The sequence below is a fragment of the Triturus cristatus genome, chromosome 7 (genome assembly GCF_964204655.1).
Source record: "Triturus cristatus chromosome 7, aTriCri1.1, whole genome shotgun sequence".
Classification (NCBI taxonomy): Eukaryota; Metazoa; Chordata; class Amphibia; order Caudata; family Salamandridae; genus Triturus; species Triturus cristatus.
Window position 1 is genome coordinate 135,716,052 of NC_140590.1, and position 144,179 is coordinate 135,860,230.

At 45.2% G+C, this 144,179-nt stretch overlaps 1 protein-coding gene across 2 annotated transcripts; it reads left to right on the forward strand.

The window, feature by feature from the left end:
* Positions 1-6,507: 6,507 nt before the first annotated feature.
* On the forward strand, positions 6,508-104,176 carry LOC146809033 (lens fiber membrane intrinsic protein-like). Of its 2 annotated transcripts, none has more exons than XM_085615838.1 (5): positions 6,508-6,691; positions 84,245-84,439; positions 90,581-90,730; positions 100,307-100,420; positions 103,809-104,176. In XM_085615838.1, exons 2-5 carry the CDS (start codon positions 84,277-84,279, stop codon positions 103,847-103,849), a joined length of 468 nt encoding a protein of 155 aa, XP_085471964.1. In that variant the 5' UTR covers positions 6,508-6,691; positions 84,245-84,276; the 3' UTR covers positions 103,850-104,176. The 2 variants fall into 2 exon arrangements, with proteins under 2 accessions (XP_085471964.1, XP_085471963.1); XM_085615837.1 differs by lacking the exon at positions 6,508-6,691 and adding an exon at positions 80,673-80,779.
* Positions 104,177-144,179: the final 40,003 nt, after the last annotated feature.

Genomic DNA, 144,179 nt, shown 5'->3' on the forward strand with positions numbered 1-144,179 from the left:
TCACTCGGTGACCTCCTTCCTCTCCCCATTCTCACCTTCACTTGCCCTCCAAGCATCCTCTGTGTAATTTCCTTCATTGGTCATTGCTTCCCGCGCCCGCTATCAGTCACCTGTGTACCGTTCTCCCCCCCCGAGGGGTGGATCCGCCCGTATGTGACTACCCACCCCTCCAAAGTACCGCCAACCAGGGAAACCCCCGGAGGGCGGTTCCCTGCCCCACCCCCCAGTGCTAGTGCACCTTTCGCCTCCATCCAGTCTACCTTGCGGCCCCCGTGGATGACCCTCCATCCCCTAAACCTGCGTCCCCTATAAAGTTCACTATTGCCGGGATACCCCAGACTCGAAATAGGACTACCTGTCCCCCCAGGGTGCGTTCCTAATGCCTTCCCCACCCCTCAAGGCACCAGGTGGATGACCATCCACCCTTGAAAACTGTGTCCTGTGTCACTAAGGAGCAGTTACCAAACAAACCCCGTCCGTGACAAAATTGTACCAGTGCACACACCATAGCATGGGTGTAGGACCCTGAAACGAAACTGTTTTCCCTGTCTTCCTCCCTCCGTCTCCTCAAACGCGGACCGTTCCCCTGTAATCCTGGTCCATTGACCCCCAAACTCCCTTCTCGGCAAGGCCCCCCCCCGGTGGATGACCATCCACCCGTACAGCCAGTATCCGTTGCAATCCGGTAACCGTCCAGGCCAATCCCCAATCCCTGAAGAGCGTCCCAACCCCAGACAAGACCACCTGTGCCTCCTCCAATAGCCCATGAACTGTGGGCCATTCCCCTGTAAGCATGTGCGACAGCCCTCAAAGTCCATCCACTGCAAGGCACCATCGGTGGACGACCATCCACCCATAAAGCCATCGTCCCTTTCAACCAGGCTATATTTCCAGGGCAATCCCCATCCATGAAAAGTGTTCCATCCCCCAAACCAAGACCAAAATCGCCACGTGTCCCTTCAAACAGTCCCCAGTACCTGAGAGCTATTAGCTGTGAAGCGCGCTCAACATCCCCCAAGAATCCCTCCTCTGCAAGGCACCATCGGTGGATGACCATCCACCCCTACTCCAGTCTCAGCAAGGCACCAACAGTGGACGACCATCCACCCATAAAGCCATTGTCCCTTTCAACCAAGCTATATCTCCAGGGCAATTCCCATCCATGAAAGTGTTCCAACCCCCAAACCAAGACCAAATTCGCCACGTGTCCCTTCAACAGTCCCCCGTACCTGAGAGCTATTAGCTGTGAAGCGCGCTCAACATCCCCCAAAAATCCCTCCTCTGCAAGGCACCATCGGTGGACGACCATCCACCCCTACTCCATTCTCTGCAACGCACCAAAGGTGGACGACCATCCACCCACAAAGCCAGTGCCCCTTTCAAACAAGCTACACTTCCAGGGCAAACCCCATCCATGAAAAGTGTTCCATCCCCAAACCAAGACCAAAATCGCCCCGTGTCCCCTCCAACAGACCCCATTACCTGAGCGCTATTAGCCCTGAAGCATGTTCAACAGCCCCCAATAATTCCCTCCTCTGGAAGGCAACCTAGGTGGATGACCATCCACCCTTACTCCATTCTCTGCAAGGCACCATCGGTGGACGACCATCCACCCATAAAGCCAGTGTCCCCTACAAACAAGAAACGTGTCCAGGACCATCCCCCAGCCCTGAAAGTGCCCCATCCCCAACCAGGCCACCAGTTTCCCCTCAAACCGTCCCCCTCGCTGCAGGCCATCTCCTTGTAAGCATGCTAAACGTCCCCAGAGACCCTTCAGTGCAAGGCGCAGTGCCTCCCATTACCCCACCTCCTAAATTCCGAGTGATTGAAACATATCCCTCGCCATGCCTCTCGGATAAACCAGACCTGCCATTTGCCTAAGTACCGTCTCTCCAGCGCCTTTGCTGGTCGTGGAGCCATTTCCCATATCGTATGACACAGACACTCTCACTGGCCGCAACGCTCACCCTGAGTCAATGCACTGTTCCCCCTCCATCATCAAACATCCCAAATGACTGCGTTCCCCGCCTGAGGACAGCCGTACACCCGCCATGTCGCCTCTGTGGCTGCCCAACGTTCGGGAGAATGTCCGCCTGTCCATGCGACCACACTGGATCCCAGGCCACTCCCCTTACCTGTAGTAAAAAAAGAAAGATTAGTCCCATTTGGATTATGTCTCTGTCCCGTCCATCCCCAGTCTCTCCAAAAAACACCCCCCCAACCCCTACGTTGACCTATAACGGCACCACACACCCTACTACACTGCCAGCTCCCCACTCACCGACTTCCTCCTCCACCCCCGAACAGCCCTCCTGATGACACCTATGTGCCAGCCCTCAGGCGGAAGAATCGTGCCTCTCTTTAAGGGAGCCACTTCCCGTCGGCCCAGCCCTCGAACGAAACCTGAATAGCCTGTAGCACCCCTACACTACCTTCTCCACTACGCCGCAAGCCCCACGCTGCCCTATTTTGAAAACGTCGTGTCCCAGTTACACCCAGACAAGCCATGCACAAACGCCCGTCACCCCAGTCCCCGCACCAGTGTCTGCCGCCCCACCGGTACCATAGCAGTGCGGCTCCTGTGCCCTGCACTACCATATTCCCAGATGCCCTTGACGAAAACGCCACATTGTCAGCAGTGTCACTGTGTTGGCTCCTTACTCCCGACACACAACATATTTCCACGCCCCCGACTAAAAACTGCATCCTGTCAGCCAGAATCTCTGCTTTCAAGTTACTGCCCCACTACAAACCCGGTGACCATCTCCACCCCAAACGCATCGTGCCGTGCCCGAAAACCCCCTAACCCTGTCTGGGTCCCCTAAGCAGCGGCCCCAGCCGTCGCCGTCTCACCAGCACCCCATCCGGCGCATCCCCTCAGCCTCCTTTACTGCGATGCCTACCGAACGGTGAGTATCTTGTCCCGTGGCCAGCAAACTACCTCTACCAGTCCCGCTCCCCAGCAAGTCCCCCCTGTATAACCCTGCCCCCCGGCACGCTTCGCGACGCTCGCGCTCCAGATACTGCGGCCTCGGCGCCCCGCCTTTCTTCAAGACCTCAGCCCCCACCCAGTTTGCACCGTCAGTCCGGCAATCCCGTTGCCTCCGCATATTCGCCTCATGTGAGTCAAATGGTGCCATGGACCCATGGCCTCCAACTTTTCGATAAGGACCTCCAGGCCCCTGCCTACCCCCAAGGGCTTCGTGACCTGTCCTTTGGAAAAAATTCCCCCGAAAACCCACACCCCCTCCCTCCAGGTCCCCCCCTCGTCTGAGTACTTGCCCATCAACGGAAGTGCCGAGAAAATTCTCTTGCCTGCCTTCCCAGCTGTGGGTAGCGGTTGACTATTACGGCGAAGAAAGACCACCCCAAGTCGAGCTACGTTCGGGCTGACCGTAAACCTGTCCACCACCGTTCCAGCCCGGCACCCCCATCCATCTGATAAAGACCCCCAGCTGTCCCTGGGCCGCGCCCTTCAACATGCTGCCCCATGTGTCCGAGACCGATAGCCACAACTTGCGTCAATTGGCACCCCCAGCTCAAAAAGTCAACCTCCAAGCATGGCAAACAGCCGCTAAACACGGCAAATAGGGACAAGCCACCCTTTGGCAGCCAGCCTTACGTTCGCCTGATATCCCCATCGGCCGTTCGAAACCCAAACCTTCTCCTCGCGTGGCCCCCAAAGTTCCCTCCGTCTGACGTAATGCCCTCTCCTTGCTGGTATCACCACGAACTCCCCAGCCGACCCGCTGTGCGTCATTTGGACCTTGGGTTTCCCAGGCCCCCAGCATTGTCCCCACCTTACTGAAGGAAATACCATCGCATACACTGATAAATGGGCACCCGGTGACAACACGGGCGTGAACCTAATCTTCCAAGTCCCAACTCCAAGATTTGACCCCCAATTCAACCTTACTGAGGAATACCATTGCATACACTGACACGTGAGCACCCGGTGACAACCAGGGCGTGAACACCTAACCTCCCCAGTACAACTCCAAGACCTTAACCCCCAATTCATGTACCTGAGTGTCCGTCCGGGACCTCCTTTTCCTGAGCGAAGCTGCCATCCCCCTCAGAGTTCCGTCTTAGGTGCCCTCGCCTGAAACAAAGAACAAATTGGACTGGTTACCCGAACACCCCCCCCCCCCGCACCCACTCAAGGCCCCATCAGACATCCCCGTCTATCGCACTGCATCCGGCCCGCCAACTCCCACTCCGTCGCACACCGTCACAGTCCTCCATCCTCACCCCCCAACACCTTCCATGCCACCCTTCACACCGCACATACTCAAAACTTGGTAATGATCACACGGTTGTAGTCCTCAATGCGCGAATCCCTCGAAGGAGGGCAGGCCGCCGCGGACCCCCCTACTGCTTCTGGCCAGCGTCTCAGAGCCGTTGTGCGCTCCGCTGGCATTACCCCCATCTGCCAGCCTTATGCGCTGGTCATGGATCCCCCCCCCCCACTGGGTCGCCGCAACCAGGTAGGCCCAAGCACCACCGGGCCACATGCCACGCTGGCAGTCCCTCACCCCTGTCCTAGACACCCCTCGCAGCACGACCGACTTAGACAGCAACCCGTCACCTGCCCCCCCCCACCCTCCTATGCCGAAACCTCCGGGTGGCCCCCAGTGCACCATAAACAAAATAAATGGTGAAGGGCTAAGAATCGGTGGGCCCATACCTACAGCTTGCCGCTGGTAGTGGATAGCCGCATGGGGGCTCTCCTGCCGGCTCCGTGCCTCGCCAATAAAGAGTACCCACAAACCCTGGCCTGCCCAAATTTGCGCGATGCCTGCTATGAACTAATGTGTCCGGGATGGAATGGCACCGAAAGCGAGACACCACCGCAAAGCTGTATATACATATAGATAGATATATATAATTTTTTTTTTTTTTTTTTTGGTATTTATCGTTTTTGGCATAACTACCGAGTGCGACTCGACCCGAAGGCATTGGAGCACTGTACAGAGCTCCGTGGGCAGATTACCCAGTCATGCAGGGGGGGGTTAAGTTATTTGCCCAGAATCCCCGGATGTGGACGTGAGCGCGAACTCGACCCGAAGGTATTGGAGCGCTTTACTTAGCTCCGTGCGTACATCGCCCATTCAGGCACGAGGGGTTAAATAAGTTGCCCGGAATTACAGGATGCATACGCGAACTCAACCCGAGGGCACCGGAGCGCCTCACAAAGCTACACATTCCCGCATGGTGGGTAAGAGAGGAGCCCAGAACCATAAGATGGGGGCGCGACCTCGAGGCTCGAAACCTGGTACCCCGCCACCGATGCGCGACGCAGCCGATCTCGCCGTCCCCGCCGCAACCCGCCCACCGCACTACAGGGCCCCCAGCAGACGCGCGCACCGGCTCCAGTACCGCCCCCCCCCCCACCCTGCGAGCGAAGGCAGCATGACACAAAACCAGCCGGCGGACACGCGGCAGGACTCCGGCTCCCGCTCCCTCTCCCCCGCTCAGGATGCCCCCTCCCTACCTGCCACCTTCAACGTTCCGGTGGTTGCCGCAGCAGCTCGTTCCGCGCACGTGCGCCACCCTCAGCGCGACACTCCAGGCCTGCGCCTGCTGGACACGCCCGGCAGCAACTCTGCACCCGGCCGATCGGTCCCGCGCTCACCTCCCGGCCAAGCCAGCCGCCGCGCCGTATTTTCTCCCAGGGACATCGCAAACCGAGACGATAACGCTAAACCCCGACCACAAACTCTTTTCTCCCTCCCGGTGGTGCTCAGGTGTCAGGAAGAGGCCGGATACTCCTCTCCTGACACCTAAATACCCTCCCAACTCCCGCCCCCTTCCTTCCTATAATCCCACCCCCACCATGTCCTTCCGGCCGTTGCGCGAATACCCCGGGGGAAGACTGGTCTGCGACCTTCACTTCCCCCGGGGCCCGCATTGGGGTTTCTTGGTTCTCAGCAGGGGTTCCGTTTCTCTACTTCAGCCTGCTAGACAGTCCGCAGGGTGCATGCTGTGACCACTTCTAATGGCCAGCAGCCTCTGGGTTGCAGTCTCAGGGGGCGGTGCGCACCCTCTCTACTGGACTCTCGGTAGCTGCGTCGTGCTTTAGTGCCTTGTCACAGGCTGCAATCCATGCTTCTTGGTGGTTGTTGATTCTCTTAAGCACGGGGCACTTCTGGCTCCTTTCATTTCAGCGCTTGTCCCTCTGTCACCTAAGATCTTTGTCTGGAGGCTGTCTGGGAGGGATGACTCGCTGGTCTTTTCTCTTTGGGCCACGGATGACTAATGTGTCCAGAAACATACCTCTTCTCCAGTATTGTGGGTCATATCACTGTGAACAGTGCTTTTGCTTGAGTGGTGCAATATTCCTCGAGGGTCACTAGGTGGCAGTGCAGCGTTTGTGTTTCCAGCAGGCCCCGTAGTGTTTCCTTTCAGGCCGGTGTTCCATAATGGATTGCTCCCCTCGGCTATGCGCTCCCCCTAAGCATGCGCGCATGCGTATTTCTTCGAACACCGGCATAGCAGAAAAATGGCCGGGAGGCAGACAGGCCTCTTTGGGACTGGCAATGTGATGAGGAGAGTCCGAGGTGCTGGCTGACTCCTTCCTCGTGTGGCGGGGTGTAACCGTGGGCGGCAGATTGCAGACTAAGGCAGTTTCCTTCACTCTGCGAGGCCATGAGCCTTGGTTGCAGGGACATCTCGGTGCACAGCATGCGAGGTGAGGTGAGGGTAGGTTGTGGGGGCGGTACTGTTTGCTGGCGGCGGTAGTTTATGGGTGCCACATTATGTGGGGTCATGGCCTGATGTCGGCCCCACTCTCTCTTGGTGCACCAGGGCGCCTCAGTTGCAGGCGCTCCTTTCACTTCCTGGTGCTACTCTTAGTCTGTGGGCAAGTGGTAGTGCGATGCGGGAGGGTCTCAGTGTACTCTAGGAGGCTCCGCGATCACCGCTTATCCCAAACATGAGATCGTTCCGCAGATGGCAGCAGTGCTGAGGATGCTGGAATGGGGACGGACAGTGTTGGGGCTTTTCAGCTGTGTTTCTTCTTCCACTTTAACACCTGGGCCTCGGTGTGGGGGCAAGTCGCGGGAGCGTCGACACTCCTGGGTGAGGTCGCAGGCGCTGACCTCCGATCCTTACGGCAGCAGTGTCCACTCCATTGCGCCGCTTGTTGCCTGGAGGGCCACAGTAGCCGTCCTGTTCCTGACAGGGGACGGACCATGGAGCATGGTCCCAGGTCGTGTTGCCAGGTCGTGGTGCTTCTCTGTGCCAGCCTCCGCCACACACTCGCCCGGCCAGAGTCAGAGTGGGCTGTATAACGTCCTGCTCAGTGGGGTGGGACGGCTCTCCCTGGCGCCGCGCGGTGAGGGTCACAGGGCCACTTGACTTCGGCAGTGACAGCCTGAGCGTGGCAGTGGGCACATTGCTGACATCGCCGGGGGTTCTTGCTCTCACCAGAATCGATGGGGCAGGAGACAACCAGTCTCCGTTCACTCTTCCATGACGGCAGAGGGCTGCATCATGGTGCCTAGCCGGATCCTCTCTGCCCTCGCTGGAGGTTGCCCTGTGGGGAAGGGCGTATCCTTTGGTTCATTTCCTCCCCACAGAGATGAAGGAAGGGCTGTGCAGTGGGCACATGGGGTCAGACCCGCCTCGTCGCCATTGTGGTGTCTTGGGCCCTAGGCCCACATGCTAGATGAAAGGACCACGCAGACACATTAGTAATATACTGGAACAGGCCCAGGGCACATGCGCCCTGCCCCTTCTATTAACAGGGTCACCTGACTGGTGACGCCTGTGGTGGGTGGGTGTAGAGTGTCTTACATCACAGGCTAAACACTAGAATGTATCCAGCTGGATACTACACTCAGCTCCCCGACAGCTCTCTTTAGTAACATTGGGTGGGCACACAATAGACACATATTCACTGTTTTCACTTTTATTATTGTTCCTTTCCTACTGATGCCCATCACAACATGATTCTTCTGAGCGCTCAGCTCCCCAACAGTTCTCTTTAATAACGTTGGGTGGGCACACACAAACACATTTTCCCTGCTTTCACTTTTATTATTATTCTAGTCCTGCCGATGCACATCACAGCACGAAACAAATCATCACAGAGACACTCTCTCCTCACATGGAAATGACTTCATAAGACCGGAAATATATATTTTCAGCTTGCCAACGTCACTGCCTTACTACCAGTGTGTAGGAAAGCGACCTACCTACATTCCTGAGTCACCTGAGCACTGTACTGGGAGCAGTCATCATTTCTGAAAGCCAGCTTTTAACAATTCATCTCATGGTAGCCATTTTACGGGTTTTCAGTCCAGTTCATTCCTTCACTGGAAACAGCCACCCACTCCTGCAAGCCAGCCATCTGTCTGCCAGGACCATGTGAGAACATTTACATTCATTTTGCCTGAACTACATGTTGTGAAAGAGGAGCCGCTGCTCGTGGGACATTTGCTCTAAAACTCCATGGACCAGGTCAGAATGAAGAACTGGCAGCAGTTTATACAGAAAGTCAATGGAGTCTCTTCTCATATATGCAATCTCATGTCCAAAGCCTTCTGTCAAATGCAGGCATGAGAGTCTTGCAACTGAGGGAGGAGCTACAAGTTAAACTTGACTTGAGGAGCAGATTCACAACCTAATAAGCTTTACCAATATTGAAGGCATACAGGGTGGGCTGAAGCAAGAGGGAAGGATGATCTATTTGAATGCCTCATATAATGTCACTATGCCTGTACTTGTGCCAACCAACACACTGCTAGTAAATATGGCATGTGCATTAGGAAACACTAAAGTCACGGGCACATACTCACTTATGATAGCATAGTGATTCATGGGTAATACAAGCCCAAAACTGTAAAACAAAATATAATAAGTAGAACAATGGTGCAAGGGTGCCTGCATTGGCACTAGGCTGCAGAAACAGTGCCAGCACAGGGGGGAGCGTTAGAATGTGCTGTGTGCCATAGATACAGTGCATTTCTGCCCTTTCACTTTGACGTCGGACAGCGCAACAAGGTGACTTGCAGGGCTGTCCTGAGCCCATTCCCACAGATATGCCCCAGGGTTTATGGTTGGCAGAGGTATGCACCCTATCCAAGCAGTAACCACAAAACTAGTCAGGGAAGGCCAGATACACTAAAAGATACCCTGTGCTCACCCTCTGGTACCTTGGCACAGAACAGTCAGGCTTTTCTAAAGAGGCAATGTGTAAAGTATTTGTGCAACACAACACAGAGTAACACAATGAAAACACCTCAAAAAGACTCCACACCAGGATAGAAAAATAGACAGTAATTGTAAAAATTTATTCCAGAGAGTGCATGCTACATAAGGTTAAGCAAGGTAGCTTGCAGGGAGAGGGGTATGTGGGCACAAGACAATGAATAAGGAAGGAAAAGTTCAAATTACTACCTGGAATGTGAACGGGTTGAGATCTAGGCGGAAGCTAGCAATGGTGGGGGAGTATCTTAGAAATAGTGGGGCACACATTATAATTCTTCAGGAGACTCATGTGGAGCAGGAGGAGTGCAGGTCCTGCTTTAGTAAATTAAGGTGGGTCCAGGATGTACTGTGCTCAGATCATAGAGGAAGCACCAGAGGGGTGACGTTAGTCATAAGAAATAAATCAGGAATAAAGTTACTGAAATATGATTTAGATAGTTCTGGCAAATGGTTGGTGACTAATTTGGGGATTCAGGACAGGCTGGTTGTGTGTGCAACCTCATATGGCCCAAATAGTGATATGCCAGACACACTCCAGAAGTTGCAATCCAGTCTTTTGGAGGTTACGATTCCCATCATCTTTGGAGCGAATTTTAACATTATCCTAAATCATGACTTGGATAGAACATCAAGGACAACGCATACAAGCTCCCCTAAGACATCCCGTAGGTTAAGGTGCATGATGGTCAAAATAAATTTATTAGACATCTGGCACAGTAGGATGGGGCAGCTAGAGGTTTTACCTTCTATAGTAAAAAGTATGGCCATCATTTGCACTTAGACTACTTTTTTGTTGACCAGGCTCTAAACGATGAGGTATAGTCAATTGTCCATGTCCCCACGGTACTTTCGGATCACTCCTCGGTGGTCTTATATTTAAATGACAGTAAACAGCTGGGGCAGAGAAGGTGGACCCTCAATAGAACCATACTGTTGGATGAGGAGGTGGTTGTAGGCTTGGCAGATAAAACTGCTGATTTTTTACTTATTAACAGATATTCTGCCAGTGGAAAGATGGCGTCCACCATGTCGGCCAATTGAGCGCTCGCAACTGATCATTGTCCCCACGCCCCACTTGAGCACAGCGGACTGCTTCGGAGCTGGTGCCTCAGCCAATTCCAATGAATAGAAGATAATGCTTAACCCCCTTTGGTAAAGCAAGAAATGCTGAGGGATATACATATATTCCAGTGGTGTGTGGTCCCACTTACCCGGCTGACGCTGAGCCTCCCCTGTGGTTTCCATCTGCTCCCGGCTGAAACACAGCGTGTCCCCAACAGCTATGCCGGCAAAGAACTCCCGAGGGGCCAAGACGCATATGGCTGGAGACTCTTTCGGTTTAGGAAAAGCACCGAAAGAGAAACAAGAGAAACAACGATCGGCTACTGCCGGTGAGAATGGGCTGAGTACTGAAAAAACCCGGATTGCTAGGCCGTCGAAGAAAATCACTCCTGCGATCTTCCTCTCTTCCAGGAAAGGAAAGCGCACCATCACTAAACAGGAGGAGCGGCTGCTGGAAGAGGCTGTCGGGGCTGCACGGCTAAATGAGGTGAGCTGAGACAACCCGGGTGACTTTGGTCTTGAGGCGGGTGCTAATTCTGCATCTAATAGTGATGTTGGGCAGGAGATGGCACAGGAGGGCAGGACTCAATAACTATTAATTCCTCAATACCAACTCCAGGGGGGACTGGTTTGCTTGGGGGGGGCAAACACCTTGGGCACAGATAGTACCCGGGGAGAAATTCCATGAATTAATAGCCGCTAGTCCAATTGTGGAGACCACTAAGTCAGATAGGGGCGAGTGTCAGTCAATGGATGGGCAAGCTATTAACTCTGTGAATCAGGTCGAGATCGATGCTGGTGAGCACTTTTTTTCCTTATCAGGCCCCTCCAACTCTTCGAAAGATGAGTCATTGCAAATGCTGGAACTATCCTGAGGGGATCACCAAATAGTCCATGGAGTGAGACTAGCAGCGCACAATTGTCATGAGGAAGTGCCAGGAAATCCAACTGTGGGGTCGTGTACCGGCACTGTATGGAAAAAGATATCAATATCTGACCCTGGGGATCAGGGGAATTTAGCTGTGGCACTTTTATGGGACTACTCCTATTCTTCCAACCTGGTAACAGACCCTGGGGATACAACGGGACAATCATCAGCGCACCCAGAAGATATCTCCCTCTCTGTCATATAAGAGACCATAATGATACACAGAGAAGAAACCCCAGTGGAAAGCAAATAAATACAAGGCGCCTGCCGTAAGCTCTAAAACTCATTATCCCAGTGGCTAAATCCTGCTCGGAAATTGCCAAAAGTATAACCGAAGCAGAGAACAGAATTTCCATATTAGAAGATGAGATGATTGTTCAGAAAGCCACCACTGATACTTTGGTGCTACAGAAGAACAATATGGCATGGAAGCTTGAGGACATGGAAAATCGCCTCCGCAGCAACAACATAGGAGTATTTGGCCTACCGGAGGTCTCGGAAGGCTCTGACCCCCGGAAATTCATTGTGGAACTCTTTGCAGAAGCCTTTCCTGAACTTACACAATGGACCAGGCTCACTGGTTTCCTTTCCGGTAGAACACTCGCTCTGGATCTAGCCACCCGCCCCCAGTTCCAGAGCTGTCTTGATCTGCTTATCCAATTTTTTGTCTAGATAGGGCCTGTATGATCTGGCGTGGCCAAATAGGAAGAGAAGGGGGAAAGGGTTTGAGTTCTTTGTTCGGCCAGATTATTTTCACATGACTGTTGAATAAATGTGGCAGCTGTGACAGTTGATTACTCCATTTCAGACCAAGGGAGCTCAAGATTTTCTTCTCAACCCTGCCAAACTTAACATCAGATACAGAGATAAAACCCAATTTTTCACCTCCGCGGCCAAGGCCAAAGAATTTGTACAGGGTATTAAGTCTTAGGAAACTGATTAATGTTAGAAAAGATCAGAAGGGGCACAGGTGATGGAAGATGAGGCTGGGTTTGGTATTGCTGTCTGTGGTTGTATTCTTCTCTTTTTGTTTTTGGGGGTAATTTCCTTTCTTTCCTTTATTTCTCTTTGCATTGTGCTGTGCTCTCTTTCTTTTGCTATTACACATACTGGGTTGGGTGAATTTGGGAGGAAGGGGGGATATTGGATGGTGTTTGCCGCTCTCCATCACCCAAGGCCTATGGGTCTATTCACCACTATTATTGGGGTGGGAGTGGGGGCTTCCGCTGGCAGAGGAAGCGCTGGGGCGGGTTGGGTGGGTTTTCTGTGAGAGGTGAGACTGCTGTGGGGTTGTGTGGGGGTTAAATTGAAAATAAGCCAATAAATGTAGTAGATCAAACAGAATCTAAGGATTGTGTCTACATATATGTGATGTTCAATTGGATGGGGTAGAGTCTACCCTCAGAGCAATTTATGGTGGGATGACGGTGGATAAACTGTCTATCTGTTCTTTTAACATATGTGGCCTCAACGACAGGGCTAAACAGCAAAGAGTGGCGCAGGAAATAAGAAGGATGTGTCCAGATGTTGTGTGCCTCCAAGAGACACATATACCTTGGGGAAAACACAAAGTGATATCTGAGATAGGGTATACGCTTGTAGCTTGTACAATGCAAGGTTCTATTATAAGAAGTGTGGCAATCCTTGCTAAATCCAATATTCAATCCACCGGTAGAGTTCTTGCTGGCAAATATGGCCGGTGGGCGATAGCTGAATGCTTAGCTGGCAATAGAAACTTTGTAATATGCTCTGTGTATGGTTCTAATCTTGACGAAGCACAGACATTAGACTATCTCAATTCAGAGCTGGCTTCCTGGCCCTCCCCATTGATACTGTGTGGGGATTTCAACATCCAGCCAGAAGATGTTACTCTATCTGCCGGCAGAGATATACCTACTGGTCAAAAACCTAAGGTTTTCAAGGCCCTCCAGCAACTTTTATATGATCATTGTTTAGCTGATGTCTGGGCAAAATTAAAATATCCAGATCCTGGGTAAACACACTACCAACACCAAAAGCTTGCTCGATTAGATCATTTTTTTGTAACCAAAACACATATTGTGAATGCGTATATACAGGTTATCCCCAGAGTCACATCGGATCATAATCCCTTGCTGTTAAAATTTGCAATGCATGGCTTGGTACGACCCTGTGGGTCCTTCTCATTTGATAGGAAGTTACTGCTACAGTTTATAAGTCACATTCAGAAGTGGCTGAACCAATTTCTCTCTACTAATTGGAATTCCACCACCCACATTATAGTCTGGGATGCACTAAAAGCAGGGCTTCGGGGGGGAAATTCTCAGGTTTGGCCTATATGTTCAAAAACTCAGAGGCAATTAAATCAGGGTTTATATGAGGACCTTCAGAAGGCAGAGTATAGTCTTATGCAAGCTCTGCAGGGAAAGCTGGATATAACTCAGGTGCAAACTGAGGTGGCCCGCTGTAAGGCCAGGATAAATGTGCAATGGACTAAGGATAATGCTAACAAATATCATCTTTTTGGAAGGGAATGCTATGAATATGGGGACTCAACGGGCAGATGCGTGGCAAAGAAAATTAGATGTAAGGAGGCTAAAAGTGAAATTATTGCGGTTGAAGATCCAGCTGGGAGATTAGTCGAAACACCAGTGGAGATCCTAGAAGTTTGTAGGGCTTTCTATGAAGAATTATATACTGAGGACCAAAGTGGCTATGAGAGACATGAGTCCTTCTTTAAGGATTCACATAGAAGGACTCTGAGTTTAGAAGATCGCAGGTATTTGGAGGAGCCCATAATGCTAGAGGAGCTTGCGGAGGTTGTCAACTCTCTAGCTGCAGGCAGGGCTGCCGGCCCAGAGAAACTAGATATGCTTACTACGTTCCAGGAAGCACAAAAAGGGTATGCCCATGCATCCTTGGATGTAGCTAATATCATCATTTAAAAAAAAAAAAAAAAATAAGCCCCCCACACTACCCGGGCCCTATCGACCTATTTTGCTTTTAAACTGTGATGGGAAAATATACACAAAAATTCTAGCTACGTGACTCAAGATTATTTCCTTAGTCTCTGCCCATTAACATGGTTTTATCCCAGGAAGAGCCACGGTCAACCACATCAGCAGGGTAGTAACCCTGCTAGACTCAGCCAATGTTAAGCAAGCTCCATGTGGAGTAGTGCTATTTGATGCTGAAAAAGCATTTGACCGTGTCTCTTGGGAATTTTTGTGGGCAACTATGCACTGGCAAGGCTTTGGGTGTGGCTTTGTCAGGGCAGTTAGAACCATGTATATATCACCCATGGCTCAAATATGTGCGCTTGAGTTTGAATCTGATTTAGTGTCAATATCAAGAGGGAATAGATAAGGCTGTCCATGCTCGCCTATATTATTTTCTCTTTCTATTAATCCTTTTTTGAATTTACTGGAGAACAGTTTAAGTATACAACTGTTGCAGTATGGACGGGAACAGTTCAAAGTCCTAGCATATGCTGACAACATAGCTGTTGTCTGCCCAGACCCAGCCCTAGCACTGCCAGAGATTGAACGGTTATCAACTTTATTTGGGCAAGATTCTGGCTACAAATTAAACATAGCTAAAACTCACATTATATGTACAAACCAAGCATCTTTCAGCTATCCTAGGGTTACAAAAGAGGCAACATATCTGGGTGTCCGAATTAGTGCATGCCTGGACAAAATGGTACTTGCTAACTGGGATCCCATGCTGCGGAAAATTAAAAGAGAGCTGGATAGAATAGAAGATTTGCATCTCTCAATGGTTTGAAGATGCAATGTTCTAAAAAAGAATGTTTTGCCCAAGGTTTTGTACTACTTTAGATCAGTTCCCTTGGAACTTAGTTGGAAGCAACATCAGAAACTGCAATCTATTTGCAACAGCTTTATCTGGGCACAAGGTAAACCCTGACGAGCAATGAAATATATGAATTTACCACGATCTCGCGGGGGCTGGGCAGTACCTAACTTTATGTTTTACTACTGGGCATGTCTACTCCAGCATATGAGAATTTTATTGGTGGGTGAGGGAGAAACTGAAGTAGCTGAAAGGGGCTTTTTTAAAATCTAGAACCTAGTTACTATAAGATAATCTGTTTCAAGGTAGTCCATGCTATGTATAAGGTATGGCAGCAGGTTCGGAGGCGCCTGCAGATTGGTAGGATCAGCCATTATACGCCCACCTCTGCCTCAGCATTATTCCCATCCATTTTTTGGGACATCACCATGGCTGGATGGAGATGACAGGGTAAAGCCACCTTGGGGGATCTAGTGGATAATAGCCTTGTCCGGTCTTATACCTCTCTGGCCGAGGAATTTGAACTGCCCAAAACGGACTTCTTTAAATATTTACAGATTTGGGATTACTTACAAAAGAAAATAGATGTAGAATGTTTAGCCCAAAAAAATAACCTGATAGAGGCAGTTAAGGGGCACGGGAAGATTGGTGTCTTATATCTAGCTCTTATTGAAGTACAGCCAGATGATCTGGAGGCACAAAATCTTAAATGGAACACTAGATTATCTCAGGGAGGCGACATTTTACAAAACTCCATCGCTTTGGGCGAGAAGATTCTGATATCCTCCAGTCTAAAAACACAGCATTACAAGACCATTTTTAACCCTTACTACACCTCTTCTAAAATCTCACAATGGGGCGGGTTAAACGATGTGGCAAGTGTACACGATGCGGGATGGATCAGGCTGATAGTCTGCATGTGTTTTTCGCTTGCCCAGAGTTGAGGCAACTGATCAGTGGGATGGAGGCCTTCTTGACTGGAATTACTGGGGCACAGATTACAATTACACCGTGAGTTATGTTACTGGGAGTTCTGGAGGGCTCAATGATTGATCACAAGATATATCAATTCAGATATTTAATCTTCATAGCAGTGTCTGTGGCCCGATTATGTATAGCGTCACTGTGGCGGCAAAAAGAACCACCATCTTTCGAAATGTGGAGATGAAGGCTATATGGCATATGTAATTTAGAATATAGTCTGTATGCTCTTAAGGTGTTGCAAAAACGCAGACTCAGTATTAAGATATGGGGTGCCATGGTTGATCATTTGGCACTCTCCACGGTATAGTGTTCTGTTTTTGGGCCTCAACCTTTTGACTCTCTCGATCAATGTATGTATGTCTCTATGCCATTGTTGGATTTAATAAGAAGTATGCATTTCTCATTAATTAGAAAAATAATGAATTTTAGGAAACGATGACTGAACACAATCCTAATGTATTTTCATTTCTATAGTATGAAATATTCTAATGTCAAAATATTCTATTTTGTATGAGCATGTTATTTATTGGCTTATCAAAAAAATAGATTCTGCCAAAGTACAAATAGTATGGGACTTGTATAAAGCGTACCTAAGGGCAATAATAAGTGCTATAACGATAGGAAAGAGGCGAGCTACATGGATGAGAGATGAGGGGGTTTAGGCAAAAATTAAAATGAAAGAAGCTGAACTCCAGAGAGCCTCATTAGAGGGATTGCCTAGGGTATCAACCATCCACAGAGAACTTAGAAGATTCCAAAGCAGAATATGAGGCTCTGCTAGAAAAAAGAACCCAGGACAGATAGAAAGTCAGTGAGCTGCAGCATTTTACCTACTGTGAGAGGTGCAGCTCTCTTCTGGCTTGGAAGGCCAAGGTAGATAGAGACAGGAATTAGATACAGGGTCTGATAGACTTTGAGACCGGGGTGCTCTTAAACACCAATGCAGATATTAGAGCGGAAGCTTGGAGATATATGAAAAGGATCTACAGCCTGGAAAGGAGCCAATATGGACCTGGTTAAAGGAGTTAGATCTTACAAAAATTGCAAGGGTGCAAGTGGACCTATTAGGGTCGGAGATTACTGAGGAGGAGATATTGGCACAATGTAGCAAAATGTGTTGTGGGAAAATCGCTGGACCAGATGGTCTTCCTGTAGAGCTGTCTAAGGCTATCATAGAAAAGCAAACCCCCTTTTTAAAGGGAGAGGAAGCTCTGGCATCTTGGTCATAGGCTACTGTGGTCCCAGTTTCAAAACCTGATAAAGACCCTGCAAAATCAGAATCCTACAGACCAATATCCCTACTGAATGTGGATTATAAGATAATTTCAGGGATATTAGCTTCAAGGGTGGCGCTGCTTATCAAGAGCATTATCCACATAGATCAGAGGGGTTTTATCCCGGGGCGGCAGTTAAACAAGCTTACACATCTGATGATGGGGGTCATCGATATGGCGGAAGCCCAGAAATTGCGATTAACGGTAGCAGCGGTAGATGCAGCTAAAGCCTTCGACAGGGTGCGCTGAGAATAACTTTCGGAAGCCCTTAAATGTTTTGGATCTCCCTAAAATGTAATAAGAGGCAGTACAAGGCATTAATAGGCTCCCCATCGGGGGAGTGTTGGTTAATGGAGAGCTCTCAGACTGGTTCCACATTAGTAGGAGCACTAGACGGGGATGTCCCCTATCTCCCCTACTTTTTAACCTGTATATCAGATGCATCAGATTACAGCAGCTACCACCATAATCCCCTTCAAGACAGCTGGTATGGAGGTTAAACTAGCCCTATATGCAGACGATAAGGTGGTATATACAACAAATCCACAATCTTCAATATCCAGTCTGATGGCGAGGCCTGATGGTTTCGGCAGGATATCGGGATGTAAGGTTAATAGGGACAAAACTGAAGTGATCGATTGGTACCAGGGACAGATCAGTCAGGGGGCAAAATCTCAAATGAGGGTCAACTGGAAAAAAGTCAGCCAAGAGGTCAGGTGATGAGCTCCGGCCGGGAGCTCCCGGCCAGGGATTGCCGTTTTTGGCTTAAATCCCCATTATTACCCGGAATTCTTCCCCAACTAGGACCCCTTTTTATTCACCTGGGTTCACCCATGACTTCTTTTCTTAAGTCTCCCATTTCCGGACTCTGAACTGCATCTTTTGCTCTTGCTGCGGACCTCGAGACGACATGGCTGATGCCCGGTGGAGCCGCTTGGCTCGGCTATAGAGGAGCCTGGCTCAGGTCTCTCCCGCGGCTGTCACCTACCCAGCCAGCCATTGGAGCATGGCAGTCCTCGTTCCCTCTGCTGCTATTCTTCCTCCTCCTGTCTCCCTCAGATTGAATCGCCGCGGATCGTTGACACCTAAGGCTTAATCGGATAACTCCAGATGCCGGCTGAGTGTTCAGGGGCGAGATTTCACCCTTCCGGACTGTCCCCTTGCTCTTCAGGTTGGGTGTAGCGTTCTGCACAGACGCCTGATCCCTGCCGCGATGGGTAGTATCGACTGAGTGCCATAGCGCTGTTGGTCCTGTGCTCCTGAATTCCTGCCTACTATCTTCCGACCCAGGGGAGGGCTCGCTCTCCCAGTCCCCGCTACTGCCTGGCTGCCTCCCTCCATCCTGGCCGTCTGCTATGGTGTGCTTCGCCTCAGATCTAACATCTGGGCTCGAGAGTCCTTCCCAGGAACAGAGGGTACAGTGGTGATTAATCTACTAAGCGCAGTGGTATGACGCTCCTGGGTTTTGGCGTTCCTTCCTGAACCAGAGAGGTGCACCCCCCCCCCCCCACCGGACTTCGCTGCTGCCTCCCTTTTCTCCAAGACTGCTCCCTAACCCCCAAACTGACTCACCGGATCTTCGCCTTGCGGATCGTCGACACCGATGCCCCGTGATCCTGAGCCTGTACACGCCCTCTACAGCCTTCCATCCACCTTTGGTTTTGTGGCTTCGCCCCCCTCTGACTCTACTAAATTTAATCCTGCTCTCTGGTCTTTCTCTCAGGATTTTCGAATTTTGTGCACACCGACATTTTGGTGTTGGTCTTCGTCGATTCCCGCGACCCTGATCCGCCATCTTGTTTGACCTCCGTCCTTCCCCCTTCCCTCCTAACTCCCCATGATGACCCCCGAACGTTTTTCTCTTTTCTTGCTGGACTGTCTTAACCCCATCCCCCACTCAGGTTCCCTTCTCTCCTCTCACCTTCTCTCACAATCCTTTTCTTGTCCCCCTTTGCCTTTTCTCACCCCTCCGATTTGCCACGTTCTTTGCATTGACTGTGCAACAATTGTTTAATTTATTGTAACTTGTAATTCGTTATTTGTGTTATTGTTCCTTGTAACTCGCTGTTTTTGTTTCTCATGTAAAGCGCTCTGATACCTACGGGTCTAGCCAGCGCTATATAAAACTCAAATAAATAAATAAATAAATAAAGAGGTGGAGAGATTCTTGGTTAAATGGGCTAATCTCCCATTAAACATCTATGGTAGACTAAATCTCATGAAGATGATTATTCTCCCTCAAAACACTTTTTTCTTTACCTCCATACCCCTTACTTTCCTGACAGAAGACATAGCTAAATTGCAAGGGGAAATTTGGAGCTTTATTTGGGCTGTGAAGGGACCTAGGATATCCTGGAAAAAAGTGAGGAGAAAGTCTGGGACAGGGGGTCTAGCTCTTCCTGATCTGTTGATGTATTGATGTATTGCTATACTTTCCATTTTAAGAACTTCCATATGTTAGCTAATACACTAGATAGATCTCCAATGGGTAAATTATATGGGGCAATGCTTTGGAATTTGCGACAGAGCCACTTTCTGTTTAAATATGGCGACTCAAAATACTTCAAAAAGGTCAGGTTGAAGGTGTTGAAAATGGCATTAAGAGCATGGGTGTATTTCCAAAAGAGGTTCAGTATCCCTTATTAAATGGCTTCGGCACCAATTTGGGACTCCCCGTGCACCCCAGACTTTTTGGTAGACTAGCTCAGTAAACCCTTAAAAGCAGCAGCAGGTCATAGACATTGGGTAGATCTCAGAGCAGATTCAGGTTTGGTGAAGTGGGAAGTGTTAGGGGCTTGCACAAGATTAAAATATTATCAGCTGAGATCTTTGTGGGCCACCCAAGAGTGGGCTGAAGAGGATGAAGAGCAATGGTTGGAACAGGTGATGAAGGACAGCCCCTTTAAGAAGGAAGTATTGGGCCTTTTTAGAAGCTGAGGATAGGAACTTGCCAGATATATCTACAACGTGGGAAGGGGGAATTGTGTAAGGAAACCTAAGGTAAATATGGCAAGTATCCTTTTCCACATTATGTGCAGTGGTGAAACCTGCCTCACTTAAGAGAATTCATCTGTTTACCACACATAGGGTATACTGATCTCCAGGAAAGCTTTCAAAAGTCACAGGGAAAGATGTTGGATCTCCAAAGTGTAAGCTCCCAGCGGCAGGTGACATACATATGTTCATGCTATGCCCAATGATTGCCCCCTATTGGACATCGGTGTGCAACTTTATTAGCGAGGCTACAGGATACCATATCGAGGTAAGCCCTCAACTTATATTTTCGGGCCTTAGTCGGGTTGCAGGTATGCAGGCAAACCCTCTGATAATGAAATTTGGTTTTTTGTGGTTTTGGTGGTGAGCCGGGGGAGATGTAGGCTCCCGAAATCTGCAAATGTACCACTCATAACTGACTGTCTTAAAAATATCAAGTATATATGCCAGATCGATATAGCTAGAGACCCTCAAAGCTTGGATAGGGTCTGGGCGTATTACCTAAATTGGCAACAAATAAGGGGGTCTAATGGTTAAGCCATGTTTCCTGGAGGTCCCTATTTTTTTCCCTATCCTTCTCTTGGTGTCGAGGGGGACTACTGTGGAACAGCAATATCTGTGTGTGGACAGGTTAATTCTCTCCCATTGTGGTATGTGAGCTGTACCAGCAAAAAAGTGATGGTGCGATGAGGACAAAAAAAAGTAATTGTATAAATACATCAAGACCAAAACCACAAAAAAATCCATTGAGTACAAGTTGAGATAAGACGTTTTAAAGAATGGAAGTGTTCTCAGTGCTTAGAAGCAAAAAGCACCTATTGGGGTTATCTGGTCACGCTGTACTGGGGCAAAATCACAGTTCAGGCCAACTGTGATGGAGCAGAGGTCATCTACAGGACCCACGCAGGCCTGGTGAACAAAATTCCTTGCAACAGCAGGATGCGCAGTGTAGACAAGTGATGCATCGATGGCATGCCTGCAGTCGAGGTGAAATGTCGATTTTCTCCATGCAGTGATGGTAATGTGTCAGTTCCAAAAATGAAGTGCCGAAGCCGAGATGCGTTGGTTCCGAGTGCAATGCGCCGGGTTTCTCCACGCAGTTGAGTTAATGCGTCGATCTCTCCACACCGCTGCACCGGAAATGATTGGTTCTGATACATTGGGCTCTGGAGAACATGCTTTGGTTCTGAGAGCGATGCACCAATTCTACTCCCGCAACAAGGTGGGTGTGCCGGTTCTGCTACATGTAGAATGGAGATGAGCCACTTGCTCTGAGCAAGTATCTGGGTCTACTTCCAATGGACCAGGCACAGGAGCAGGGGTAGAGACTTTGATAGCGCTGAGTCTCAAGCAACAGGAGGCAAGCCAAAAAGCCATTGGAGATCAATTTGGTTGAAAGGCAGAGTCCAGCTCTCTTTCAGCCGTATAAATCAGGTATACTCCTACGCGGGCAGTCCCATCCTCGTGGCAGCTGCGAGGATGAGACCGCCCGCGTAGGAGCATAGGAGAGTAGAATGCTTCTCTGAAGAATTTTAAGAGCAGAAGGAATGTAATTTAAAGATACGCTGGCTGGAAATCTGATTTATATGGATGGGAAGTTCTCTTTGTGCATTGATATCGAAGTGTTCGACTTGGCAACCCATTGCAGGGGATCTATAAAGATTCAGAGGAGTGGATAAATCAATTTTCACATGCCCCTGGCAGTTTGATGCACCTTCTTGTTTTTTGGTTGTGTTTTGTTACCCATGTCTTGATGAGGCCTGAATCAGTGGGCCAAAACACGTTGACCAGAAAAAGAGGAGGAGTTCAAGGAATTAAAATATTTATATAGTAATGTAATGTAATGTAAATAGGTACTTGTAAAGGGTGCGCCTACTCCACAGAGTGTCCCGGCGCTGAAAGGACCACGAGACAGACAGTTTGCATGAAAACACATAGGCCTAGATCTAAAGTTGGAATAACCAGGTTTTTAGTTGCCTCCTAAAGGTGAGGAGATCTTGCACCCGTCTAAGAGAAGTTGCGGGCAGTTCCATAGCCGAGAGGCCATCACTTGGAAGGAGCGACCACCGATGCGGGAGCGGGAGAACTTAGAGATGGTCGTCGAAATCTGTGCTGAGGACATCAACGCCCGTTTCAGGACATAGTGCTGAATCCTTTTCCTAATGTAGGAAGCACCCGTATTATGTAGGGCCTTAAAGGCCAGGACCAGGGCTTTAAAATGGATGTTCTTCTGGACCGGTAGCCAGTGGGGAGACATTCGCGCTCTGGCACCCACCATGAGAATAGCTCTGGCCGCCGCATTCTGGACCACCTGCAAGCGACCTAGTAGATAGTCAGGGAGGCCCAGGTACAGGACGTTGACGTAGTCTAGCCTTGATACAATCAGGGCCTGGACTACAGTCTTCCTGTGTGAGACCGGAAGCAAGGGAAAAAAATTCTTTAACATTTTCATCAGCCCGAAGCAGGTGCCGGCAACAGTTTTAATCTGAGCCTTCATGGACATGTCATTGTCTAACTTGACCCCAAGGTTCTTCACGGTGCTTACTGAGGTTACAATGGGGGGACATATCCTGGGGCCACCATTGGCGCCATGCTTTACAAGGATTAGGACAGAAAAAAATAATCTCCGATTCCTCCGTATTGCACTTTAATTGGTTACGTCTTAGCCAGGAAAACACCTCCATCAAACAGGCGTTTATCTCACTGGCTCTAACATCGGCACCCTTGTCACAGGTGAACAGCATAGCGTGTCATCGGTGTATGATGCTTTTTGCACCTTGTTCCTCAGCTAGGAGTGCAAGGGGGGTCATATACACATTAATAAGGGTCGGGCTCAGGATCAAACCCTGTGGTACCCCTACCTTCATAAGGGGGATGAGAGCCGCAAAGGGAGAGGACCAGATTATTTGCTGACGGTCTCTTAAAAAGTAGGTGAACCACCTGAGTACCGTGCCACCAATGCGGCAGTCCTGGAGTCTACACAAGAGTTGGTCTTGGGGCACGGTATCAAAGGCCGCGGAGAGGTTCAGCAATACCAGTACCGCGTTACCCCCTTTATCTAGTGTCGCTTTAATAGTTTCAGAGACTTCTAATAAGGCTGTTTCAGTACTGAAGTTAGCTCTGAAACCCGACTGACTGTGCTGAAGTATATGGTTGGCTTCCATATATTCCGTAGTAACTGAATTTACATATTTTTCCAAAGCCTTGGAAAAGAAGGGCAGCAATGATATCAGCCTATAATTACCGGCCACCAATGGGTCTGCCACGGGTTTCTTTAGTAACTGGAGAATTTTTGCGTTCTTCCAGCTCTCAGGCATTTGCCCCTCTTGCAGAGAGGTATTCAGAAGCAGGTTGACGGCTGGGTTAATCACCTCGGCAATAGATGCCAGTACTTTTGCTGGGCATAGGTCTGAGGGTGAGCCGGACTTAAGCGCTTTCATTATCTCAAGAGACTTATCCAAAGGGATAGAAGGAAACTGAGTGAGGGAAAAACCTATTTTAGGGTTGGCGGGGGGAAGAGGCCCAGTGTTTACTTCCATCGCCTGGGGCAGCGCCTTGAAAGAATCTTGGCTAATTTTGATTTTGTCATAGACATAGCATGCAAGATGGTTAGTCCAATCACTGGTAGGGGTAAAAGGGCTGTTCATTGCATTAGGAGACGAGAAGTCTTTTACGATTTTAAAGAGTTCTTTACTTTTATTCCTGGCCCGTTCGATTTTAAAAGAGAAGAAAAGTTTATTTTCTTTGTGGACTTTACTGTAGTAGACTTTCAGGGCCAGTTTGTAAGTGGTTTTGTCCACGGGATTGAAATTATACCACCACGCTCTCTCAAGGCGTTTGCAGGCACTTTTAGCTTTCTGAGGGCCTCCGTAAATCAAGGGGCTGAGGCTCTGCTGGCTTTTGCTGCCAAAGTGGTAGGCAGGGCAAGCTCCAAAGAGTGAAGCTGTAGCCAGTTCTCCAAAGAGAGCAAATCACTCTCGAGGTTTCCACTGTGAGGGATTGGGTTTAGCGGGTGTGCACTAAACAATGTCTCCGGGGTGAACTGGTGAAAGGATCTAAAACTGATGGGGCGAGGCTTGCAATATGATTGAGAGCTACCTGATTTCTTACATACTCTAAACCCGAGCAGAAAATGGTCCGACCGTACTATAGGAAGGGGGCGTCCATCTCTATCTTGGCATTAGAGAAGATCTGGTCTAAAATGTGACCCCTTTCTTGGGTAGGAAGGAGGACATAGGGGACCAAATTGAATATGCATAGAGATTCACACAGCCCAGTATGCTCAAGTTCCGCTGATTTGTCCATGTGAATATTAAAATCCCCAAGTACCAGGCAGTGTCTATATTTAGTGGCAATAGGGGCGATAGCGTGGCTAATGGACTCAGTGAACTCTCCGGTCGGACCAGGAGGCCGGTATTTTACTACGCCCACAACAGGTTGGTGGGCAAATACAGCGACAAGGAAGCCAGGCCCTCTGCCCCCTCAACCTCCACAGTAGGTAGCGTGGAGCAAGTAAAAGTGTTTTTGAAAATTAGAGCCACACCTCCACCCCTGCACCCTGGCTGATCCTTTCTTAGGATCTGGTAGCATGGGGGATAGCACATGCAATGGTGGGATTAGAGCCTTCGTTTAACCACATTTCAGTTAGAAACATAATATCGGGCGTTAAGTCGATTAGAAGGTCATAACGCTGAAGCTCGTGTTTTTTTACCAACCGGGTGTTTTGTAGGAAAGCCCTCAATTGGCTCCCTGCCCCGTGCTTCTGATCTAAGTGGGTGCCAGGGTTGTACTTCACTTTAGTTCCCACACGCGTCTCACTGTAGGGGGGAAAAGCCACCCAACTGCAGTGTTTCCAGACAAGGAAGTTGGCATCTGGCTGAAGAGAAAGGTGGGAGCGGCAGCTCACACACTTGCTGAGGTCAAATAGCCTTGCTCTGCAGTAACTTATGCGATTAATGTCGTTTAGTGGACAACCGGCAGCACTTCCGGCACCAGCCGCATCCGGGACGCTGACGGGCGCAGACGGGCTTGCCTTAGGTGCGCCTTTGGCGGGCCAGCTGCGCGCGCCCGCTGCGCGTTCACGCAGCGTCCCGTTATATATTGCCCAGTTTTACCAACTAGACTGCAGTCAGTGTAAATGGTGGTTTCAGGTTTTCAACTCGGATGCCTCCCACTCAGGGTTCGATTCCCGCCTCCCCACCACACAACAAATTCAAAACAGAGCAAATATTTAAAAAGGAAGAGTAAAAGCAGGACATATTTCATTAAAACGTAACTGGTGCTGATTCAATTCTGTGCAAAGTAAGCAAAATAGCAGCTAGACATACGAGCAGAGGTGAGGCTGACTGCACTGTCTCGGGCCGAGCGTGTTCGCGCAGCGTCCCATTTTATATTGCCCAGTTTCAACAACTAGACCGCACAGTCAGTGAAAATGGCGGTTTCAGATTTTCAAGTAATGTAATAACACACACAATAAATGGACGGAGTAGAGGGGGAGTTTCCCTCTAGTTTGTTTTGTAGAAAGGACTACCTTCCCTCTGATTGCCTATATATATGTGTTGTGTTGCAACTGGGTTAAAATGGATGGATATGGAAAGGTTTAGGAGTTTTTTTGGATTATTGAGTTTTGTATGTACAATGTTTTTTGTGTCATGAAAAGATCTATATATTTATATAAAAAAGAGATAAAAAAGAGACGTGAAAGAATTAAGGAAGGCTCAGTGAGTGGGGAAATTGTTCTTAAGTAACACCAGGGGACTAGGCTCCCACGTAGGGGAAAATATATAATTTTTTCCTTTGTGAAATAATTGCTTTTTATCAATACCCATAATTCATTCTGTTGTCGCTTTTGTATGCTTCTTCCCAGATGTGCTGGGGGGATTAGGGCATAAACTGTGTTTTGTTTGGACACTTTCTAAAAAAGGTATTTCCAAAATAGTAATGTTAGTTCCAGATTTACCAATAAAAAGGATTTATCATTACCACTCCAAAGATATAACACATGACAGTGCAACTCCTTTCTAATCAGGAATTGCAGCTTAAAAGTTTAATAAGAAATTCCCAATGTTAACTGATGAGAGGAGTAGGCATCACAGTAGTGAAAAATGAATTTAGGTGTTTTTTCGCTAGCAGGACATGCAAAACTTAAAAGAACGGGTCCTACCTTTTACCTACACAGCACCTTTCCCTCTGGGATACCTAGGGCCTACCTTAAGGGTGACCTATGTGTAACAAAATGGGAGTTTAATGCTTGGCAAAGGCATTTAAATGCCAAGTAGAAGGGGAAGTAAAACTGCACACACAGGCTGTGCAGTGGCAGGCCTGAGAGATGTTGATAGGGCTACTTGTGTGGATGACACAATGAGTGCTGCAGGCCCACTAGTAGCATTTAATTTACAGGTGTTGGGGGGAAGATTTATTAAGGGTCAAGGGGGCAGGGGGCTGAGCACAGAGCCCTGGGAGCCTTCACGGAGTGAGCAAGGGAGTGAGTTAGGGACAAAAGGGGCACCTTAATTTGAGCCGGGGTGTCTAGGAACGCAAAATGAAGGAAACCGACATGTGAGCCATGGAATTTGAGGTAAAGGACATTGGCAGTTTAATGAGAAGGTACAACTTCAAAGAAACTGCAGGACTAAGGCATAAAATACAAAATACAGAATCCAGATAGTCACATGGATTAGATGGTATTTCCGTATCTAAACTATTGTACTGTCAGAGAGAGAGAGAGAGAGACTAAATCTAAAAAACACATTTATAAATGCACCATGAAAACAGCATAAATGAAGTAAAATATGTCTCAGCATACATAACACTATTACCTAGGAACACTCACGTTCACCGAAGAGTGAGCAATCCTGCAATTACAATATAAAACATTTTAAATGCAAAAGTGAAGAGAACAATGTTTAAACATAACATGACATTTCATATAGGTAAAATAGAACAAATACTTTCAGCAAAGCAGAACAAGACACATCTCACGCCACTTCTACCTACGTCAGTCTGCCCTAAAAGCTTGGTCTGCAGTTTTTATCAGACGTCTAGACTAGGTGAAAAGGTCAGTTTCTCAGGCCAAGCGCTCGTCGTAAATTGCACAGGGCAAGCAGAATAATGGGCATTGTAAAGGGATTCTATATATACATATATAAATCTCCTGTGTTCCTTAGCTTGACACATCTGCGGTGGCTACTTCCTTAGAAGTATGTACCAGCCCAGGAAGTATGTACCAGCCCAGGATGCAGCCTACTGTATGTCGAAAGATTCAGGGGCATGTTGAACTTTGAGATAGTGAACTTAGCACATGGGTAGGGTGGGGCTCTTAGTTTGGAGCAGGAGGCCTCGCAGAAAGAGGAGCTGGATATGATTTGGGTCAGACCTGTCTTCAGCCTGCTATACAGTAAAATGGCAGAACTATGGTCAACTTAACAAAGAGGCCTACATATTGAACAGAAGGGCCTACACAGGGGTATCATGCTTGCCGAGTGGTAGGGATGTCTCAGGGTATTTATATAGGAAAATCGGTCCCTTTCTCACAGGCCCTGGGTATATGGTATACCACTTTCCAAGGGACTTACAAGCAAATTAAATATACCAATTGTGTATAAACTAATGCCACCATGTTTAGGGGCGAAGCACATGCACTTTAGTTCTGGCCAACAAAGATAATCAGCAAAAAGAGGTGGTAACGTTTGGAGTAGTCCACTCTAAGGATGCCAGGTCTAACACATGCTGCCTGCCCTCCCATGCTGACAGTGGGGAGAGCTACCTAGTCTCCAGGGAGTTCTCTCATCACTAAGGTGGAAAGACCTTGATAGACCATCAACATTGCCGTAGTCTACACCTGGTCTGTGTTCCACCCTGAAGTCCATATCCGGTAGGGAAATGGACCACTGCAGCAGTTTTGGATTCTCACTACATAGTTGCGTGAGCCACCTGAAGGGCCTAGGGTCAGTCTGAATCAGTAAACGAGTCCCAATACAGGCATGGTCTCAACTTCTTTAATGCCCAGACCACAGCAAAAACTCTCAATACCACTCCACTTTTGTTCCCTGTGAAGTAACCTCCTGGAGATGAAGGCTAAAGGATGGTATAAGCACTCTAAATTGTGTTGTGAAAGTACTGCCCCTATAGCATGCTCTGAGGCCTCTCTCTATACAACAAATTCTCTGGAAAAATCCGGGGCCCTAAACATAGGGGCTGTGCACATGGTCTGCTTTATGGAGTCACGTGCTTTTTGCCATGCATCTGTCCATATCACATTTCTGGACTGCTTCTTAGAAGTCAGCTCTGTCAATGGGGCAACAATGGTGTCATATCCCTTGATAGACCTTGGCCTGGTGGGGCTGCACCTTATCCCTGCCCACCAGGTGTCAGGTGTCCGAAGTACACCACAGACCCCTGCCCTATCTTGCACTTACTGGCCTTGATAGTCAGGCCTGCCTGTTGCAGAGCCTGAAGCACTTCCTGGAGGTGAAGAAGTGGTCCTTCCAGCTTCTAATGGAGACTGCAATGTCATCCAAGTATGCAGCCAGGAAGTACTCCATAACAGCCACCTCTGGAAATTGCTCCCTCTGTTAGGTCAATCTGCCTGTACCCTGATGTAGGATCAAAGATACTTAAGTACTGGGTGTGAGAAAGTGCCCTCTTTGTGCATGGTTGCCCCCACCTTTTGCTGTATTGCTGATGTACTTTGACTGATTGTGCCCTGGGCTCCTGCTAATTAGGTACCCAGGGCCTATGTTCTTTTCCTAAAACTGCATTAAAGCCTGACCCAAGTGGCATCTCTGGCCAAGGTCCGCCCCTGGTAAATGGTACTACAGGTACCCAGGGCACTGTGACCAGAGAAGGCCTCTAAGGTTCTTATGGTGTCACCCTTAGAGGTCCAGAACCCTGACACTCACACACTGCCTTTGCAGGCTGCGTGCCTTGGTGCAGAACAAAGTCAACATGGCACACATCCCTGTGTGCCATGCCTACAAACCACTGCCCTGGCATAGATCAGTCACCCCTCTAGCTGGATGCACTATACCAGTGACGAGGGTACAGGTGCATGAGCCCTGTACCCCTACAGTGTCTAAGTCCATTCTTAGACATTGTAAATGCAGTGCTGCCATTAAGAGTGTCTGGTGCTGGCAGTTTGTCATTACGAACTCCACAGTACCATAATGGCTACACTGAAAATTGAGAAGTTGCGTACCAAACTTCTCAGCACATTAAACCCACACTGATGCCAGTGTGGGATTTAATGACAAATGCAAACAGAGGGCATCTTAGGAATGCCCCCTGAAAACGAACCCACCACTAGCATCCAGGCTGAGTGGCTGCTTTCATCTGCCACCACCAGACATATTTCTGGACCCCTGGGCTGAGAGCCTGCTGCTCTCTGGGGCCTGAAACAATGCACATCCTGGAAAGAGGTGCAAAGCCTCCTCCCCCAGGATGGGTAGGATTCACAGAGGGTGAGCTTCCCCAGGTCAATTGCTGCTTTCAGCAACTGGTTCCCCACTGATTCTGACCCCCACTTTGGGTGGGAGAACTGGTGAGAAAAACAAGTGAGGAAGAGAGGTGTGCCCACCTCTGCCAACTCCGCCTCCACAGGTGGGGGAGGCGAGGTGAAGCACAACTCTCAGTCCATGCCATCTTCTAGATGGGGGGAGTCAGCCAACCAGGGACAGGCACATGCCCCCCTCCCATTGGAGGGTGGCATAATAGGGGGTGTACCCACCCGAGGGAAGGGACCCATTAGTCTCTGCCTTTTACTTACCTGTAATGCTCCTAAATCTCGTATTTAGGGGCACCCCGGAAGCTTGCTTCCTCAGATCCAGACAAGAAGCAAAGAAGAAGAAAGACCAAACAGCCGTGCAGCAGCTAACAAGAGAAAGACGCCCACTGACTTGGCCCCAGCTCTACCGGCCTGTCTCCTTCTCGAACCTGCTCCTGCAAAATACCGGTGTGTCCTGCAGCCAGCAACCTCAAAAACACAGGAGGACCTGCCTGCCTTCACTTCCAAAGACTGCTTCTCCCGTGAACACCGGATTTGTTCAACTGCAACCTCTGGCAGCAGCCAGGAACCGTGCATCCGCCCCACTCTGCACCCGCTGTCCACTGCACCAGCTCGAGTGGGCCAGGGGGCATAGTGCTAGCAATGATGGGATTAGAGCCTTCGTTTAACCACGTTTCAGTTAGAAACATAATATCGGGCGTTAAGTCGATTAGGTCATAGAGCTGAAGCTCGTGTTTTTTTTACCGACCGGGTGTTTAGTAGGAAAGCCCTCAATTGACTCCCTTCCCCGTTATGTTATGTTATATGTTATGTTATAATGGGTTTTATACCGCGCTCAAATAATCAAGAGTGTCCTGGCGCGCACAGTTACCAAAGCCTAGTGGAGCAAAATGTTTAAGTCATCTGGTTAAAAAGGAAGGTTTTAAGTTGTTTTTTAAAAAGTCTGATATCCTGAATATGCCGTAGTTCCACCGGAAGGGAGTTCCATGCTGTAGCTGCTTTAACGGAGACAGACTGACCCCACAGCCGCATCTTGCGTAATCGGGGAATCATCATCCGTCGTTGGGTGACTGAGCGCAAAGATCTTCTGGGGACATAGAAAGCAAAATGCTTCCTAATGTACATTGGCCCAAGACCATGCAGGGCTCTGTGGGCCAAAGTGAGAGCTTTAAATTGCACTCTCTGGGGCTCAGGAAGCCAGTGCATATCTCGTAAATGCTGTCTTACGCTAGATCTTCCAGAGATGTTAAGCAGAAGTCTAGTCGCGGCATTTTGTATAGTCTGCAGTTTTTTTAACAGGTAACCAGGGATGCCAATGTACAAAGCATTGGCATAATCAATGCGGGAAAGAATGAGAGCGCGGGCGACCATTTCTTTGGCTGGCCTTGGAAGCATGGGGAAGAACCTTCTTAATGATTTAAGAGTACCAAAGCAAACTCCGGTAAGTTTCTTAATTTGCACCGAAAACCGAAGGTCTTCTCCAAACCAGACCCCCAAATTCTTTGCTGGAACGCCCTCTGAGTTGGGTCGAGGAAAGTCTGGTGGCCACAAAGGTTCTCTGAAGGCAGGTGGAAACTGGCCATACAGAAGGACCTCTGACTTGTCCTCATTGCACTTCAGTTGGGCAAGTGCAAGCCACTGAAACACAGACGAGAGACAATTCTGAGCAGTTTCAGTCGACAAGTCGGAGTCCTTCCAGGTAAATAGGAGCTGGGTGTCATCGGCATAAGCTATTATTTTTGCCCCCAGCTCCTCCGCCAGAAAAATCAAAGGCGTCAGATAGATATTAAAGAGCAAAGGGCTCAAGGTAGAACCCTGTGGGACTCCAGTAGACATTTTCCTGGCAGCCGATGAAAAAGGTGGCATCCAGACCTGCTGACTGCGTTCTTCCAGAAAGGATTTAATCCAATCCCAGGCAGGGCTAATGATGCCAATGTCTGAGAGTCGAGTGAGAAGTAATTGATGGGGCACCGTATCGAAGGCGGCAGAGAGGTCAAGCAAAATCAAGGCCGCCCTGCCGCCCGCGTCCAGGCATTCCCTAATCGCCTCCGCCATTTTCACCAGTGCGGTCTCGGTGCTATATGACGCCCTAAAACCGGATTGCGCCAGGTGAAGAGCACCGGATGCTTCAACATAAGCCTCAAGCTGTCGAAAAACCACCTTTTCACAAACCTTAGTCAGTGCCGGAAGGAGAGAGATGGGGCGATAACTAGCAAGTTTCGTCAGATCCAAAGAGGTTTTTTTTAAAAGTGGCAAAAGCTTTGCCTGCTTCCAATTCAAAGGTACCACAGCAGTCTCTAAAGATAAATTGATAATCGTGGTTACTTCTGGGTAGACCACCTCAGCGGCTCCAGACAGAACTCTAGCTGGACAGGGGTCTGTCGGGGAACCCGACTTAAGTGATTTGAGGATGGCCAATGTATCCGACCCAACTATGGGCAAGAACCACGTAAATGGAGAGGTCACTGGGGTAGGAGTTAAAAGGGGCAGAGGAAAGCGATCCCTCGGAACCCGGGACCCTGTCCCCAAACTATCTTGAATGGTCTGTATCTTTTCAATAAAAAACAGAAGGCAGCTCCTCACACAATTGCGATGAAGCGGGAAGGGCTGCTTGTTCGGTGCAGGGTGCCAGAAAACTTCTGACAATGGAGAAAATCTCCTTGCTATTGTTATTAGCTTTGGCAATCCGTTCCGCATAAAAACTACTTTTCGCCACCCTAATGGCTGCATAGTACTCTCTCTGGGCTTTGCAAAATCTGTTTTGGCCAGGGGACAATACTCCCGATGCCAACATCGTTCAAGTTTTTTACATCCCAGTTTAAGCTCTCTAAGAGCGCCAGAGTACCAAGGTTGAGATGGAATAAGTCTCAATCGCCTATTCGAAAGGAGTTGAGAAGCGGAACCGACCCCTTGACTGATCCAGGTGGCAAAGCTATCTACCGCCCATTCAAGATCATGGGATGCCAACATGCGTGACAGTAAAAGGGCCTTAGAAAGGGCCGGGATATCAATCTTCCGTAAAGGCTTGCTTTGGGCCAAAGCAATAGAGGGAGGGGGCTTCCCTATAGTCCAGAAAAACTGGACCAAGAAATGATCAGACCAAGTGACCTGAATGGGGTCAATAACGGACAAGGCAAAGTTGGAGCATACCAAGTCGATCGTATGTCCTCCTTTATGAGAGGGAGACTTGATTCACTGGGTCAGTTGTGCCAGATCAAACAAATCCATTAATTCCCTGGCACCCCGTGCTTCTGATCTAAGTGGGTGCCAGGGTTGTACTTCATTTCACTCCCCGCACGCGTCTCATTTTAGGGGGGAAAATCCGCCCAACTGCAGTGTTTGCAGGGAAGGCAGTCGGCATCTGGCTGAAGAGAAAATTGGAAGCGGCAGCACACACACTTGCCGATGTCAAATAGCCTTGCTCTGCAGTAACTTATGTGATTAATGTGGTTTAGTGGACCTCAAAAACCCCGGAGGACCTGCCTGCCTTCACTTCCAAAGACTGCTTCTCCCGTGAACACCGGATTTGTTCAACTGCAACCTCTGGCAGCAGCCGGAAACCGTGAATCCACCCCACTCTGCACCTGCCGTCAACGTCACGAGCTCGAGTGGGTAAACTCCACGAGGAGGTCACCGGCAACCCCTGACCTGCCTCAAGCCTCCAGCTGACGCCTGCAGTCTAAATCCAGAAGGCCCCCTAACCTCGACCAGGAGCTGGTAAGAAGATCCAACCCCAAAAGGCATCCCTGCACCCGATGCCCCATGGCCTTGTGTGCCCAAACCAACGGTGCCTAACTAACCCACAACTTCCCAACTTACCTCTTGAAGTGGTGGTCGCACCCAAAAGTCCTTTGTCTCCCTGCCTGCAGAGCCTTTGCAAACCGGTGGTTCTCCTTTGGAAACAACAGCCCATCCGACCTCGAAACAGCACCCTGCACCCAGCCACCCTCGTTTGTTTCCCCTTTTGCCCTGAGCTAAAGTCCAGGAGCTTTGCTCCCACAACCCAGTGGCCTGCTTGCCAGCAGCCACCAACCGGAGACCCTCTATCCCCCATTGGCTAACATTGGGCCTCAGCACTCTGTACCCGGCCACCCTAGTGCCGCTGAGAGGGTAACAAGAGTGCATCCTTGACCCTGGGGGAACCCTTCTTCTAACCCCAGAACCTCAACTCCAAAGACTGATTACTTACCTAAAAACCGATAACCATATTTTCCTCCATAGGATAAGATTGACACTTTTTCCTGAAAAAGTTTTTAAGTGTGGAGTTTTGACACCTAAAGAGATTCTATAAAATTGTACGATTTAACAAAAACGATTTTACTCACCTGTTTACTGGAAATGTCGCAGTGCTGCATCCAGGCATACAAAACTAAGAAAAGTAATCCAAAAGTAACTTACCTGATATTTTATTGAAAATCCCATTCAAGTCTATGTACTGTATTTACAAGTGATTGCATTTCTCTGAAACAATACTGTAAGTCAAACCATAGCACATTTACAATTGCAATTGAACTGTTTTACAATCAGCATTTATTACTGTAAAGTATGTATTGCTTACCTGTGCCAGGCTTGCGTGGTTCTAGAAATAAAATAACTAAAAGAATATTTTTATATAATATTGTGTGAATTAATTTGCTGACTGAGTGTGTACAACAAATGCTTAACACTGTCCTCTGATACTGCCTTACTGCTCGATCACCCTACCACAAAGAGAGAGTAAGGTTCTACCTAATTTAACCTCTGCCTACCTTTGGGGTTCCACTGGACTCTGTGATCACTATATCACACTTTGGTATAGTATATACAGAGCCAGCTTCCTACACTGGGCAGCCTCTAACTGGTCAATCAGCTCATCTGCCAGGGGATGGGATAAACATCAGTCTGGTAACTGAATTGCCCCCCTGTAGTCCACACAAAACCTGAGTTCAGATGTGGTGCCTATAGGACTGAACCAAGGGCTACTGGAGAGTCCTATCACCCTCAATTCCAACATTTTGGAAATCTCTTTCTTAATGCTTGCCCTCACCTTGTCAGACAGTCTGTAAGATGTGTTCTTCTTAGGAATGCTGCCTCCTGTGTCCACATCATGGGTACACAGGTGGATAGTCCCAGGGATGAGGAAACACATAGAGGAGTACAGCCCCAGCATTTGGTGGCAGTCTCTCTACTGTTCAGGAGTCAGAATGGGTGTAAGGATCACTCTTTTCTCTGGGCCATCTTTCTCCTTAAAGGCTAAGAGGTCAGGGAGAGGTTCACCCTCCTCTTCCTCCTCGCCATCTGTCACCAACACCATGTTGAGGTCAGACCTCTCAAAATGGGGTATGAGGCAGTTGACATGGAGAACCCTGTGGGGGTGCATAGGGGTCTTGAGGTCCACCAAGTAGATGGCCTCACCCTTCCCTCTAACTACCTCATACAGCCCAGCCCTATCGTTCTATAGGGCCCTGGGTTCCAGGGTTCCATCACCCACATTTTCTGCACAGGCTTCAATTCTACAGTTGTAGAAATCTGGTTGTACCACTGCTTCATTACTTCCTAACTGGCTTCTAAATTGCCTGTAGTTTGCTACCATAACTTAACAATTTGGCTTCAGAAGGCCAGCATGTAGAATATTGGGGAATCTTCCTGGGAGCATGCCCCCACCCTTCTTTCATAAAGCTCAGAGGTCCTCTTAAAGAGTGCCCCTACAGAAAATCAAAGGGGCCAAAAGCCCACTCCATTCTGTGGCATCACTCTGTAGTAAAAGAGAAGGCATGGCAAGAGAATGTCCCACTTACACCTCAAGGCATCAGACAGGCTTAGATTTTCAAATATTTTTTTTGAGAAATTTGCCACGCTTGATCACCTGAGTTCATTCTATTCTGCTGCAGCCTTGCCATGGAGCAACTGGCTATGTCCTTCACACAAAGCAGGATACACCATATGTGTCTCAGATGCAAAATAATTCAGGTCTAAAATCACTGCCTTGTGAATGTGCTCTGCCCCCTGTCAACCTGCGCAAGGACTGCTGATCAACAGACCAGTGGTAACAATGTATGGGATAAGAAATAAGATGAAACCAGGCGGCACCCACAAGGAGGTCAAGTCATCGCCAACTGATGGCGGTGTTTTTCTGAAGGTCACTAGTGTGTATGATGGAGGTCTGTGGAAATCTTGCAGAGTTTTTAGGTAACTCCATGGAATTCCATTGAATAAAACTCTGCGAGCTCCGCCCACTATTAGTAAATATCCTCATTAGGGTCATAGACACTGCAGGTGCAGTCATGGTCCTCAGAGGTATGGCTTCTGGGTATCTAGTTGAATGATCCACCAGAACCAGGATAAAAATGTTGCCTGAAGCAGTCTGAGGATCAATAGGACTAACAATGGTGATTCCCACCCTCTTAAAGGGTGTGCCAATGAGAGTCAAGTGATTAAGGGTGGCTTTCAGCCTCTGCTCTGTCTTTCCACTGGCCTGGCAGGTCAAACAAATCCTACAGAATGCATCTGACAAAGTCTTGATCCAAGGCCAATAAAAGTGGGGGACAAGCCTTGCAAAGGTCTTGTTTTGTCCCTGATGTCCTGCCAGGGGTATCTCGTGAGCTAGCTACAGTAGGAAGGCCCTGTAGCATTAGGGTATTTGTATACAAATGTGTACTTGGTGTTCAGTTTTCATGATACTTGTGGCGGGTCATATAATGCAGGACACAACCAGACTCAATTTTCTTGATTGAGGCCATATAAGTCATGAATGCCCTGCGGTCCCAAACAACTTCTAACCATTGATGCCAAGCTGTTGGGATTACTAGATTCCAGCTCCAACTGATTTGCATAGTGCTTGCTAAGAGCTGTTTCTTTAAATACTCTTAATACTTGCTTGATTTGAGAGCGAGGAAGCCACAAAACTCTATGTTGTGTGACAATTCACTAGTTAACAGGGTAAACAAGGGTTTAGAGCAGCATGAATCTCAAATCTAATGGGGAAAAGAACTTGAAAGAGAATGGTCCAAAACCCCAAAATAAGGGCGAGAACAATTCCCAAAGTTTAAGTCAAAGACCGAAGACTAAGGGGAACTGGGATCTAGTCCAAAACAGAGAGGAGGAAGTCAAAGGTGAAGAGAGATGCTTTCGGTGTCACAGAGAGGGACATTAATTTAAGGATTATCCTATTAAGTATCCTTCAGTTTCCTTACAAGCTGCACCCATGATAATATACTTTCTTTGTGAGCAGGAAAACTCAAACTATTATCAAAGGTCACATTGGCGAGAGATCCAGAATCTCTCAAACACGTTCTCCCAAATACCTATGATAGGAATGTTCCTACCCTGAGTGATACGGTGCTTCAGAAATATTTATGTGAGGAAGTATGTTAACAAGTGATTGTTTTAGTGGCATTGTCCTAGTTGTCAATGGAGATGACAAGGTGTACCCTCTTGCCAAGTTTAAAGTAGAAGTCAACAAAAAGATGGCCCTGGTCAATGTGTCGATGCAAGAGAAATAGGATTCTGAATTACCTCATTGTGCCTGGATTAATACCAGGGCCTGAAGCCTACATAGCTTGAACCACGTCAGCTGTGCATGCCAGGGCACATGCTGCAGATCAGGTTGCACCATGGAATAATGACTAAGGAATAATGTGATACCTTAATATTGTAGCCTAAATATTGAGGAAAAAATGCTGCAAGGTAAGTGCATATAGGGACGTATAGATTTGCTATTCTTAAGTGCACATCTACGTACTTTGAGGATATGGACACATCTGTCCTCAAAATGCTGTCTGTCATTTTAAGGCACTGCAGTTTCCTACTCGATATTGTGCACCAAACCTTAACATCAGCCTCAGTAGGAGGCTGTGATCACTTCACTGGTGCAAGGGGCAAAACTATGGCACTGTTGGTGCTACTACTTGGGGTGCAAATGTAAACCTTGTATTAGGACCATAACACCCTTGCTTTCAGTGGCAGGGGCTGCCCATCTACAGTGGCAGGGTGGCTGTGGGGGAGGATAATATGTGGGGGAAGAAATAACATAAAAGTAAAAAACTAAAATACTTACCTGCCACTCCCATCTGCTGAGGGGTTCTCGCTTCTTCTCTCACAGGGCCGGAAGAGGATGGCCCTCAGGGCACAGGCTCCATACCCAATTCAGACACTGCTCTCATAGCATGAGAGCAGCGCCGGGATTGGTCTGAGTGACCTCATTTTCCGCTCAGACAGTGAATTGGAGCCTATGGCTTTTCACTAAGCCGGCTGTGTAATACAGCTGGGCTGGAGAAACATAAGTGTGCATGTGTATTTGGCTGGTCAAATGAACATGCGCTTATTAATGCACAGTACTCCTCCCTAACATGCCCCGGCCTACCCCATCCTATTCTAATTGCGTGCCTCAGACAGGCAGTATAAATAAAATGGTAATAACGTTATGTTATTATCATTTTATTAATCACCTGCTGGCGCGGGCTGTGGGGCTACACTCTTCCATCAATTACGGAGGAGCTGCCCCTGCTTGCTTTGCTACTGAATATTTGTGTACAGTAAAATCGAAGCTCAATACAGTAACACAAACATGCAAATCAGATGTACTATGAAATGCTACCTAAGCAAAAATACCGTGGTAAATTATCCCATCTATTTGTACAGTTTACAACTGTTCATGATAAATAATTGCAAACACTAGAAAAGTCCAGGAAGAGATACAATTATTACACAGCACTATAGAGACTCATCGTCTGCAATGAGGGGTCATCAACCTTGCTGATGTAGGAAAGAAGATCTCTTGTTGACCCATAGAAACAAAGGATTAGTGTGTCGAAATAAACACAAGGGCTTTCGCTGGAATCACTTATGCCCATCTTGGTATCTTCTTCATCTGGCTGGCCCCAGGCCAACCAGGTGCTGGACCTGTGTACAAAATGTCTAGGTGCAAGGGTAATAAAAGTAATAAACTTTGATGAACGGAGGGAGTGTATTTTTAGGCAATCATCACTCAGCTGAATTGCACATGTAGATGGTGGTTCATGGAGCAACCCTTCTGTAGCCTCTATTGTCAAAATGAAAGGCATATAGGCACTATATCCACATCTTTTGACTCTGTGGTCTGATTGTGGACTTGCACACAGGTAATTTGGCGGCATGCTGGGTGAAGGGAGCTTAAGCAGGGTCTTCAAGCTTATTTGTAATAGCCAGCACTCAGCTCCACATTTTGAAGGCACCTCAGCATAGTTCAGAGACATTTGTTCAGGTACGTTGGTGTGAAGAAGAACCTTTTTATAAGTCCAGCTTTAAATTTCCCCAAATCATGTTAAGGCAGAGTGCTATCTGATTGTGGCACACTGTGTTTAGTGCCCTAATGCCACCTGCCGCGCACTATCTCCTAGGGCCTACTCATGCAAAAATCTATGGGTCAAATGTATCAAAGTGTTTTAACCATTCTGTGTCTATGGGAAAATGTGTTTGTACATATGGCCCTATGTATATTCCACAATGAGAGGACCTTAGATAGAGATTTGTGGATAGGAGGTAGTTGGGTCCATGGATTTCTCCCATAGTGGTGGTACCCCAAAAGGACAGTGAAGGAGCTGTGCATATCTGTGTGGATATGCATCAGGCGAACAGGGCAATTGGAAAGCGAATTACATCTCGGTCCTCATCATTTCTACATGATAAAACAATTGAAAGGTGCGAAGGTATTCTCTCAGCTTGATCTGAATAAAGGATATCATAAGATGGAACTCGAAGAGAATTGCGGATACATTACAACGTTTTATACACATGTTGGTTTGTTCCGTTACAAAAGACTGCATTTTGGTGTGTCATCAGTTGCAGAGCTACTTCAAGATGTCATTAGACGTATCATGCAGCCTATCATGAATGCTTTCAATTATAGTGATGACATATTGGTTTTTGGAGCTACACAGAAGGAGCACGACAAAGCTCGCACGCAAGTGTGTCATTTGCTTGCTGATTCTGGTTTAACTTTGAATTTCCGAGAAATATGAGGTCCATAAGACAAAGTTAAAATTCTTTGGCCATATCTTTTTTGATGGGGGCCTGACACCTGATCCAGCTAAAGTGCAAGTGCTGTCAACTGCCAGTTCCCATAAAAGATTTCCATGTATGTTCATTCCTTGGCATTGCCAGCTATTGCTCTGGATACATACAAGACTTTGCTACTGTCAGTGCACCATTAGGAGACAAAAAATAATATTTCTGCTCTTTGGTCAAATGAATGTGAGCAAAGCTTCCAGAAAATCAAAGAAGCCACTGAAATGGCATACTTTGATCCAAAGCTTCATACTGAGGCTGTTGTTAAAGCTAGCCCTGTCAGGTTAGGCGCCATCCTTGCACAGCACAGCGGACACCCAAATGTTTAAAGACATATTGTGGTATATAGAATTCAAAGTTTGTCCCAAACTGTACATGCTTATACACAACCTGAGCTTAGTAGTGGTGTGGGCTTATTAACTTTTCCACCTAGTCTTGTACAGGAAGCCCTTCACCCTTGTGACACATCATCAAACATTGTTGACTATCTATGGCAATCTAAATGCAAAAATGCCTTCTCACATTGAATGTTGGAGCCTGTGATTGCAAGAATACAACTACACAATTGTGCATCCTCCAGGGAAAGATCATAACTCTGTTGACTACTCAAAAGTGCCTGTAAAGTGATCTGGCACCCATTCTAAGATGTAATGTAATGTAATGTTACAGTTGTATAGCGCAACTGTCACTCCGAGGAGCATCATGGCGCTAAACGGAACCCAGATATGGAAGCAAAAAAGCCTGGTTGATGGCTAACAGTAAGAACAGGGGATCAGAGTTTTGCAGAGAGTGTCCGCTGCACTGAAGACCCAGGTGTTTAGGACCTACCTAAACAGGGACTCGGATGTGATCTGGGGGAGTTGAGAGGGAGTTTGTTCTATGCCTTTGAGCCTATCACTGTGAGCGATTTTCCTCCTTTCGATGTCAATCTGAAAGCTGGTATTTTCAACAGATTGGCATTTGCTGATCTTAAACTTCGTGAGGGAAAGTAACGCTTGAATTGTGTTCGGAGATATTGAGGGCCCAAGGAATGGAAGTCCCTAAAAGTGTTAATGAGGACTTTAAACAGGACACGTTTATGGATTGGCAGCCAGTGAAGTATGTCTAGTGCCGCCGATGCAGATGACCCCCTCGGCCACTTCGGTACTCACCGTGCTGCAGCATGCTGGACCATTTGTAGCCTGTGTAGGACCGACTTGTTGGTACCTGCGTAGAGGCTATTACAATAATCTAGCCTAGATGTAATTAGGGCGATAACAATGTTTGCCTTGCTGAAATGGGAATCAGATTGAAAACTTTCTTTAGGCTTTTTATGATGTGAAAGCAGGTGCCGGCAACTGCCAAAGATTGCTGTTTAAATGATAGAGTGGTATGACATTTTATTCCCAAGTTCCTGACCACGTTTACTGTGTTTGGAGGAGGGGTGGTGTTCGCTGGCCACCAGGGTTTGGGCGAGTAAGAGTTTTCTTGGCCTAAAGGTAGAATTTCCATTTTTTCGGAATTACACTTCAGGTGGTTAGTCTTAATCCAACTGGGTGGTGTTATTTTCCAGGACCAGAATTAGCTGCGTATCGTCTGCATATGATATGGTATCTCTATTAAAGGACGATATCAGCTAAAGCCTACATAAACTTCATCATGAAATCAAGCACCCCAGCTGCCATCTCATTGGAACAAATTGTCACTGCCACAAGTCAAGACACTGAGATGCTAAAATTCAGGGACATCATTACACATCAGTCTTGGTCTTGGTACCAATACCATCTTAACAGTACCAGTGAATACCAGAATACCAAATGTCAAAGATAAACTGTCCATCATTTAGGAAGGTATCATTCTAAGAGATTCGAGCATTGTCATTCCGTAGAGTCTGCGACAACAGATAATTGAATTGGTCCGTTAAGGACATTGTGAAATTGTTGCCACCAAGCGAGATGTCTCTGACCGAGTCTGGTTTCCACATATCGGCAAGAGAGTTAAAAAAGAATTGAAGGCCTGTCATCTATGCAACTGCCTTTCATCTAAAACCACTCAACACACCTTAAACATGTTAAAGTTGGCAACGCATGGATGGGAAAGAATTGCCATTTACTTCTTCCGTCCTCTTTACAATGGAGATCACCTGATGGTGATGGTTGATGAATACTTCCATTTTCCATTGATAGAAGATCTCGTATCCATCACTCAAGATAGAGTCATTGAGGGATTAGACAGCATCTTCGCGACATGGGGTTTTCTTGTAATCTTAAAGTCTGACACTGGTCCACCTTTCAACAGTTAAGAATTCAGACTTTCTCAGTCATCTTAATGTGAAGCATCAGAAGAGCACACCTCTTTGGCCACAGGCCTGTTGCCGACTGTCTTCTGCTTTTCACACGTTATTACACAAACCTATTTTGCTTTGTGCCACGCTGCAACTTTCACGGAGAACATGGTGTTGTTTTTGCGTTCTGTTATTTCCTGGGATTTATTCTGAACATTGCAGACAAAGTCAAACAACAATGCCCCTTGTTAATCTGTTCTAGTCAGGCCCTCGCACCTAGACAAAACATGCAGTTGCAGCTGTTGTTTGGGAACACGTTCTTTGGTCATATAGGTATACACGGATAGGTAACGCACACTTGGGCAGGGATCCTTCCAGGGAGGGGAGCGTGACAGCGCCTGTGATGTAGATCTTCCATCTATGGACTGAGGTTCGGGGTCTGCTGCTAACACCCAGAGATCTTCTAATATATAATCATTTTGTTTCTATAGAAGGGGAGGGAGGTTAGGCTAGACTGTTGTATATAATGACAACTCCTTTAATGATTTACAGACTACTTGCTATGCTGACTGTATTTGTGTCAGGCATTTTTCCTACTTATTGTGGCATGTATACTGAATACTAGAGCATGGTAGTTAAAATAAACATTTTATACTTTTCTTGTGTCTCTGTCAGATCTTATTGGGATGCGTACAAGAGTTCGAGCGAAAGGGTGTGTCCTGCACCGCGATTCCTGAGAGGGTCGGAGTGTTGTGTTCTGGGGTGTCAAATCACTTGGTCCTCTGTGAGTGAGTAGGAGGGCAAGTGAGACACTATAGCTGGACAGTTCCCGGGCTCGTTGGTACTCAGGTGGCATGATGACCTAGTCCCTGCCTACTGAGGTTTCATGACCACAAGCATAGTTCTGTGACTATGCAGAATCCCTGCAACAGTCTAACATGCTGTACTAGAAATGTTCAACCTTAAAATGTCTTAAATTCGACTCTTCTAGCGTACCGTTCAACCCCTCACTTGACCACAAGTGAACGCCCTGCAACTTTGATGTTCGAGAGAGCCATGATGACCAAATTACCTCAATGGAACAACAGAAGATCAAATACTGAGGAAGAAACCTGCATGAAAGACTTGGATCGTAAGAAGGAAACGGAAGGTCTATGAAGACAAGCGTCAACATGACTTTACATTCACTAGAGGAGTTCGAGTGTTTGTTTGTCAACATAGCAAATGAAAGTCTGATGCTCCTTTCGATGTTGAACCGTTTCATGTTGCGACCAGCAATGGACATATGGTGTTTTTCAAGGGTTCTGGCAAGTCTATTATGCTAGGTTCCTTGCATTTCCAACATGTGGCTCATCGCTCGCCAGGCACTGATGTCAATGTAGAGACTGGGTCTGACAGGACAAGTGAAGACCCCCTGACTACTTCTGTTTCTACATAACACATGTCATGGACACTTCTACTGCCTGTCCCTAGTTTCTGAAGACATGGGCAGGACATGTGTGAGTTTGTAATGACGGAACCCTTATGGCTCCTAATGGAGTCCATAGAACTGTGACATAAGCATTAGAGCATAGTGAAGTGAGTGCAAGTTTAGAATGTTGAGTTTGTGGTTACACAAAGAAGAATAAAGACATGTTATACAAAGCTCCATGTGTGGCGTAGTCATTGGCGAGTACTCGGGCTGGGGAGGACGCTACAAATTCCACCAAGAGGTAATGGCTTCATCGCACAGATTATGTCAAGCTTTGATGGATGCAGAAAAGAAAATGTGATTGAGTTTTCCAACACCCTACTTCACAGGACCTACTTGACTGAGAAGACAGAGAATAAAACAAAAATGAGGGCTCTGTCCAGTCGTGTATATGCTCCTGGGAAAACCACCTCAGCTCCCAGAATGAACAACATTCTTCAACCATCTGGAAGCAAGTATGAGGATAGGTCTCATCAAAAATTGAATGGGGAGCAATGACAGTGGACTTCTGTCAAGTGGCAGACAGGCACCTGCAGCCCCAGGCAGGCCTTGGCCGAAGTGGGCAGAGCTTCCAGTGCAGCAAATAGCAATTGAAGCGGGCCTTTAACTTAAACTTTGCAATTTGAGCGTTTTTTGAAGCATGTAACATTTAATAAAATGTGCGAATATAAATGTCAAGCGAGTTTTCATTTTCACACATCACCAAACATGACAGCAAAGTCCATTGACCAAGATTATAAGATCTAGTGAAAGAAGTACCAGATGCAAGAGATTTATTCCACACCTTAAAAATGATTTTGGTTTCTGTGCAAACTGTAATGCAGCAGAAAAACGAATTTAAACCAGTTTAACTTCTTCGGCGTTCAACTGTAGAAATATCACTTGACCAATTAAGAATGAGTTTTATTCGAACTAGAAGGCTCATCTGGGTTTTTATATCTCTGGGAAACATTTTCTTTGCCCAGCATAGCAAACAAGGCAATAAATATTTGTTAACAAAAAATATACACTGCCGCCGATGACCAGTTTTGATGATCCAACTGGAGTAAACGCAAGTATTCTCCACATCAATTAAGTGGATGTGCAAAACCTCATATTCTTTAAGATGATTTAGTATTTTTTGTTTTGACTGTCTTACGGAAATGCTGTTTTTGATCAAATGAGATACAATTATGCTACATAATCTTGTCTGTGTATATAAATGCTATGCTTAAAATTCGTGTTATTTGGAAAAGGCTGTATTTTTTTAAACCCTACAGATATATTCAAGCACATTATGACATCACGCATTAGTTAACGTTTTGATAGTATGCCCAATTTATACATGTAGTTTGTAAAAAAAAAATCTGCACATGTGGAAATATTTAAGTGTTTACTGAAGGAGATGCCACAATAGTTAAGGAGTTCATTTCACAGTAAATAGACATGCCCTGCTCAAATGCTCTGTTTTCGGTTTTCAGTAAAAGTGGTCTCCTTGACATGTTAATGAGGACAGGGCTGTGAGCAGGGGCATAGCTTGGTCAGTAGGATTAGGGGGCTGTGATCTTCAGATTTTCCGACAATCACATTGACATGTCATGTTAATCGTTGTAATAGAAGCAGCACTTGAGTGGTGTTTAAGAGCCAGTGGACAGAGAAAAGAGTAGGGAAGGAGAGAGAGAGAGAGCGAGAGCGAGAGAGAGAGAGCAAGAGAGAGAGAGAGAAAGAGAGAAAGAGAGAGAGAGAGAGAGAGAGAGAGAGAGAGAGAGAGAGAGAGAGAGGCTGTGACTGTCTGTGTGTGTGTGTCCAGGTAAAATTGAAAGTCCCTCTAGCCAACTACTTTTTTAAATAATACATTCATTAGGGGGGTGCAACAGCCCAAACTCCCCCCCTAAAGCTACACCCCTGGCTGCGAACAAGAGTCCAAGCAAATGGTAGCTACCTTCAAGAAAGCTGAATTCTTTCTAGAGACCCCGTTGACATTTATCGATGTCATCCTTCGATTTGGATCCATATTGCAGTAAAGAACAAAATACCATCATACCATTTGTACCATTTGTATCCAGTAACAACCTTAATAATTATAATTACTATAATTATTTCTCTAATTTTGCTAACTTTTTCCCCAATTATCTGCCACCTCCCACCCCATGCCCATCCTCCTCTTCCACACCTCAGCACTCCCCTGTGACCCTTCCTACCCCCGTCTGACTGCCCCCCACGTGTACCTCTGAATCAGGTGCCATGTTATTGCACCCTAATGTGACCCCTCACCTCGTCCCGCCCCAAAAAAAGAAAAAGAGAGACAAGAGAGATAGGAAGAAAAAAGGGGGCAAAAAAGGAACCAAAACCCAATGTCCATCATGACGAATAGGCCAGTCTCTTTTTACTTCTCTTTAGTAATTGTTTGTAACAGTTCCTGGGCTTCATCAATGCTAGTGAGCATATGAAACTTTCCTCGGACCAAAAAGCCTAGGGCCTCATTTATGAAAAGTGACGCATCACTGCGTGAAAACAGTGATGCGTCACTTTTCACTGCACCCTCCCTGCGACTCCAATGATGCGTCATATTTACAGTATGACGCATCATGTCGCAAGGAGTCACAGATACGTCAGTATTTCTGACGTATCTGTAGGCGCAAAAGTGACGCATTGTTGGAGTGTGTCACAAAAGTGACGCAACTCCAGCAATGTGTCCTTTCACATGGGGCAAGCCCCATGTGAAAGGGCCTGCGTCAGTCTTACGCCTGCTGTGACGCAGGCGCAAGATATTGACGCATTTGCACCCTAGAAGTGGCGCAGTGAAATCTTGTAGATTTCACTGCGTCACTTCTACGATGCTTACTTACGTGGGAACGCCCACCCTGCATACATTATACCTGACGCAGGTATAATGTAGCGCAGGGGTTTACAAAGTGACGCATCTAGGTAGATGCGTCACTTTGTAAATATGGCGCATCATGGCGCATGTTTTACGCCACTGGTGCGTCACAAAAAGTGACGCACCGGTGGCGCAAAAGTGACGCAGGGGCTCATAAATGAGCCCCCTAGTTTCTATTGTTGGGCAATGGCTGCTTGACCCCCTGCGCTTTAAACAAGTATAGGAGCTTGACAAACTCCTTCCGACGTCACGCTGCCACTGCACTCATATCTAAAAAAATGCGGCAGTTAGGGACATCTCGAGAGGAAAATTGTCTCTTCTGGATCGCTCTGGTCAAAATCTGCTCCTTTACTCGATAGTCCGCAAAATTCACTAAGATCGTTCTGGGTAATTTTGAATTAGGGAATGGCTGTGCAGGAACTCTATGTGCCCGTGTAATCATGAGATCACCTGAGAACTCGGGGAGGACGTTCTCTTTAATAAAAGATTCGACCCACTGGAGTGCTTGTGATCCTTCGCAACCTTCGGGGACTCCAACTACCCGCAGATTTGAACGTCGTGAATAATTTTACAGTTCTTCTATCTTGGTTTCCAATATATTTTCCTGCTTTTTATCTATTGAGACCTTCGGCTGCATCACAGACAATTGATCTTCCAGGAGTGAGATTCTTGATTCAGCCTCCTGCATTCTTGCCGGATAGGATGCAACTACCTCTTCGATTTTTGATTAACGTACATGAAGGGCAGCTATCTTGGTTGCTTGAGTGGCTTTTGTTTCTCTTATCTCATCAAGAATGATGTTGAGCAAAGCTTTTATATTGCACTGAAAGGTAGTCCCTGTCTCCAAATGCTGAGTTTGACTTGAAACCAAAATTCCACCGGCCACATCAGATGACAAATATGATAATGATGGATTCTCCAATGGTCGAAAGAGTAGAGGGGGTTCCTGCATAGCTGGCTCAAGACAGGATTGAGACTGCATAATATTTGATTAGATGGCTTACGTCTTTTTCCCCTCGGATCTTGTATCTTCAAGAGACCCACCTGAAAACTAATACTCCTAAAATTCATAAACCTAAATATTACTCTAGAGCACTTTTTGCCTCTGCAGGGCTCGCTGTGAGGGGGTAGCCATTTATTTTGCCCAAAGAATCAATTGTGAGATACATCAAGTAACGAGAGATCCTCAAGGGAGGGGGATTTGGGTTACTGCTAGGGTAAACAGGGCACTGTTTAATTTCATTAATTACTATGCCCCAATTAATGATGATCCAACTCCCCTTAAAAAGATTAATGAGCTGGTTAGAGGCAAAGAGGGCCCGATAGTCCTAGAAGAAGATTTTAATGTTATTCAGGATTTGAAAAAGGATACTTCTAATAAAGGGAAAAAACTGTTAAAACTGAGCACAACAGGGATTTTAGGCTCTATGAAACAAGATTATTTGTTGATCGATCCATGACGGGAGCTACATCTAGGCGACACATAGTTTACCTGTTCCTCCCAGCGGTATAAGTCATCCTCTCGCATAGACTTCTTTTTGATTCCTCGTTATGTTAATTGTATGAATGCTGAAATTAAAGCCAATTCCTTTTCAGATCATTCCATGCTTATTATTGAGATTAGACTAGAGGGGGCGAGATGGGAGAAATCCAGGTGGCAGATGGATTGGCTCCTCCTCTTGAACCCTAAATGGGTAGAAGAGATGAAGGAATGGATCAAGGTATTTTTTTCAGGAAAATAAGTGCACTGTGACTCTTTTCTCAATCCGGTGGGTGTTTAAGGCTACAGCAAGGGGCCAGATGATAGCTGTCTCGGCATCACAATCTAAGGTGAGGAGGGATCGAATAATTAAACTACAACATGCTGTAGATTTAGCCTTAATGCAGAGGGATAGCCACAAGGGAGAACACCAAGAACTGGAACAGCAACTAATAAGAACAAAACAGGAATTAAGGGAACTTTTTTATTTTTGAGGAAATAGCCAGCCCCAGGACATATCAACAGCGTGTATATGAGGAGTGTCAGTTAGTGGGAAAACTCCTTGCCTGGTCAAGTAAAGCTAAGCAGGAATCAATGTTAATTACAGAACTGATAGAGCCGGAAACCGGGGCACTGATTATAGATAAAGAAAAAATAGCACAAGTGTTTCTCAGGTATTATCACAAGCTGTATGCAACTGAGTTTATGGTATCTAATGAGGCAATAACCCAATATTTGGGGGACATTGATCTTCCATGTATCACAACGGATCAGGGAGTTGAGGTATATGCGGAAATTACCTCAAAAGAAATTAGGGAAGCCCTTGCTTCAATGCCGGGAGGCAAGTCCTCTGGAAAAGACGACTTACCCACACAGTTTTATAAGATATCTTCAGAAGAATTAACACCTTTCTTGCTAGAGTTATTTAATTTTGTAAGAGTGGGGGGGAGTTCCTTCTACTTTCAGAGAGTGAACAATAATAAGTTTTGTTAAAAAAGATAAGTGCCCTAATAACGTTAATTCATACAGGCCAGTTAGCTTGTTGCATGCTGACTTTAAAATCCTAATGAAGATTTGGGCAAATCGTTTTTCTCCTATGGCGCAGAAGATTATCCATAAAGTTCAGACGGGGTTCGTCTCTGGCAGACATATGTCATCTAATTCTGGGTTTCTGGTCCAAGAGCTTGATTTTTTCAATTCAAATAAACTACCTATTCTTATAATGACGGTTGACGCTGAAAAAGCATTTGACTTAGTTAATTGGGAAACTCTTTTTTTAATTCTTACAGAGGTCAGGTTCCCAATCCATACTACACAAATGCTGGTGAATCTATATCAAGGGGCTCAGGCGCAAGTTATAATAAATTTGCAGATAGCAGGAAGAGTGCCTATAAGGTGAGGAACCCGTCAGGGATGTCCTCTATCACCTGCTTTATTTGCTTTCTTTATTGAACCCCTAGCGGCACAAATGAGAGGTAACCTACAGATTCAAGCGCCTCTGGAAGGAATGCCAAAACTACAATTATTCGCTGATGACATAATTCTTTATCTCAAGCCAGAGGAACAGAATATCAGGACAACCTTAACTGAATTTCAGCATTTCGAAGCTATCGGAGGCTATAAAATTAATCATAATAAAATGAAAATGATATTACTTAATGCCAGTAGTCAAAATCTCCCTGAGTTTTTGCAAGAAGCAAGCCCAATCTTCAATGCCAATTCGTTATTTGGGGATTTATGCAACAAAGAGCTATGAGGAACTTTTTAAATGGAACTACTTAGCAACGGTTACAAAAATTAGAAACTTATTAGATAGGTGGACCCTTCTACCACTCACAATAATTGGTAGAGTAGCACTTATAAAAATGTCCATCTTACAATTATTAATATTTTTATTTTCGAATGTTCATATAAAAATCAATACTATATATTTCAAGCAGTTAGATGTTATGATCCGTCAATTTATTTGGAATAAAAAAAGTGTCAAGGGTAAGATTTCCAGTCCTCCAGCTAGATCTCAGACAAGGGGGTCTTGCACTTCCAGAGTTTTGGACCTACTACGAGGCAACTCTGCTCGATATAATGGTTAGAATGCTAGATGGTAAGGAATCTCTGGATAGCTTTTTTATGGATAAGATGCTTCAGGAAGCAGAATCATGTACCTCAGTCTTTATTAAAACAGCAAAATTACCGAAAAAGGCTCTCCACAAGACATTGCAGGGGCTAGGAGCAAGAATACGTTTGTTTTACCATACTAGGGCGAGTACAGGGAGTCATGAATTTCTGAAACTCATGGAGTGTAAAGCATTGGGCCTTTATATTAGAAATAGTCAGATAAGGTTTTGGGAAAGTAAAGGTTTTAAGGAGCTAGGCAATTTTCTGGTTGTAGGGAGGTCCATAAAATGGGAGGAGATTCAGTTTAGATGTGGAACCAGTTGTAATTTGTATTTTTTAGCTTTCTTCAGATCATGAAATTGGTGAAGAAATTCTGTTTTCCATAGAGCCCCTCGGCCTCTCTATTGCTATCTCTTTTTAGTGTTAAATTAAGGGGTTTTGGGAACTGGTATAGATTATTGCGGGACCAACGGGGAAATCCAGTGGTAACAAGGTTTCTAGACAAAGTTTCCCGAGAAACTCAATGTACGTTCCAGAATTAGAGTGGCAAGAGATCTCATTACAGGGCAACAAACTATTAAGAGCTGCTAATTTTAAAAGAATGGCTTTTTTATCTCGCTGGATGTCCTATTATACACCTGCCACCCTACATAAGATGCACCCCAAGTTAGAGGATAGGTGTTTTTTGTTGTCAACAGTCGGGGTTGGGGGCTGGCTCAATATCTTTTTTACTTGTCCATCTTTAACCCAGTTTTGGGAGGAGGTATTCACCGATGTTAATGAAAATTTACGGAGAACACTTAAACCAGAATCAGAAATAGCTCTATTTGGGTTTATAAAACAAAGATCGAATACTCCAATCCCTAGAAGTGAGAAATAATTTGTTGCGATCTCTGCTTTTGTGGCCCGCTCCCTGATTGTTTAGAATTGGAAGTCAACGAAAATCCCAACCCTATTGGATTGGTATAGAAAAATGCAACATACTAAAATCTTTGAGGAAACCTATGCAAAGAGGGTAGGGGCCACTAGGAAATATTTAGCAGGTTAGAAATTTCTGGACTAAAAAAATGGGTTGTAGATGGCCCAGTGCTTTAGAATTTTTTTCATGTCTTACAGTTGTAACGTTATTGTGCACCACACTTTATGCAATGTAAATAGGGGCTAGCTCCTCTTTTTTGGGAATAACGGTATCTAGCTATTTGATTATGGTAAAATGTTATTATGCACAGCACTTTATTTTCTCATGTATCTATAATGTGAAGGGTTATGGTACAATGGTTCCATACAGCACGTTACCCATTACTTTGTACATTTTACCATCTTTGTTAGGTATGCGATGAAAAATCTATAGGGGATGAGAAATGAGGGGAAGGGATCTTTGACATAAGTTAAGAGGATAGATCGTATTTTATCTATTTAAATCAATTAAAACTGTTGGAATGGTTAGGGTTATGTATTGTAACTTTTAATTCTGCTCAATAAATATATTTAAAAAAAGAAAGCTGAATTGTTGGCTCTCACTTGTCTGCAGCTGTACAAGTCCCTTCACCCACAGCAGTAGGAACACCATGAAAAGACTGTCACATTAGCATACCTATAGGCAGGCGCACACCATCCATCCCCCACAGACTTTCAGAAGAACCTGCTCTGTCTGCGGGAGCAATCCATGCTGAAGTTTACCAGGCAGGTGTATCTGGCTATGCAGAACTTGAGGGAGCGCACAATATAGGGACTTAGGGACCTGGGTGTCAGAGAGCTTGGAACTATGAAAAAATACATGTTTTATTGCAGTATAGAATTATATTTTAAAAGTGTCCTCTTCGCAGCATAGTGAATGTATGTTTTGAGTGGCTGTGTGCAAGGGCTTAAAAACAGAGAAGTTACCTGACATTGAGCTTCGGCTAGCTGCCCAGTCGATCACTTTTTATTGTTTGCCTGCCTGAATAATATTCAATATTTTGGAGTTTTGAGGGATAGAAATTATTTTGTTATGTTGCCCAGCAGCAATGTGCCCACCATTGACAATTGATTGGCAAGCTTGGCAAGAACTGTCTGGAGGACGCCCAGTCTGAAAATAAACAGAAACATGTTTGTTTTAGTGACCGTGAGCCTAAAATTGAGTCCTAGTGAGTGCATATAGCCCAATAGAGGTAAAAATGTGTGATGAAAGCTGTCTTGTTTATGTGAAGTTTTATGCGGTCTATTTTCTAAATTCTTATGCAACGGAGCACATCAGCCAAAATTGCTGGGCTGCATTGCATGAGCAGGTCAATCTATATCTACAGAGATAGGGCACTAGCCTGCTCTCTCCCTTGCACACAATCATGCTGCCAGCGTCGGTGCACGATCAGGCTGCCAAGCACTACGCTCACAGCTTTGCGCCATAGTTCAAAGGTCTATGCATGAATCTAGGATAGGTTCTGTTCTGGAAAGGTGCTCTTTCATACAAAATATTATGCTTAGACTGACTTTAAACATATTCCTACTTTGTATATGTGCTGTAAAGTTGGAAAAGAAAGGAGATATAAAAGTATTTCTCCTTGATAGTGCCTATTTCAAATGGGTGTTATTTTTGATGCATCACCTTGTCTACTTTTCATAGTAGATAGAAATTTGCATCAAAACCCATGGGTACACCCATGCACCACCCATGGCATGCCCCCTCAGTGCTAAGTAATGCAAAGCAGCTCTAGGCTCTGTTTTGCACTACTTTCAAGTGAATTTCCAGCCAAAACAAGTTTTGCACTGTAAAGTAAATTGGGGAAAAAGATGTTGCAGTTATTTGTGTCACTTTTAATTGAAAGCTGATCTTTCAACAGGTGTGCCAAGAAATGGTCATTAAATATTGGTAGGTAGTTAGAATGGTTGGTTTGATCAATAACAGAAATGTTTTATGTCAGCAGTTCTGACTATGCTTGGCAATGTTCCAGTCACTGCCACTTGCACATTTACCGCGAATGCACAGAACCAACGGAACATGAGTGACTGTTTTGTCTCTTCCCTGGTTTCTCTACCCGCCTAAGGTACATGGTCTCATCAGAGCCTGGATGAGTCTTACCAGCCATCTTGTGGATAATATGGGACCTATTAGCAACAGGAAATAGAGCTGAACTAAGTTTAGCATTAAATCAAAAAAAATAAATCAATGAATATTGCTGTGTACAAGGAATTAAAATGGGCTTGAAGCAGAAGTAAGCAAGAGTAGAAGTACAACTATAAGATGGCAGAAAAAAGGAAGTAAAAGAAGCTAAACAACTTGCAGGAGTACAGAAAGTAGGAAGGAGGTGGGAGAAATATTAAGCATCATGTAGGCAAAGGATAGAGTCTGTATGCTGAATGTCAAAAAAGCAACTAAAGAATAGATAACAGAAGAGATATGAGGTAGAAGAGCAGAGATGGAGGAGAGAACAATAACCATCAGTTGAAGCTGAGGTGTTGGGAGAGAGGCGTGAACTGGAAAAAACACAAAACAGGCATGGGTTCAATCAGAGTGACAAAGGGAGGAAATAAAGATATCCTTTTTAAAGATAGCGCCAATAAACACGATAATTAAATTGGTCAGAGGAGGATTGTAGGCCAAGTAAAAACGTAGGGTCTGATTACAACTTGGCGGTTCTGCGCCAGCTCTCCGCTGACACAGCACCGACAAAGCCACGCAAAGACCGCCCGCCTTATTACGAGTTGAACTCGTGTAAGGAGGACTTTGTCTTTCCCATCGCAGTGCCTGGAAAACAGGCACCCCCATGGGAACAGCAGAAATGTTCCAGCAGGGCATGGACAGTGATATCTTACATTGTGGCGCAGCTCCGCCACCACCAGAGAACGACACTCCCTGGCACAGCCGGTGGTCCTCTGCCGCAAAAACTTTTAAATTCTTAATATGGCGGACGGACCACCTCCAGCGCGAGTGCAGCGGTCTTACAAGCTAATCAGGCCATTAGCTCTTAAGAGATACAATAATGGACAGGAATTTGAACTCTAGTTAAGGTAAAGAGATGCGCACCCCGGTGTGGGAGGTTGTAGCGTGTAGTATCAAAATGATGATTGAAGGACAGTGGACAGGGTGAAAGAGATAGAGATCAGCCCTAGGAATTATTGGCCGTCTGATATTAGGAAGGTCATCTACCGCCAGGCTGGAATGTGCTCTGTGTTTGTCTACCTCAGTGCTAGTTCAAAAGAGAACCGCAGACCAGGCTGCAGAAGCTCTTAAATTGAAGCGATGGAGGATTTACACAGATTTATGTGGCAGGGATAATACTCCATGTGAAACCGCAGGCCCACAACAGCCGGCCAAATGTAGATTTACTGGATTGAGATGCCCCGTGGTAAGTCACTGACTGGTGCGAAGATAATAGCTAAGCCATAAAGTGGGTCTAATAATCCACACTAAGAGTGAATAGTGCAACAAAAGGCTGCGTGTGTGTGCCAAAGGCATCCATGCAAGGCAATATCAAATGGAGACTCACAGTAAGGTATCCAAGTGAGGTAAATGAGAAATAAGGAGACACCACTACTTACTGATATAGAAGAGCAAAGTCCTGATAGGAAATGTGATGGTCTTACATGATAAGCCTTAAAGCACAGCAGAAAGAAGGGACAACACAGCCCACAATTTAAAAGTTTCTGCTCAGGGTCACTAACATGGTGTAAGAGAAGCTGTTATTCTTCCACAGAGCTGACCTACAACTCAGCATAAAGAGAGACTACAGCAAATTCAACTTTCAGAATGAGGTCACAAAAGAAGATATGAGAACAGGAAAGACATTCAAGCCATCACACGGAATTAAATCAGCTGCAATGTTGGGCGCATTGAGCATTTAACAAGTGCTTGGGGTGCAACACAGGAGAAAGGCAGCGTCAAGTCAATTAAAAAATAAAGTTTATTTAGACGATTGGTCTTTAAACTGCATAAAAGCATGACATTAGAAAGATAGGGTGTAAAAACTGTTTCCGCTGAGCTAACAATTTTTGGCAGTCCATTAGGATATGTAAACTATTACATTTCATACCCATCCAACATGTGCATTTGCCATCAGGTTGCATCAATTCTGTTTTTATTCTACCATTTGACATAGCATGATTGATACCAATTCTTAACCTTAGTACTTCCAATCTAATCCATTGGTTAGGTAGTGTGTCTAGATAGGGGTACCAGATTTCTTTCACCCAGCTATTTCTCAGAAACTTCACAGATTCTTTTTTTCTCCGGGACTCCATATCGTCCTATCTAGACGATTCCTTCCCTAAAGATCTGAGTACGCTCTTTGTTTCATCTATATGCAGAGTCTGCGGATCAATTATTACCTTTAAATTTTCACAAATGGTATAAAGTTTCTTTCTTGTCGCTTTGGCCCATTTTAGTTCACTATGCTGAATCTCCTTCTTACACCTTGTGACACTTTCGTATCTTCTCCTGTCCGCAAATGTTTCCAAAATCTAAGTAGGCCCACTTGCACCTGTACATTCCATGAAGTCGTGTCCAACTCTAATCTAATTGCCTGTATAATAGATTAGCTAGGCAATGACATTATTGATTTTAAGCATTTTCCTTCCTCGCTATCCCAGCTACTTTTACCGCTTAGGCAGAGAATTTCTTCTCCATACTGAGTTGCGGGGGTATCACTGCATTGTAGGCCTTCAACAATGGTCTATGGGACATATCACCATAACTGCAATTACATTTTTTTATCCCACACACAGATGCTTGGGCTTTTACTTTCTGTGCCTCTAAGTGCGTACACCACTTTAGAGACTTGTCAAACCATATACTGAGATATTTGTGCTCATTGTCAATATCTAATTTGTTTTGTCACAAATACCAATTGAACTTCTGATCTCTCTTCCCAAAACACAAGATTTTAGTTTTATCCATGTTTACTGTTAGTCGTTTTGCTGCACAATATATGCTAAATGCATTTAGTTTCCTTTGTAAGCCCATCTCTGTCTGATCAAGAATTATTAAATCGTCGGCATACAGTAAACAGGATAGTTGCTTCCCATTCACTTTTAGCCTAGCACCAAAATAGATGCCAGATCTGCTAAGAATGTGAGAAACGGTAGCGGGCCAGTACACAACCCTGTCTTAGGCCATTATTAATTGCTATTTCAGGTGTCAAACCCCCCGTTCTGTCTTTAATAACCTGGGCCCAATTCTGGATATGCAACTCCTGTATCACTATTAGGAGATCTTCAGGGATGTCATATCTACTCAGGGTTTACCATAGACCTTTTCTATTCACCAGGTTAAAGGCCGCTCTGAAGTCTACAAAGCAGCAGTACAACCTACCTTGCTGCTCCATAGACTTCCGCGCCACCGCCCATAAGACGAAGCAGTGGTCAATCGTAGAATGTCCCTTCTTAAATCCTCCTTGTTACACTGGCACAATTGCCCGCTGCTCCACCCAATACTTCAATCTGCAAAGAATTATTTTGGAAAAAACCTTCTCACCAAGGTCCAACAGATTGATCCATCTGTAGTTCTTTGGGGCCTTCCTATCACCTTTCTTGTGTATTGGTCTAATTACTTCCCCCCTCCAGGATTTAGGGATTTAGGGATATGACAGGATTTAGGGATATGACCAGAGCCTAATATGTCTGAGAACATATGGGGTAGTAATTCTGTCCACCAGTTTAGCTGTGATTAAATTATGATGGCAGGTACATTGTTGGGTCCTGCTGCACAAGTTACATTTAACTTCCCAATTGTATCCTTTATTTTTTCTACTACAAATAATGTTTGTAGCTCTTCTACAGTGCCTCCCCAATGAGAATATTTTAACTTATTACGGGCACTTTACTTCCCTCATATAATTCTCCTAAATACTCCTCCCAGGCTGCCTCATCCACTACGCAGCTCATGGTTCCTGGGGTCTGACTGGAAGCATCCTGTATCAGCTTCTAAAAACCTTTTACATTTTTTGCTTCTATTGTTTCCAGCAGGTTTTCCATCAATCAGTCAATCAATCAATCAGGTGTTTGTTAAGAGCGACTACTCACCCGTAAGGGTCTCAAGGCACTGGGAGGGGGGTCGCAGGTTCCAGTCCATCAAGCAGGGGGTCTGTCGAAGAGCCAGGTTTTGAGGTTTCTTGCAAAGATGGGGAGCGATGTTGTCTGTCTGAGGTGGAGGGAAAGGTCGTCCCAGGCTCTGGCCGCGAGGAAGGAGAAGGAGCAGCCTCCCAATCTGGTCATTCTGGCGCGGGGCACCACGGCATAGGAGAGCTGAGCTGATTGTAGGGTCCTTTGGGGTGCGTGGAATTTGAGTCAGCTGTTCGGGTATGCTGGTCCAGTGTGGTAGAGGGCCTTGTGAGCGTGGGTTAGCATCTTGAAGGTGACTCTTCGAAGCTTCGATGGGGAGCCAGTGGAGTGTGCGCAGGTGCTGGAAGATGTGGCAGTTTCTTGGCAGGTGGAGGACCAGTCTTGCAGCAGCGTTTTGGATGTTCTGTAGCTTGCAGGTGAGGTTTTTGTTTATTCCGGAGTAGAGTGCGTTGCCGTAGTCGAGTCTGCTGGTGACCAGAGCGCGAGTTACGGTCTTTCTGTGTTCAAGGGGGATCCATTTGAAGGTTTTATGTAGGAGGTGGAGGGTGTGGAAGCAGGAGGACAAGACAGAGTTGATCTGGTGGTTCATTTTGAGCTCAGAAATCCAGGATGATTCCCAGGTTGTGTGCGTGGTCCGTGGGGGTGAGCGGGCTTCCGAGGGCGGGGGCCACCAAATGTCGTTCCAGGTGTCAGAGTTTGGGCCCATGATGAGTGCTTCTGTTTTGTTGGTGTTTAGTTGTAGGCAGCTGTTTTTCATCCATTTGGCGACGGCTTCCATGCCTTCTTGAAAGTTGTGTCTGGCGGTGTTGGGTTTGTTGGATACGGAGAGGATGAGTTGGGTGTCGTCTGCGTATGACACAATGTTGAGTCCGTAGGTTCTGACGATGGGGGCGAGCAGAGCCATGTAGACGTTGAAGAGCATAGGGCTGAGGGAGGACCCTTGGGGGACTCCGCAGGTGGTAGGTGTAGGGTCCGAGAGGAAAGGGGGGAGTCTGACCCGCTGCATTCTGCCAGAGAGGAAGGAGCGGATCCAGTCGAGGGCCTTGTCTTGGATCCCTGCATCGTGGAGTCTGCATATTAGGGTGCGGTGAGAGACTGTGTAGAATGCTGCAGAGAGGTCGAGGAGGATGAGGGCTGCTGTTTCTCCTTTGTACAGTAGGGTGCGGATGTCGTCTGTTGCGGTGAGGAGGGCGGCTTCCATACTGTTTTTTTCTGAAGCCGGATTGGGAGTGAAGGATGTTGTGCTCTTCGATGAATGTGGCGAGTTGGCTGTTGATGGCTTTCTCGATGACTTTTGCTGGGGACGGGAGCAGGGAGCTGGGTCGGTAGTTTTTGAGGTCTGTGGGGTCCGCCGAGGGTTTCTTCAGGAGGGGGTTGATCTCGGCGTGTTTCCAGTTGTTGGAGAACAAGGCGGTTGCCAGGGAGTGTTTGATGGTGTGGCAGAGCATGGGAGCGATGGTGTTGGTGGCTCTGTTGAAAATGTGGTGAGGGCCGGGGTGCGTGGGGGCCCCGGAGTGGAGTGACTTAATCATCTTCAAAGTGTTTTCTGTGGTAAAGGCTGTCCAGTTGTCAATCGTTGGCTTCAGGGTGTCGGGTGTGGTTGGCGAGGGTTCAGTGTGTTGGTTGTCTTCGTCGACAGCTGAAGGGTGTCGGCTGGTGATGCTAGCTTGCAGTTGTTGTTGTGGCCTGAGTTGAGAGTGTGGAGTGGCACTAGGTCATAGCGTTGGCGGTGCAGAGATCCAATGTTCCTGGCGCTGGACGCGGTCTGCCCCTGGTCGGGTCGCGGATGGGAGCAGATGGGCATGCCTTTGACGCGCCTTCAGCGCGGCAGCGGCGCGCGTCCGCTAAGCTGCCGCACAGCGGCCGCTATTAAGTAGGAGTCGGGGATGGCTGGAGAGCTGTGAGGCGGGGAGGGGAGCTGGATTGGGCCGGTCGCACTGGGGGAGCAGCCGCAGGGGCAGCAGCTGCGTGGAAGTGGTTGGGAAAGGGAAAGGAGGTAAAGGTAGGAATAAAGGATAAAGGGGGTAAAGTGAAAATAAAGCAGAAAAGTGCAGAAATGCAGAAGAGGGCAGAAAGGAAGCTGAAATTGAGGGTAGAAAAATGAGTGAAAAAAACGAGGAGAAGGTGGAGCAAGAGAAAGGAGACAGAGGTGCACTGGACCACCATGGATGAGGTGCAGGCAAACCAGTGGGTGGTAGAGGGCCTTGATCACCAACACACAAGAGTGCAAGTGCAGGAGCAGGCCTCACTTAATAGTGCAGCTGCGAGGGAGGGGGAGCAATTTCACTGACAATGAGTCAGTGGTCTTGCTTGCCTGTCCCTGCAGGGGCTGCCATTAAGTAGGGGTCGGGAGGGCTCGACAGCTGGGACGCGGGAGCGGAGAGGGGAGCTAGATTTGGCCGGTTGCTCTGGGGGGAGGGGCCGCGGGGGCAGCAGCGGCCTGGAAGCGGGCGGGAAAGGAAAAGGAGGGAAAGGGAGGAATGAAGGAGAAAGGGAGTAAAGTGAAAATAAAGCAGAAAAGTGCAGAAATGCAGAGTAGTGCAGAAAAGAGGCTGAAATGGAGGCTAGAAAAACGAGTGAAAAAAACAAGTAAAAGGTGGAGCGAGAAAAAGGAGACAGAGGTCCACTGGACCACCAGGGATGAGGCGCAGTTAAACCTGCGGGTGGAAGAGGGCCTCGATCACCAACACACGAGAGTACAAGTGCAGGATCAGGCCTCACTTAATGGTGGAGCTGCGAGGGAGGGGGAGCGATTTCACTGACAATGAGACCCAAAATATTTCTTTAAAAAGCCTCTTCTGATTCCTCACTAGCGTTTTATATTCTTTCCTCAGTTTAATCAGGTTAGCCAGTGTATCCTGGTCATACATTATCCTCAGGCATCCCTCTTCTCTCCGTATTAACCTTTACTCTAGATTGAACCACCTTAATTGCCTTCCTTGTCTAGATTGTGTGTCTGAGGTGCATTTTTTCTTACTGTTTAGATCTACTCTAAGGCATTGTAGAACCAGTTCTATTTTTTCCCAAACCATGCTACTTTCTGATCCTTAGCACATTCCATATTTAATTTTTGTTGAAAACTTGCCGGTTTCTCCAAACATTCGTCTGTTAGTTTTGTAGTCAGGCGTTTAGGGTATACCATTTGTTGGGGAAGGACTATTTCACGATGACTTATTGGCCCCCTTAATAATTCACAGTACAGGGCTTTATGATCACTGTCTTTACTGGAACCCTTTTACTAAGGGGTAGTTCCAGGCGTGTATAAACACATAGTCAATGGGGCAGTATTGGGTAACTATCCTAAAGGTCTGTTTAGCTGGGGGGTCGGGTTCCATCCTGCCATTCAAGCTAAATAACCCCTTTGATCCTAAAAATTTCCCTGGTGCTTTATTTTGTCTAGTGGGGGTGCAAATGGGGAAGTCAGCTGGTATTATATCGTATGAGTTCAGTATTTCTTCGAACCAGGGATCTTGTTTTTTGGGATTTCGTTTATGGTTAAAATTTCCCAATATGACCATCAGATCATTTTCATACTTTTCACCCAGAACATTCATGTCATCCTTAAAAGACCCCATTTCCACCTCGTACTCCTCTTGAGAACCCCATTGTATGTAAACATTCACGAGTATCAAGTGGTCAGTCTTAATTTTTGTAACTAGTTAGGGATACCTTACCAACCAACAGCAATTTACATGATGTATTTATTAGCTTTACTTTTTTCGCAATCCTGGTTGAGGTAAGTGTCATGATCCCCCCGGACGGTCGTCCAAATCTTTTTCTTCTAGCAGGTTTATGAAGTTGGACAACGCCTTCAATTACAGAGGTATTGTTGCATAGCCATGTTTAATGCAAACAAATGATCTTGGCACACTGTGCTAAGCGATTTCTACTTTCAACTTTTGTTTGCCCTCCAAATCCATTTATATTCCATGATATCATTATCAGACTATTCGACAACCCATTTCGCTAATCGATATTGTTAAGGCGACCAGACTCATTCTGATACTACTGGGGTGTGCCTCGATAGGTATTTTCTGGGCTCCAATTACCCCAGCTTTTACTAGGCTCCGGGTTCTCGACCGCTATATTGATGTTTACTCTTTCCCCGCATGCCCCAGCTATCAGTCTTACTTGCCTTTTCCCTTAGCCTGCATGACATTTTAAAAAGGTACTACCTTGCTGGATTCTCCCCTCCAATTCTACTTCTGGCATTATCCTTATCCCTTCTTTTAATATCTACTTTTCGGCTTTTAGAATTGCCGCATTTACCAGCCCTGAGTAAACTTTGACATTGGTAATTTCCATGCCTTTGTTATTGGGTGTAAATCCTACCTGTCTCAGATCTTTTGTCCCAATTTCTCTCAGGCTTGTGCATTTTGAAAATGAGAATAAAAGCTGGGAACGATCTAGAGGTGTGATCTTTCTTGATTGTTTCCTCCCTTTCTCTATTTCGGAGGGTTCAAAGTATAGCCACATTTTACCACTGGCTTCTATTACTTCTGTAGCCAAGTCTTCTCTTCCCAGCTTATTCTTCTTTCTGGTTATTATATTTGGTGTTCTTCCTCCCTCAGCTGGATTCCTAGGGATTTATTTTCCCCCCTGCGTATTTTCCCGTATTTTCATTGTTTTATCCTCGCTAAAAACCTTAGTGGTGGTTTTCTGTTGGACCTTTTTCCCCCCCAATTCAGCAGACGCCATATTTGATGAGCTCTCTAAATTCCTCCTTACCCACCTACTTTTTAAGGGTGTTCCTCTCTCTTGTGGTGTTGCTCGAGGCACAGCCCCCTTACCTCTTCCTTTCTTTAAGCCCTTTTGTTTTTTCTGTTGCTGCATCAGCCTTCTTAAATTATTCCAAGGGTTATTGCGCCTATACCAAGAGTGATCTCCCCGTCTCCTAATCAACATTGGGCATCTAGAGATATAAACGTCTTGCAGTTTATTCGCTTGCTCGGGGTCCCCGGCACTACCTTGAATAGAGGTATGAGGCACCGGTCTAAAAACAGATGGCATTAGGCCCCTGATCCCCTGTAATTCGCCTATAATTTTTTTAATTGAATTTAATGGGTATTTAGTATGTTATTATTTAACATTGTGGCTTCTAGCAGTCCTTGCAAGGTTTTTTGCAGCATCAATATTATGTCGAACATTGAGGCCGAAGGTGTTGCAGATATATCCAAGCCCAGTATGCTATTGCGCACCAACTCTTCTGACGGCTCAGATCCTTGATTCACAGAATGACCTCTTCTCTTATCGAACTTAGACCTTATGGCCGAGTCCATATTGTCTCTCTGATCCCTCTTCAGTTCCTTTGAGGCACTCCCCTCATATACTGATTCTTCAGCACCAGCCATAGAATACATCTGTGGGGATGAGGAAAGTCTTGGTTCCAAAATGAGATCAATTCGGCTTAGGTTACTTTGGTTAAGAAATAATTTGTGTAGATTTATGTCACACTGTTCATTAACCTCCTGTTTATTTAACTGATCTTGATTAGGGTCTTGAATTCTCACGGGCGTATGCATCCTCTTGAAGTGCTTGCCCACTAAAGTCCTTTATTGATTTTGACACTAGTGCCCCCCCTTTCGCGCTGAGTTGAGTTTTGTTGGTTAAAGTTTTCTTCTTTGTGGTTCTCTCAGGAGCCCTTTTTGCATTCTCCTCAGGGCCATCCATACTCTCCACTAGGAACCCATTTTCGACTGTGGACTCATTGATCAGCTGTGGGTGGTCATTTCGTGCTTTACTTGTTTTTGACTTTGTCTGTTCCAGCTTTCGGGGTCTTCTTCTGTGTCACGTATAATTGTAAAGTTAATTGGCGTGAGGGTGTGGGGCAAAATAAGTCGAAGATATGGGTATTCAGCTTCCTTACCCTCAGTAAATTACTCCACTATTTTGCCTCCACCACCCTTGCACTTTCAGTCGTGTGCTGCTGCTAATAGTTTCTTGTGGTAAGCTCTTGCACGGGGGACGGTAAGGGGGGAAGGAGGGTAGTCCTGCCTTGGACCGGGGACTTTTAGCCCCTACACCTCCCTGGTTTACGAGCCACTTCCCCCCCTCACCCCCAGGGGGACCCAACAATGGGCGCGTTCTCTCTTCCGGATGTCAAGCACCGGCCGACCCGAGCGTTGTGGAATCTCCCTGGGGTAAAATGTTTCAATTCCGTGCTCAGCGCTAGCTGCACTCGCGGAGTACAGGTGGTGCAGCCTTCCAGCGTTCGGTGACTCGAGTCTCGTGTCACGTTCCCGGAAGTGGGCGTGTGCCGAGTGCACAGGCGTGGATGCGGACGCAAGGTCGCAAGGACACAGTTTTCAGTGATGCGATGACCCGACGCGTTGCACGGTAGTCCGCACAGCAAAGGTCAGTAGAGTCAGCAGAAAGGCAGTGATGGACATTTGTATTTTGCAGGAGAACATTTGATAATAGTGCAGTCAAGTGGAGCTGTGTGGGGTAGTAGCTAATTTTGCAAGGTGGCAATTTCATGACTGTACTCAGTTCATTGTCTCACATGCTGTTCTCTCAATATTATATGGACAGATGAAGGCTTTGTCATTAATGAAGCAAAACCCTGTATCAGTCAATCAATAGGTTAGTTTATTTTGGGTAGTATTGCCCATAACACACATTTTACAAGCATTGTATATAAAAAAAATATTTTTGCATAAATAAGAATGGGCCTTATTTACAAGAAAGTGCCGCAGCGCTGCAACGCAAGCCCTTTGGCTGCCCCACGCTGCAGCACTTTCAAAGCACAGGGATGCATCATTTCAACAAGGATATGACACAACCCTTTGCGCTACCCTGCACTGGTGCACAATTTGCTGCCATGCACCGACGCAGGCACACTTGCACCATGGTGCAAGGATGCCTGGTCACCGGGATGATGGTTTATGTGCAGGAAGGTGTCCCTTCCTGCAAATAGTCTGAAATGGCATTTTTCAACTTCTATGTGTGCTGCATTAGCACACATAGAACTTGCAAACGTTTTTTTTTTTTTAATGATTGTTTATGTGCAGCACGGGAACCTTCCTACACATAAACAATCACAAGAGGTGAATTCCTCGTTCTTTGTGTGCTGCAGAATGCAGCACGCATAGAAAGAGGAAAAAATGAGGAGAAATGAATACATTTCTCCTCATTGCGCCTCCCTACGCCTTTTCAGGTTTACTATTTCTCGTAAATCTTGAAATGTGTCAGGTTCCATGGGTGTTGCGTAGGAACACCCACAGCAACACCCATGGCACGCCCCTTTTACACAAAGTGCTGCGTGTAAAGGGGCCATATTGACACGGTCAGGAAAAGCCAAGGAGGGTGGCTTTTCCTGTCCTTTTAATATACGGCGACAAAATGCGACGCCAGTGTGTCACAAAAAGTGCCCCACCGGCAGCGTAAGGGTCTTGTAAATAAGCCCCTCCATTTATAAAAAAACAGCAGTACGAATAATTTAATGTCATGTACTTAGGCAGTTCAAACTATGCACACAGTTCATAGAGTTACTGGTAAAGTACAGTGTACCAGCATCTCACTTAAGAAACAAGTCTTATGTTTTGCAGTGCGTTCATGCCTCACATTCATCAATCAGGAAAGTGGTGGTGGGCGATAGCTAAGTATCTCTGTCTTGCCACCCAAGCCACATGTATGCCTCTGGACACACTTATTACTAAGGGGCCCGAGGGATACGATTTACAGATCCAAAAGTAGCAATATAGTTACCAGATTACGGAAAACTGGCACAATCCATCTCATTCTATATAACTGATAAACTAGGTACAATAAACAATCATTGGCAAAGCCAATCGGTCAAACATTTAAAATGCCAACCTATGAGATTTTCCAATGCTTGTTTTCTAATTACATGAATGTTATGTCTCAGGACACCGGTGCATGCATTACTGGCTGTCCTGGAATGGGTTATTTATTAACGAAAATTAAACCACAATTTATTTAGTAATCTACCATGGCAGAGGTCCTTGTGGAATAGTATATAAAAGTAAAATAAATGAAACCTTTTCTTCAAAGTGCAAAAACGCGAGGAAGTAGCCCACCAACACTTTGCAGTCACTGAGCCATAGTTAAAAAATAAAAATAAAATGAATGTAGTATGAGGCGTGAGATGGGGGATAGGGTGGGCAGCATCGAGGAATGGGGAGTTAAGAACGATCAAGAGGAAACACATACACACAACATAGCAGCCCAACACTGAATCGCACGTGGGGCTGGTAGAGTACGGGTAGAAGCAGGTGACAAACTTCACTCACATACAAAGCAGCCAGGCGCGCAACACCCATTGGGCTCACCGGGCTTCAGCCCTCCCCGTCATGTGTGTCAGCCCGGCTGAGACAGCCTCGCGGGCTGGCGTCTGTGTAATTGCAGCCGCACCTGAGTACTTCACGGGTCTTTAAAGGACCATTGACACGTTAATGAGGCTTTTGTTGCGTTTTCGCCCCTTCTTACAGCCACTCTGCCTATGACTGGAAGACTTAGCCCCCCCCCCCGAAATCTTTTTCAGCCCCCCCCGAAATTTGGCTCTAGTTGCCCGCCTGAAAGCAGCTACAGTCTAAACGGTATCATTGTGGGCCACTCTCAAGGTACAGAATAGGCAGTAAGTGTTCTTCTTTAGAATCAAAGAACTAGCATAACTCTTCACTCACTAACACCAAGATCAGTGCCACTGACATCAGAGCAAGCTTCGCTCTCATACACAGAATACTGTGCTCTGAAGCACAGAACTGGCACAATTGAGTCAGAAGAGTTGATTCCCTCACTAATGACAGGGGCATCACAGGCAGCAGCACCCCTTATAACATACACTGAACAGACAGAGGGTGGAGGGGTCAAGAGTAGCGATAAAGGAAAGAATAGAACAACTAAGGATGTGGCCTAACGGCTAGAGCGGTCGACCTTCAAGCTGGGAAACGGGATTCGAGCCTCGGCAGGGACGTTCAACATCTTGTGATTCTGGGCATATACCACTTAATCTCCCCATGCCTAATAACATGTATGTGTCCGTCTGTAAAGCATCTGGTGCTCGCGTAAAGCGCTTTGATACCTTTGGGTCGAGTTCGCACTATATATGAAAAAGAAAAAGGAAGACCTGTGTAGAGGTGAGAAAGAATCAGAGGGGACACCCCAGGACGTGTTACACCCACTGCCACCTGCTGGCAGAGTGACTCTGAGGAGGGAACTTGGCAAGCTGCGGGGCCTTTGAAGAGGCGGAGCAGCGGCACCGGAGCCCAGTCCTCTGCACCCCAGTCCCACTGCCAGCATCGAATGAGGGAGCGGCCAAGGCCATAAAATGCAGAACACTTTTGAAGAGGAAAGGAATGCACTGGCCACTATCAATGGCAATGAAAATGCACCGTAGCGCCATTTATTGCTATGTTCTTCAGTGCCAGGCTGTAAAATTACTGGTGGTGCAGCATCACCAGCACCTCAGTATCACCAGCACCTCAGCATCACCAGGGGGTTAGGATATCCCGTCATTCGGTTTTATCAGGCAGGAAGTAGCCCCAGAAGTGAGACGTCACCAGTTGCACACCGTCACCAGGCGTGTTGTCACCGGTGCGCAGTCTCACCAGTGACGGAGCATTAGCATGACTGCCTACAGGTCGCCTGGCATCATCCGTGGGCAGGTTTCAAAGGTCACTGAGTGTCACCAGTGACTCAGTGTCATCAGTGACGCATTCTCCCCGTGACCCAGGATCATCCGTGGCCAGATGACGCAGTGGCACAATTCACGATTAAGGATTTATTGTGAGATATCACCCATTGGGGTACAATATGTGAGATAATCACAACTGAACCGAAGCTTTCTGAAATACAATACATGTAAATGTGGCGGGCGCTCGTGAACAGCAACTGGCTTTAAAATGTCGAGCGGGTGACTTCTCCATGTTGTTTTGCAATGGGTGCTGTGACATAGACATGTGCATGTATAACAATACGTGGAAGCATGGATGCATGACAACACATTCTAGATATTGTCTTTATTGTTTCATTGTATAGTTATAACGCGACCATCCGCCTAAAATCGCACTAAAAAAAGGAAAAATAAAGCGCACACCTGCACAAATAAGGGATATTCGCGTCCGGTAGCGCTTTGACGCTGGAAACCCCTTATTAAATAAATAAATAAGTAAAATATTTCAAAAAGGGAGCAGGAGAGGGAGCATTGGAGAGCGGGGGAGAGGCAGGGGATGAAAAACAGGACAGAAACGGAGAGGAGCGTGAAAGGATATAACGCATTCACTCAGAGAACTGAGAGACTGGAATCCTCCTGAACAAAACACAAGAACAGGGAAGAAAGGCGTAAAATCACGAGTAGATAAATAGACTGCAAGGACATTTTAACCAGGAGCAACAGGCGGACCCAAAGCCCACTCTAATTATCATTATGTATTTGAAATTTGCTTGAAGACTTAAAGAGTTGTAAAATGCACCATCAATGCACATATTTAAAAATCTTTCATTGGGAGGTTGGTTCACTTTCCTAACATGACAATGACTGGGGGATCGTAACTCTCCTATTTTTGGTCAACATATTCCAGTGCCAACGGGGACAAGTTGGAGGGAAAATGCACAGATCTTTTTGGCCTCTCATCTGAAGTAATTAAACGGCACGGAATGCTCTGTACTCCCTGTCTTGCTCAGTACATTAGGTAATTGCTCGTCCTAACTTTGAATCCGTGGATGACACACCTTTAGCCCTGGTAAAGTTGTTAAAATGAGTTCCATTCACTTGGGTTATAACAAAACCTGTGTTTTAATGTTTGGAACCAACAATACTGCCTTAATAATCACTTTATAAAAAGTTTTTACCTTATACTGTGAACAAAATTCAGAAGCCTGAGAGATGTTTGGAACACTTACACCTCTTCTACAAGGAGCCCTCGAGGAAAAGGCATTTTGAAGCTAACGATCATTTGACAAGTGCCGCGATTCAATCAAAAGATTCATTTTGTCGTGTATCGTTGCTACCGCTTCCCTTTATTCAGCAAACGTAACCTCTTATGTAAGACCATGCTGAGAAAGACATCATGTAAATGTGAGCCCTGTGCCTTTTAACAGGTCAACCCCCGAAAGAGCTGTACCATTGGTGTGTGAATAATAATAAACAAGCATTGGCATAGCCAATAGGTCTCGCCTTTGGAACCTTTTAAGTGTTTAGCCATGCAACAGTTGTTGTTGCACCAAGAATATTGTGCTGGATAACTAAATACTTAGAAGGTCCCAAAAGCGACACCTATTGGCTATACCAATGCTTGTTACTTCCTCTTTTTGCATGGCCTGTATGCATCTCTTCCCTTGAAGAGCTTGCCTACCTATTCCGTATACACCTAGACTTAAGAGTGTAGTCCCCTTCTTGTACCTCTGGCTCTTGTTTTAAAAGACTCAACAAGATTTTGTTGTATAGCACCTAAATACTCCTTATATTTATTGATTGGATGCCTGGACACACTGTCTTGTAACATCCTTAACTTCCTCTGCTCTTTCTGTATGTAAAGCGCTATTATATCTTATATAACAGGTTCCATGCTACATCAAACCACAAATAAATAGATAGTGTCATAAGGTAAATCTGCAGGCAGGCAGGCTCATAAAAACTAAACACACTAACACTGAATATAAACCTATACAAAGGTAGCACCTACAATCAATCATTACCGGCGACAAAGAATACAGAACAACACACATAAAATATGAAACCCACAAAACATAATACTCTTAACACACACAGAAGCTGGTCTGTGACTGAAAACTTGAATGCGAGTAGTCGCCCCTCCCACTGAGTCATTCATCGTCTCAGGGCGTAGGAATGAAAGACTGTGGGAGGGGAGGGGTCGGCAAGAGGCACGGAAAAGACGAGAGGAGGGCCCGCACAACAGAAAGTTCTTCCACTGCAGGGCTCCAAGGCCAGGGCTTGGAACAGCCAGCACTTGAGCAAACTTCTGGAGAGAGAGGAGAGGAAAGACTAGGGAGGTGTGGGGGAAGGAGGAGAGCTAGAAAGAGAGAGGAAAAGGCTGAGCTGGAGAAAAGATAAGTCAAGGAGACGTGCGGTGGAAGGACGGGAGATCGTAGGGAGCAGTGTTAGGAGAGAAGGAGAAAAGGGAGAGACAAGAAGAAGAGGGCAGAAGCAATGGGCACTTAGGGGTCCAAAAGTGGAGGATAGAAGGAAAAGGGGAGAAAGGGTTTTGGGAAGCAGCAAAGAACGGAGACAAGCATTGGCTGCGCGTCCGTGAAAGTGACACAGACGTGCGGCCCGTGACAGTGATCGCGTTCAAGAGAAGCGGGAGTTGAGGCATACACAAAAGAAGATTAAAGGGTACGTAGAAAGAGGGGTGGACGGACGACAAACGGCTGTATTGCAAAAGTGTTCGCGATTGCGATCAAAGGAACAGCCAGCACTTGAGCAAACTTCTGGAGAGAGAGGAGAGGAAAGACTTGGGAGGTGTGGGGGAAGGAGGAGATCTAGAAAGAGAAAGGAAAAGGCTGAGCAGGAGAAAAGATAAGTCAAGGAGACGTGCGGTGGAAGGACGGGAGATCGTAGGGAGCAGTGTTAGGAGAGAGGGAGAAAAGAGAGAGACAAGAGGAAGAGGGCAGAAGCAATGGGCATTTAGGGGTCAGAAAGTGGAGAATAGAAGGAAAAGGGGAGAAAGGGTTTTGGGAAGCAGCAAAGAATGGAGACAAGCATTGGCCGCGTGCCCGTGAAAGTGACACGGACGCACGGTCCGTAAAAGTGATCGCGATCAAGAGAAGCGGGAGTTGAGGCATACACAAAAGATGATTATTTATTTATTGCGTTTTTATATAGTGCGGACTTTACCCAAAGGTGTCAGAGCGCTTCACAATAGGAACAGTAATGATACATGAGGAGAAAATCACAAGTAAGCAGGTTACAAAAGCAAACGTTACGTTACATGAGACAATAGTGACAATTGTGCATGTATCAAGAGCAAACAAAATACAAGAGGTAGCAAATGATACGTTACAAGAGGAAAAAGTGACATGTGTGCATGTTACAAAAGCATACAAAGTACAAGTAAAGGTATAATACTGCAATAAATGGCAGACACTCAAAACACAAGAACAAACGTTACGTTACATGAGGCAATGGTAGCAATTGTGCATGTAACAAAAGCAAACAAAATACAAGAGGTAGCAAACGATACGTTACAAGAGTTAAAGTGACGTGTGCATGTTACAAAAGAGTACAAAATACAAGTAGATTAAAGATTAAAGGGAACGTAGAAAGAGGGGTGGACGGATGACAAACGGCTGTATTGCAAAAGTGTTCGCAATCGCGATCAAAGCAAAAGACGTGCAGCCAAGTGGTGCTAATGACCCGTGAAAGATAGATGGCGGCTGCGCGCGTGCACGCTCGCGTGAACGCACGTGCTCGGCCAGCAAGTAGCACTTTGAAAACTCACCTACTAAATGTCTCTCCATGCCAGCGCATGCACTGGGCTCAGCGAGACCTAAAAATGAAGTGCTTCATTTGTGAAAAGTGTCCCATTTCTGAGGTAAAACAGCGATGGAACACTTTTCACTGCGCCCTCCTTGCAACACCTTGGATGGGCCGTATTTACTATACGGCGCACCATGTCCCAAGGAATGACAGATGCGTCAGGAATGCAAAACTCACGTATTGCTGGAGTTATGTCCTAAGCAAGATGCAACTTCGGCAATGCATGGGAGAGGCCTCCACACATTGCACTGTGTCACCCTTATGCCTGCTATGAGGCAGGCGTAAGGTTTTGACACAGTGGCATCCTAGAAGTGGTGTAGTGAAATCTGATAGATTTCACTGCGCCACTTCTACGAGGCTTTCTTGCGGGGGAACACCCACCCTGGATACATTATACCTGATGCAGGTATAATGTGGCGCCGGGGTGTACAACGTCACGCATCCGCCTCGATGCATCACCTTGTAGATACGAAAAGTGACCCAACGACGGAGCAAAAGTGTGGCAAGGGGCTTATAAGCCCTGAGCATTTTTGTTTTAAAAAGCCCTCTGGGATAATTGCATCATATTTTGTTAGCAAAGGGCATGTCTGCTCACAATAAAAGCAGCATACTTTAGTTTCCTGGTATTTTTTTTTAAACTGCAGTCAAAGCCCAAAGTCCATCCCTTAACACAGCAAATGGATTTAGCCTTAAATATGGTGATGTGAATGGCAAGCAGGTCCTGACCTGAGTGAGAATAGTGCTAATCAAACCTCCCTTCTGAGCGCTTCGAAGACAGTGTCTGCAGGCATGAGGTCAAAGAGCGCCCCGCGGTGCTGCATTGAGAGCATAGCAAGCAATTATCACAAGTGCCAAGAGTTTTGTTGTTTTGTTGATACACAAAGTTCAAGTGTGCTGTGAAAGTAGCCGAATTCCCTTCTTCCCGTGTAACCTGCCACTGGCTCAGATCGAATGCTGCCTTATTTTATCTGTCTTTATCCTCCCAATCTTTGCAGTGAAAAAGGTGCAGCTGAGAGTAACTTGAGGGTGAATGTCTGAGAGTTTGTAGGGAAGATTCACAACTGCAGGTTGTGAACGAAAAATACAATTTAACATATTGAAAAGATCCAAAATGCTGGAAACAATCTCGTGGACTGTGGCTACACTAGGCTCATAACTGTATAAACGAGTGAAAAATGGAAACATGAATCACTTCTCTGCATTTTCATTCTAAACAAAAGTATCCTCCCTCCAGCGCCTAATAGTGATTTTAATCCTATGTCTGATGGCTCTTACTTTCAGCAGACAAGAAAACTGAGAAACTGGAGCATAAATTGATCTGCTCAGGATTACATATTTTGATCATGGGCCTTTTTGGAACCAAAATGTAGGTTTTATAATGCCAAAATGTTTAGCAACCTAGCTATGGACCTCACGGCCAGGCCGCCGAGCCTCAGGGGCAGCTTTACTAAGTTGTCATGCAGGGCTGTAACCAAGGATGCTGCGCTGCTGCGCATGAGCAGGTGAGAGCTGCGCTGGCGGACGTAAGGCGGCTTTACGCAAACACACACACACTTGCACCGTAGTACGAGGGTGAGTGGCTGATATCAAGCACAGATTTTGCTCTGGAAAGGGAGCCTTCCTGTTCAGAATACCGCACTTTGACAAAGTTTATCACTTTGTATGTGTGCTGTACAGTGCTGAAGAACATGCAAAGTTGGAAAGGCTTAGACAAAAAGAAAACTTTTCTCAAACTTTACTCCTGTCTCAAGAGGCGTTCATTTTTGGCACCTGTACAGTTTTTGTAGCTAGGGCTTTGCATCAAAATCCTATCTTGTAGCATGGGAAGAGCCTCTTTGAAATACAGTAGCAATAAGCGACCCCTTACGTTACTTCAGGGCTACTTTCCAACACAAATTGGGATTCGTGCTGGAAAGTAAACCTCAAAATAACACTTTGCGCTGGGTGCAAACTCGGAACAAAGTGTTAGTATACCTGCTCCTCAGAGTCTTCTGTACTTCCCTCAACTTCCAGTGCAACTTCCAGTCCAACGCGCTCTCTCATGCCTGCGACACTTGTATCTGTAAACTCGCCATCCTTGGACCTTTGCCTTTCTCACTTTTTGACACCTTTGCTCACCCTTATGTTTTCTTCTTTTCAAACTCTTTTTCTTCCCTCTGTTGCCCTTCCGCTCTTTGCTCGCAATCTTTCTCATCCTTCTTTTATCTGTCTGCATTTCTGCTCTTTTTCAAGCCCCACCACCCCGCCCACTGCCTCTTTCCCTCTCAGGACCTACTTAATAGTGGCAGCGGGTATGCTGCTGGCACACCGAAGGCACATCAAAGGTCTGGTCTGCCCGCCCCTGCACTTTACTCAGCAGAGCTCCTCCGGTCCCTGAACATTGGGCGCACATCCATGTGCTGCTGCTGCGCCCTACTACATGGAAGGAGCTCTTACCTGCACCCACTGCCACTTCACCTGCAACACATCACACACCACACTCACTCCAACAGCACTCCTTTCAACGCATTCACAAACACTCACCCCAAGATAAGCTATCATGCATGCTGCTTAACACTCACGCGGAATGTAGCTGCTGTCCGCTGGGTCAACTGCCTGCCACTGTGGACATACTTGGCCCCCATGGTAAGTAATTTACTCTTGAGTCTCAAAAAGGAGGCCCTCTGTCTTTGGACAGTCAATGTATAGAATGCAGAATGCAGTGATTGTCCACCAGTAGGGGCTCAGGACTTATTGCCTTATCCAGTATTGGGTCACAGTCCTTATTATGGAGTATTTGGGGCACTATGAGGCATTGAGTTGCTCCCACAGGGGTGGAAGGCCGGCACTCGGTGGGCCCTCTCGATGGAAAAGTAGGAAATAAGGCTGTGGTGGAGGACCAGGTCTTTCAACCAAGTAGTCAATCATATTGCAGCTACTTGAATATTATTGTGGCAAGAGGGGTCCTCCGCATCCTCTGCTATGTGCTCCAGAGTACGGACCACGTCCTGTAAGTCCTGTACCTGAGTATGAAGGGCGAATATTTGTGACTGTAACTCAGCCAATGTTCTCTCTGAGAGGCTGATGCGCTCTGCAAGGCACCTGTGATTGTTCTGCAGGATTTTCATATCAGTTGCCACATCACTTCCAGCAAGATGCCAGAAGTCTCCATGAACTTCAGTATAGTGTCCAGTTTGTTTGTTTCAGTGGCTGCCAGGCTAAGGGGGCAGGTCCAAGCAGTGACTGGGCACCGGTCTTTGCCATTTTGTTGCGTTGCATAATATAGGCAGGTGGTGGAGACAGCAAACATGGAGAGATCAGGGAGTGAATGGACCCACTTGCAGCTTCCAGCATGGTAGCCGCACCATGGACCAGTGGTAAAGCTGGTGTCACAGGGCTCACGTGTGAAATAGCTGTGCTATGTAGGAGCACCGTCACCATGGAGGTCAATGCTCAACCCTCAGGTTTTAAGCCTCGAGAGCCCCTCCTGTTAAGCATTTAGTTACTAAGCTGCTCGGCACCAATAAACTCAGCCCAGCCCCAAGTGATCCACGCCACCATCACACCCCTAGACTAGTGTCAGACAATGAGTCGAGGGGGCACCCCATCAAGATACAGACTCACCAATATGGTCTTGGAGCGCTAGGCAGGCAGCTGCTCTGGTGTAGGTGGTGGCCGCACCAGGGCTGACCAAGGTGGTTCACCCTCGGCAGCTTCCGATCAGGCACCACAGGTCCACTGTGATGGCTTGCCAACTCCCAGGTAGTGGCCAGTCTCTCTTGGCCACAGATCGGCTGACTAACTGTGTCGATCTGCTCACTCCACACTGTGATCAATAGTAGGTGATCTCGGCGCACCATGCCCCCCCCCCCCCCCACCCTGGCACCAGTTGATTTCCTCCAGGAAACACTCCACAGGTCCCTTTCCCCGGCCGATAGTGGCATTGCTGGGCTGCGGTGTCCCCCCTTGCCCCCGGCCCATGAGGCCTGGCAGCCAGGTGCAGACTTAGGCTCAAAGAGGACAGGGAAATGGGTGGTGTGTCCCCCAGCACCTCCAGCACTGGGTCACAGACCCTGGGGTAAAATTTCCATTACATGGACAGATCATGGCCTGATTTAAAGAGCTTTGAGCCAGGAGACTATATAATCACAAACTATCTCTGTGGGGGCTTTAACATTGCTATAATCACACACTATCTCTGTGCGGACTATATTGACAAATTGTCTTTGTGGGGACTTGAATGTCACTATATTAACTACCACCTCTGTGGCTGCTTGAGCCTTCCTATAATTAAACACAACCTCAGTTTGGACTTGATCATCATTAGCTTCACACTCTCTGAGAATTTAAGCTTTCTCTTTACACAGTATTATAGTAGAAACTTGAATACAATTATCTTCCCACACTATCTTCGTGGGGACTTGAATATCACAATGATAGCACACTATCTCTTTGGGGACTTGAACATCACTATCATAACACACTATCACTGTAAAACCTGAACATCACTATAATACCATACTATCTCTGTGGGAAATTGAACATTTCTAATATTACACACAGCCTCTGTGTGGGCTTGAACTATCATTAGTTTCATACACTCTGTAATGAGATTTAAACTTTCACTTTACACACTATTTCAGTGGTGACTTAAACACAATCATCTTCACACTATCTCTGTGGGAACTTGAACATCACTATAAAAACACACTAACTTTGTGGGTACATGAACAACCCTATAGTAATACACTATCTGTATGAGGACTTGAAAATCCTTAAAATAACATGCCATCTTTGTGGGTACTTCTGCATTCCTGTAGTTACACACAACCTTAGTTTGGACTTGAGCCTCAGTAGCTTCACACATTCTGTATGGAAATGTAAGCTGTGTCTTTACACACTATTTCCGTGGAGACTCGAATACAATCATCTTTCCATGCTGTTTCTGTGGGGACTTGAACATCACTATGATAACACAATTTCTCCCTGGAGACATGAGCATCACTATAATATTACACTCTTTTTGTGGGGACTTCAACATCACTATAATAACACACTATCTTTGTCCTCATTCCATGAGGACTGTCAACACACTGAAGTACCACATATGTTGATGATTGTCGCTGACTGGATAAAGGACAACTGTCTCAAGCTGGACACGGAAAAGACAGACGTCCTCATCTTTGGGAACAACACTTCACAACGGAACGACGCATGGTGGCCTACTGAACTCGGCCCATCCCCTGCCCCGATGGACCATGTCCACAGCCTCAGCATCATCTTGGGCAGCAAGCTACCCATGAAGAAACAGGTAAATGCAGTCTCATCAGTCTGCTTCCACACCCTACACATGCTCTGCTAGGTCTCCAGGTGGCTCATTGCCAACACCAGAAGGACCGTCATGCAGGCCCTCGTTACCAGCAGACTGAACTACAGGAACACACTCTACATAGGATCCACCACACACCTCCTAAAGAGACTACAGACAATACAAAACTCAGCGGCCCGACTCATCATTGACCTCCCCAAATGAACCCACATCACATCTCAACTCAGGAAGCTACACTGACTCCCGATCCAGAATAATAATAATCTTTATTCAGCAGTAATCACAGCTATAAAAGAGCTGGAGATAAAAAACAGCAACAAATTTGTTTAAAACAACGTATCACAAGATATGCAAAATCAAAAGAGTCCTTATATCCATCAGGTGCATATAGAGTTTCTTGATCTTAATGCAGCTCCTAGGAAGTTTGTTACAATAAAAAGCGTGCAAACATTAGGCAGAAGGTGCAAATACAATAAAGCTACACGAACATGCCTAAATCTCAATTCTCTTAAAAACGGTTTAAGAAACAAGCGCATAGGATGGGTAAAATATTTACATAAGAATACAAAATGTGGGTGTCCTGTGGAGACCTATAGTTGCAGCCAGAGGGACCTCTATCCTCTACATGTAAAACAAGCCAGCCGGGGATGTCAATAGATGGAGCAGATTTAGCCAAAAACGGTTATTAAAAATCTATCATAGGCACTAGTTAGAATAGAGGGATAAATCTCCATGCCTGGACAGATTTAACTAAAACATGCCCTCTTACCATAGGTTTACTAAGCTCTTTACCCTCACGGGAGGCCATAACATTTTAAAAAAACAATTCTTGAAGTATTTTCTTGTCCTGAGGCTTCACTATATCATGTCTCAGGAAGACTTCTGCGCTTCCTAGGACCATGAGGGTCTCCTTCACATACCTACTGATGGAATTTTAGAATGAGTGGTCGAGTGAAAGGCTGTCCAGGATTACTAACTAATTAAAAGCTGCCTCGTCACTAGACCAGATCTTCACCCAGCACAACAAAGGTTTGACAGCCACGAGGTCAGTTATGTACTTAATACCCAATTCTTCATGAACAGAGTACAAGGGGGTACCCTGGGGGACTTTCAAAATCCATCTTAAGTATTTATTTTGTGCGGTCTGTAGTTTATTAACCACCATACAGCCCCAAACCTCGCTTCCATGCAAAGCCTTAGAAATGCAAAAGGACTGGTAACTTTAAAATCACCATGTGCCTAGTCAGTGGACATAATTTGCAATAGCTCTCATTGATTTTTTCATATCCAATAGCTCTCCCTCCTGCATATGTTTCCAGTTTAGTTTATCATCAAATAAAATTACTAGATAAGAAAAAGCTGGGACCCTCGCCAAACTATGTGTTTCTGCCTTGTAGGTCTTATGTCTAGTCACCTGATTACCTAATTACATGATGTACAATTTTGTGAAATTAGGTGCCAGGTCCAGCCCATTCATAAAAGAAACAACCCTGTCTATTAGGACCTGCAGGCCCATACGTGTGCGCGCTAACAATACCATGTCATCTGGTGCAACAGGTCAGGCACCTGTCTCCTACCTATCCTAGGAGGGTCAGCTTGTAAAGATATCAGTGTGGATTCTAAGCCGTTAATGTATAGCGTGAATAAAAAAAGAGCTAAACTGCATCCTTGGCGAACCCCTCTAGAATATTTAAAATTATTAGTGAGTTCTCCTTCAGGAGTATATATAAGTACAGCATTAGTATTGGCATGAAGAGTCATTAAGACGTTTATAATCGCCTGGTCAACCCCTAGGTCACCGAGTAAAATCCACAATTTTTTACGGTTCACCCGGTCAAATGCTGAGGTAAGATCCATTAAACCCCAGTGGGCTCTAGATTTGACAATCGTATATTTACAGATTAAAAGATAAAGTTTAAAACACTGTTCTACTATTGACTTTCCTGTGCGGAATCCATATTGCACCTCCAGAATGATTTGATTTGTGTCAGCTCAAGTGGAGAGCCAGGCAAAAACTTTGACTGTAGAACCAATAAGGGATATGGGGCGATAACAGTGAGGGTTGTCTCTGTCCCCCTTCTTGAAAATCAGAGGGTGGCATCAATGTCATTACTGCGGCGTATAGTACCCTGTTCAAAACCAGGGCCTAAACGTAGATAGTGTCTCAGAAAAGGTCCGGATGGATTCCATTGTGTGTAGGGGCATTATTCTGGGACGATCCCTCAATGCCCAGCCTAACCTCGTCGAGAAGAAAGGTAATGGGAGCATCGCTGGGACGGGGATTTAAATCATTAATAAATCCCTCACTTTGTCAATAATTCTAAACTCTGTCAAAATGGGCCTTCCATTGTTCCGATGTGATATGATGACCTAGGTCCGGTTTATCTAGCTCTGAGAAGCAGGGGCTGTTAATAACACACCAAAAAAGAGAACAGTCCCTTTGTTTGCTTGCTTCTATTAACTCATCCCATGCTGTTTTTTTTAGCACGCACCTCCGTTCCTTAAGGGCCCCATTATACTTACTGGGACAACTTGCCAAACAAGTTCTATTGCGTGAAGTCTGTTTCAGGTCCATCTTAAGTTGCCGGAGAGCCCCGGAGAATTCACTATCAAACCGTCTTCGCTGTTCAAAACGAAGAGTGACTACTGGGACTGTTAGCAGAATGGCGACTGACTCGGCAATGGTAATAAATGCATATATGGTTTCCTCTCCAAGAGCTGATGGATCTAGATACCATAAAATCTCACGTTGTCTCAATTTAAAAAGGGAATAATAAAAAGCATTGGGGCACAACTGTGACCACTGTAGACACCTCCCTTGATCGGTTGAAGATAATATGCCCACATTTATACTACGTGGCTCTGTCTGGTTGCTCGGCACTTCCAACGTCAGAGTCAAAGGACTGTGGTGACTGAAGTGGCTTTGTTGAATATTTAAAGAAGATATGAGCCGGGCCAAGGAAAATTAGACAAAGATACACAAGAGGCCAGCATACATCAACAAACTCATGATCTTCCACCAACCAACCCCACACCTACGATCCACCTCCCTCTTCCCTGTAGACACCCCCCCCCGAATCCACCGAGGTAACAGCAGAGGATGCGCGTTCTCACACCTGACAGCAAAGCTTGGAATGACCTTGCTCTGCACCTCACAACTGCCTCATCGCTCCAGCAATTTAGGAATGGACTCAAGACCTGGCTGTTCGAATTAACAGATTATCGCGAAGCAGCCAGCAACTCCAGCACCTTGAGACCCTCACGGGTGATTTGCTGCACTTTACAAATCCTTGATTGATTGATCTCTGTTGGGACTTGAGCAATCCTATAATTACGCACAACCTCTGTGTGGACTTCAACATCATTAGCTTCACACTCCCTAGAATGGGATTTAAGCTTTGAATTTACACTCTATTTAAGTGGGGGCTTAAATACAATCATCTTCACACACTATCTCTCTGGGGACTTGATCATCACTATAATAAATCACTATTTTTGTGGAGACTTGAACAACACAATAAAAAACACATTATCTTTGTGGGAACTTAAACATCACTATAGTAACATACCATCTCTGTGGAAACGTGAGCATTCTGGTAATTACTCACAAGCTCTGTTTGGACTTGAAGACCATTAGCTTCACATTCTCTTCACACACTATTTCAGTGGGGACTTGAACACAATCATCTTCATGCACTAACACAGGGAACATGAACATCCCAATAATATCATTCTATTACAATGGGGACTTGGACAGAATTCCATTCACACACTATCTCTGTGAGGACTCCTATAATTATATGCTATTTCTTTGGTGACTTGAAAATGATTACCTTCACATTCTACCTTTGTGGGAACTTTCATCACTGCTAAAGACACCTTCTCGATACTGGTACTTCTGTGATCACATACCACCTCTGTTGGCATTAAAACACGCAATCCCAATGCAGTGATGACATACAATCTCTGTGGGCACCATCCGATACTATTCCTATGCAGACATTAACATTATATGCATTCCTAGGGAGGTGTGGTCCAACAGCTATTTTGACAAAAAAAGTAAGCAGCTAATCAAGCTCTGGGTTCGACTTGACCGTATTTCTTGGTTTTATATGTTAATTTCTTTATGTGTTTGTTCCCTTATCTCCTAAGATTTAAGCACTAATAAATAGGTTCAATACAGTTTTAAGTGTCTTTCTTTAATCATGATGATATTTTCTGACACATTAACATCGTCTGTCTTTTGTATCTACCCCTAGTATTTATGCAGCATTTCATATATGAATAGATTATAATGGTGTTTGTGTATATTGTTGATAAAATAAACATTTAACCATGGGCCTTTTCTCTGTCCAATCACAAACAGTATTATGGAGTGGGCCCTCACACATATGGTAGCACATGTTCAAATCTCCAAAAGGATGGTTCTGTGCCATGATTTTTTTCTTAACAGTTTTCATTTATTAGTATATTTTAAAAAACATTGGGAAAGGTTATTCACCACAAGGCAGGTATCCACATTTAGTCCCCAAAAGGATGGTAATGTGTGTGTTTAGGTGTGTGTGTGTGTTTATGTGTGTGTGTGTTTAGGGGTGTGTGTGTGTGTGTGTGTGTGTGTATGTGTGTGTGTGTTTGTGCGCGTGTGCTTGTGTGTGTGTGTGTGTGTGTGTGAACCTTGCTTGTACCTGTGTAGGTGTGCATGTAAAACTACCCATAGATGTGGTTTGTTTAAAGAATAGTGTTTTGTTTCCTCACCGCTCAGGCTCAATGTTCAGGGAAACATATTGATTCATACTTCCGCTTACAATAAACGTGCAAAACAAAAAACGCCAGTGCAAACACATTAGTAGTTATCAGTTAGGTGCGCACGATAAAAGTGGGCGTAGGCAGTATTGAGACATCCTAAGGACCGCCCTTTATAAGGGATCTAGAGGCTCCTCTGCTGTTCAACAGGGACAGGCACCTGAAACAGCAGAAGAACCCTCACCACAGGAGAACAGAGCTACCACTGCAAGAGTAAGTGAGAATGAGAAGATTTAATTATTCTGGGGAGAATGTGACATTTAAGGATGGCAGTGCAAAATGCTGTTTTGTACAACATTGATTGACGTCGCAAGTTTTTGCTGTTTTATTTGAAGTTATGCTATGACGACTGGCCCCAGAAAATTCTCAAGATGAAACAATCCTCATCATATTATATAAGTACGTTTGTCTGAAGTACTATTTTTTTCTCATTCAAACGTTAATTGCTTACCTATAATTGGTGTACTTAATAAATTTCGTTTTGAGAGACTGGAGTCTTAGCAATAATATAAACAATTGGGCAGATGAGTTTTCTCAAGTTAAATACACAAAAGTAACACGGGTTGTGGGGTGAAATGCATAGTCAGTCAGTCAAATACCTTTATTCGATTTTTAAAATAAGATCATAAAAGTACAGATCAGTAGATCCACCAGTAGAGTCTTAAAAAGGCCTGCGTGTACAATAGGATCTTTTTTTATTTGTTAACTGGGTTTCGATGCAGTAGAAATGAAAGATAATTTTCAGAATTCACGCATTTTCTCAAAGAATGAATCGTTGGAAAACTTTGTAATGCTCCAGTGAAAAAGGAAAGGCTTTGATCCTTTTCATCACAAGAAGCGAATCTTCTGTGCACAGATCTTTGTACAGAAACACTGCTGAAGGGATCTTAGAAGGCCAGAGGTCACTTAATGAACATCTAATCACAGTAATCTTAATCTAATTCCCTCTTTTGATAATGCAAATGTATTAGATGTGTGCCCTTAAAAAAAAAACGGATTATTTGTAGGAATACGATTTTAAAAAATGCTGTCATGCTCAGACATATTTTAGGAGGTCAACAGAATACGTGTAAGATGTTACTCTAATTACATGGTTTAAAAGGAGACATTTAATCCCCTTTTTTCCTTTTCTTTTATTCCTGAAATAATTAGTAGTTCAACATGAACTGTTACTAGTAGCAATTTAAAATTCCCGCTGCAAGCTGATTTGAGACAATGCTGAAAATAATTTCCATGGTGTTTGTTACCTGTTTCAGAGTGCACAAGCAAAGCCTTGGCAGTCACCAGCTCCTAAAAGTTAGTTATTGAGGGAAATGGTGCATAATGGAAATTCAAGGCAGAGCATTCCATAATCTGGGGCCACGCGCTGAGAGGGACAGGCCACCCCGCTTGGCAGGTCTATCACTGGGAACAGACAGAGCTTTGCTGAGTTAGTTGAGATCTGTTAAGTGGAGGCGCAAGAAGCCACGTCCCAAGTGAAATATAGCTCTTTCGATCCAACCGTGAGACTTTGTAGGCTTCGTTGCGCTGTACCGGGCTTTACAGTTTATAGGGATGAGATTCTCAGCATATACAATTTGAAGGTGATAGAATTAGATCAACAGGTTCCTGTGCACACCCAAATGTACCCTGTTTGCAATGTTGAAGGGCTATTACTTACACGAAGATCGCCTGAAATGTTTGGGGAAACTGAAAAAGCTGACATTTTTGTCAGTAGGGAAAGATACTCAAAGCCTGTGCTTTCAGCTTTGAAGATTTGGGTTTTCATAGAAAGTTCATGGTCCATTCAGAGCCCCAGGTTTCTCAACTTCACTGCTGGTGCGGACTTGAACCTACTTTCCTTGTTCAGATTTGTTTTGGCCAACTGGGAGGAAGCGCTCTGATAAACATGATCTCTGTTTTTCTAGGATCTAATTTATGCGATTAAAGCACTTCTAGCTGTCAATTTCCATTAGATAAAAGCTGAAAAGTGGTGGTGCCAATGCTTCTCCATGGGGCACACGCGTGACAGTGGTTTCCTTTTAGCAGGATGTGTCTCATAGCCTGTGCTCTTAGAAAGAGAATCATGTCAAACCGTGAAAAAGCTAAGCCCCCCAGGCCACAGTCAGCCACATCTGCAGTGTCTCAAGATTGACAGATCCAGTAAAACTAGTACTCAATATACTAGCCGTCAGGGATCATGAGTAATGCTATGAAGACGGCCTCTGTGATGGGAACCCCCGTGTGGAATCTTCTACAGTCCTGTTGGTCTCAATCTATGCTTAAGGTGTCCCTGGCGATATCTTCCAGTACCTTAGGGTTCTAATGTACATTGCTTGGGGCTCTAAGGGACATTGCTTGGGGCTCTAAGGGACATTGCAAATAGGTGTTTTCACTGTGTTAACATCGGGATCCACCTGTGATTTTTTAGAGGGGGAAACTTTACCCTATATTTCAAGCACTAGGGGGCATATCAACAACAACCGGCGATAATTATCTCTAAGCGCACTTAGCGCTAGGATAATTATCGCTGGCTAGCGTGAATTTTTATCGCTGAGATAGCGTGCTATTAGCAACGCTTATCTCAATAGCGATAAAAATCCTCACGTTAACAGGCTAACGTGAGATTATCGCTGGAAACCCAGCGATAATCTCACGTTACCTTGTTGATAGGGACAGGCAAACTTAGCCATGATATCCTCCTTCCATAGGATATCATGGCTAAGTCAGAAAAATACCAGATGTAAAAAAGCAGCGTTAACCGCGGTTAGCGCTGCTTTTTTTGTCTCTAACAGGGTTAGCGACATTCTTGATAATAGGAGAAATGTCGCTCAGCAACATTTCTCCTATTATTTTACTCTGGAACGCCCCCTTTGCATCTCATTAGAGATGCAAGGGGAAGCGTAGAGTAAAAGGGTGCTAACATGCAAATTTGCATGTTAGCACCCTGTTGTTGATAGGGCGCTAGTTTTATCTCTGCTTTTTTGGCTTTTAAAGCCAAAAAAGCAGAGATAAAGCCCTTGTTGATATGCCCCCAGGTGCCTAATTTAGATCTTATAGAGCAACTAAATGCAAATGATAAGAGGGAAGTTAAACTAATAGAACCTTTTCTGGACAGACATCCAGGGGACAGTCATTGTGCTTGCTTTAGCTTGTTATATCAGTCATTGCTACAGTTTAAATAGGTGAGAAAAAATACAAGATGGCGCTGACTGTGGCATCTACTTGGATCTACTCAATACATTTGCTGCCGAAAGCTTAATTTTCAGGTCAGTGTGGATTTTATTTATTGTGTGTGGAAAAACTCAGCATTTTCTCACAGAGCCATCGCCTAGAAGACCTAGTGGCTCTTTCCTCCATGATTTTTTCTGTTGGTGTATTTCTGTATGAAGAAATCACAAGTGCTGTAAAAAGCTCTTTCTCCTTTTATTATAGGAGCCTTTTGGGCCCTACAATGGTTTTGGAAAGGAGCCATGCAGGCAGTGTCTTAGTTTGCCATTCTTTTTCCGTGTATCTTTGATTCGTTTACATTTTACAGCTCTCTCTGTAATATATTGCTTCCTTAACATTTGAACTTTAACATTTTTACGCAATTCAAGATTTATTGGTTAAACCCCTTAGTTAACTACTCAGGGAATTCTTATAACCGAGGTTCTATTAAAATATTATCAATATAATAATCTGTGTTATGTCTTTCAGGTGAATTAAAGAAGTTGCACAGAAACTAATTAATGATGTCTGCCCTGAAATTGTCTTCGTTGGCCCTTATCATCATCAGCCTTATATTCATTCTAATCTCCCTCGCATCCGATTACTGGATATCTGGCTCTGATTCCTTTCTCGGACTCTGGAGAGGTTGTGTAAGAAATATTTGCGGGACACTTGGATCTGCCGGTAAGAGATGGAATCAAACTGGCAAAATGCACAGAGATGTAACAATGTATATGATAATTTTTCATCTATCCTCTACAGGTTTAAAAAAAAAACAGGAACTGGAGGCCAATCTGAAGGCATTAAATATACCTGAGAACACTTCTCCAAAACCAATAATTAAGTCACAGGCAATCTGTCCAGGATAGAATTACAATTGTTCAACAGACCATTGATTTTCAAATGTTATTATTCAAACATGAGTATCAAATCATCATTTTTCTTTCATATAATACATATATAATTCATATTAAAACACACCAATAGACCAATACACATAGGATAAAACATCACGAAGCCCCACTAATACACAAACATAGAATGTATAGGTTGATAAAGACAAAACACAACAAAACACAAAGCACATAGACAGTCAGACAACGAATAAAGGGAACATAAGAAATACACAGACTCACTCAAGGAATATTCAAAAATTCAATATCTGCCTAATACATCAAATCATTGCTAATTCATAATACATAATGTTGTTCATACAGACCATTTGGTGAAATATTTTGACGCAGAGCCCCTGGCACAACACATCCAGCAATTGTGGATGTCTCACTGATGGCATTAGGCCACTGATTCTAACTATATTTCCAGCGCCCTGATGAAGGAAACCTTTACTCCTGTGCCACTTCCAAAACACACGTTGGCGCTTTTCTTGTTGAATTATGTATTAGCAATCAATCAATCAATCACAAAATTTGTAAAGCGCACTACATACCCGGGAAGGTTTCAAGGCGCTGGGGGGGGGGGAGGGGAGGTGCTGTTACTGGTCGAAGAGCCAGGTCTTGAGTTGTCTCCTGAAGGTCAGCAGGTCTTCGGTTTGTCGCAGGTCGAGGGGGAGGGTGTTCCAGGTCTTGGCGGCGCAATGGGAAAAGGATCTGCCTCCGGAGGTAGTTCTCCGGATGTGTGGGACCGTGGCCAGGGTGTGGTCAGCGGAGCGGAGTTTCCTGTTAGGTACGTAGAAGGAGAGTCGACTGTTGAGATAGGCTGGGCCGGTTTTGTGGAGTGCCTTGTGTGCGTAGATCAGGAGCTTGAAGGAGATTCTTTTGTCGACGGGGAGCCAGTGCAGGTTCCTCAGGTGGGGGGGTGATGTGGTCGTGGCACGGGACGTCGAGGATCAGGTGTGCAGAGGCATTCTGGATTCTCTGTAGTCTGCTGATGAGGTTGGACGGGGCTCCGGCGTAGAGGGCGTTTCCGTAGTCGAGTCTGCTGCTGACTAGGGCCTGGGTGACTGTTTTCCTCGTGTTAGTCTGGATCCATCTGTAGATCTTGCGGAGCATGTGGAGGGTGTTGAAACAGGTGGAGGAGACTGCGTTGACTTGTTTGGTCATGGAAAGTTTCGAGTCGAGGATGACTCCTAGGTTGCGTGCGTGGTCGGTGGGGGCTGGGCGGGGACCCCAGTGATGTGGGCCACCAAGAGTCATCCCATGCAGAGGGGTTGGACCCGAGGATGAGGATTTCCGTCTTGTCTGTGTTCAGTTTGAGGCGGCTGTCCTCCATCCAGTCGGCGACGGCCTTCATTACCTGGTGGAGGTTGGATTTGGCGGGGAGGGGGTCCTTGGTGAGGGAGAGGATCAGCTGAGTGTCGTCGGCGTAGGAGATTATGTTGAGGTCGTGCTGTCGGGCGATGCTTGCTAGTGGCGCCATGTAGACGTTGAACAGCGTCGGGCTGAGGGAGGATCCTTGAGGGACGCCACAGATGATCTCGGAGGCCTCGGATCGGAACGGGGGAGGCGGACTCTCTGAGTTCTGCCGGAGAGGAAGGAGGTGGTCCAGTCCAGGGCCTTGTTTCGGATCCCTGCGTCATGGAGGCGCGTTCGTAGTGTGCGGTGGCAGACGGTGTCGAAGGCGGCGGAGAAGTCCAGGAGGATGAGGGCCACCGTCTCGCCGTTGTCTAGTAGGATCCTGATGTCGTCTGTGGCGGCGATGAGGGCGGTCTCGGTGCTGTGGTTGCTGCAGAATCCTGATTGGGACGGGTCTAGGATGTTGTTGTCTTCGATGTGCTGGGTGCTTACTATCTTCTCGATGACCTTTGCTGGGAACGGAAGCAAGGAGATGGGCCGGAAGTTCTTGAGGTCGCTCGGGTCCCCCTTGGGTTTCTTCAGTAGGGCGTTGATCTCTGCGTGCTTCCAGTTCACAGGGAAGGTGGCGGTCTCAAATGAGAGGTTGATGATTTTGTGCAGGTGGGGTGCGATGGACTTGCTGGCTTTGTTGAAGATGTGGTGCGGCAGGGGGTCGGATGGGGAACCAGAGTGGATTGTTCCCATGGTCTTGATTGTGTCCTCGATGCTCACGTCGGCCCAGGTTGTCAGGATGTCGTGGGCGGTGGGATGCGGTGGGTTCGGTGTGGTGTGGTCGGCAGGGGTCATCCGGGGTCCGAAACTGTCATGGATGTCAGTGATTTTCCGGTGAAAGAAGGTGGCGAGGGAGTCGCATAGGGCTTGCGATGGTGGGATGTCGTTGGAGCTGGGGTTGGAGAGTTCCTTCACGATGGTGAAGAGCTCCTTGCTGTTGTGTGCGTTGTTGTCAAGGCGGTCTGTGAAGGAGGTTCTTTTGGCGGTCCTGATGAGGTGGTGGTGGTAGCGGATGGCTACTTAGTGGGCAGTGCGGCTGTCTGGCGTCTTGTCGCTGTGCCATATGTTTTCCAATGTCGGCAGGTGCGTTTGGAGTTGAGGAGTTCCGGGGTGAACCAGCTGACTCTTCTGCTGGTGTCTCTGTTGGTGGGGTTTTTCAGCGGAGCGATGGTGTTGGCGCATCCAGCGTTCGAGGGCGAGTGCACCTTCTGTAGTGTGCGGTGGTGTGTGGGTGGTTTTCGGAAGGAGAAGTGGATGCAGTGGTGGTCTGTCCAGGTGAGTACGGAGGCATGGCTGAAGGTGACATGGGGGCTTGAGGAGAAGATAGCATTTAGCGTGTGACGAGCTGTTTCAGTCCGAGGTTGGCGAGATTGTCGATCAGGGTGGAGGAGTTGCTATCGTTGTTGTTCTCCAGGTGAAAGTTCAGGTCTCCGAGGAGGATGTAGTCGGTGGAGGTCAGCGCGTGCCTGCTGATGAGGTCGGCGATGGAGTCGCAGAATTGAGGCCGGGGTCCTGGCGGTCTGTAGACGAGGGTGCCTCTTAGGGTGGTCTTTGGGTCCGTGTGGATCTGGAAATGCATGTGTTCGGCGGTGCTGAGGGTGTCATTGGTGTTTGTTGAGATTTTGATGGTATTTTTGTGGATGATGGCGATTCCTCCTCCGGCCCTGTTGGTGCGGTCTCTGCGGGTGATCTTGTACCCGTCTGGGATGGCTATGGCGATGTCTGGCGAGGATGCTTCGTTTATCCAGGTCTCGGTCAGGAAGGCGACGTCCGGTGATGTGATGTCGAGTAGGTCCCAGAGTTCGATGGCGTGTTTGTGTGCGGGGCGGGTGTTGATCAGGATGCATCTAAGCTGGTTGGCTTCTGTTGTGGTGGGTGTCTTGGCACTTTTGTGGCAGGAGAAGCTGCAGTTCCGGCAGGTGAAGGGGCCGTGGGTGCGCCTCGGGGCGGCCTTGCTGCAGGTGTATGTTCTTCCTGGGTTGAGAGCGATGAGGGTCTTGGCGTCGTAGCGGAGGCGGTCTTCCTGGCAGGTGCGGGGGCCAGGGGTTCTGGCGCTGGGCGTGGTCCAGGCACGGACGGGCGCAGACAGGCTTGCTTTAGGCGCGCCTTCGGCCGCCATATATGGGGAGGTGGGGAAGGAGGAGCAGCCGCGAGGCGGGCGGCGAGGGACGGGTGTGACGAATGGGCGCTGAGGGGGCGGGGCTGCAGGGGAGGCAGCGGCGGGGATGAAGGACGGGAGACCGGCGCGGGGCACAGAGGAGCGAAAGGCGTACAAAATAAAAATGGGCACAGGGCACAAGTCAGCACAGGGGTACGAGAACGGAGGCACAGACGTTGGCGAGGGGTACAAAATAAAAAGGGGCACAGAGCAAAGTGGTGAGCGGGGGGCAGGGGGCACAGACAGATACAGGCACAAAGTAACGGAGCAGAGCGGCGAGCGGGGGGGCAGGGGGCACAGACAGATGCAGGCAGAAGGCAACAGGCACCAAATGAAAACGAACCTAAAGGCCACCACTGGCCACCAGGGATGAGGCGCAGGTGGAAGCCTGCGGGTGGAGGAGGGCCTCGAATTCACCGGCGGTGGCAGTAGCGAACAGCGACAGCGGGGGTGCAGGCGGAGCTGCAGCGGGGGGGGGAGCGACCTACGAGGAGGTCAATGATTTGATGTATTAGGCAGGATGATATTACATAGACCAGAGGGTGAGTTGATTGACATTACAAAAAGACTACATACACATTATTCTAGACACAATGAGATGATAAGGAATTGCCCAAAATCACACAATGTTTGGTCAAATGCACAAGCCGTGGTTACCTAAATACAATCATTATGTTTTAACATACTTGCTCCTTGTCTTTTTTGATTGTTTCTTTACTTTCGGACCCCTTAATTAGGGCAAAGTTTAGAATTGAGCATCATCAGAAAATTCTCCGGCTCATATTTTTGAGAGGAGTTGCATTGTGTGGTGTTAGTGCAACACAAGTCCAAAATGAGATTTATGAAGTCAAGCACGGCCACCTTGCGTGGTCTTGAGTGGCTTCATAAATCTAGAGTAATGCAACGTTGGACAAATCGCTGTGCTGCGTTACTCTGCTCTGGGAAGGTGTTCCATGGACGTTGCGTTGGTGTTCTCATGCAAATCCCATGGTTTTTGACAAATTACCAGATTTATCAGAACTGGCTAACCTGTGAATGCACCAAAATGATACGCCTTCCCAGGAGAGGCGCATTAAGCAGAAATATCTTTATTTCTGCTTTTTACTTCCTTTTTTATGTGTGTTGTGCCCTGCAGCAGACATAGAAAACGAAATATCCATTTTAGGATTGTTTTTGTGCAGGAAGGTGTCCGTTCCTGCACAAAAACAATCCTGCATGCAATACAGGACCCATTGCACCATGGTGCAAGGGTGACTGCTTTGGCGCTAGGCATCCATAATGGCACAAGTGCAAGGAGAGGACACGAATGTGTCATATTCTTTTAAAGACAGCGCATTCCTGCTCTTTCCTTTTGACGAAGCGCTGCGCTGCTCAGCAAGGTGACTTGCTGCGCTGCGCCACATTTTCATAAATAATCCCCACAGTTTCTACTGGATGTGCTGTGTTGGCCTTTGAAAAACCATCTGGGATAAAAATGTCAGAGGTAACTTTGGAAGCACATTCTGTAACAAGAAGGAGAATCATCTAATGAAGGAGTTATATATTATCCTCAAAAGGGATGATTTTTGTCAGCAATGCAAGTTTAAACTCAGGGGCCACAAAGTAATTATGAGCCTGAATTATAGTTCGGTGGTAATGAAAAATCTCCCCATTTGTCGAGGAAGTTCTAAATCCTTGTCTGAAGGATTCCACTTTGCAACATAATCTGCAAGAGGAATAACATCCACAATAGGTAAGGGCAGCTTGGCGGATATACTTCTGCAGGCAGATTCTAAACTCCTTGTCAGAGGATTTAACACATCCTCTAGAAATCTGATACTCTCACTTGTCCACCCATCTCTACATCCCACCATCTGCATCACGATCAGGTGCTTTCTTTGTCTAGGGCAGGCTTTAATAGTAGTGAACCCATCAAAGCTATCAATCCTTTTCTTGGCCATCAGCCCAGATCACACAGGAACAGTGTATGTAAACAGATGTGCACATATGATTGTGCAATTGTAGAGTGTGGACCTTGGAACTGAGCTGAGGAGCACTGTAGAAGCTTGGGGCAAAGGTACAAGATGGTGGATTGAGTATGTTTTAATTAGGGGGGATATCTTTTCATGTAGCATCTGGGGCTGGAATGCAGTAGCTCTATTTACTTATGGACAGGTTGTTCCTTGGAGGGATGTTTTAATGCCTTTCAAAAGTGGAGGAAGATGGATCTTTCTAGAAATTACAGGTTTGTCTTAGCCCTGATCAGGAGGGAGCACCAACCCCACCCAAACCATCACCAGAATACCCATTAGCAACTCGAAAGCAGAGTGATGTATGAAACATGTTCTGAATCAGTTTAAGAAACTTTTTCTTGGTTCCTTGCAGCTGATATTGATGCCACCCGAGCCTTCATCATCATCTCGTTCCTGTTGTTGGTGGGATCTGCTGTCACACAGATCCTTGAAATCTGGATCAACAAAGTTATAATGGGGATGAATAAGCAGCAGCTGGTGACCATCCTGAATTTTTGTGCAGGTGAATCCTTATACTAGCTTTGTTTTGAAACAGTTTGTTTTCTCGCTAAGAATTGCACTAAATATGATGAGATATTCTACAACTAATCCTTTTACCTCGTAGTTGGCTGCAGATGACATTGATTCAATCAGTTAAACAATGATCACGCAGAGCGGTGAGAAGAGGAGAGGATGACATCTTATACAACAATGTGTGATTTCAGTAAAGTTAAAAGTTGCAAACTACCGAGGTAAACAGCCTTTATAATATTGTCTTAACCACGCAACACTTTAGTACGCATACCTTTACCACACAAACGCCTTTACACTGCATGTGTCTTCACCACACATGCCTTTAAGATGCAAGCTAAGCATATTTAAAGTAAGAGAGAGTGTGAGAGAGTGTGTGTGTGTCTGTGTAGATAAATTTAGGATGTAGGCGTAGTTAAGGGTATAAAGTGGCATGGGTATTTTTATGGTTTGGGGTGAGTAGGGATATAGAGTGGTAGAAATATTTTAGGGAGTAGGGGTGGGTAGAGCTATAGGATGATAAGGGCATTTTTGGGGATTGGGGTGGAACAGGGTATAAGGTGGAAAGGGTATGTTTAGGGTAGAAGGGTGGGTAAGGGTATAGGGTTGTAAGGGTACTTTCAGGGGTTGGGTGGATTAGAATATAGGGTGGTAAGGGTGTTTTTAGGGGTTAAGGGTGGGTAATTGTATAGGTGATAAATTAATTTGTAGGGTGTATGGGTGGGTAAGGGTATAGGGTTTTAAGAATATTTTTAGGGTTTAGGTATGGGTAGTAAAGGTAATTTAGGAAAAGGGAGGTTTGGAGGGTAACTTCCTAAATAAATAAAAAAAAAATTTATAATTGATATTAAAAAGTTGCAGGATATAAAAAGGTAGAGGGTAAGCTTACCTTAACTATACTTACCTTGCATGGTAAAGGCATATGCGTGTAAAGGCATGCATGGTAAAAGTATCTGCGAGGTAAAGGCATCTGCGTAGTAAAGGATTGGAGGTAAAGGCATGCATGGTAAAGGCATGCATTGTATAGTCATTAATTCCCTCAGAAAGGCATTTGTAGACTGAACAAATGCAATGATGGTAATAGGTCTGGATGCTACTGTGACAGTGAAGCACTATGCTCCACTAATGTACCCAGAATGTATCCTGGATTTTATTACATCTGGAAGAGTCATCCTCTTGTGTACAATGCACAGCCAGTGGCTTATTTGGCATCAGCAGCCTTTCGCTATTGCCTTGAAATAGTGTCTTACATCTTGAATCGGCCAAGAGCTGGTAGGTGTATTACTGCAGGATACCCTCGCGGGCGATAGCTTTACTTTTTCTCTTCTTTTCTTTCTCCCTTTTTCGTGGTTTTTTTCTGGCTCTTTCTGTTTTTTCTTGCAGTTTGGAACTTCGGATATTGAAACAATAGCCTAAACCCATGCCCTTTGCCACATTACAGACGAAACACTTCTGCTTAGATATTGTGAAGGCAACAGAGCACAGTAATTATTAATACTGGTGCTAGTATTATTTACCTGAATAGATAATAATATTGGATTAAGACAGGGTTGCGTGCTAGTCCCACTGCTACTTTGCATATTTGTCGTGCTTCTCCTGAAGACCCTGGTGGGGGCAAAAGACGCTAGCCCTAGAATGGATGGGAAACACATATAATGCCTTCTGTATGCAGACGAGCTTATAATTTTAGATCAGACAGAGATGGGTCTACAGAGAAAGTTGGATGCATTTAGGGATTTCTGTAGTCACAAACAGCTAACCGTATACATGGATAAAACTAAGAGGTCTACTTTGGTAAAAAAAGTTTATAAGTTTAGCTGGCATTTGGGAACCACTAAACTGGAAACAGTTAACAACTATAAATAGCTAGGAATATGGTTTGAAAGACCCCTGAATTGGCATACCCACTTGGAGGCCCGAAAGGCGAGCGCCCTCGCCTTGGCGAGTAGCTTGAGAAAATTCAACCGGCACTATGGGGATATGTCACATAGACGAGTTTTGAAAGATTTTGTGGCCATGATACCAGCACAACTACAATAAGAAGCTGAGTTGATTTGCATCAGTGGTCAAAGCAGGTGGGACACCGAAGAAGGGAAATGCATCAAGACCTTAATATCCCTGCCAGGCTCCTCCATCATACAGACCATTAGACTAGAGGCGGGTCTGACCTCTTGCATCAAAAAAAGGGGGAGAGGGGGGACCAGGAGCTAGTTAATGGTCCAGTGCCTATGCTCCGAAATGTCAATGGGATAATCAATTTGAAGGCACTGTTCCGGGGTGGGTATGGTCATGAATCAACCAAAGTCCACCCCAATGTTAAGAGGGTGAACAAAGAAGAGATGGGGTCTAGGGTAAGGTACTAGAGATGGGGGGAGACAACAAAGTGTCTCTTGTTGCCCTCACACACCCCGAAGGATGTCATGCTTCATCATCGGGCGTGTGCTCCTCGTCGGGCCAGCGGTGCAATGCCCTACGGGTCCCCCGAAGGGTCTCTTTGGCGGAGATCTTTTTAGAGAGCTGCCGATGGGTGCATGCGGGTATGTGGAGGGAAAGTACCAGGATAACCCCCACCACTTATCCCGGTACTTTCCCTCCACATACCCGCATGCACCCATCGGCAGCTCTCTAAAAAGATCTCCGCCAAAGAGACCCTTCGGGGGACCCGTAGGTCATTGCACCGCCGGCCCGACGAGGAGCACACGCCCGATGATGAAGCATGACATCCTTCGGGGTGTGTGAGGGCAACAAGAGACACTTTGTTGTCTCCCCCCATCTCTAGTACCTTACCCTAGACCCCATCTCTTCTTTGTTCACCCTCTTAACATTGGGCTGGACTTTGGTTGATTCATGACCATACCCACCCCGGAACAGTGCCTTCATATTGATTATCCCATTGACATTTCGGAGCATAGGCACTGGACCATTAACTAGCTCCTGGTCCCCCCTCTCCCCCTTTTTTTGATGCAGTATTAAGCACGGCGGCTCAGCCGAGGGACCTTCCTTTCCTTTTGTTCTTATTCTTCTTTCTCTACCCTTTCTTACCTCTACCCTGATTACCACCCACCCTCCCTGAGACATGTCACTTTCCACCATGGGGGACAACTTAGGCCTCAGCTTTGGTAAAGACATAGTGGCCGAAATCTTGAGAACTCCGTCACTCCTTGATAGCGATGGTAACACAGCAGGCACCAGTGCACAGGGAGACTGGAACTCCCTGACTTCCCTCAAAAAACTTCAGGTCAAAACCGCCCTTCACGGTTCCATCATGACCGAATACCTTAGAGCAAACTCAGCACCCAACGGACTGTTGGTACGTACAGCACCGAGGATCTTTTTGGAAGACCTCATCTTCAGACGGGAGTGGAGCCAGATAGCATGGAAATGCACCCGGGACTGGATTGTCCTAATTATCAGTACTGCGAAGCGTCTATCTGAGGCTTTGATTATAAAGATCAACATAGCAGAGAATGGCCTCAAAACTAGTATCAGCCTCTCTGCATATAAAACTCGCCTAACAGAAATTAACTCTGAAATCTCCGACCATCGAGACTACCTCCTGACCCAGAAGATAACTAAACTGCAGAAGGATCTGAAAAGATTCGACAGGGAGAAGATCTATCCATATACGAAAGAGGACTTTCAACCCACAGACAATGACACGATCTCAGACGATGGCTCATCCACTTCTAACCATTCAGGCCGCTCTTCGGGCAGTAACTCAAGCAATCAGAGCTGGGGCCGTCGTTCCAATCAACAGGGTCTACTACCACCCCCCGGGTTACCGCCGTTCTATGGGTTTCCACCCCAACCGTTCCCACAACATGGACCCATGTGGTACCCGCCATATAACCCACCACAACCAGGGTTTCAACAACCGTTCTTCCACACTCCTCCACCTCCTTTTCAGAAGAGAGGCAGGGGCAGAGGCAGAGGAAGAAGAAGAGGGAACAAACAGGTCCATTGGCAAGATCCGGAAAACCAGCAGAGAACAACAAGGAGCATGGCGCAACAACAAAAAAACTGATTGTTAACCTGTCCTCTAGACCCCTCAACCCTGACGAGACCACAGCCCTGGAACTAGGACTGGGCTTTGTCCCCACTCCAAAAGAGGACAATTTCAGGATGAATGAGGAACTCCACCAACTGTTTCGAAAAGTGAGGCTGAGGGCTTTCTTTAAAGACAACCAAACACAGACTCAGGACGATACTGGTCTAAGACCCCCGTCGAAATTCACCCCGACGACTGGCATGGTCCCGCACGAGGTCCTCACTTTCGAAAAAGCAGTTTTAAGGGAGGTGAACCAATTGGAATCTCAAAGTCCTTACAACAACTTCCCCAAAAGACTACGTAATGCGGTAACCACTCTCAAAAATGACGAAACCATTGTCATAAAACCGGCGGACAAAGGGGGTGCTACGGTAATCCTCAATACACAGGACTACGAACAGGAGTGTTTACGCCAACTCAACAACACTGAATACTACGAGATTCTTGAGACAGACCCCACCGCAAGACTACTGGGTCAGATCCGTGTCATGGTTAATGAAGCAACAACAGAAGGATGGATTACGCCGAAAGAAGCAGCCTTTCTGGTAAATCTCACACCAAGGATGCCCTACTTTTATCTCCTTCCCAAAATCCACAAGGGGGTTACCCAGTGCCCAGGCCGCCCTATCGTATCTGGGATTGGCTCCCTCCTGGAACCTCTGAGCCAGTTCAGTGATTTCTTTTTACGTCCTCTGGTTCAGGCAACACCAGCATACCTCAAAGATTCCCGCGACGTCCTTAATCTCATCCGGACCATCAATGAAGAGAATACCGAGGAAATCAACCTACTATTGACACTGGATGTTGAAGCGCTCTATACAAACATACCGCAGGAGGCTACCATCGAGGTCGTAAGCAACCTTTTACTGGAATCAGAACTCCCCACCCAAACTCCGGCCTGCTTCATTACGGCACTCATTGCTCTGGCTTTAACCAACAACTTTTTTATGTACAAAACCAACATATATCACCAGGTACAAGGTACCAGTATGGGCAGCACCTTCGCGCCGAGCCTGGCTGGGTTGTACATGTCCCATTTTGAAGCTAACCACATCTTCACAGGCACCAACCCATTCCACGAACACCTTATCACATGGAAACGCTACATCGATGACGTTTTGATCCTATGGAGGGGTCCGGCTTCCGTGACACTAGAATTCTTCGAATGGATTAACAATCAAGACCCCCATCTACGCTTCACTATGACATCTAGTAAGGAGACAATCCCTTTCTTGGATCTATCTATTCAACTTGAAAACGGGGGATTACATACCAGCACATATAAGAAAAACACTGATTGTAACAGCCTCCTTAGTTTCAAGAGCCACCACCCTAAAGCCCTAAGGGAAAATCTACCATACGGCCAGTTCCTTAGAATTAGACGCAATTGCAGCAAGATACAGGACTTTGAAATGCAAGCCAACACCCTGACAGAGAACCTGACAGAGAGGCATTACCCGGTAAAAGTGATCAAGCAAGCCAAAAAACGGGCCCGAAACAACACACGTGAGGGCCTCCTAGAAACGAGAGAGCCCGAAACCAATAACTTGATCACCTGTGTTACCACATTTACCCCTCTCTCAAATAAAATCAAAAAAATCATTAATCGCAATTGGAAATTCTGAACAGCAATGCCTTGAACATCCCGACACCTCGCTTCGCTTTCAAAAGAACTGAAAACCTTAGAGACCAGCTGATCAACACACGACCACGTCCCAAACAGATGAGAAAAGAGAACACCCTGTGGGACCTCCCAGCAGTCAAAGGCCACTATCCGTGCGGCACATGCAGTGCTTGTGCCTCCACACGACACACCAAATCCTTACAACTGGGCAATCTGAAATGGGAACAACGTAGACACACCAATTGTAATACAACTAATTGCATATACCTGATTTCGTGTCCATGCGATCTGTACTACGTTGGAATGACCACCAGACCCATCAAGATAAGGATTAGTGAACACAAAAGCACTGTCAGGCGAGCTCGCTCAGCCACTAAACTGACAAACCACTTCTTGGAGAAGGGTCACCCCTGTGAGGCAATCCATTGGACCATCCTGGAATCCAACACCAACTGGACCAGTGATTCCCTCTTTAGGCGGGAACAACGCTGGGTTCACCGCCTACACACGGATACCCAGGGACTTAATGACGATATTCCATGGTCTGAACTGTGAAAGGCAATATTTAAGCACACTATGTATGGGTGTGGCTATCTGCCCACCTACCACTCTACCTTCTTTGAGGTACTAAACTGAACCTTAAGATAGCAACCTGTGTTCAGACCACCTATGATGCCACTCAGGACGGTCTTTTACTAGCCATACTTTGCCACGTGCTACGATACCAGTTTGTCTGCTTTGGAGCTATTAGAATAACCTCAATAATTGGAGATTGGAACTCTTCAAACACCTAGGCGCCTGGATACCTCACGGATACCACCCCTTTGTCTAGGGCGTGTTACTAACATCACGCTTTCATACCATTTATGAGGTTTCTCCTTCTCTGTGAAACTGGAGATACACGATGACTGCTGATGCATACATACACCACATACAGTTATGTTTGAACCCCCCGCTTTTTTTGCCCCGATATAGTAACACAGGAGTCCCTTCATGTCCCGCATGCGCGAAGTAAAGCACTATTCACACCACGCATGCGCGAACACCGAGACACGCATGCGCGAGAGAACACTGAGACCCGGGAATCCTTCATGCATGAACAGCTCCGGGTTCACTGACTAAGCGTTTTTTGCGAAACCGGAAACAGGCACATCCCACGTACCTGGGCCTCACACTTTAAAAACACGGGTCCGGCCCACTTGCCTACCTTCGAGCTGGCGTCTGGACCGGGCAGGTTTCCAGTGCCGTCACCTGAGTAACCCGTGAGTATCTCTCGAGGCAACAACACTCTTCGTCTAAACGAAAGTCTCTACTGTGCGCCACAAATAGATGTATGCAGTGTTTCTAATGCTCTACCACTGATATTTCTTTCCTCCCCCTTCTTGGCCGGCTCCTTGCTGATACCTGCCACCACCGGCTATCAGCCCTAGATGGTGTGGGCCTCCTACGCCGCTTAAACTCAAGGAGTAACACCAACTCCCTTTTTAGGTAAGAATACCCCCTTGGTTGTCCCGCAATGAACTTGCGGGGTTGCTTGTGAAGCCACTATTGTAGCAATATTATTTCCTTTGTGGCTTTCGTCTGTCGCTACATGATTGGTGAACCTACTGTCTGGCCTTGTGAAGGTTGAGGATGCCCGTGGGAGGCAGTGGTCACCCAGCCCCACTATTGCTGGACTCTGGGACCCTCCTTTCCCCCCCCCCGGGCCCCGATACTTATCATATATGGCTAACATGGGATATCACCTACAACTGCTCGTTCTACCAAGATCAAGAGAACTTGTGCCACTGGTATGTGAAAGTATGACTGTCTTCCAGCAGTGTGTGTATTCCACCCCTGCCTACATATGCCGAAGGAGATGGCACTTCCGCATGTGTATTTTAACCCCTGTTTGTGTTATCTCTATTATTTCTTTTTGGTCTAGGTCTATTGCAAAGGGGGCATAACAGACTCCTTTATCACACACAACCTGGATAGGAGACACCAAAACCCCCCTTGTGCCCAGTGAGAGGGTGATTATTACCCCTCCCACTACACTTAGTCTGTGCACCCTCTTCACATCACCCACTTTTACTGGTCCTGATGAAACGCCAGGGATCGCTTCGACCACTTAAGGCGCGAAACATGTCGACCATTTTTTGCCAGCTACCTTAGACACATTACGTCTTGAAAGGTAACGATTAACTTACGATTTTTTATTGTACCAAGGGTACCTCTTTATTAAAATACTCCCTGAGGTAACCCTTAGGTATTTGTATCCCTTTTTTGCACACACTACCCCCACCACTTATCCCGGTACTTTCCCTCCACATACCCGCATGCACCCATCGGCAGCTCTCTAAAAAGATCTCCGCCAAAGAGACCCTTCGGGGGACCCGTAGGGCATTGCACCGCCGGCCCGACGAGGAGCACACGCCCGATGATGAAGCATGACATCCTTCGGGGTGTGTGAGGGCAACAAGAGACACTTTGTTCTCTCCCCCCATCTCTAGTACCTTACCCTAGACCCCATCTCTTCTTTGTTCACCCTCTTAACATTGGGTCTGACCTCTTGACACATATTGGCCCAAATGGATTCAATAAGATTCTGGAAAAGACTGGGCTAGGGAGAGGAACAGAAAGTCTCACATTGGTGCAAAAACAAGATCCAGCACAGTGAACTAAAATGGGCAAAGGGGGTCAGAAATAATCTGAAATCTGTTTGTAGGGATATGAAGGTGAGCTTATGTCATGAAACCCTGCAAGTAGCAGTCTACAAGAGTGAGCTGAGGTCAATAGGGAGAGAATTATCCCGGGAAATAGATTGGCAGTATCTGTGTGGGAAAAAATCAGCAGAATTTATGTTAAATTCAAGGCAGAAGGTAGTCTGGTTTCCTTACCTGGATATCTTGCTAAATCGCTGGCTTAGGTGCGAATTTATTAAGAATAAGAATTGTTGTTAATCCTTATTATGTAAATGGGTAAACAAAAATGGAAATGCTCCAACCTGATGCGAACTGCATATGCGGGCTCCATACAAAATGCGGCATTTTGCACATGTTTGTGAATTGCTTAAAGGTGCTGCCCTTGCGGAAATTGATTTTGCGCCCATTGTTTTTTAAATATGGTATTACAAATCGAGCTCAGGCTGCAGAGATTCTTACTGACATGCACTACTTGGACATTGCAATTGCTAATGGAAGGTTTATGACTGCAGTTAAAAAGTCATGCTCGGAGAAATAAAATGAAATTGGTGTTTAGATAAATTATTTTTGCAGTTATAATAAGAAATGAAATGGTACAGATATAATCGGGAAGTTTAAATGTCACCATTTTTATCTTGGTTTTAAATGAGAATGTCCTAATGAGTAAACACTGCATAATACATTGAAAATGCATATCTTAAAAGGTAGGTACGGCAGCTAAGAACCGACATGTTCAAATATCCAATTTTAAAATAATGGCATTCCGACAATTTTGTTAGAACTTTTTGATTACATGAGGATTAAGTTGAATCTAAATATTATGGCTTTCTCTCTGTTTTAAATTGTATTGGTTGGAGTATGAATTTTTGTTGTTGAAATTTTAATACTGCAATATTTATTACTTAATTTGTTAAATGTTTAAGATAAGGTGAATATATGTGTAACTGTGTTGTTTAAAGACCAATGATCTAAATAAAACATTCCTTTGACTGACTGACTGATTTCTGTTTATTTAAGTTTCCCGAAAATTACAAAACATTTGTTTAGTGCAAAAGGACAGGATGAGTCTAAATGAAGCTATGACTATAATGATTTTTCCACATGACACAAATATAAGTGATCCAAGTAAACAGTCAACATTCTTTCCTGACTCTGGACTCATCTGCTTTCCCTGAGTGAAGAGAAGTCTCATGTTGTTTCTTTTGTCCCCAGCTTGCAGTGCCATCATTGCTATGAGTGTCTTTACTGGATTTGGAGGAGTCAATGCTTTATATTCTTGGTCGTATGCCCTAGGATGGGTCTCTGCAGCACTGAGTCTGTTGGCAGGTGAGGCCCGATATCTAATAGAGTTTAACATCAAGTCCCACCATGATCCTCAATGCTGATGTATGCCTCAAATAAACTTTAATGCCAAGTCCCACTATGATCCTCAACGCCAATGTCTACTTCCAATAAACTTTAATAACAAGGGCCATATTACAATGTAGATCGGAAAGTCTCTGACCATGGGTCAGAGGCTTTCTGTCTTGCATCGTTGGTTTCAAAGACGACAGCCTTATTACGATATAGGCTGTCGGATTTGAAACCGGCCGGTCAGACTGACTGGCTTCCGACGGGCTCATGGAGCCCGTCGGCCAGTCGGAAGCCACTCATAATCTCCTATGTACTGCGTTTACGCCGTGGGGATTATGATGTCACTTTCTGACATGAAAAGCCTGTCGCGAAGTGACTCTGGAAGTCCTTAGCAGGGCCCCCTTGCCACAGTGGCCTCCGGTTGCTGCCGACTGGAGGTGAGTTAGTTCCGATTCCGCAATGGTGCGTCCCCCCGACATAGTGATGAGGACCCAATTCTCACCATGCTCCTCAATGCTGATACCTACCTCCAATAAACGTTAATACCAAGTCCCACCGTGATTCCCAAAGCCAATACTTAACACTAACTAACATTATTATCAAGTCTCACCTTGATCTTCAGTGCTGATTCCTAATTCAAATAAACTTCAAGACCAGGGGCCTGATTTAAATCCTGATGGATGACACGTAGTTCCGTGGGACCACCCGCCGTATTTATAAATGACTGTCAAGCTGGTGGTCATTTATGAAGCATTGGCAGGAACTGCTGTCAATGCATTTCGCTGTTTGGTGTTTGGTGCAGAGCTCCATTAACATGACGCTGCCACCGTCGCTCTACCTGCGCTACCTACTACATCAATGACAAGGACAGTAGTCCACGGCTATTCAAATGAGAGCATGCTTGTTGCACCCCTCCAGGTTAGAGGACAGGTCCAGGACCTCACACATGTCAAAAAACAAAACAAGCCTAGGCCTTCATGCAGGCACTAGATTAGTGAGAGGCTCAAGCCAAAATGAAACAACAGGATACCTAATGCTCACAGTCAGGCCCTCGGGGCATGGGAACACAACTGTGCACCATGTACACATTCTAATTCCAACAACATCTAAGGGATGTTTATCAATGTATCTCTTGTTCTGAGGTTTATAGCCTATTGTCAACTCAGACAAAATATAGAATACAAACGCAAAATAAGTAAAACAAAAGGGACTACTTAAAATGAAGTTGCACCATCAGCAGCATGCCATTCAAGCTCCTTTCTGCATATTGTATGATGCATTGTATATTGTATAGTGTGTATTGTGTTGTTATATGCAGTTCTGGGCTGTTTATAGTCATGACAGCGGCATCTTGCCAAAAATCTAAAGATGTAAGTAGCCAGACTATAAAAATTACGTTGTTAAGTACCTTATCTTGCCACTGCTTCATATGGACTAGCATAACATAGTCAAGAACCATATAGATGTGGCAAATACCAACATTTCATATCTCAATGCCAACAATACCACAGGAAAGGGTCCTGGCATATAATCACACACTGAATGGGAAGACATTGTATCAGCCCAGAAATGTCCAGATATGAGTACAACAAAAGTTTGAAAATTCATCTTTGAAAATGATATCTTCATTACACACCAGCACAATAGTACATATTAAAGCTAAGTGGCAAGTGCTTACGACCCAAAACACATGGGCAGGGGGTATGTGCATGAGTAATATGCTGGAGCATCATTAGAGTTGGGTGCCTCTTCTGAGCAGCAATATACTGAGGAAAAATCATTAAAAAGAGGCCAACTTCAATGCATAATTTGTGGCAGTGGTTGCAGTTGATGGGGACTAGAACTCACTTTTCATCTTTAGACGAGCTAGAGAGAGAAAGGCATAACATGGAGAAAAATCAGTAAGAGAAAGATGAGAAATACAGTGCAAATGTAAAGGCAAGGATGCAAAGAACCTGAAAGAGTGTGAGATAAAGATACAGAAAGAGCAGGGTGAAGGGCATAAGAAGCATAAGGTGGAATCGAAACCAGGCAGCATTTGTTTTTATGAGATAAAGAGACAAGTATCGTAGGATGCTGAACAAAAGAGGTGGGAGGTAGAGTCAAGACTTAGGGCCTGAGTATGTGTTTGGCAGAAAGAGCACAGGGCTTCAGTGGGGCAAATAACATTACATCCATCAGCTGGATGGAATGACGCCTGCTAAATTTAGAGATGACTGCCGGGCCCGGCGGTCCTTGCAAACAAAGCAGCGGTTTGCTTTTTTTTGTGTTGAAATTTTTTATTGAGTTTTAGAATATAATACAAGTTAAGAACAATACAATAATACATTTGTTAATAAATATTATAAGAATGAAAGACATTAATGGAGGAATAACATTTTGCTGTTGGATAAAAAGAAAAAAAATATGAAATATATAAATATATGATACATAAGTAGTTACATGAGCAAATGAATAAATATTAAAAGTCAATGTAGACAATAAATATAACATCAATTGATAAATATAAATGGATTGGATGTAAATGTGAAACAGTGATTGTTGCTTTTGAGAAACAATAAACAAATGGATCAGGCGCGCATGGACTGTTCCACAAGGGTGTGGATGATGTCATAGTTTGTTTCCTGCACCTCATTTCCATATTATTCCTGGCAGTGACATACAGGGAAAGGTACATTACAACATTCACTCTAAATAGGGCAGATGACGCAATGTCCTTACTCTGGCAGCCTCCACTCCATTGAGCCGCTGGAGGCTCCGCAACAGAATTCTTAAGGTCTGACTATCTCTAAATGAGGCGGGCGGACCCAGGTTTTGGCGGGCAGCATACTCTGTTTGCGATGAAGCGCATTGTCTACTAAACTCTTAATTAGGCTCCAGGCAGCCTTGTATTTGGGGATCTCAGCATTCAGTGAGGCAGGTGGTAAGCTCCTCAGAAAGATGTTTTCCTCCTCCATTTATAAGTGACGCATGCGCAGACCTAATGAAGTAGACAGTGGGCCCAGAGTGATAAGAGACCTCCTGCAGCAGGAAGACAGCATTCACCCATATGCCCAAGTGTTGCACGCGCACCAGAAGCTAACATCAGAGCTCTCTCTTTAGAAACTACAAGGCACATAGGTGTTGGGTCTGAAACTTGCCTTTTGCTTGGAAGCTAAACATCACTCTCAGTTTTTGTTTGTTTTTTGCTTGTTGCTGGTTTATGTGAGGTGCTTTTGTCACACTGCGGAGCTGGGGGAAGCTGTACAGTCTACTTAAAAGTTTGATATACATATTGAGAATGTTGGTTTCTTATCCACTGACCTTTGACCTTTGTTCTTTCCCTCCACTTGTGGTCTTCTTGTGGCTCATTCGCGGGCAGGTGTTGTTGCCTTGGCGGCCTTCAAGAAGGAAGCTCAGTAGAGGGTGAACTGAAGAAGACCTGAAGCAGGACAAAGAATCGATGGTGCTCAAGAACACTGGCATGAAGCCACCCAGTGCTGGACTCTTTCGGAGCAAGTGCTCATCATTTTCAGCTCTTTTTTGCACAGAAACATAGGAAGACCTGCAACATGGCTGTTAAGATGCCGCCGCAGCTTTCATACTTTGAAAAGTCTGCAGAAGAGGAGATAACATTACACTCAACATTCCTACAAGAATGGGCTGTAAAATACTTTGATATTGCTGGCATACAAAACCTATGGATTGTGGAGCTTATTTTCTATTTTCAAATAAATTGTTTTTTTCTAATGGTTTTGTAGGTTCTACAGTTAGTTTCAGATTATTAACATTTGTGTTACAATATAGACACTAAGGGGGTCGTCATCCAAACTAACAAGTATTCACCGTTAGTTTCAGGTCTCTAGTCTTCTGTAGTCTTGGGATGAATGCTGGAGGACTCCGGTCATTGGACACCCATTTGTGTTGCTTCTGTGATCTTAGTGATTCGATGTGATTATGTTTCCCAAGTGAAGCTGGTTGAATAGGTTTCTAGAACCACGGTTAGTATTACAGAAAGGACCTCAGTGGCGCAATGGGAGTGTTTGCCTGCTTTTTACATCCCCAGATCACCATGATATTGCAGAAGGGGCCGCCGACGCTTGTGCTACCCATTCTATAACACTGACAGCGCTGGCACACATTTAGCTCCAGCCTTATCGTGTGAGGGTGTTCCCTCATTTGCACGGGAGTGTGGCCCCATGCAAAGGAGGGAATTTCTTTGCTTCTGCATCTGCACTGTATTACGGGCGTGGGCATAGGGACAAGCTTGTTCTTAGGGGGTGCACTGACAGTACAGTAATGCACTCTTAGTGCAGACCCTCAGAGCATCCTTTTGGAGTGGAGAAAGGGGACCACCAGAAATCCCCTGCAGGTAGGTTGTATTGTGTCCACCTTCCACATGGGTTAGTCCATCCCACTTGCTGCCTTGTTCTCTCTGCCACATCTCTCGAATAAGGTGAGAGGCTACATTGGCTTGACCTGAGAAGAGCCTTTAGTTTTTATATTATGCACACCAGGAATGCTGTGTAGATGACCAGCTTGTCATAGGCTTGGCCGGGGCCAAGAAGGGGAAGGTAGTGCAGAAAGTGACCCTTTCCAGGTGGATCATCTGTACATAAACACATGCTATGCCCTGGACAAGAAGAAGCCAGTCGGAATGCCTACCATCTCACTTCATCCAAGCCAGAGGTAGCTCAGTGCATTGGCGAGGGCTGTCCCTCCTCTGTCTGGCAGGCTGCTATGTGGTTATTTTGCATGCATTCGCCAAGCACTGGTGGGTAGACAGCCAGTTCCACAGAGTGAGGCCACTCCTAAGACCCTTTTAAGGGGCACTTCTTGGGTATCTCTTCTAAATGTGAGGAAGATTTGGTTAGAAAATAAAATCAGAAGAATAATTTACACACTTTCACTTTTCCTGGTGGATACTCTATCTAACTGCAGATTTCTCAACCCCTTCTCCCCTGTTACGGGGAGTGGACACTTTTTTTGGCAGAAAGGCCCAGAGCTAGTTTTACCACACCGTAACATCCATATTGTCATGATTGACTGGCATCTGAAGTCATCCAGGAGAGCAAGATACTGAGAGTGCGCAGGAGGGGTGCCTACATGCAACCTTTTATTCCAGGGAGGGGCAAGGCTGTTGTATAGTGCAAAGGCGCCACCTGCTGGTGCAAAGGAGCAAATACTTTTAGTCTGGCAGCTGGGACTAATCTAAAGGTCAGGAAACAGAGGTCAGAGACATATCCACAAGAAATAGCATCAAAGGTTAAGTATCTTGTTCTTAGCCTGCTAGCATCAATACTCTTAGAGCTATCTTAAACTCCAACACTAGTTACTCTTCCTGTACTATGGCATCCAGAGTTCCATTGATACTGGTATATAGGTCTGGTGTGGAAATCCTTCAAAATGTTGTGGAGCCGGAAGTGACCTGGACCTGAAAGGTCTGTGAATAGCAGTAGCCCGCTGTCCTCAGGAAGTACATACAGTTTACAGCTGAAACATTTCTATACTATACTAATCACATTTATAGAGCACATGGGGACCCGTAGGCATCCCATCGCTGCTGGAACCACACTGAGTAGAAACAGGGCCAGCTCTAGGGCGGTACGAGCGGTGCCATTGCACTGGGCACTGACTTGGGCGGGGGCGCCATGTTTATTGTTTTAACATTTTAAAAGCACCTGATGCTGCGTTCCTTGTGGCAGCAGTTTTCAGGCATCATTAAACATGTCAAGATAACTTCGTTGATTAATGTTCTTCCTGGAGAGAGACAGGAGCTTTATCTAGGAATCTTGGAAGTTTTGACTCATCGTAGTGCAGAGGGTTAATATGCCTGCTGCAAAGAACATGTCCCATTCAGATCACAAAGCGCACATAATATAAATATCAGTGGGTTACCGCTTTCGTCACAGAGATCCTTTTGTTACTTGCAGTTTATAAGTTAAAGTCCTAATATAGAGCAGTGAACTATTAACTGTCATCAAACAGCTGCATGCAAACTGCAAGGAATATATTTGAGCAATATGTTTTTTGCCTTGTCTTTCGTTATCATTGTATTGCAAAAAGGGTTCATTTGGGTAGAAATCAATTCTTATTATTAAGGAAAACCCATAACAATGGTGTTGCATTTTAAATTCTGAATTTGTGTTTTTCCAGACCAAGGACTCTTCAACTATACTGCCTACCACAATGGATGATATGCCACTCCTACACCTTGTAGGCCTCTGTATTATGTAACATTTCCTACACATTGATTACACATGTATGATTGTGCAATGTGTGTTTGATGTAAAGTGTTCTGAAACTTTAAACTTTTGAGTGGTGCTATAAAACTAAATGAAGAGACAGTGGTTATGGAGACTTTAGGGGTACCGTCAAATGGTGGTAGTGAGGGAATCCGTGGCAGAGGTGGTCAATGGGGCGGGCACCAACAAACATTATCGCACAGGGCACCACCAGTGCTAAAGCCGGCCTGAGTATAATGGATACTCCGTCTGGGGCTAGTACTTGAATAGCCAAGTCTTTGAGTAGTTTACGGATAGACAGTTTGTTGTGCACTGTCCGCAATGCTAGGGGTAGGGAGTTCCAGAGATTGGATACACTGAAGCTGAAGGACCGTCCTCCACTTTCTCCTCTTCTGCTAGAAGGAACTGTGGCCCTTTGTGCATTAGAGTATCCAAGGATCCTTTTAGGGATGTAGGGGGCAATGAGCTGATGAGAGATTTGAGGTCCTTGCATTTGGATGGCTCTGTGCACAATGCACAGGGCCTTCAATTTCATTATTTGGGCGACTGGGAGCCAGCTTAGGTCTGTAATATCTTGTCTCACAGACGGGTATCTGGGTATTTTTAACAAAGTACATGCTGCTGCATTCTGCACAACTTGTAATTTGCTGATGACTGCTTTGGGTGCACCCAGGTAGAGTGAGTTGCATTTGTCCAAGAGGAAGAGGATCAGTGACTGAACTAAGAGCCTCCTGGATCGGTGGATGCAGGTAAAGTATTTTACATAACATTCGATGGAGACTAAAACAACAGTCCAAGAGTTTGGTGGCCTGGGTTGCCACAGATGGAGTTTTATCCAAACATACCCTGCCTCGACATTTCAGCCAACCCAGGGACCGGGGGGGGGGGGGGGTTGGATTGTTCCCTATGATCATCAGTTCGGTTTTGCTTCCATTCAATTTAAGGCAAGACTTGTCCATCGAACTGGCTGCAAGCTCCAGGCATGGTCCCGAAGTGGGGGCTGCAGGGTCCAGGTCTGGGGTGAGTGAGAATACCAGTTGGGTGTCATCCAAGTAGAAGACTATGAAGATCCTGAATTGAGTTACAATGTCTGCGAGTGGCTGTATTTAACGATTAAAAAGCATGGGACTCCAGGAAGATCCCTGCAGGACTCCACAGTTGTGAAGGATGATGTCTGAAGAGAAGGACTCGTTGAATACCTGAAAGGATCGGTCCATCAGGAATGAGCTGAGCCAGGTCAGGGCTTTCCCTGATACTCCAGCCCTTTGAATCCTTTTTGAGCAGGATGTTGTGATTCACCGTGAAGAAATATAAACTCCTTCTCAGGGGTCTCACTGACACTTAGTCCATTCAAACCAATAATAAAGAATTTGGCACAGAAGCTGAAATATAAAAGAACATTTTTATTAAACTCAAACGAGTGTGACTACGTCACACAGAAGCCGTAGCAACTGAATGAGGTAGTCCATAGAATGGTCTTACTTCACGTCGTATATACTCTTTATCCTGCCCCAGGCATGTAAGGGAGTTGTACCAATTACATTCCTAAACAAATGGAAAATCTGGAGGGTCAGCAGGTGAGTAGCCTTTGCGGTTTTAGCAGGATATGGGCAAAACATTATAATTACATAGTTCACAAAGGTTAATCTGATTTAGATGGCACTGCAGGGCATGGCATGATTACATGTACAGTATCTTGATTGGCAATCTTAGACAAAGATCGATCAGGGAAATTGGCTTTGCGAGGTCAGTTTCAGGTGAAGAGGTCAGTTTTACAGTTCATTCCAGAGTCAGAAAGAAACCTAGTTAATGTATACATAGACTAAGAAGGCCAGGCCACTTCGTTCGCCAGGCTACCTTCACAGGCCTACGTGAGGGCAACACAAAATGGTGGCACAATAAAATGGAGTCAGTCTTGAGAATTACAGAACCTCAACCGAGTCAAAGGCAGTGCTTAGTTCAAGAAGTAGAATGGCTGCGGTGCCTCCTTAATCAAGTCTCCTTTTTGAGTCCTCCACTACTGCTAGAAGGGACATTCGTCTGCCAGAGAAGCAGAGAACATTTTGTCCACCACCCCGAGGACTGCCTTATTTAGAGCGATCACAGGAGCTGACGTCTTGATGGTTCCTGTGAAGGTACTGAAAATGTGGTGCATGGCCACCAAATTATGGGCAGCCCTGCACCAAATGCTTTGTTGTTTCTTCTGAAAAGCAAAAAAAGATAGCCCCCACACCCTAGCAGTTTTCTTTCAAGTTGAGTGGTTGTTTTTTTTTTTCTGTTCGTAAGTGACATAAAAAAGCGACATCAAGCCATATCCTCTACATTGCAGGGGCAGCATGATGCTCTGCTTTCTGAGGATGTAGCCAGCATGGCCCCCGCCATTTGAAAACTGACGGTCTGTCCCACTGCTTTTGAACTGGTAGGAAATGAGTTTGGGCTGCCGTCCCTCAAAGGACACATTTTATTATAGCTTTTGAGTATTTTTATGTTAAATTTAACAAATTTGTAGAGAAACCGCTTAAGGAATATTTGTTCTTGGAAGTGCCATTGTCTACAGTTTCTGATTTACTACATTTCTATAGCAGTTCATATGCTATATGTACTTCTCACAGAGTGTGAGTTGCACACAATGTATTATGGTAGATGTGGTTCAGTTGTCTCACATTTCAGTTTGTTTGGTTGTATAATACTTGATCAGACTTGTTAGAAACCCTTGCACGTTTGATAGCTTGTACCATGCTTCAGAAGAGAATATTCCTTCCTTTCAATGGTACTTTTTTACGTTTTTATTTTGGCTTGTTACATTTCTCGAACATTAAATTCTGCTCTTCATGAGTGGAGGTTTCAAACCAGCTTGCGTGGTGTCTTACCATACAGGAATATAAACTGGCCCCAGAAGCACAGGCAAGTGCTGGCCAATGCTCACAAGGGGAAACTGATTTTACACGTCATGCTGAACAGGAAATCAACTCTTTCAAAATGGACATCTTTTTCAGCTGCCTTTTTCAAAGGATCCTCAGCTGCTCTCCACTTTTTTTCTTGGCCAACATTCAGAATACTGTAGAATCACACGTTTTCTTAAATATTTGCCAAAGTGTAGGCCGAGGATGTGCCATAACTTGCAAATCTAGCCCTTACAATAGATTTAAAAATAGCCCAGCAGTGGTGAAGCAGTTGTTTGTTTTGTTGACACCAGGATGACCATTGTGCCTACAGGAACTTGCTCGTGATCAAAGTGGTGCAAAGGCTGAAAAGTCTAACATTTTAAGTGAATGTCCTGGCAGGGTGGGCAATATGTGATTCCACTAAATGGAAGAACCCTGTAATTCAATGTATAAATATGAAAAAAATTCTCCTGTTATTCAATACTGAATATAATTTAAAACAATTATATTTGTGGGTTGCCAGTGGCGGCTCCTCCGCAACGGCGGAGAGGCATTGCCCCACTGAGAATGAAAAATAAAACCGTAATAAAACAATTTTATTATTGTTTTACATTTCTGCTGAGTCTAGGGTGGGGCCAAGCAATCCTCTGCACACTAGCCAGGGACTGGGAAGAGGAGTGTTGGGCACTTATAAGTGCGCTTGTCAGTTTGGCCTGCCGTAGTAGGCCGGCCAAACAGACATGCACACTTAGAATTTCTCCACCCAGCTGTTTTGGTCAGCTGGGTGGAGAAATGGCACAGGCTCCCGGTCCCTTTGTGAGCACCTAATCAGGCCGCTCAGACCAATGCAGGCGCTGCTCTCACAGCATGAGAGCAGCGTCTGGATTGGGTGGGGGTTCTGGGAGCCTTTGCTGTCCAAAGGACTTCCGAAAGAAAGGAGAACTGAGGCGTCCGGCAGACAGAGTGGCAGCGAGAGAAGCACATGAATGGGTGGTTTTTTTCAATTATTTGCCACCTCACTGCCCCATCATTCTTTTGGTTAAACGCTGCTGGGGTTAACTGCAAAGCAGATATGACCTGCAGCTAGTTTTGTTCCATCACAGTAACATCCTGTGTGCTCCTTGCCAGTGAAACATACATCATTGATGTCACAGGATTTCTTCTCTTGGGGATGACAGTATGCGGTAGGGGAGGAAAACATTAGCAAAGCCATTAGACAAGCTTGTGTTTTCATTCACTATACTCGAAGTCTGCAAACCATTCAGAACTCGGTGACCAGAATCACTCTCAACCTCCCACGCCACACTCACATTGCACAACACCTGAAAAAAGTCTACTGGCTCTGCATACACCAACGAGCACAATTTTACCTCCTCGCTCATATTTTCAAGGCACTGCATAACTCTGACCCAGGATACCTCTATATATCACAGCTGCTTTCACAAACCTTCCAGACACATCCTCTCATCCTAACTCCTGCTTACACAAATCCCACGCATACGGAAAAACAGATATTGTGGGCGAGCCATCTACATCACTTTGAAAGCATGGGTCACATAAGAGCCTCCTCATAACTTGTTGAATTCCACTAGAAGCCGATGACCAGGCTTTTTGAAAAGTCTCACTATGTCCTAAGTTTAACTGGCGTCACACCTGAACAGTTCCAGGATGACCTTCCAGGTAATAGTGAGCTCTACAACTCAGCATAACATAGCATATAGCCTTTGCCAATGCTTGTTGTTTTAGTAATATGATTACTGAGTTACCCTCCATTCAAGTTCTCTTCCTACAAGCATTTACTGCCATTAATTGCAATTCTGACCCATATATAGAGGTATCAACTTTACCTGATTGGTTGATGTATCTGAAAGTAATGCCTTATTTGCTCAATTAGGAGGGCCAGTGAGGTCAGTCAGAGATTCATGGCAGAGCATTAAATTGCATGTGAAGCAGCTAAAAAGAAGTGTGGTCTAACAGTGCAACATACCTGCCCCAATGTGCTGTAATCTGAAACATGCCTCGTTGTCGGGTTTATTTTAAGTTTCGCATTCCATCCCAGAATGAGATCCCTAACGAGAACTTGAGGTGGAGCCCAGGTGTGATAGACTTTCTTAATTCAGATTCTGAAACAGGTAAACCTCTGAACCAGCATATTAACAGATGTGGAGTCCCGTCCCCGGTGACTAGGACCATCCTTATGCATGACACGTAATTTCTTATGGGCCCAGTTCCAAAGGAATTGCAACTTTTGTTTTTTTAACCAGATTTAGGTACCTAGCAAGCGGATAAATCTTTAAGTGAAAGAGCAGGAATAACAGTGATCCCAGTGCAGGGAAATTGCAGGGATTTTAATGGGCCGTTTGCAATTAGAGGCTTAGTGTGAAAGTGCCACAGAACAGTTCTGCTCATCTTTCAAATGGGCTGTCTGATAGAATATCTATGACAAAAATGTATTTTGGACAGAATATAGTGTCACAAATATCGAGGACCAAAATATCGGGAAGGTGAGTGCAAAAAGGTACGTATTGATGTACTGGGGCTTATTTATGGAAACAGTTGCATCGCTGCGTGAAAACAGCGATTCAACAGTTTTCACTGCACCTTCCTTGCGACACGATGGATGTGCCATGTTTACTATACGGCTCCCCATATTGCATGGAGAGACAGGTGCATCAGGAATTCTGATGTATCTGTTGGTGCAAAAGTCATGAATTGCTGGAGTTGTGGCACAAGCATGACACAACTCCAGGAATGCAGAAGGCAGGCCCACACCCATAGCACTGCATCAGCTGCTATGAGGCAGGTGTAAGGTTTTGACACAGTGGCATCCTAGAGTGGCGCAGTGAAATCTGATAGACTTGCACCACTCCTAAAAGGCTTTGTTGCATGGGAACACCACCCTGCATACATTATACCTGACGCAGGTATAATGTGGCGCAGGGCTTTATAAGGTGACCCATCTGCCTGGATGCGTCACCTTGTATCTATAGTGCAACATGGTGCATTATTTACGCCGCCACTGTGTCACAAAAATGATGCAACGGAGGCTCATAAGTCTCACAGGGGCTTATAAATGAGCCCCTTTGTCTTCCTGATAGAGTACCCTCCCTCTGACCCACAGTGGTTCCTGGCAGTGTATTGAAAGTCTGACAGATAGCTCCATCAACATGAGAGTACCCTTCGTCAAACTTTTAACCTGTTTATTTTTTTTGGAAAAACAAAATCCCAAAGTGGGATTTTGTTTTTCAAAATAAAAAAACTAATGACCTCTGCACCATAGGAGTTGTCTTCCATGGAGTGAGGGTCATATTGCAGTTTCACTGCAGTGAACTGGCCATTTGACTGCCAACTGTAATCAGGCAGGTGGTGAAATAGTCTAACTTCTGATGGCCCTTATTCTGTCGTGTCATCCGGCATGTATGTCAGTAGCGGAGACAGAGTACTCTCCACCACTGACATACTGAAGGTCTTCCCAACTTTAAACTGAGGTGGCCAGACCCTCAATTTGGTGGAGCGGGAACTCAGTCACAACTGCAACAGAGTACCCTCTACGCCAAACTCTAAATCAAACCATATGCGTGGATTAGCTTTCATACACCGTCCAACAAAGGTGAGAGAGAGGGGAGGCTAACCTTGAAAATACCTCCTCTCCCACACAGGCATAATAATGGATTAATGGTATAGCAATCCTCTAAAAGCATCATTGATGCGAAAATAATGTCAGTATTGTCATGGGCAAAAAATAATTTCCCACTGTTAGTGGTATACTACATTATCAGGAGCTGACCAGATTCAGGCACAACTTTTCCTGCATGAACTCAGCTACAATAGGAAGCTCTCTTAAATTTTACACACAGTAGTGAAAGAAATCCAGTGGATCTTGATATAATGACCTCAAGGACCACCCAAATAACTTCCTTAGGAGTACCAGTGATAAGATTAAAAGCCAGCCATGGAAAGGGATATTTATGGAATGCTTATTATTTCCAAATCATTAGCTCGACATCTTTCAGGCAACATCAAAGCCCAAATGGGTTTGTGGCCTTCTTCAAGACCAGGGATCCCTAACACTCATAATCAATGTGTTTAGTAGTCTTTGTTTAATACAGTTTTATCATACATTTCGCCCTTTACAGAACTTTTCCTAAATTCCTTCCCCACAGGACCTACCACTGTTTTTCAGTTGAACACAGTCCTGAGAGCCAGAATTGGCAGCGGCCCAGGTTCCTCAGGGTCCTATGCTCAAGCTCCATCTCTGGCACATTCTTTCCTCTCCGCCTTTTTCATGTAGATTTGACCCACCAAGTCTATTGAGGGAACAAATAAATCACCTTCAACTAATATTGAAGAAGAGAGACTACTGAGTATGGGAGCAAGAAATAGCAAATTGAAAATATTGTCCTTTATCTCAAATCATTCTGATTGTGGCATGCAGCAGTCTCCCTATGTGTTTTGATGGTGTTAATATACACTACAGGCCTTAGTATACACAACCAATTCTGTGTTTGTGGATTGATTGTGTTCACTTAGCCCAAAATCTTAAAATGTGACCTTAAAATGTATGTCATATTCCATAATAATAAACAGCATCAGTTGATGCAAGGCATATAAACCACTCTAAAGTAAATAGTTAGAGACGTGTGATGAACAAAGCTTGAGCTTCTGTTTTGGTGATATTCCTACTTAATGTGATTTATATTAGATTAGCACAAAATAAATATGGGCTATTATAAAATACTGAAGTTTGTGTACTGGTTATGTGGGGGTTTGGGCAAGATCCATTATCAATAACATGTAAGAGTAAGTTTCTCTGGCTGATCTGTCACATTCTCAATACCTCTCCTCTTTATAAGCATAATCTAGAGGAAAATGTGAGAAATACATGACCATTTTCCTTTTTTTTCTTAGAGATGTTGAATAAAAGGATATTATTAAAACCTTAACATTAAAACCTTTGAACCTAAATATGTGACTATTAAATCCCACTCTACTTTTGAAGAAGTAGGTAAAGCCAAAATCCAATTCAATAAGATGTATGTTTACCATTCTAGTAATATTTTATTTAACACTGAGACAACATTTTGTGGAGGTCAAAATAAAATAGGGAAATTAAAAGCTAATTATCTCATAATTAAAAAGGAGAGATATCACATCAATATGATTAAAGACGCAACATGGAAAATACATACTGGCAAATTGGACGTTAACATTTGTTTTGAATTGTATTATGAAGATCTATAGTCCTTTGATCATAATCCCATAGAAGAAGGTACTGATTCCTATTAATTTTGTATCTATAAAGTTGATTGAAGGTCATGTGAATTTTCTGCCTTAGATGAAGTCTTACATATGGATGAAATATAAAAAGATATTGGCTCTCTGAAAATTTTTAAATCCAGAAGATTTTCCCTAAAAAGATTGCTGTAATGTTTGTGATGTTTTGAATCTCCAATTATATGAACCCCATGCTGATGTTTTAACTGATAATCCTTCTAGGGGGCCCTTTCTTGAGGCAATGATTTGCTTAGTTCTGAAGGATGGGACAGATTTGACACTGTGTCACAATTCTAGGCACATTTCCAACTGTATGAGAATAAGTCATAGACAGCTTTTGATTGTTGGAAACAAATGTATGATCTTCCAGATTCATTACAAAACCAACATTCTGGGCTGATAATGAGCCTACTTACATTTCACAGGGACACTTAACGAGTCTGTGATTTATGCACCCCTTTCACTCACATTCACAGCATTCTCCTCTGTCCCGGCTGCATCCTCTGGCCCCTGAATATCTCCCCTACTGGTGCTCTTACTTATAACCCTAATCCTGTATGCCTTCCCTTGGTATCTGCACTCGGATGTCTCTGCTTAATACTTCCCCTTTATGTATGCATTTATGTAGCGAATGACCCATCCCCACTCTGGCGAAGTGCCTGAAGGCCACCACCCTCCTCTCTCTCGTAACCCGACCCTCCTCCCTCCTATCCTTTACATTTTCGGACTTTTAGTTTTTTGTAATTTGTTTTTGGGGTGCTTTAATGTAGCTCAAACTCAACCCAAAGGTATTGGAGTGTTTTACATGAGCATCACTTACATTACAAAGGAACAATTTAATTTTTCAAACATGTTGCACAGCGGCGTTAGATGCTGTACACCAAGGTTTAAAGTTTCTTTTAAAAGCTTTATGACACAGCAAGCATTGACCACATCATAGGGCCTTTTTAAAAAAATAAGCCACAGTAGCTTGATCTGTTTTCTAAAATGTTTTTTTAAATAAAAGTGCCCCTCTGGTGTAAGTGGTTCTCATGAAAAGCACTCCAATACCCCCCGGTCGAGTTTGCGCCACATAAAAGTGCCATAAAAATCAATTAAATATAAAACATGATACAGTGCTGCTATGTAACCTTTTTTTAATTTAATTGCAATTTGGGGCGCTTTTATATAGTGCAAAATCGACCCGAAGATATTGGGGTTCTTTACATGAGCACCACTTACATTACACTGCTGTGGCTGAAAGTTAAAAAGTAAACCCTATGATGTGGTCGACGCTGGCCTAGTCATAGTCCTTTTTTGAAAAACTTTAAGCCTTGGTGTAAAGCATCTTGTGCTGCTTTGTAACATGTCTAACTAAACATTGACAAACCCACTAGAATTCGCAAAGGTAAAACTATTGGCTTTGCCAATGTGTGTTTCAATCCTTCTGTTGCTCTGCCCTTCCTGTCTGGAATAACGTCCTCCAGAGGAGCGCAGCTTCTATTAGTGCAGCAGGAGCAGTGGCACCGGGGCCCAGAGGACCCAGGCATCCACTTAACCCTGAGTAACACTATATTTTTTAATTCAAACAGCAACAAGGGGGCCCATTTCCATCTTAGCACTAGGGATCATGACACACTGATCCTCCATGTACCACGGCTGTCTATTGTACATTTAAACAAGCTTTGGCAAAGCCAGTGCGTCAATGCTACTTTAGAAGAACATCTTCCTTATGGTAATGGCTGTCAATTATGTCATATGCGAATGCACAAGTATGGCACACGAGCAGACACTGGTGAAGGCGACACCTAGGGTAACACAGATCAGACACCTGGAGACATTACACAGCGGATACAGTCTCAAAGGTATTGGGCCTCAACTGCAGAGCTACCCCACTAGACATTTTCTGACTGAAACAGCACCTTGTGAAACAAATTGTGCAACATGTATCGCTTGTGAAATTCACAAAATGTTTTTACAAGGTTTGCACAACACACATTTTTCAAGTTTGATGAGTGTAATAAAAATGTTGCATTGGCCTTGAGATAATCCAACTTAATATTGGCTCAGTCCTCACACCGCAAAGCAATCTTTCTGTTATGCACATCTCACAAGTGTGAAATCTTAATGAGGAGAGTGTCTTTCCAGCTTCCACAAACCATACAAGTTAATGGCAGTTAAGGGCACACCCAGTCATCTGGCAGAGTGGGATGGGTAACAGGCCAGATCCAGGATAAGCTTCTAGTGTAAGCGTGCTGCTGGCTCTTTAATGATGTCAGTGCATGAAAGATGCCACTCATGGCTGACTGAGCGACGGTGTGATGTGTTTAATAGGTAAGATTTAGTGTGACGTATGACTGGTGTTGTAAGGGAGTGGTGAGGTAGAAAGACTGATGGTGAGTGAATGGTGTGAGCAATTCATTCTCTTGTGGATGGGTGCTGATGTTGGTATTTAAGTGAATAGTCTTGTAAGGAGCTGTATGACTTCAATGGCTGACTTGTGGCCCAAGTGGCTTTTGATCCATTAGTGATGTGGCAAGTGGGTGAGTGCTATTATGTTGCATGAGTGACTGATGTTGGAGGTGAGTTGTCAGTGTCTGTGGCTGAGTGGACAGTGGATGAATGGTGTTCAGTGGTATTAACCACATACCTGTAAGGGGTAAATCAAAAATTGGTGTGCCATTCTGTTTACAGGGAGCTTGAAGGAGCTCACAGGTGGAGACATGTCCTGGCAGCTACTTTGGTGAAGGCCCTTTACCGTCACCATACACTACAGGCTGAAGCTCATAGACTCTAACTCAAGGTGCATTGGTGCAGGAATCAGAACTCACAATTTCCCTCGGACTGCTTTTGGTAATTACAATCATCGTGTCCGGGCTCCACCTACCGTTATTTGTTGTGACTTGGTGGCCATGTCTTGGTGAAAAATAAAGCTCAAAGGATTCTCAGGTGCTTACATGAGTAGCTCATGTAGTCCATGTATTTGCTGTGCATTCTGGGCTGTGACGTCCTGTTCAATTAATTATAAAATCTGAGCATAAAATTAGGACCACAATTCCAGAATGAAAAGCATAAACGTGGACTGGATAAGCTAAACCTTCCAGTTCCGGATTTTGCTTTGAACTCAATATTTTGTGACTACAAGTCCCATGATGCAAGGCAAAACATAAACTTAGGAAACTTCAGAACTCTTTTACAAAAAACACAAATATTTCTAGATAGAAGGAAGGCTAGCCAAGGGGTACTGGGAGTAGCGGCGCGGGGAGGGATATTAGGGGGGTTATTGTGCTGCAGAACCCTGGTAATAACTTTGCAAGACACTTCAATAAGATTTCCTGATAAGACATACGCCGAAGGAAGGTGGGTGAACAGGGGGAGCTAACCCATCGTATAACCATTGTGTGTGGGGTACACCTCTATATCAATGACCTGGTGGATTATTTGCAATAGGGTATCCACGAGTGCCCCAAATGTGGGGGGCTCCCCATTCCCACCTTACTAATCGTCAACAGCTGCAGCCCGTGCAGGTAAGAGTGGTGGGGCGGTGAGGCCGGGTGGGTGGGATTTCGACACACGACTACGAGGGAAAAATAATTATTTATTTAATTTCCCCTCATCGTCATATGTCGAAATCTCCCTCCACCCCGTCCCACCGCCACACCGCTCTTACTTGCAGAGGTCGCGGCTGATCGTGGACTACGCTGTGCTCCTCTACGGCACTCCTAGGGGGTTGCAGAACTTATTCAACAGTTTTGCGAATTATTTTGACTCTAGAGGTTTGGAAGTTAACACCTTCAAAACCAAGATTATGATTCTAAATCCCCACAAAACTTTCAATTGAGGGTTCCATATGTGCAGAGCAAAACTTCAGCACGTGGACCAATTTGACTATCTGGGAGTTAGGTTTAATAAATCGCCCAAATTGAAGGCCCATATTTAAAAATCTGACATTTCTTTGTTACATGGTACAACATCAGTCACCAAACGATTTAAACCCTCAACACCTAAATCTTTGTCCCTGGTCATTGAGATTTACAGCGCCAAGGTGCAGTCAGTCAGTGAGGCAGAAGTATGGGGAGTGGAGAATACTCATGGGCTATCTGTTAAGGAAAATTGTTTCATTAAATCATTGTTTTGTCTTTCACAAAGTACCCCATCAGCCCCCCTTTTCTTTGAAACTGTCCTTAAAAAACATAGGACACATTGTTAACCTGAGACCTTTACTTTATTGGGCTAGATTATGGTCCACCACGGAACTGGCTATATACAGTCCAGCTTTTGAGGATGTTTTATCTTTAAAGAGTAGTTCCGCCATCCCATGGGTTAATTTTATAAAAATATATTATAATTTGATAGGCCTGGGTATGCTCTAGTTAAATCCATCTCAGCTTCTACATTTCATGCAAAATCTTGAGAAAACTAGCATTTTCTAGCTTTATGGAGACCTTTTCCATATCTCCTCAGTCAGCATAAGCAACCTATGAATCCATTTTAACTCTACAGCTTCTATCTCTTCATTGCTTTCTACCATGTTTGCTGCAATTTAACCTAGTTTAATGCTTATTTTTCCTCGTCAATGAGCTTAACGGAAAATATTTTGGGCAAAGATTTTATTTAATGACTGAATTTTAGTTCTCCTCAACTCTAAGAAGCCATTTTGGAATCTTGTGCTTGCCTGCTAATATCCTCCTAACTCACGATTTTGGTAATAATGGCTCGCTCTAACCGCAGCAATTCTCAACATATTAATGCTAACTGCGTGCCACCAGAAGACATCAACCCATTCAGTGTATTACAGGATAATATGGATGACACAGTCAATGACTCTATCGGAGTAAAAAGCTCCTCTCCTAATTCTTCTCGCTCAAACACTAAATCTAACTCCAAAATACCTTCCACCTCAGGAAAACGGGTGAAGACGAATCCTCCGTCTCCCACTAACACATCCTCGTCCGTATCCATGGAACTACTTCTTGATGAGATACGCTCACTTAAACCTTATATGGCGGAAACAAATGCTCGTCTGGAGTCTAGAGGATAATTGGTCTCATACTGAAAAACAAGTGGTGGACCTTGAAAGAAAAATGATCACAGTACAGGTAATCTCTGACCAGGTGGCAGGAATTCATAGAGAAATACAATCTCTTAAACAACATGTTGAAAATTTGGAAAACCGGAATAGACTAAATAACCTACGTATTTACGGTCTTGCGGAAGGCCTTGAAGGTTCCAATCCTATACCTTTCTTCCAATCCTTCCTGCCAACACTTCTAGGTCTCCCGAGTTCTCCTCCTTTCAATATACAACAAGCTCACCGTTTAGGTCAACTTTCTCGTTCTGCCAACTTCTCTTCTGCTTCGACGAAACCTAGAGTTGTCATCTTGTATTTCCTAGAATATACGGATTTACTCAAAGTTATCCAAGCTGCCAAACAAAAAGGAAAAATCACTTGGAATGGTTATAATCTCTTTTTTGCTCAGGATTACGCTAAAGCTACTGCAGACTGTCGCAAACAATTTCTAGATATGAGACCTGCTCTTCGCACCCTGAATGCATGTTATGGACTGTTTCACCCTTGTCTCTTTAAAGTGACTTATAATAGCAAAACGACAAACTATGAAGATCCTGCACTTCTTCAACAATTCATCAATTCCTGCAGAGATTACTTTATGGACACTCCCCAATTATAATTGAGTTGCTTGTCTCATGAAGCCTTGTCTATCATTGTCTATTTTTATTCTCATTCCTGCTGCAGTTGTGATGTCTTGAAATTCCCTCTTAATGTTTTTCTTTTCTTGTTACCAGGTGCAGGTTTGTGACCCTTTTGATGTTTGACCTCTTCGTCCCATGCCCGGAGGATGTTTTCCCATTGCTGCGCCCTCTTGGAGTTTTCCGTTTGGTGTGTTATTTCCCTTATGTGGTTCCTCCATCCCCACTCTCATTGTCCTTTTGTGGTATGTCTTTTTGACATTTATATGCTTCTTCAATCAATGTTTGACCTGTTTTGTATTCTTGTTCTGTGTTTTCTTCTCTTCTGTCCTTCCTTCCTCTCCTTTCTTCCTTCTTATCTCCCCTTTCTTTTTGCTTTGTTCTTCCTTCTTCTTATTTATAATGCCAGCCTCTTTATTCCAATTTCTTTTTTCTTTTTATCCTGGTTTTCTTATTTCCCTTCTTGTTGTTCTAGTATCTGTCATTTTTTCAGCAATGCATGCAGTTTTCTTATTGTTCGTATGAAATTGCTTCGAATTAATTCTATTCAGGTGCATATTTGTTCTGATTTTAAACAGTTTTCTAACAACATGCTTAGCTTTCTTAGTGTCTGCATGCAAAATGTTCAAGTTAAGTTTAGCTGGTTTCATTTAGTGTTGTTACATGGAACGTTAAGGGAATAAATAATCCTATAAAAAGACAACGTATACTAACCCATTTGGCTAAATTTAATGCTGACATAGCTCTAATTCAAGAAACACACTTATCTGACGCTGAAGCATCTAAACTGAAATGAGGTTGGGTAGGTAATGTTTTTTCTTCCCAAGCCCTAGGCACGAAAAATGGAGTGTCTATTTTATGTCATAAAAATATCAGATATCAATTACTCATCAAGAATTTGATTTGGAAGGTTGTTGGATCATAGTTAAGTTACTCATAAATCAAATACCCTTAGTCCTTTTTAGGTCTCGCGAGCCAAAGGCTCGTAAGAGACATTTTATAACTGGGTTTTTCAAAGTGCTGCCGTGGCCTAAAGCTACAGTGCACGTGAACGTGCACGCGCGCAGCCGCCAATCACTGCTGCGCGCGCACCACTCACGTGCTTGCCACACAGCGCTCCCGTCCAAGCGATCGTGATCACTTTTGCTTTGATCGCGATCGCTATTACTTTCGTTTTCGGCCGCGCGGAAACCTCCATTCTAATACTTACTGTGAATAGGCTGAGGCTATCTTGCCATTTCTTTTGAACATGCACTGAGTGTGCATGTGTCTGCAGTCTTTCGCATGCACCAGCCCCCGTTCCTACCATCACCTTACTGCCAGTGCTGCTTGGCCTCTTCCCGCCCAGTTGCTTTCCCCATTCCTATCCCGGGTACTCTGTGGCTCAAAAGAGTGAGCTTTCCGTTGCTTCCGAGGGCTTTGGCACAACATTAAGGCTGGCTGTGAAGTGTCATCCCCTTACTGGAATGTCACCCGTTGCTTAGCACCCTCCCCCCCCGAACCCTTTTAAACAAACAATTCATCTTCAGTTGTTAATGTTCAGTTGTGTGATTTATAAAAGAAGCGGTGAAAGATACCATCCTGCGTACGTCCAGTAAGTCACAATGACGCAGGCATCGCTTGATCACTGCGCAGCATTTGTGGTTGTTCTTCTAATGGGCATTTGAACAGCAGCGTTGAGAGCGCAATCACGACTCCAAAATGTGCGTTTGTTAAAGAAACGTCACGTTAAGGTTGATGACTGGCACGCTCACAAAATAACTGTGAAAGAGTTGTAAATTGTAATCTTGCACCATGGACACTGCAGGGCTTAAGCCTTTCACTGAACAGGTCACGCGTCTTTTATTGTATACACGACCCATATTGTAATGCACTACTCGAGTTCAACAAGTCAATTTTGCCATCAAGCCCGGGCAATTGGCATTTGTTTTTCGTTTAACATTTTTTTCACATAAATGTTTCATCTTACACATACGTTTCTTAGAAAGTTTATGGCAGGTATGTAGTGTTATGTGGTAGCTGTGAGAACATTTAATCACTTTCATAGCAAATGTATCATCTTATTCTTTACATGTTCGCATCAACTATCAAAACCCGTTGTAACTGTTCCGGGTTTCTTACCAAGTGAGTTTTCATGTTAGCGGATATTTCATTCACTTTATCTTCAAGTTGTTATTTGCAATGTTACTTTGGTGGTTTCATTGCCAGAGCAGCCCATTTAGGAGCTGGGGAACCTGGTTCGAGTCTCGGCGTGGGCTCACCATCCTGTGATTCTGGCCAAATCAATTTATATGCCTACCAAAAACGACTGTGTAAAGTGACTGGAGCTCATATAAAGCGCTCCAATGAGTTAGCGCTATATGTCAAACTGCAAAATAAATACTTTGAATGGAAATCCCCTTGCTTCTTAGGGGATGGGGTGGTGGGGGTGTCTGGTCTGTCTTTTATGCTTATCATGGTGATGTCTTTCGCATGGGTGTGGCTTATTTATTTAAGCGCGGACGCAAATGTAGGCACATTGCTCGTACTGTTGCAGCAGCACTCCATTCCGGGTCACGTCGCGTTCAGGTAATCCATGTTCACTTTACACATATTAATTTTACGGGCTTGGGACAATCTGGTAACCAAGTATTTTAGATTTGGTTTATGCTTCTGTCATTTTGCTGGTTAGCTGGTGATACGATCTCCACTGCCGTTGCTTTTCAACATTAGTGGGTTTTGACCAACAGCAGCTGGCATTGGTTTTCTAGCACAGAACATGTTGGTGGGTGGTTTAAGTGGTTGCATGGGGGTGCAGCTTAATCAGGGTTTTATTATTGAAGGTTAGTTACTGACAGCGTTTGGTTTATGCAGTTGAGCCTGGACAGATTCTTCTGTTTCCTCCTTCAATAAAAGTACGCGTTGTAAGTTATGTTACACACGTTTGATGTCTACAACGCACTGGGTTCTGTGGTCACGTTCTTTCGGCTTTTTGAATGGCTGCAGATATGTTGGCCACTTAATCTCCCCTGCACACTGCTTGCGCTATAATCAACAGCTCGGGCCGAGTCAGGTGCATGACACAAACCCATTGAAAACTGCTTTATTCCTTTAACTGTTCAGCAAATGTTCCTTTATCCATCTACGTGTAAGCGTTGGACCTAATTGCTTACCTGGCATGGATGGCATGTCAGTGCACACCAGCTATTGTTGTAACAGCATTATAGCAAATTTGTAATTACATGAACACAGTTTGCAAGAAAGCATTGCCTTTCTCAATAAACATGTCATAACATTTTAGCAGCCTTTCAGTAACTTATATTGCACAACTGCTCACCAAGCTACAACTTAGAACAACAAGCATTGGCATAGCCAATAGGTCTCGCCTTTGGGACCATATAAGTGTTTAGCCATGCAACAGTTACATAACTAAATACTTATAAGGTCCCAAAGGCGAGACCTATTGGCTATGCCAATGCTTGTTAATACCTATGCACCAGTTATAGTTGACAATACTTTTTGGTCTCATATTTCCGAGAAACTCCTTTTGTTGGATGATGATTATATTATTTTTGGGGGTGATTGCAATCAAGTTTTTGGCCCCATATTGGATAGACAGTCTTCCGTTAGATATTCCAACACCAAAGTGCACTCTCAATTTACTTCCACTATACGACGCAAAGCCTTGGTTGACATTTGGAGGCTTTGTAAACAACCCAAACATATAGCTTTTATTCCCCCTCACATCACTCGCAATCTCGCATAGACTACCTTTTTCTTAGTAAGTACCTATCCCAACAAGTTTCCCATTCCGAAATTGGTTCCATTTTAATTTCAGATCATGCCCCAGTTTTAGTTGATTTTGATTTTTTACCCTATACTCTGCATACTCGCAGATGGCGTTTCAATAATATTTTATTATTTGACCCCAACTTTACTAGTCAATTCAACTCTTTTGCTTCAGAATTCTTTTCTCTTAATTCTGTTCCTACTTCTTCTCCAGTTATGGTTTGGGATTCCTTTAATCAGCTATTAGAGGTTTTATTATATACTTTGTCTCTCACAAGAGGAAATCCTCTCAGGCTAAAACTTCTCAAATGCTTGCAGAAATTAAACAACTTGAATACATTTATTACCATTCAAACTTGGATTCTTCATTAAAAAAACTTATTGACGCAAAATTCAAGTTTAATAAATCTTCCACTGAAGCCGCTTCCACCTATCTTTTAAAGAGTAGTTGTAGGAGAGTAGGATCTGCCTCTTATGTTGCCCCCACTTTTTTTCTGATGTTTACACTGGTTTCTGGCTACAGTCTGGCTGGGCCCCTGCTAATCAGGGCCCCAGCCTCTCTGTTCTCTCTAAACAACCTGGAGTGCTTATTAGGTGCACAAGTGATTGGATACTGTGGTGCCTTATGAGTCCGTAGTATATGGTACCTTAGGTACCAAGGGCATAGGTACTTCACAGGCCTACCAGGGGCTGAAGCATGTATTATGCCATCCCTGGGAAGCAGACTAAATCTGACACCACAGGCCTGCTACTGCAGCCTGGGTGAGGTGGTGCTAGCACTCCTCACTGAGATATAGGTTCACTATATCTCTCCCTGCACACACATTTAAACTTATCAGTCACCCCTAAGGCAGGCCCTATCAATCCTGAGGGCAGGGTGCTTGGTTTCCATGTGAGGGGGTGCCTCTGCCTGAGCAGGACCCCTCTGCAGCTCTCAGAGTCAATTCTCTGGGGCTGTTTGTGAATGCGGTCAAACCATATACTCTTAAGTGCATTATGACCTCGCGGTTAATGCTAACTTTGGAATGGCTGCATCAAAACATGTCGTGCTTGGTGTCAAAAGCTTTGGAATCATACCCCCACACCAGTAACTTGTGTGGGAGTATGATCTCACTCTTCTAGAGGGATAGACATGTACCTACTATGAAAACGCGGTCGAATCCTGCAGAGCCCTGGCGTCACAAAATGGATGCCACCAGTCACAGACACTGGGCTGCCCTCCTGCTGATGACCGAAACTCGCAGTGGAGGAGGCCCAACAATAGGTATCCTGTCACAGGGAGGTGTGACCACCTCCCAGACAGGGTTTAGTGTATTGGGGCTGGGTGGGTGCACTCCTAGAGTGCTTTGAAGTCCTGCACTGGGGAGCAGTAGGCTCATCTGTGCATACACCAGTTCAAACCAGCTCAGGGGCTACCTGCCCCTGCTCTGGCGCAAAACTGGACAAAGGGAAGTGGGTGTAGCCACCCACTCCCCTGACCCTCCCATAGGGGGGGGGGTCATAGAGCTAGTCCCTCCCTTCCTTTCAGTATATGTTAGGGAACCCTTGACATTGAAAACTAGATATCCCTGGACGACGCTCTGAAGAAGAATCCTGGACCTTCGACGTTCCACTACCTCTGGAAGATGGAAGAATCTCCCTTGGAGTCAAGGAGTGACTCCCCTGCTTTGCAGGCACCAAATCTTGCAAACAACGGTCGCAAACTTTCCCGCTCCCGCCGGAGTCCGAAGTCCCTGCAGCCCAGGAAGAGGATTTCCTGACTTCTCCAAGGCTATTGTGAGTCCCCAGCGACGCTGAGGCAAGTGGACCCCACGAGTGATGAGGAACGACAACCCCTGGGTACCGTGCACTATTTTCGAGTGCAACCCCTTCACGACGCTCTACGAACATGTGCATTAGACCACATGTGGTCCAAGCCTCCAGCAGGAATCCCTCTGAAGATCAGAGGCCTACCCCATCCCGAGTGACCGTGGGCCCCTGGTGAGTGAATCCTCCCAAGGTGTCTTTGGGATCCCTTGCTGGTTGGCTTGTGGGTCCCCAGAAGACTTTTCTACAGTTCCAAAGGGCTCCCCTGGTTGCTCCAGACCTGCTCTGGCTTATCTTTGCTGGGTGAGTCCCTCAGATCTTGCTGGTCTCCACCGCTGACTTTTTGTCCTTTCCACGAGACTTGCTGTTACCAAGGCTTGTTGGCTCCAATCTGGTCAACAACACCGCAGTAAGCTGCAGACATTGTGGGACAGGTCGAATCCAGCTTCTGGTCATCGTCGACGCCTCCTGGACCTCGTGGCTGAAGAGTCAAGACACCCATGGATCACCTTGAAATCACCCGACGACTGTGGGCATCCATCTTTCTTTCCCCGGGTCACTGCCAAGTGACTTTGAACACTGTCCCCTCTGCTTTCAGGTCTTCCTTCTTCTGAATCCAGCCATGGATTCCACCGGACACTTCTCCTGTCTTCACAAGCAGCAAGTCTTCATTGTCTCCCATTGAAAACTACGCCGCGACCCGACACCAAAAGACACCTATGCACCCGGCTTCCCTGGGTGAGGTAACTCCAGCACTACGGTGCTCCTGTGGGTGTTGGCTCTAGACCTACTTAACCTGTAAGTGACTTGCTTGTAGACTCTCCCGAAGTATCCTTAAACTCTTAATTTCCAATCGCGACTTGCTCCATTGAAGTCAATAGGGATTGGCGGCTGTGTTCTCACACTGCATGCATCTCCTGTGGGTCCTTTTCTTACATGCCTTGGGTGTTTTCGTGAGGCCCCAGCGCTTCTAAAGGTGAAGTACTGGATTTTTAAAACCCAGCGGTGCAGGGGAACACACCCTAAGACTTCGAGTTCTTCCTGTTTCAGACCCACAGAAACACAGAGTCTTCTAGGTGAAGTCAAAGATCTTGTTTATTGGCTGCAGACCAATTACAGGTGTCCAAGAAGTACAACACAATGTATGTTCTCAGGAGACTGCTCAAACTTACAGAAACGGCCTTCTCCTTATATACAAAATATCATGCTTCAGGCACGCATTCCTCGTTTTACGATATGGTCATTCATATGTATTCATTACAAACGAAAAGGCAGAGTCATGATGACCATCCCACATTCCAGTTCAGCCAGCCCGCAATTATTTACCCAGCGAGGCTCAGATCCCACGTCAGATATCAGCAGACCCCAATAAACACTGGCACCTCCTGTTTATAAAACAAGCCATAAAGCAGGAAAAGTCAGGTGTGAAAGAGATTAGCCGGAGGCTTGTGTGGGATGAAAAGGCTTTATGGTGTGTCAAACCCTGATGCTAATCACAGGTGGCCGTAGGATGGGCAGCTCGTGGGACCGGACTGACCTGGGGCGGTGGAGCCAAATCGCATAGGTCACAGAGAAGTCAATAGAAGGCACATGTGTTCTAAAGGCCGGTGTTTGTCCTTGATGTGTAGCCTATGTGAGGGCAACCATAAGATGGCCACCGCTCCAAGATGGAACCCACGAAGTCAATGTGAAATATCTTATACAAAGTGCATTTATCGATAAAACGTTATGCAAAGCACTTGTACATACCGCATTGGCCATTCACGGTTCGCTAATACCCGAATAGACAGGGGTGGGGGCCTGCCTCCTACGCGGTCCCAAATTTTAAAGTACCACAGACCCTCCTTTTGCCCTTACATAGGCAATACCTATACTCATATCAATCCGAGTCCAGGTCTATATTCATGAAGTCATGGAGATGTTGCTGTAGCATCATCCTGTTACTTAGCTCGTCCCTCGATACAGGTTTCCTTACACATAATGTAGCACAGAGGCCACATATCGCAGGAGCACACTGTATACACAGACAGAACAGGAAAAGAATGGCTAAGATCATTCCAATGACCATCAGAATCTTCCAACCCCAGGCAGATATCAGTTCCCAGAACCACCCCACCAGTGACCAATCTCCTTTATCCACATGTATGGATTCAGATATTTTATGCAGTTTGGAGATGGCTTGATAAACTGTTGGAGCGTTATCTGGTATGAAAATGCAACAGCTAGACTGGAAGACCTTACATACCCCACCGCGGTCTGCAAGTATGACGTCTAGAACCATACGGTTCTGCAAAGTCATGAGGCGATCCGCTTGGAGCTCAGCTGTCAAATTACCAAGGGCACCAGCCGTAACATTGACAGTGGATTCAACCACACGAGTCAGTTGTCTCAGGTTCCTACTATTGACCATAGCTCCCCAAAACGGCAGGAAACCCAGAAAGAAGTCTCCCGCTTCCTGACCGGCAGTATCCTCCTTACTAACCACGCCTCTCACAACTCTGGTCTTGTGATAATCAGAGGCAGCAGTAAATGTTGGCGGTAGCAAATTTGCAATATAACATGTGCCCGAGAAATCAGGGGGCAACCATGTATATGCTCGGTCATTGCAGACAAAATATGTACCCTTGGCAGCCAAAAACGCAGGGGAAAACTGTGATGGAAAAGTGTACGTTTCAGTACAGTCACTTTTCCCCAGTTGAGCTCTTGGATTCTGACCATTACCTTGTAAACAGAACCGACCTATGTGGGGTACGACCCAAATTGGGGATGAAATTTTCCGCTGCCTTTCACCCTGACTAATGCTATACCCCGTCGCGTTCCAACCTACATAAGCTCGCAATTCATCCTTGGGAATAGATGAGTATGCGTCGATATCTCTGCTCATATCGGCAACTCCTTTCATTAAAGCTTTATTATTTGTGCTAGGTCTGATGGAACGCGGTTGTCGCGGGGAGTAGGCATCTAGTGCTAAAAGAAACATGGTCTGGAATGCCCATGACGATCCATTATAGCTAAACGGCAGCACTAGATAAGGAATACCCTTGTTAATGGTATGTGGCATTAACCCACACACCCAGCAATTGGTTGTATTCATAACTAGCTGGTGCTGGTGCAGGAGTTGAATAAACAAGTTATTTACAAACTCAGATCGTCTAGCTTGTTCGTGTTCAGGCAGAGGGTGGAAAGAGTGCAAGGAGACAGTAGGAGGAGGTATAGGCTGTTCAGTGGGTGCAAATGGCACTTGAGAGGAGAAGAATACATAACCTACAGTAAACACCATCATACTAAATAATACAAACAGACATAATAATACAAAACGTTTGCTCTTCATTATTCTACATATTTTCGTCTTAAAGTTCATTTCCTCAGCGGGTCTCTCCATCTTGAAAAACTCCATCCTCTAATCGTGCCGCTCGCGGCGGGTGAGTATCTTCTGCTAAGGAGTACACCTGTCAGTCCAGGGAACGCCCTAGACCAACCAGAACCGTTGACCTAACGTCTTCGGCCTGTACCCCAAAGTCTTGGCACCGCGACCCTGCGGCTGAACCCGGATGGTGGTTCGAAAAACAAAAATCGAGAAAGTCCTTCAGATGGGTGAGCTATAATATCAAAAAATAGTAAGGGAAGGGAATTTTTATTTGTCCATAGGCCTTGGTCTCAAGTTGTAGCGGTTTCTGCCAGGTACTGACTGGTCTTGAAACAAGAGTACAGGCTCCGTGGTGTCCAAACGAATTGACGGTGGCACAGCTTCTTGCAAAATATCGTCACTTTCTTCTTCTGAAGTTGTGCCTCTTACGCGTGCATCACTAAATGGTACAAAACGAGGTACAGTGTCTGTTTCAGAATCAGCGATACCCTCCTGGACCCACCGGTCATATGGCAGGGGCAAAGGGATCCATTTGCAGTGGGTGCCGTGAATCCAATTCTTTTTCCCTTTCACTCGGACCGCTGATCTTGTCGACAGAAGTACGAGGTGAGGGCCGATCCAACGGGGCTCATCGTTGTTCTTTCGCTGAAAGTTCTTCACGAGTACCCACGAGCCAGGATCGATATGGTGTCCTGGAGCTTCAGAGGCCTGGGGAGTGTATCGTGCACCTGTTGGTGTAAAACACGCAATTTAGCCGTCAATTCATACAGGTAGTCAAGCAGTACTGGATGTTCGATTTCGCTGAATTTTGTCGGTCTTGGCACACCCCATACATTGGCCGGGCGGCCCAAAACACTTCATATGGACTAAGTCCCACTCGTGAATGCACAGTCATTCTTGTGGATAGGAGTGCTAAAGGCAGAGCGTCAGGCCATTTAAGACCGGAGCTCGCTTGGATTTTGGCCAGCTTGAGCTTCAGAGTGCCATTGTAGCACTCTACTAATCCAGCTGATTGGGGGTGATTTGCAGCGTGAAATTTCTGCTTTATACCTAATCCCTCACACACATTCTTCATCACTCGACCCACAAATTCACTCCCATTATCACTCCACACCATTCTTGGCATTCCAAACCTAGGGAAAAATTCTTTCACAAGGTCTTTGGCTGTGGATAAAGCAGTGTTGTCTTTTAGGGGATATGCTTCTATCCATTTTGAAAAAGCCTAAACAACAACCAGTACATATTTCAAGTTGTTGCACCTTTCCATGTGGATAAAATCTAGCTGCAAAACCTCAAATGGATATGATGGAGGGGCAAAATGACCAGCTGGAGTTGGGGTTCCCCTACCAGGGTTATATTTCAAACATACCATACAATTCTTGATCACATTCTCTGCACATTTGGGAATTCCAGCGTTCTGCCATACTGGAGCCAACAACTTACAAATTCCTTTCACACTGATATGTGCCATTCCATGTGCCATAGTAACCACTGGGAGCACATATGCATCAGGTAGCAACCATCGCTGATGTTCTGACAAATCAACCCAACAACCATTCTCATCCAATTTACCCGTACTTTCTCTCCACTTGCTCAACTCTTTCTCTGTGGCTTCAGCTTGAAGGGACTTCACACTCTTTATCGTGTCTTCACACATTCCAACATCACCAACCCATCTTGCAGGGCCTGCAACATATATTCGAGTCTTCACATCTTTTGCTGTTTCTTTCGCGATTTCGGCAGCAAATGCATTAACACGACCAACATCATCAGTGACTTTCTTGTGCGCGCTGCATTTCATAATCGCAACTTGTAACGGTAGGGTCAGTGACTCGAGGAGATCATTCACCAACTTGCCATTCTGAATTTTAGCTCCATGCCAGGTCCCACGTTCTTTCCACAATCGCCCAAAACTATGAGCCACGCCAAAGGCGTACTGGCTGTCAGTATATATGTTCACTTTCATTCCTTCAGACAACACGCATGCTCTTATAAGGGCAATTAATTCTGCTGCTTGAGCCGAATTATGTGGCACACGTGCAGTTTCAACAATCGTGTGCAAAGTCGTGATAGCATATGCAGCAGTCGTATCACCATTCGGAAGCTTGAAGCACGAACCATCCACCCATAAGGTACCATCACACTCAGTCAGGGGAGTATCTTTAAGATCCACTCTCCCTTTTGTCTCTTCTTCTGTTCTGAACAGACAATCATGTTTCTCAATCTCATCTATGTCTGCTGGAATCGGCAATAATGTAGCTGATTCAACATGTTGCATCTCTTTATGTGTATATGATTTGCCAACAGTGTCAATTCATATCCTGACAATCGAGCACTAGTTAAGTGCTGTGTCTTGGTCCGGTTTAACAATGTGTCCACAGCATGTGGAACCATTACAATCAATGTGTTATCCATTACCAATCCAGCAGACTGTCGAATAAACATAGCTGCTGCGGCTGTAGCTCTCAAACAACTCGGCAATGCCCTCGCTACCGGGTCCAAGGTTGACGAAAAATATGCGCATGGACGCGGTCTGTCGCCAAAAGGCTGTGTTAACACTGATAATGCGCAACCGTCCTTTTCATGAACATACAATGTAAAAGGCTTGCTGTAGTCAGGGGTACCCAACACAGGAGCTGAACATAATGCATTGCGCAATTCCCAAAAACTTTTCTGACACTCTTCAGACCATGGGACAGGCGTCGGTGTGTCTTTACATGTTAATGCTAACAAAGGTTTTGCCAGCAAAGAAAAATTTGGTATCCAGTGCCTACAGTATGAAGTAATGCCCAAGAAAGCACGCACTTCTCTCTGTGTTCTTGGCACGCTCAATTGTGCAATGGCTTGAATTCTTTCTGGGGTCAGTTTCCTTCCCTCCTTCGATAAGAGATGACCTAAGTAGGTCACTTCTTGTCGACAATATTGCAGTTTTGAGAGAGACACTTTGTGATGAAAGGCAGACAAATGACCCAACAATGACAACGTAGCTTCTTTGCAAATCTTTTCACTATCCGCGGCGATTAGTAAATCATCAACATACTGAATAAGGATAGCGCCACTAGGTAAAACAAGTGCATCAAGCTGCGCTTTTAAAGCCTGACTGTATATTGATGGACTTTCACAGTAGCCCTGTGGAGCGCGTTTAAAGCGGAAGCTTCGACCTCCTAAACTGAAGCCAAAAATGTCCCTGCTCTCTTCTGCAATTGGGATGCTAAAGAAGGCATTCTTTAAATCGATCACTGAGAACCATGCAGCAGAGGCTGGAATCATAGTTAACAAGTCAGTTATATCAGGGACAACTGGAAACTGTGGCACAACAATCTTATTTACCTCTCTAAGGTCAATCACAAATCTGTAAACAGGTGGCTGAGAAGGGTCCATTCGTTTTAAGACAGGTAAAACAGGACTATTGCAAACGTTGCCTCTTGTCTCCTCAATTACACCCTTTTTAATCAAATCCTTGATAATTGCTAACAACGCTTTCTGACCTTCATTGGAGATCTTGTACTGGGGAATGCGTGGCAATCTGACATTGACCTTTAAAGTGACCACATATGGCGGTATTTCCAAGAGACCCACATCATTGGGACCAGTAGCCCAAAGGACATCCGGAAGGGATGACAATTCAGGTGGCAATGTATTCTTTGACAAGTACATCGGGGAAATCACTTCCTTACCCAATGTAAGTTGTACTCCTGAAGGGGAACAATATAGCGTTGCATGCAATCTTTTTAACAAATCTAATCCTAACAGATTTTCACCACAACCTGTCGTTAGGTGGAGGGGTGCTTTTAACTCACAAGGTCCAACAGAAAGTGGCATAGGACTAGAAATCGGGTTCCTAACTGGTGCGCCAGAAAAACCTACTGAAACATTCATTTCGCCAGACAAAGGCGCGCCAGGGAGTTTTGAATGCATAATTGAACTCTTTGCAGCACCAGTGTCCAGCAGAAAGGGCTCTGACACACCCGCTGTAGTCACCTTAACATACGGGCCACTCTGATCCACTGGCACTGAAACAACTCTCTCTCTCTGTCTATGGCTGTCCTAGTAATCATTACCTTCCATATTGTCGTCTTCTGCATAATAATCATTATTATAGTACTGAGCTGTATTACCATTTGCATTGGCTCGCTGATCAAAGCTATTTATCGTATTTTGAGGCGGAAGAGGACGCACGTTCTGGGGAACATTTCCACGCCCTCTACCTCTAGGAGCTTGCTGACCACCTCTACCTCTTGCGCCATACGCATTATTGGTACGCTGCAACAATTTAGGACAACTATACTTAAAATGACCTTCCTCTTTGCAATATGAACATTGATTGGGACCTATAGGGATACGTGGTTGATAATACCCATTCATTTGCTGGTTATTCTGAAACTGTTGGGATTGCTGATAGATACCTTGGGTTTGCCTATAATTATTCTGTCCTCCACGTGGCGGATAAGCCTGCTGTAAAAGGACCTTCGTTTTCAATTCTTTCGTTTTCTTGTCTGTTCTATCCTTCTCGTCTTTATCTCTATTTTCGTAATACTGTGCGGTAGCCAGTATTTGCGCTGAAGAGGAAACAGCCCAAGAACTCTCTGAATCTTTTAATTTCTTACACAACTCGGGAAGTAGATTCTGCACAAATTTATCAACAAATAACCGTTGGCCACCTTCAGTACTCATGTCTTGACCACTGTGGTCGATAAACGTTTCTTCAAACCTTGTAAAGAAATCGGACACTGTTTCATCTTTCTTCTGCTTGCATGCGGATAGTTTATCCCAATTCACGCGCATCGCGGGCATTAAAGTTTTCATGTATGTAATAATTCTACCAGGGAGGTCTGCTACGAGGGGCTCAGGTTTTGCACCACCAACTTGTCTAGTGTCTGCGGCAACGATATTAGCCCATGTGCCCCCTAGTTCTGCAGCATGATCCGTATTACGAATGGATCCCCATAAAGGCTGTGGAACCACATTCCCGAACAACATATCTATGTCAGCCAGATTCATGACACACGATTCTGCAGTTTGTGATAACTCCTTATAATATCCTGTAGGGTTTTAACGGGGGTCAGGCAATGTCTGTTTAAGCGCTATAACTTCAGAACGCTTCCAAGAGACATGTACCTAAACACGCTGGAAATGAGGTGGAATAGGTGGATTAACATTTGCATCAGCAGGTCTCCAAACTGGAGGAACCTCACGCATCGGATATTGGTGCGCTTTTACCTTTTTCCCCACAGGGAATTCCTGTCCGAACAATAATTGTTGACAATCGTCATTCCTGAAGGACAGTAAAGTCGCAACTGCTTTATCTACATCGGGACCCACAATTGTACCTGTTTCAAAATCAAATCGCACTCGACACAACTCCTGCGGGTTTGAGTTTGAACCATGATCCTCCAATTCCTCACAGAGGAATTCACACATTTTGTCGAACACATACCTCTGTTTTGGGGCGTCCCATTGGTGAAAAACGTTAACAACTGACTCCACATCATAGAGTGAAGGGAAAACAATCCACCTACGCGCCATATGATCTAATACCTCTTTCTCTTCAGGATTAGGCAGCTGACTACACAACTGCTTACGTTGTAAACCAGGGGTCATACTAGATGACCCAAAGAGAGGCGACATTAAACTAGTAACTACATTAGCTAGTCGTTGTCGTGCTGAAGGAGAAGTTGAGGCGAAAACGGGGGGAAAGACAGAGGGAAGAAAAGCGGATGCAGATGCAGGTACCTGGGTAGTGTAAGGAAGAGCGCCAAGGGAGGCAGCTGATGTACTAGACAAAGTCGCAGGAAGCGCAGGGGCAACAGGTAACAAAGCTGGCGGCCCTTGAGAGGGCTGCACTGTAGGGGTAGGAGCCAGCTGAGGGGGAGCTGGCGGCTGTGGGAAGGCTTGCGGCACATTAACTGGAGGCTGCACAATTACGAGCTGTGGAGGCGCTGTGGCATTTTGCGCATACGGGGGTGGTGAACTTAGCAAATGGGACATTAGGGAATCCTTTTCTTTCTCTTTTGTCTCATCTTGTACAAGGGGTGACAAAACTGGGTAACATTTATCGATCCCTAGTTTGCGCTGTCTATGTAACTGCTCATTCATTTGTTCCTCCTCATTATCTTTAAATTGCACAGCTGCTTGCATCATTGACATACCTTTTTCTCTCTTATTCCTTTTTGCTAGCTTAATTTCATTCTGTTTGGCTTCCTTTCGCCATAGGCGGAAAGAATCAAACATCGCCAGCCGGGCTTTCTTTTTAAACAATTTAACTTCCAAATTATCTAAGATATCTGTATCGAAACTACCATTTTGGGGCCATTTTAAAACACCGTCCTTTCTGGTGTATCGGATCCATACTTCATTATATGCAATGGGGCCCACGCCATGTTTTACATAAAGCTCATAAGTTGGAGTTCCAATTGGAGGAACCGGACATGAATCCTCCAATTGGGAATCCCTTCTACAACCCAAACAAAACAATCTTCCAAATACACTATAACCAGGCATCTTCGCTCACTAGTCTAGTTTCAAACTTCAAAGGATTATCGAATACGCTAGCCTCGTGAATACACGGGTCCTCTGGCTTTGGCACTTGCAAGTTCCAAATCAAAGCGATCCCGAAGGATACCAAAAATCCCGAAGGATACCAAACAAACTGGGAGACGCTCCACTTATACTTAACTGAGGTAGCGATGATCCTTGGCGTCACCAGAAGACTCTCTCGATTGTTTCGCTCTACCAAATCGTCAAGGGTCCAAAACAGGGCGATTAATCAGGGCAGCAGTCCTTCGTAGCCGTTGGGAGGCGGAGAACCTCGCAGAAAAGACTTTCGGACCACGTCGACATGCAGGGGTCGATGAAGTGGCGGCCTTCCTCCAGAATTTCCACACGAAGCTCCTCACGAACCTCTGGCTTGGACCGGTACCGCTGAAATCGCCCCGAGTTGGGCGCCAACTGAAGTACTGGATTTTTAAAACCCAGCGGTGCAGGGGAACACACCCTAAGACTTCGAGTTCTTCCTGTTTCAGACCCACAGAAACACAGAGTCTTCTAGGTGAAGTCAAAGATCTTGTTTATTGGCTGCAGACCAATTACAGGTGTCCGAGAAGTACAACACAATGTATGTTCTCAGGAGACTGCTCAAACTTACAGAAACGGCCTTCTCCTGAAATACAAAATATCATGCTTCAGGCACGCATTCCTCGTTTTACGATATGGTCATATGTATTCATTACAAACGAAAAGGCAGAGTCATGATGACCATCCCACATTCCAGTTCAGCCAGCCCGTAATTATTTACCCAGCGAGGCTCAGATCCCACATCAGATATCAGCAGACCCCAATAAACACGGACACCTCCTGTTTGTAAAACAAGCCATAAAGCAGGAAGAGTCAGGTGTGAAAGAGATTAGCCGGAGGCTTGTGTGGGATGAAAAGGCTTTATGGTGTGTCAAACCCTGATGCTAATCACAGGTGGCCGTAGGATGGGCAGCTCGTGGGACCGGACTGACCTGGGGCGGTGGAGCCAAATCGCATAGGTCACAGAGAAGTCAATAGAAGGCACATGTGTTCTAAAGGCCGGTGTTTGTCCTTGATGTGTAGCCTATGTGAGGGCAACCATAAGATGGCCACCGCTCCAAGATGGAACCCACAAAGTCAATGTGAAATATCGTATACAAAGTGCATTTATCGATAAAACGTTATGCAAAGCACTTGTACATACCGCATTGGCCATTCGCGGTTCGCTAATACCCGAATAGACAGGGGTGGGGGCCTGCCTCCTACGCGGTCCCAAATTTTAAAGTACCACAAAGGCCCTAGGCCTTGTCCCCTTGCAAGTCGTTATCTCTAAGTCTCTTTTTTAGTATAGGGCCCCATTTATTGTGAAACGTTGATTTATGCATATGTTCCTGACTTCTAATCTCATAAAGAGATTAGCAGAGAGTTGTTAGTAATAAATACATATATATTTGATATATATACCTGTGTGGTGTCCTTTCATTTAGTGATTCAGGAAATTATAAGGTAAAACAAGCTGCTTTACATTCCTCTAAAGACTTAGCCTGAAGGCTGCTCTCCACAGCTACCACTAGGATAGCTTTCTTTTAATGTTGTCTTAAACCTGCTGCCATAAGAGTCTAATTGTACTGGTGCAAGGTGTCCACTTTAACTAGTGAACAGCATATACCAGCCCAACTTCTCACAGTAGTGCTCGTTATTATGGTGATCAAAATAAAATGGGGGAGTTACTGGCAAATTATTTGAAAATACGACAAGATCAGACTAAAATAGAGTCCATACAGAACAATGCAGGCATTTCTTTATTTAAAGATACAGATATTTTAAATGAGTTTGTTTCTTTTTATAAAAATGTATATACTCCCGAACAACAACTGACTTTAGCCAATCTTTCCACTTATTTTCAGACTATTCCTCCTCCTTCACCTCACAATACTGACTTTTCCTCTTTAGAAAGGGATATCACTCTGTCAGAAATCACTCATGCAGTTTCAGAACTAAAGACGCCTTTCCTATTGAATTTTATGCACACTTTGCTAATATACTTCTTCCTCGTCTTCTATTATCTTTTCAATTATTTTATTACGAATGGCACTTCTTCTGGCACTTTCCAGGAAGCCATGATCTGTTTAATTCCCAAAGATAACTAGGACCCCTCGTTTTGTAAAAATGATCATCCTATCTCCTTAGTTAACCTTGACTATGAATGTTTTGCAAAAATTCTTGCTCTTCACATTGATCCCATTTTACCTAATCTAATCGGACCAGAACAATCAGGTTTTGTAAAAGGTCGTTTATCCTCCGATAATTCCAGAGTCTTTTTTAATATTCTTAGTAAAGCTTCCTCTCTTGCTTATCCCATAGCTGCAATTGCGTTGGATGCTGAGAAAGCATTTGACAGGATTGGTTGGGATTTTATGTTCCAAGCACTTGAATGGATAGGGTTCCCCCCTAAAATAATATCCCTTATTTCGTTACTGTATTCAGGTCCTAAAGCTTCTATCTTTGTTAACGGTAGCATCTCAGACTATTTCCCCCTTCTGAGAGGAGTACGTCAAGGCTGTCCTCTTTCTCCTCTTTTATTTATAATTGCTTTAGAACCTTTTTTAACTAAAATTAGGCAGGATACTCAAATTACCGGGTTTCAACTTGGTACTTCCCAAATTAAAATGTCTGTATATGCGGATGACATTCTTCTATATTGCTCTAATCCTTCTACGTCTATTCTGGCCTTTATGAAGCAGGTTGATATCTTTTCTCAATTATCTGGCTACCGTCTCAATTCAGATAAATGTGGAGTGCTTCCCCTGAATGTGCTATGCCTTAAACAAGATTTCAGCTCTACCGGTTTTTCTTGGCAAACTTCTAAGATAAAATATCTAGGTTTGTGGTTTTCTTCAAACATTCCGAAAACACTTAAACTTAATTTTGACCACATAACTAAGACTTTATCTGACTCTATTGATCGCTGGCATCCGCTTTTTCTCTCTTGGTGGGGTCAACTTGATTTCATTAAGATGATGCTCTATCTTATAATTCTATATATTATCTCTATGATTCCTGTACGTATTCCTGGATTTTATTTCAATAAAATTGATACTCTGTTAGTGGAATTTCTATGGAAGAATACACTACCCCAAATAGCTTTGTCCTCTTTAATGAAGGACAAATATTCTGGCGGTCTCAAGTTTCCCGATTTCAAACAATATCATCATGCGTTCTCATTAAAACAATCTTCCCGTTGGCTCTCTCCTGATCAGAATATACATCCACCCATTAGGTTGACTATAGAAAGTCACTTTTTATCACCCTTTAATTTTAACAAATCTCTCGCCTTTACCAAAAATATCTCTTCTCTTCGGACTCCAGTCATCTCTCACACCCGTAAAATTCTTGCTTCATTACTACCCTCCTCTTATCCTTCATTTTCTTCATTGAATCAACAGCCCATTTGGCATAATAATCTATTACGTATTAAAAATCGTTCCTTTTACTGGAAAGCTTGGCGAAATAAGGGTTTGCTTTGGATTTCATAATTAGTACTAAATAATACTCCTTTGCCCTTTTCAGATCTTCAAATATAATTTTCCTTATCATCTTCTTGTAAGGTTCAATATGATCGTTTATATCCTGCACTCTGCCAATATCTTCTTTCCTTACCGTTGACTCCTATCCCGTCCTCCAGATGCTCCTTGCTTTACCCCTTACTATCTAGTTCTTCTTCTGCCTCATCTCTCTATAAATGTCTGTCTCTTTCCTCTGATAGGAACAAATGAAAGGTTGAATTGGCTTGGGAAAAAGATATTTTAGAATGTTGGACAGTCCCTCTTTGGGATTAGCTGTGGCTCAAAATCCATAAAACGTCCATAGCCGCTAACACCTCTCAAACCCTCTATTTTGTTTATCAACGTATTTTATTCACTCCCGCAAAATTAACCTCCTTCAATGCAGATGCTACTCCTAGCTGTTGGTCTTGCCCTTGCACAAATGCTGACTTACTTCACATGCTTTTTACCTGCACTCCTGTAAAATGTTTTTGGCAATTAGTTTGTTCTCAAATCAACAAAATATTTAAAACAAAAATCCCCTTCTCCCCTTCTAATGTTTTTCTATGCTCTTTGTCATCACAATGGCCTCAGTCGCCTTCTCACTTTAAGCTGGTAGATTTATTATTAGCAATAGCTTTTCACTTAATAACTTCTAATTGGAAACAAGCAGATAAAGTCACCTTTAGAGCCTGGTAGAATGCAGTCTGCTTTCATCACAGACTTGACACCAATTTCGTTACCCCTGTCTCTGTATCAATCAAAAGAGACCTATTGTGGCTCCCTATATCCTCTTATTTAACTTCTATTGCCTCACATAGTACTCCAATCATCCAAACCTCTGAGGAAGTTCGGAAACCTCCATGATACATTTGTTGTCTTTTGCTTAATTGAAACAATGCTCTCGATGATTTTCCCTTTGTTATGCTTTTTCTTATTATTACTTGATTAATAACATTGCCGTTTCTACATGCAGAAATTGATCATATGTACTATTATTTCTTGAATATTATAATAGTGTTATGGGTATACTAGTTTTTATTTCCCTTGTTCCTCTCTTCCCGTTTCCTCCCCTTTTCCCCCTTTTCCCCTTTTTTTCATGAAATATTTTCTTGACTTTTATTATTATTTCCATGCATTTTGCTTCAATATTTTTGCTGTTTTTTCCTACCTTGTATTATATTGGATTTCTGATAAATAAACTTTGATATTTAAACTTTAAAAAAAAGACATGTTTATGCATGTACACTATCTGGGTGATTTTAATTACTTTACCGTTTGCATGTTTAATGTTTATTACTTGTAGCTGCGTACTTTGTTCTTGCGCTATGCACATGCACTTTGACTTGAACATATTTGTTTTATATGTAATTTAATGGAAATAAACTAACTTTTCAGAAGAAGAATGAGCAGTAAACTGACCTTTATGTTTTGTTTTTATCATGTTTACACTTTCAACAACTGAAGTAACATGCCAGAAAAAATCTTCTCAGAAATTGCTTGATATTCTTTTAATATCGAGATTGCAGTTTAATATTCCTTTCTGTGGCTGCAAGTTGAGTCAAATTAGTAATGGGAACCAATTGACATTTGTGCATGACTCAAGTAAAGAGTTTTGATTTGTCCTGATTTATTTGATCCTATTAAAATGGTTTCCATCAAAAGAATTACAAAAAAAACAACCTGCCTCTTTTTAACTTTGCAAGCTGCTGATCTATTTTGAAATATTTGTATAGTTCATTTACAACTACTTTAATTTTGAATTGTGTTACAAAGCATTTATCATTCTACACTCTTTCCTTTCACAGCCCCCAGCATCCCAGTAAGATTGTCACTTGGTAGCCACTGCAAATTTACGCCTCTTGCAGCCAGAGAAAGCACAAGTAAAATAATCTCAATTTTCAAAGAATAAGAAACAATTTCTCCGAAGTGTTTGTCTGCTGTGTTACTTTGATTGTAGAAAGCCTAAACATGATAAAAACAAAATGTAAAGGCTTCTTCACTGCTTAGTCTCCTCCTGCAAACCTATTATGGGGATGCTGCAGTACACACACCGTCCATACCCCCTGCCCCAAATTTCAGTGCCCCGGGGCTGCCTTCCTTCTATCTGGAAATAAGTGTGTTTTGTAAATGAGTCCTGGAGTTTCCCAGGTTTATGTTTTGCCTTGCATCATGGGACTTGTAGTCGTGAATTTACAATGGACTAAACAGGAATACTAAAACTTGAATGCAAAGCAAAATCCTGGACTGGAAGGGTTAGCTTATCCAGTCCACTTTTATTTGATTTTAGACTCAGATTTTATAATTAAATGAACAGGACTACACAGCCCAGAATGCACATCAAAAACATGGACTAAATGAGCTACTTATGTAAACACCTGAGAATTCTGAGAGCTTTGTTTACACAAAGGCATGGCCACCAAGTCGCAACAAATAACCATAGGTGGAGCCCGGAGCACAACAAATGTAACAAGCAAAAGCAGCCTCAGGGCAATGGTGAATACTGATTCCTGCACCAATGCTCTTTGAGTTAGAATCTACGTTTATGCTTTTCATTCTGGAATTGTGGTCCTAATTTTATGCTCAGATTTTATAATTAATTGAACAGGACTACACAGCCCAGAATTCACAACAAATACATGGACTACATGAGCTACTCATGTAAGCACCTGAGAATCCTTTGAGCTTTATTTTTCACCAAGACATGGCCACCAAGTCACAAAAAATAACGGTAGGTGGAGCCCGGAGCACGATGATTGTAACTACCAAAAGCAGCCCCAGGGAAATTATGAGTTCTGATTCCTGCACCAATGCTCCTTGAGTTAGAGTCTATGAGCTTTAACCATGTGGTGTATGGTGACGGTTGAGTGCTTTACCAAATTTGCTACCAGAATATGTCTTAACCTGTGAGCCCCTTCAAGCTCCCTATAAACAGAATGGCATACCAGTTGTTGATTTACCCTGTACAGGTATGTGGTCAATACCACTGAACACCATTCATCCACTGTCCACTCAACCACAGACACTGACGACTCACTTCCAACATTAATCACTCATGCAACATAATAGCACTCATCCACTTGCCACATCACTTATTCATCCCAAGCCATTTGGGACACAAGTCAGCCATTCCCTCCTCTTCAGACTTCCCTGTCACAGTCCTTACACACATGAGCGATAGCTCCTCCCCACAGATGTCGCAAGCTTCTGTTTACTGCAAAGAAAAAATATATGATCTCTACCTTTGGCTGAAAAAGACTTACCTTGTCTCTCCCTGGCTACAGCTCTGGATTGTAATTGGTCTACTTTTCCTAGCCCTTTGTAATTGTGTAGTAACTGTCTTTTTCCTGATTCTAACTGGACACTATCTCCCAGAATGCCCTGCAGTACCACATGTGAACTTGCTCCTGAAACCACATACAGCATCTCATTGAGAACAAAAAGGCCTGTCCTTTGTGAACATTACAGCAGTTCCCGTTCCTAAAGGAATAGTTCGGGATAGGGTTTCGTATAATATATTTGGTCCACTGAACTTGTGAAAATACCACATTTGTTTAAAATGTCTTTGAATGGTATCATCATCTTCAGTACTTTCTCTGATGATTGGGATTTTGAAACTGTAAATTCTATGTTATCTGATTTAGAACAATCTGCTGCATTTCCCAGTAACAAATTGTATGGTGATACATCTGATTATGACACCATGTACTGTTACCAACACTATGGTCATCATATCTTCCATAAAGCAAGTATCCCATGAAATGTTTTCACTTATCATCAATGGGAACATTGCCCAACATGACCGAAAGGTATTTCAAAAACATTTCCACAGAAGTTTGCTTATTTTTCTGGGTTTAACACATCAGACCCGACATCTTTTTATTATAAGGTAGCACCTACAACTGCAAGGAAAAATATGCTCACTAATATGAAACAGATATAGTCTGCTTCCCTTATTTCCCAGCTGTCTTTACAGGGTATCGTTTTTTGGAGGGACACCATAGACATAACATTTATCTGGGGACTATATTTAAGAGCATAGGTTCTGGACTATTGAGTACATTTCAGACGATCTTTGGAGTTATTCCATCATTTATACACTCTGTGTTAGGAAGCATTTTTGGAGGGCTACTTGTAGTGGGTATCCTGGTTTTAAGTTTCCTGCTACGCAATGGACATCCCAGTTTCCAAAGAGATGGTAAAAAGCACTAATTGTGCTACGTTGCCATGAACGCAAGATACTCCATCTTTGTGCACCTCAGCTTCTGAAGCTAAGCGAGCATTGGTTCCTGTTGGTTAGATAATCTGGGTTGACTGCGTCTTGCCTGTGCTCCGCTGCCTATTCTGAAGATACGAATGCGTGTTTGACATATGTCTAACATTTCCATCAGTTGTGCCTCCTGGCGTGGATGTACTACTGTACCCATTAAAGGCCCATGTATTGCAGTGTCCTCAGCTTATTCTAATGTTGTAGTCGGCATTCTTAGAGCCTCCACAGGATGCTTCAGCTTCTGAAGGAATGGACCCCAGCTCTAACACAGGCTCACAGGCTTTGAGTGCTTACTCAGCAACGGCTGTGGGAACTGGAGAAGATCACCTTTGCTCTATTGACCTGATCCAAGAGGTGTTACAAGGACCGTCATCTGCAAAAGCAGGCAGCAG

What these genes read in the sequence shown, in the direction of transcription:
- LOC146809033 (XM_085615838.1), top strand. Translation starts at nt 84,277, where the DNA reads ATGATGTCTGCCCTGAAATTGTCTTCGTTGGCCCTTATCATCATCAGC. An exon ending in CGGGACACTTGGATCTGCCG is followed by an intron (nt 84,440 to 90,580) that starts GTAAGAGATGGA and finishes GGTTCCTTGCAG; the next exon opens with CTGATATTGATGCCACCCGA. An exon ending in CATCCTGAATTTTTGTGCAG is followed by an intron (nt 90,731 to 100,306) that starts GTGAATCCTTAT and finishes TTTTGTCCCCAG; the next exon opens with CTTGCAGTGCCATCATTGCT.